General features: G+C 43.4%; 2 protein-coding genes and 1 long non-coding RNA gene across 7 annotated transcripts; 2 read left to right on the forward strand and 1 right to left on the reverse strand.

Annotated features, from left to right (window-relative positions):
• Window positions 1-24,062: 24,062 nt before the first annotated feature.
• GPR65 (G protein-coupled receptor 65) lies at window positions 24,063-48,423 on the reverse strand. 2 transcript variants are annotated; one of them, XM_086319345.1, is made up of 4 exons: window positions 48,290-48,423; window positions 33,208-33,391; window positions 32,851-32,958; window positions 24,063-26,182 (listed from the first exon to the last, which is right to left on the reverse strand). In XM_086319345.1, the coding sequence occupies exon 4, from the start codon at window positions 25,722-25,724 to the stop codon at window positions 24,699-24,701; it is 1,026 nt and encodes a 341-aa protein (XP_086175471.1). In that variant the 5' UTR covers window positions 25,725-26,182; window positions 32,851-32,958; window positions 33,208-33,391; window positions 48,290-48,423; the 3' UTR covers window positions 24,063-24,698. The 2 variants fall into 2 exon arrangements, with proteins under 2 accessions (XP_086175471.1, XP_086175472.1); XM_086319346.1 differs by lacking the exons at window positions 32,851-32,958; window positions 48,290-48,423 and having other exon boundaries at window positions 33,208-33,332.
• Window positions 31,348-33,526, forward strand: LOC147363884 (uncharacterized). Its single transcript, XR_015133889.1, has 3 exons — window positions 31,348-31,677; window positions 31,826-31,913; window positions 32,526-33,526. It is a non-coding gene; the product is annotated as an uncharacterized LOC147363884 (long non-coding RNA).
• A 2,677-nt stretch (window positions 48,424-51,100) lies between the features above and the next one.
• On the forward strand, window positions 51,101-108,705 carry GALC (galactosylceramidase). 4 transcript variants are annotated; one of them, XM_086319344.1, is made up of 18 exons: window positions 51,380-51,489; window positions 51,898-51,961; window positions 62,400-62,468; window positions 62,726-62,789; window positions 64,327-64,440; window positions 68,910-69,049; window positions 71,403-71,441; window positions 76,063-76,193; window positions 83,881-84,036; window positions 84,946-85,070; window positions 86,644-86,771; window positions 92,788-92,877; window positions 93,596-93,682; window positions 95,690-95,840; window positions 97,059-97,239; window positions 103,253-103,416; window positions 104,805-104,881; window positions 106,861-108,705. In XM_086319344.1, the coding sequence occupies exons 5-18, from the start codon at window positions 64,347-64,349 to the stop codon at window positions 107,005-107,007; spliced, it is 1,710 nt and encodes a 569-aa protein (XP_086175470.1). In that variant the 5' UTR covers window positions 51,380-51,489; window positions 51,898-51,961; window positions 62,400-62,468; window positions 62,726-62,789; window positions 64,327-64,346; the 3' UTR covers window positions 107,008-108,705. The 4 variants fall into 4 exon arrangements, with proteins under 4 accessions (XP_086175466.1, XP_086175469.1, XP_086175470.1 ...); XM_086319340.1 differs by lacking the exons at window positions 51,380-51,489; window positions 51,898-51,961 and adding an exon at window positions 51,101-51,303; XM_086319343.1 differs by lacking the exon at window positions 51,898-51,961 and having other exon boundaries at window positions 51,371-51,489.
• Window positions 108,706-144,179: the final 35,474 nt, after the last annotated feature.

Raw genomic sequence — 144,179 nt, forward strand, 5'->3', positions numbered from 1 at the left:
TCAAACTAAGCATCTTGCTATCTCTGCCCCCAGGCCCACCAATAATCGTGGCAGTGAAAATTCTAGAGCCTCTCTCTTAAGGAGTCTTTCCTAAGGACAGCCCTTTTTGCACATTGAGTTCTCAAGAGTTTTCTCCATTCAGGCTTCTCTGGTGGCACAGTGATAAAGAATCCACCTGCCAATGCCAGAAACTCGAGTTCAATCCCTGGGTGGGGAAGATCCCCTTGAAAAGGAAATGGCAACCCACTCCAGGATTCTTGCCTGGAAAATCTCATAGTCGGAGAAACTTGGCGGGATTGCAGAGCTGGACACGGAGTGACTAAACAGCAGCAGCACCGAGATTCAATCTGGAAGAGACCGCAGGAGTGGCTCAGCCCGTTTCACAGAGGGGACAGCCAGGCGCGTGGTTCAGGGGATACAGCGAGAGTGTGTATCACTGGGACGGCGACTCAGGTTTCCTGCCTCCCTGTCCAAAGCCACATTGTCACACGCTTTCCACTTCAGGAAAGGGAACTTGGCCCAGAAACACAATCTACTTCTAACCTCCCCCGACGAAATGTGAACTGCTGCTTGGTTTGTGATCAACTTATGGAGTTGACATTATGAACTCCATAGTATGAACGTACAATAGGAGAAACTCACCAGGATGCACTCTTTCCTTTGGGCTCCCTCCTGTTCTCAAATCTATTACTCCAACTCTCAAAAGAGCATTTCAGTTTCAAGGAGTCCGTGAAATAACCATGTGGTGCCATTATCTCAAATGCAGCCACTAGGGGATAAACATCCATGGAATGCACGATACCTTGGGCAGGCTAATGGCTGGTTTTGAAAAGGTTTATTTCTAGAAAACAGCAAAACAACTTACTTTTGTTTTCGATTGAAAAAGAAGGCAAATTTAAAATGTTAAAGTGCGTGTCCTTTTACATTTGTGTTTCTGGCCATTTCCTGCAAGAACATCTATTTGTCATCAGGCATTTATACATAGGCCTGTAGGAATGTTTGCCAAAAAGACTCTAGGGCGACTGGGGTCTTTGAGATATTTCATGAGAACGTGCAGGAGAGTTACAGTCTCGCTGCCTCTCTTGGACCCTCAGCAGGTTCCTTTAGAAAATTAAAGACTTTGGAAGTTTTTTCACGTAGCCCTTTTGCCACATTTCTTTGACCATGAAACCTTTGCAAATGTTTTTTCTTTTAGCATCCCTAGAACCTCGGTTCCCCAGGACACTCTGGGAGGTGCTGGTTCACGATAACTCTTGGGAGCTTCCCACCCAGAGGGCCTTTTTTGGGCCCCACTGTCTGTCTCTGGAGCCTCACAGATGTAGTGCCAGCTGTGAGCCCAGCACCAGGGCGATCTGACATTGGCAGGTTCTTCCCTGTCGCAGTGGGACAGACAGCATCTTTCCACTTCTTTTCACAACTCTTGAATGTCTGAATGACTCTCAGTGAATATTAACTGTTACTACCTTGAGGCTTGGACCTTGGAAGAAGCATTCGTGATCATCCAGCTCCTGTTGCCATGCTGAACACGTCCCCTGGGCTGAGAGACGAGCCCTCGCTGTGTCAGCAGGCTGCCCTGACCCCAAGCCCTGGGCGTGCAGATCTCAAGGCTCACGGCAGGCTGTTTAGAACTTTCTTCTCTACCCCTCTCCCTCACATTCGCTTCCCCAGTCCTGCAAAGGCCATCCAGTTCATCTCCTTGTCCCATGCCTGTGATTTTTGGAAACTGCTTTGTTTGGAACATGCCCTTGAGAGGACTCACCTGAAGCATCAAATATTTACAAGCATTTCTTCCATACTGATGCAAGGTTCCTCCAAGAAGAATTCTGTTCACACTTTCCCAGAGCACTGTCATTGAGACCACATAGGCGTAAAAGGGGAAGAAGCCAGTGGTAGAGCTGGCTCAAGGAACCGAAGTCCTCCTCCCCTTTCCCCGCTCTGCGGGTCTGCGAGTGCTGTGATCAGCCCTGGCTGCACGTCCTGACCATGTGAGGAGCTTCTTTTTTTTTTCAGATTAATTTTTGTTGAAGGGTAGTTGCTTCAGAATAGAAGGAAAACTGTATCTGAAGAGCTTTTAAGACACAGGCCTCTGGGCCCCACTTTTAGCAATTCTGACTTAAATGGGGGAGTCCATGCTTGCATCAGTTTTTAAAGCACCGAGGTAGCTCAATGGTACACATCAGGGTCGAGTTTCACGGATTTAGAACAAGGAATCAACGAAGGTGAAAAACGCCATCGGTAGCCCAATCATCAGAAAGAAGAGCAGCTGAAATATTTCACAGGAACGAATCCACGTGGCCACCCACAGCCCCTCTCCAGCTGTCCGCCTGATCACCCACAGCTCTTCACATACGACTTTCCTTCCAGATGCTCTGAAAAGTGTGACAGCACAGTGGTTCATCCCAGCTCCTGCCACTCGCACTCCCGGCTTGTGAGAACGGGAAAATACAGCTACAGCATTTAAGGCACTTTGTTTATAGTCATCACTGGTGTGATGTCACAGCTAAAACTTTACAACCTGGGTTGGATTTTCATCCAGCTCTGATGCGCCCAGTGCAGGGCAGTAGTAACTACAACTAACAATATAATTTGCAAATTCCATTTTTATGGCTCTTTTATGGTTTGATTTCTAGGGTCACTTCTGATGCCAGTCATTTAGCCGGAGGTCCCTTGAAAGCACAGCTTAAAGGCTTGAAGATAACCCCAGAGATCAGGACGGGAGGAAGGCAGACGCAAGCACAGCTGGTAGGAGGCTCTGTTGTGACCAGGCTGCCACTAGGGTGACTGACTGCTCGTTCTGTGCGTCCATCCCCCTAGAAGACGCACAAACTGCATTGTAGACCTGTTCGTTCGTCAAGGGAGAGAGAGGAAATTATTCGGTAATAAACTACGAGCAGTAAACTTGGTTGGGCTTCCCTGGTGGCTCAGTGGTAAAGCATCCACCTGCAACGCAGAAGATGTAGGTTCCAGCCGTGGGTCAGGAAGATCCCCTGGAGAAGGAAATGGCAACCCACTCCAGTATTCTCACCTGGGGAATCCCATGGACAGAGGGCTACAGTCCTGGGGGTCCAAAGAGTTGGACACGACTCAGTGACTAAACCACCACCTTCAAACTTGACTATCCATTTTGTATGGATGGCTTGGCTTGAGTCTGGAAGGTCCAGGACTGGAAAACTAAGGACAAAAGTCTGAGGGAGAGGTATGTAGACTGGCCCAAAGGAATGGCACGAAGTCCGCAGCCCATCAGGGAGCACCCACTGCAGGGGCTCTCCCTACCACCAGCGGGGAAGGGTGGCTGTGCTGGACAAAGGGCCAAGAACAGAGGGGGCGTGCGGAGAGACGTGATGGGTCCTCACTCGTCTAGCTAACGCTGCTCCGGAACGCCCAACCTGCTGGCTGCGGAGACCAAGGAGATCACCCAGACTTGGTAGCAGGCTGTTTACAGTAGACATCGTCCACTCTGGGGCACAGAAATTTTTCCTTATGGGATTGATACTTAATACAAATTTTCTGTATATAGACTCTAAACATATTTAATAGTTGTATTGCAACATCTAAACTTCCCTGGTGGCTCAGATGGTAAAGAATCTGCCTGCAATGCAGGCAACCCAGGTTCGATCCCTGGGTTGGGAAGATGCCCTGGAAGGGGGCATGGCAACCCACTCCAGTATTCTTGTCTGGAGAATCCCATGGACAGAAGAGCGTGGTGGGCTACAGTCCATGGGGTCACAAAGTGTCAGACACAAATGAGTGACTAACACACACACACACTCACATGCACACACACATGTTGCAACATTTATGGCTCAACAAAGGCAAGGAAAATAAGGGCTCAGTTTTCAGATATGAAGGTCAACGTCACCCCACCAGGACACCAACCCAGACCAGGATCCCCTGGGACGTGGAGTCAGGAGTAACCTTCCTGAAGCACAAATTTGATCCTGTCATTCACCTGCTTAAAATTCTTAATAGCTACGTATTGACCTCAACAGAAAAGTCCAAATGATTTCTCTGCGCTAAGAGAGTCTCTGGGGTCTAACTTCTGCTTCTTTCCACGTCTTTTTTGCCACTGCCTCCCCGCAGTCAGTGCCAACAGAGCTGAACTGCTTTCACTTCCTCAAGATAGAGCAGGCTGTGTGCTGCCTCTCAGCCCGAAACCCCCTCTCCCGACTTGGTTAATGCCAACTCAGCCTTTTGACCTCAGAGGAGCACCTAGTGTTCTTGGGTGCTTTCCTAGATGCTCCAAGACTGAGTCAGTGGCGGGTGTGCCCACTCACCCTTCTTCCTCACTCTTGCTGACACACTCACTATTGCATTGCTTGTCCCTGGATCCCTATTAGATTATGAATTTCCCACTATTCCGGGAACCCAGCAAAACTTAGGCACCTGATGAGAATTCATGAAAAGAAATAATAAGTGAACCAGGCACTTTTCTTTTCTATTAAATTGTTTACTATCCTTTGTATCATTTAAGAAGATGAGTGTGCATTTTTTTCTCATGCACTTCTCCGATGTACTTAAGAAGTAAAATAAAATGGAAGATGAATGGCGTGAAACTGATGGGAAACCTTACCTGAGTAAAGTTCATTTCATTGGGCTTAACCTCTTATAGTCATCTTTAAGGAAAAACAGATTAAATCCATATATAGGTTCTCATTCGTTGAATATTCTCCTACATTTTTACATTTCACAAATCCCAGGTTATATTTTTACCACAACAGTGTACTGCAAAACTGAACACTCTGCCTCTTGACCTCTTGACACTCTCGCTGGTGGCCTTGAATTTTGTGACATCATAATTAGAATTCAGACTTCATAGTGACTGACAGAGAACAGCAACTCAGTACAGCTGTTCCCTTCTCAGCTGCTGACATGGGGTCCTCAGGGGATACTGGCAGTCCTTCTCCCAGAAAAGTGTCCGCAATATATCTGCAATGGGTACATAAGAATCTCCTGAAATGAGAGGAATAAAATTCCCTCTGCATCTTGACCCAAGTAAGACCTGTTGTCCAGTGAGGATCAGTCAGGGTTTATTGGGAGAGAGAAAGAACATGGAAAGAGCATGGAAACAGAGCCTATACATTAAGGAGATTAGGGTCCCAAGCTTTGGACTCAGACATTTGGATTCAAATTCTACTGCTTTAAACCTCTCTAGGCTTCAGTCCTTTCATGGACAATGGGGATAAGAACGTCCACTTCAGATGATTGTTGGGGAGATTGAGTAAAATATCGGATGTGGAGTTCTCAACAGTCTCAGTGCACTCCTAGGAGTTATCACGGCTGAGTTCTCACAAAACTGGAACATAAGAGACTCTGATGGAAAGAGTCTTAGGAACCAGAATATTCACAGAGGGCTGGGGCTTGAGGAAAAGGGGGATTTAAGAGGGACTGAGGGGAGTGTCTCCCTTGTCTCTAAGGTGTGTGCTAAATCACTTTAGTCTTTGTGACCCTATGGACCGTAACCCACCAGGCTCCTCTGTCCATGGGATTCTCCAGGCTAGAATACTAGAGTGGGTTGCCATGCCCTCCTCCAGGGGATCTTCCCAACTCAGGGATAGAACTCCTGTCTCTTGTGTTTCCTGTATTAGGCAGGGTTCTTCATCTTGAGCGCCACCTGGGAAGCCCTGCTCTAAAGCAGTTTATATCAAACCAGAGCTTCCGATCTGGGGTTTGAAGATCAGGCAGTCATCCTAGAATGCAGCAGTGCAGAAATGAATTGTGATAAGCCTAGTTATTTGATGGACAATATTCTCAGCAAACTGCATGGGAGAGATAGCAGGAAGACCCATGGCTAATGCACAGCTTTTAAAGGGTTTGCATAACTCACTGGGACACATGGATGTTTTCCGCTTTTGCCTACTCATAAAGAGATAATAAGCACAGTGACTCACTGTCAGGCAGAAAACTTGATTAACCTTTTTTATTCTTCCCCCAGCAATAAGCAGAATCGCAGTAGATCATTTCTTCAATGCAATCCTGGAGTAAACTGGAGGTTAATTTCTCATTAATTCATTTCAACTTTCCCATGGTTAAAATATACTGCCACAGAGAGAGTGACACAGATCGGCTTTAGAACTTTTCCTGATGTAAGGATTTAAAAAATGCACACCCGTAAATAAAACATCGTATTTCCTACGCTCATATACAAAGGCTGAAATGATCAATATGGAATTAGTCCTTTGTCATTCCCCAAACACTTTTATATCTAATATTTCATTTGTACCGAATGACAAATACCATCAGATGGGCGAGGAAAATATTATCTTCACATTAAAGATGGGGATACTCTGTCTCTGAGAGATTATCTGATTTGTTCAAGGTCACAAAGCTAGTGAACAAAGGAAGGAACAAGTCCTAAGATCCTAAACCAAGATAAAGCTGCAGTGGGCCTCATCGCTGCTGTTGCCGCGTGTACATGCAATCCCATGTGTTCCCAGGGATTTTTATTGTAGCTGTTTCACAGGCAATGCTGCAGTATGGGGGTTTAGACAAGGGCTTACAGGCAGACATCTCATGGCCCATGAATAGAGTGTGAATATAACTGGAAAATGGAATACTGCTTTCTTGATATTTGTCTATGCAGCTTCGTCCTCTGAGAGGCTGACCTTATGAACCATAATGAGACTTCTGCTTTTGGCTCCCTGGTAGGTAGGTCATCCAATAGAGACTTTCTGCGGAAAAGTAGAGGGAAGGGCGAGAAGTTCTGGGGACTTGTTTCCCCAGCTCCCGTGTTGAGGCTGCACCCTCACTGAAGGTCACAGCCTCAGCCCAGCTGCCCTCTCCAGTCAGGTTTGAGGACCACGCCCCCTTGCCCCTCAGGCCCAGAGGTGTCAGGGAGCCCAGATGTTGCTACCCCTGGGTGCTGCACCATCCCCGTGGCTCCACTACCCTCTGACCTTGCTTTTGTAAATATCTCTTTGAGATGGTTGGACGGCACCATTGACTCAATGCACCCAAGTTTGAGCAAACTCCGGGAGATGGTGAAGGACAGGAAGCCTGGCGTGCTGCAGCCCATGGGGTCTCAAAGAGTTGGACACGACTGCGTGACTGAACAACAGCAACATTTAAACTCTCTCAGATCATCTGAACCTGAGTGAGCCCTCCATTGCCTGCCAGTATCCTTCCTGACATTACCTTCTGGAGCTAACATTGTTGAAGGTTTCTAGTCCCTGAAAAGAAGTCCAATCTTCCCCTTTTATAAGCTTAAAGAAACTAACCTTTCTTTCAATTGCGAATAATACAAGGCTTGTGTCTGGTGTCAGTGTACCTGGACCCCAGAGCCCGGAAGGATGCCATCACAGAAACACTCTTTTCCCTCCTCCTTTCGGTATTAGTATTCTGATTTTCCCTTGCGAAGCCACTCTTTCTTCTCCTTTCAGTCTCTGAGCTTAGGGTGTGACTATCTTACACTCCAGGAGCAGGCCTTGTCTACGAGAAAAACTCTTAACCACAAAGACTGGGAAGCAAGGGCAGGGGAACCAGAATCATGAGTCAGGAAAGAGAGTTCTCTCTTCTCCCTGGACTTCCTAAGCTGTGGACCCTCAACCTGGAGGTGCCAGTGGCCATCTCTGACTTGATGTAAAAGCTAAAAATAGCAGAAGGGGAAACAGAAAGATGGTGAAAAATGTCTTCCTGGCGCACACTGAGTTGAGCATTTGAATTCAGCCGCATCTGAAATTGCCCCTGGACTTTACTTTCCTGGACCAATAAGCTTCACCCCCCACCCCCACCCCCACTGCCGGCTTTGACAATTTGCTTTGTCACCTGCATTCAGAAGGATTTGCAGCAGAGGCAAAACCTCCTGATGTGGGAGACACGAAACGTCTTACAGTTTCGGTCATTTGGAAGTTATATAAATTGTTTCCCATTGTGACTCTTCATCTATGATAGAGGGTTTTGTAGTAGATGTTCTTCAAATGCCTTCCAAGAGTGGAATATGGAGAAGGAGTAAAGGAGGCCAACCTTCCAACTCAGAAATAAGAGGCAAGTCTTGCCTCCAAGTGAGATCCCTGCACATTCCGGACAGTGAACAGGTAGCCTTACTCCCCACACAATAGAGGCTGCTGCAGAGAAAGACCACACCCAGTCCTCGGCAGTCCCATTGATATTCCTAGGAGTTCCCATCTGTCTTCCCTTCTTCAACTCCACCAAGAACACGATGTAATTTTCATGATATCTCTCTTCAAATCTAATTAGCACATCGGATGATCACATAAATATTCAGTGCCAGGGTAAGCTGATGTGCTAGGTATCGTGGTCATTAGCATTCTATCTTTATGTGCGTCCTCCTTGGAAGGGACAATTCATTTTCATCAAATGGATGCCGGGTTGAGTTTTGAAGCAAAGAGGATGGAAAATTTTGGAATACGTCATCTTCCTTATTATCTATCCATCCATTCTTGCAGCACCCAATGGCCAGGATACTGTTTCTGGGCTCTTCCCAGTAGCTCTATTTTCTGCTATTATTTTCCAGTGGAAGACACTTTAGCTTGAATAAACTAGGCTTATACAAAATGAAGAAACAAACAAACAAAAAACCTCAAAATGAATGTAACAGCAACATCCTGCCCCATCTGCCAAATTTTTGTTGAGTTTCAAGGACACAGTTTTAATCAAAATGTGGATGTGGGGAAGAAACTATTACATTGTCTCCTCTCATCCCCACTGAAGGTGAGGAGAAGACTGAAATTTGCGCATTGAGGGTATTTTAGTCTCTGCTGGCTTAATGTCCACTGCACGTGTGAAATAGACAGCTAGTGCGAACCTGCTCTATCGCAGGGGGCTCGGTGTGGTGTTCCGTGGTGACTTTGATGGATGGGATGAGGGTGGGCTGGGAGGGAGGTCCACGGCGGAGGGGATAGATGTACACGTGGAGCTGATTCACTTCGTTGTTCAACACTGTGAAACCTATGCCCCGATAAAAAAGGTAAACATTCTTTTAGAAATTTGATTAGTATCTTTTGGATAAACAGCCAAATTCAAGATTCCTGTTTCTTCTCGGGACTCATCTTAGATAGCCACAAGATGGTACCTTGTGTTAGCAAAAGCAGTGGGGTTTGGCTGCTCGCTCCCCCAAAAGCCAATAAACAGGCCAGGCTGGTGGACAGGAAAGCTTGCTTCATTTCAGAGGTTGGCAACTGGGGTTGGAGAGAGAGTGGACGTCTGTCCAAAGATGGACTCCCCCAACTGGCACCAGTGGGGCAAGAGCTTTTATAGACAGAGGCAGGGGGCTACGTGCAGAACAGCACAGTCAGCTCTGACAGTCATCCTCAGATTGATCAGCAGTGGTCTGACCAGCATCATCTTGCTTGTTTTAGGTACAGTTAATCTTCAGTTGCAAGGTTGGTTTATTTCTGTTTCTTTGAGGCCAATTCTCGGAATTGCGGCAGCTTAGGTCAAGGCTACAGTCTGGTCATCATGGAGTTAACTCCACCCGGTGGGGCTTCAGTGTCTATAAGACAGCTCACAGGGTACGGCTCAGAATATTATCTACAGCCCTTGCTGCTGCTGCTGCTAAGTCGCTTCAGTTGTGTCTGACTCTGTGAGACCCCATAGACGGCAGCCCACCAGGCTCCTCTGTCCCTGGGATTCTCCAGGTAAGAACACTGGAGTGGGTCGCCATTTCCTTCTCAATGCATGCATGCATGCTAAGTTGCTGCAGTCGTGTCCAACTCTGTGCGACCCTATGGATAGCAGCCCACCAGGCTCCCCTGTCTATGGGATTCCCCAGGCAAGAGTACTCCAGTGGGTTGGAGGAACCCACGTAGCCCTTGAGGAGGAACCCAAAGTCCTTGACTGTGCTTAATGAGTACATTATTATTATTTGGTTTCCTTTGATTGCTTTCCTTCATTTTTTCATGTTCTCATTTATCTGATTAAACTTACTCTTTGACTAACTTTTCCACGGGCGGGAGGCTGGCACAGGAAGTGGTGGAGGTCGTGACGGGGAGGGACTGGACCACAGGGTCTTGTTCTGTTTCCCCGCACGGGAAGGGAAGCTCCTGTGTTCTCTGTGATGAGGAGGAGGGTGCTGTTCCCCTGCTGGTCCTGTGTCATCCCCTGGTCCGCTCTAGCCTTTGAGGCGGTGTCCTGCCCATCTCCTGGGACCCTCCTGGTAGAACCGCTGACCCTGCAGTCAGCGTGACTTGTCCCGTGCTGGCTGTGGGGGTCCAGGGTTTCTCCCTCACCTAGGTGCTCGCCAGAGCTGCAGGTGTGCTGACTCTCAGCCACCGTTTTCATCCTGGGGATACTCTGGATCTCCATCACCATCCAGCCTCTGCCCTGGGATCACTCCTGCCCTCCACGCGCCCCCAGAGCGATCCACGCTTTTCCCACTGCCCTCCTCACTCCTGCATCTTTCCACTTCTGGGAGTGATACTAGAGGGGGGACCCCTCCCAGGGCCGGAGAGTGGGCTCCTGTCTAACACTCAGAAATGAATTGTCCCGTAGATACACGTGCTGACAAAGTAAGAGACTTGATTGAGAAGGGGTGCCTGGGAGGTAAGCAGAGTCAGCGAACCAGGAAAACTGCTCTGCTGTGCACCTCGTGGTCTCTGGTTTTATGGTGACGGGACTGGTTTCTGGATCGTCTCTGGCCAATTACTCTGACTCAGGGCCCTTCCTGGTGGTGCGCACCCTGCTCAGCCAGGATGGATTCCTGCCGGAAGATTCTGAGATGTAGGTAGGACATGTGGACTGGTGTCTCCTTTCGAACTTTCCCGAATTGTCCCGGTTGGTGGTGGCTTGTTCCCTGTCATAAGACAACTCACGCAAATGGTTACTATGGTACCTGGCCAGGGCAGGCTGTTTCGGTCAGTGTTCCCCAACAGGAGCACATAGCAGTGTTTGGACATCCTCCGCGCCCACCGAGCTGACCTCCGGGCACCTCTCTCAGCACCCTCATGGCTTACCACGGTGTCTGTGTCTCTCTTCCATTGCCATTTTCTCTTTTTTTTTAAAGAGTTCCCTGAAGGTGGTCTCCTTGCTGAGTCCCCAACAGGACAAGCCCCTCTGCTTCGGCCTTTCCCCCTTGACCTCTCTCCATCTGACCTCAGGGGCATGCATGCTCTCACTCCAGTCTTCTCTACTTCACGGCTTCCTCCTAGAATCAGAAGGATTTAGGAAAGAATCTTTTTACCCAGTGGGGCATCAGCAAGCAACATCTTCTTTCACAGATTGTATTTCTTTGATACCTCCTTCCTTTCTCCTGGGCAGTAAACTGGGCTTTAATCATGACAGAACATCACTCATATGAGAATGGAAAGTGGACTCATTTAATGTCTTCTAAAAACGATTCCGGTTACCTCTAGACTATGCAAAACTTCATGTTCGTTTCCAGAAAGGGAACTGACTATGGGCTTGGAAGAGACACACAGACGAAGAAAGTGTGGTTTCTGCTCTCAAACAGCTCTGGCCTGGTGGAGGGAGACAGGGGTGGAACCGTTCACAGAAGAACCAAATGTGGCTTGCACCACAGAGCTGTGAGATCAGAGAGGTTGTACAGCATCTTAAAATTGCGCAGCGTTCAGTCTAACTGCTTTCTTTCAATTCTGCAAGTTAAAACCATAGCCAGAAACCTACCTGAACACAGTTTTTGAAAGATAAAGATGTCTGTCTTTTAGCAAACTTCAGGTAGGGACATGCATTGGGAATAGGAGGGACCACAGACATACTCATTGCCTGTGGTTGGGTACAGTTGTACCTTCACTGTTTTTATCTGAGTGTGTTAGTCGCTCAGTTGTGTCTGACTCTTTGTGACCCCCTGGGCTATAGCCTGCCAGGCTCTTCTGTCCATGGAGTTCTCCAAGCACGAATACTGGAATGGGTTGCCATTCCCTTCTCCAGGGGATCTTCTCAACCCAGGGATCGAACTCAGGACTCCTGCATTGCAGGCAGAATCTTTACCATCCAAGCCACCAGGGAAGCCCTAGTTGGTCATAACTGAGGAAGAAAGGCCAGGGAGAGGGTGCCATGAGATCAGAGCAGATATCTCAACAAGTGGCCCTCCCTCCTCAAGGATACTGGGAAGCTCATCAGAAATACAAATTCTCAGACCTCACCCCGGTCCTGATGGGTCAGAATCTCTGGGAATGAGGCTTTATAGATAAAACCTACCCAGTTTTTCCTTACTATGTGTGTGTCCTGTGGGTGTCGTTCACTGCTCACCCAAAACACTCCGCTTCTGGCACTTCTGGTCACCAAACTGACAACAAGCAATCCTCTGCAACACCAGCTGGGCATCCTCCAGTTTAACTCAGTTCTGACACTATCTGCTTGGAGACACAGCGTCGGAGGCCACAGGTTGAGGACTCAGTCCCCGAACACGTTCCCTTCAGATGCCTGTCACCAGCATGAGCAGCCCAGGGTACCCACGACTTCTGACCAACTTGACTACAAATCAGAGGCTCCTATGGGCTTCCCTGGTGGCTCAGATGGTAAAGAACATACCTGCAATGTGGGAGACCTGGGTTCAGTCCTGGGTCTTTTCCAATGAGTCAGCTCTTTGCATCAGGTGGCCAAAGTATTGGAGCTTCAGCTTCAGCATCAGTCCTTCCAATGAATATTCAGGACTGATTTCCTTTAGGATGGACTGGCTGGATCTCCTTGCAGTCCAAGGGACTCTCAAGAGTCTTCTCCAACACCACAGTTCAAAAGCATCAATTCTTTGGCACTCAGCTTTCCTTATAGTCCAACTCTCACATCTGTACCTAACTACTGGAAAAACCAGAGCTTTGACTATATGGACCTGTGTCAGCAAAGTGATGTCTCTGCTTTTTGATATGCTGTCTAGGTTTGTAATGGTCCTCCTTCCAAGAAGCAATTGTCTTTTAGTTTCCTGGCTGCAGTCACTGTCCACAGTGATTTTGGAGCCCAAGAAAATAAAATCTGTCACTGTTTCCACTTTATCCCCATCTATTTGCCATGAGATGGGACCAGATGCCATGATCTTAGTTTTTTGAATGTTGAGTTTTAATCTAGCGTTTTCACTCTCCTCTTTTACCCTCATCAAGAGGCTCTTTAGTTCCTCTTGTTTTTTGTCATTAGAATGGTATCATCCACATATCTGAGGTTGTTGATATTTCTCTTGTTGGGTAGCAAGGTACAAAAAAATTATATTGCTTGTGAATAAAAGATATTTTCACCTCTTCCTACTTAAACTGTCTCATTGGGTTAACTCAGCTACTTTGGGGTGAATGCTGAATCTTTCAAATACACTCCATCTCTCCTAGCTCCTCCCATAAAGGCTGTGGAGTGAAAGAGGTTTACATTATTTTGCGGTGGCAGGAGAAAGGCAAGGTTAAGCCTCTCACATGGCATTCTATGCAAATTAGAAAAAAAAATGTGTCTTCCTTAAGACACTTTCCTTTCAGTGGTGGAACATTTTCACACTGATCTTGTTGGAACACATTGCTGCCATATGCTCTGAAACTGCCATAATGAACGTGCAAATCTATGATGTCCATGGAACGTGAGCTGCCCTATAGACGCCGGCTTTCTTATGCAGTGCGCAACCTGCACAGCTGTATGCTAACCTCTAGCTTTGTACCCACTGCTGTGCATCAGGGTGAACACATAACTTCCCCCAGAGGCTTGCAGCTGCCTGCAGGGAAAGCACATTCTTTGTCTTAACTATTCTCACAGGACACACGCACACTCTGAAGTTTCTGAGATTCAGCAGAAACTCTCCAGGCCAAGAGGTTCAGCATTTGCCTCTGAGGTCCTCATTCTACTTTTTGTTGCCTCCTCCCTATGGCCCACTGGGGTCAGGTGGCCAGGCTTTTCCACTTTCTTGTGTAACAGGAACTTTGGTTTATATCAAAACTGCATCATCACTTCCCTTGGCTTAGAGAAAACTCCAAATTTAAGTCATCCGTGCCTGATTCTTGATAGGAAATGGGAGCGCAGGGGATTTCAAAATTCTTTTCTTTCTCCATAATGTCTGACTTTTGAGACGTTGCTCTCTAGAGACAATTAATACTGGCTTCCTTTTTCTAACTAAAATTCCGCCCCCCACCTTCCTTTTCCTGAAGCACGAAAACTCATGCTTCAGTGGATAGGTCCCTTGGGTAGCAGTATTTTCTAGATTTGAAAATCTATCAGGCAAGCTCTCACAAAAAATTGTATTAGTGTATCTTTTTCCTGTGGTACCTTATTGAGGGCTGTAAAAAGAAGGCCAGAGACTCAGATGTCCTGAGGTTTTCCTGAAAGCTCCCTGATGTGAGAGCCTTCTTGGGCCTTTTCTGAGTCCTGGGTCATAGCAGAAAATGGTTTAGGTGGTTGTTTGTTCTGCAGCCATTCAATAACAAGGGCCGGAGAAGGCAATGGCACCCTGCTCCAGTCCTCTTGCCTGGAAAATCCCATGGATGGAGGAGCCTGGTAGGCTGCAGTCCACGGGGTCGCACAGAGTTAGACACGACTGAAGCGACTTAGCAGCAGCAGTAACAAGGGCTGCTAATTTCATAAGCTGGAGCTGCCCCATCGCCCTCTCCTCAGACCTCTGCAGCCGTTTACTGACAGTCTTCGCCTGTAACTTACATCACCCTTACTTCCACATGCCACATTCTGTTAGGACGTGTTGGGGTTCAAGAAAGGGCCTGACTCAGACTGACTTGGAGAATAAGGAAGCTGATATGGCTCGTGTTGCTGCCCTGTGCAGAGACTCAGTGCAAGAGCAGACCCAGCTTCAGTGCTCGGAGTCCCTGAGTTCTTGTGGCTTCCACGTGTTGGCTATTTCATGATCACAGAATGGCCGCGGAAGTTCCAGGAGACTCCTCTGCATATGACGCAAGTGAGTGAGTAAAGTCGCACGGTCGTGTCTGACTCTTTTCGACCCCATGGACGGCAGCCTACCTCCGGAGTGAAAGTGGGAGCCTTTGTGCAGCGTTCTAAGTTCACCCGGACACACTGAACCAATCACTGTTCTTGGGGATTGAGATATTTTTTTAATTAATTTTTTTAAGTTGGAGGATAATTGCTTTATACTGTTGTGTGGGTTTCTGCTGTACAACGACTCCAATCAGTCATAACTATACATACCCCCTCCTCATGGCCCTCCCTCCCACCCTCCCTACCCCTTCCACTCTAAGTCATCACGGAGCACAAGGCTGGGCTCCCTGTGTTACACAGCAGCTTCCCACTAGCTATCGATTTTACACATCAGCTCAGTTCAGTCACTCAGTCGTGTCCAACTCTTTGCGACCCCACGGGCTGCAGCATGCCAGGCCTCCCTGTCCACCCCCAGCTCCTGGAGCCCGCTCAGACTCACGTCCCTCGGGTCGGTGATGCCCTCCCCCGTCTCAGCCTCTCTCGCCCCCTTCTCTGTAGTGTATGCACGTCGATGCTACTTTCTTAGTTCATTCCACCCTCTCCTTCCCCTGCTGTGTCCACAAGTCTGTTCTTTGCGTTGCATCTCTGTTGCTGCCCTGCAAACAGGTTCATCATTACTATTTTTCTAGATTCCATATATATGCATTAATATATTATACTTGTTTTTCTCTGTCTGACTTACTTCACTGTGTATAACAGGCTCTGCTGCTGCTGCTAAGTCGCTTCAGTCGTGTCTGACTCTGTGCGACCCCATAGACGGCAGCCCACCAGGCTCCCCCGTCCCTGGGATTCTCCAGGCAAGAACACCGGAGTGGGCCGCCATTTCCTTCTCCAATGCATGAAAGTGAAAAATCAAAGTGAAGTTGCTCAGTCATGTCCGAATCTTAGCGACCCCATGGACTGCAGCCCACCAGGCTCCTCCGTCCATGGGGTTTTCCAGGCAAAAGTGCTGGAGTGGGGTGCCATTGCCTTCTCCATAACAGGCTCTAGAAAACCATAATTCAAAAAGACACGTGTACCCCAATGCTCATTTCAGCACTATTTACAACAGCCAGGGAAGCAACCTAGAGGCCCATCGATGGATTGAGTGACTTCGATCAGCTTCACTTATGTACCTGCTCCGCTCCTGAAGCCAAGAACCACATGGGTTTTGAAGAGAATGTCTACCTGATGGATAGGTTTGTGGGTCATTGGCTGGCTTCTGGTCCATCTTGTCAATGAGCTCTGGGCCTCACGATAGTCAGGCAGGCAGCAAAGAGCAACAGAGGTTCAAAGAACTGTTGAAAGCTTAGATAATGCCATTGTCACTGGAGATCATTAGAGACTGGAAACCCAAGTTTCCTCCTTCATTTTCTTAGCATCATTAAATCTCTCTGATTCTGGCGTAAACCTGAAAAAGGACAGCCCAGTAATGACTGAAATGGAATTTCCTGTAGCTTGGTGGTATGTGGGCTGGGCGTTCTAACTAAATGTTTTGTAACACTGAACGTGAGAGAAGAGACACACAAGCCATTTCATAGTTTGCAACAAAATTTAGTCCATTTATGAACATCTGACTATAAATTTAAAGAAAAATATCATGAGCAAAGAATGATAGATGCTAATCCAAATAATTCCTATTTTTAACCAATTTAAAATATCATTGCTAATATTTGTTTCTATTTCACTTTAACAAATGTAAGAAATATTAATTAAAACTTTCTTGAAAGAAAACTCTTTCTCCTTAACCTTATTTTCCCATATAATCTTAAGAATTTTCAACTGAAAATACAAATAGTGCTAAGGGTTTCAGAAACCTAACTCTGGAGTTAGGATTGAGAGTGAAATTGTACCATTTTAGCTGATTCCACTGACTGACTTATTATTTATTCACTTAACAAACAAGTTTGATTATCAAGAGAACACCCTTAGCAACAGCCCTTTTAGGGGTCGGGGCAAGGTTTGTAGAGCAAGAGAAAGAATCCCTACCTATTCCAGACCCTGCTGGGAAGTTTTTCACCCAAGGGGAGCCAGGTGAGCGCTGGGAGACGCTAGGCCTTTCCACCTGGCAGTGCTTCGGAGCGCAGGGTGTCCCAGCTCCCTTCTTGGGTAAATGACAGACAAGCATGGAAGGCATTGCCCCAGAGGTTCACAGTAGCGTTCCTTAGCATCAGCGTCATTTCCGTGGGTGGGTGGGTGGTATGACAGAGGGCTTTTTGCTATATACGTATTTAAAAACGCTAAGAAAGCGTCACAGAGCTGGCACTGTGCGTGCGTCCAGGATTGCCGGATGTCTCTCTATGACATTCCTTCAGAGGCACTTTTTAGTCCATTATTGCAGGCTTTTGATTCGATGCATTTAATCATCCAAAGAATTCAGAGTTTCCAAGTTAATCTATCTGTTAGGAAGTGTCAATAGTCTTGGAGCCAAGACCAGAAATTTTGCAGTAATTTTGAAAAGGATCCTTTTAGAAGGATGTTTACAAGTTCAATTACATTTCCACGAAGGATCAATGAAATTCTGGGAACCAAAGTTAATATTTTTCACAGCATCGGCAAGTCCAGTCACTGCAGAGCGAGATTTCTTGATTGTATTTGATTTTGCAATTAATTGAGCACACATTTCCTAGATAATGACATTTATAATTTATTCTATAGCTCGCCCTGAGTGATGGCACAGAGGCTTCTCCAGCCTATTCCTTTATTGACTTGCTTTTTGAACACCTAATTGTAACATTATTTGAGGAATCATAATCTGTTTTTAAATGTGTAAAAATCCACTGGTGCTTCATAAAGAGCTTATGAAAATTGTAGGCAGAGGAAAAGTAAATTATAGGGCATAATATGTTTAATGATATGCAAATGCTGTTAAACTGGAACATGATTGTATTACTATTCTTTGGGGAAGAACAGATTTAAACAATTCAAAATAGCAGATGTAAGTTTTTAGTGCTGAGATCTAACAATAATAAATTAGAAATGGAAAGTCATACATATACTGAATTACATCTTGACTTTCATTTCATCACCGTAGACAAAACTGCAAACGGCTCCCGGCTCATATGTTATGTTTCTCTTCCTGTGGAAGGTGGCCAGTGGGTAAGATAACTAAACTAGAACAAGTCATCAGCGTTATTGCCACAATCGTGCAGAAATTATGCAACTCAGTCTGTGTTCTCTCAGGTGTAAACTGACCAATTTAACCAGCTTGGAAGAAACAAAAAACAAACTAGAATGACACAGGGAACTTGGTCTGGTCTTTGTTGTTACATCGTGTCCCACTTTTTGTGACCCCAGGGACATTAGTCCCCCAGGCTCCACTGTCCATGGAGTTTTCCAGGCAAGAACACTGGAGTGGGTTGCCATTTCCTTCTCCAGGGAATCTTCCCAACCCAGGGATTGAACTCAGGTCTTTGCAGCAGGTCTGTTTCCCAGCTAAGCCACCAGGGACACCCAAACCAAGCGAAACTATCTAATGGTTACCAAGCTCTCTAGAAAGCAAAGAAATAAAGAATACAAACTGAATTTCAGCACTTGCCCCCATTCACTTCCAATTCACAGGGAATCTTGCTTGTTTCTGGGTTGTAAAAATGTCATTCTAAACTCCTCTCTGCTTTTGGGGAGTGGCAGCTGTGAGCTACGAGGTCCTGAATAGAACGTGATCACCACCTGCTGGCTACAGACAGGGATGCTATGTGAATTTTCTTGGCCAGCAACAAGTGATGTCAACAAGGATCTTGGAAGAAGAAGAGGACTCTAACTTCCGCATCACTGCCCTTCACCCTCGTTTGACCCTGTGTTGCTTTCGTTGGCTAATTCCTGCACAAAAGGGGCATTCACCCAACGCAACTGAAAACCAACCTGTCGTGCTCCACAGAAAGGGCGTGGAATGCCAAAGAATAAAAGACAAAAAATTTAACTTGAATCAGGTATTTACACTGTGAATGGAGAATTAAACTGGACAGCCCTGCTTTCTTTTAAACTGACCTTCTATTATTTCCCCCCAGAGGCTGTCTGCTCAGGACATGTAAATAAAAGCTCCCAGTCAGACCTGGATATTTTCAGAATAGCAGAGCAAGGGAAACAACGTGTATACGAGTTTCCTTAGCACGGCCTCCTTGGCAGCCACTTTGGGTTGAAGGAAGAAGATGGGAGGAGGGAAGAGGAGGGAAGAATCTTCGCAATGTCTCCCAGCTGCTGATTCAGTAAACAAGGAAATAAAACACCCACATGTGCATTATTTCAGAAGGCAAAGAGGTCACATGTGTCCTTGTTGGTATGGTTGTTGTTCAGTCGCCAAGTTGTGTCTGATTCTTTGTGATCCCACGGATTGCAGCACGCTAGACCTCTTACAAAACAGTACAAAAATAGAGTGAAAGGTCTCAGGGAATTTTTGCCCATTTGTTTTTGTGAGATGATGTGGGTTGCTTGTGTGTGTCTATGAATGTGTATTATTTGTGTGCTGTTCTGTCTATTGTAGGAACAGACTTCGGATTCACAGCAGGGTCACCTGAAGAACCTAGACAAACACACCTCTTATCACAAAGAGCTTCCTGGGTCAGGGTGTTATAATAGCTGCTGTGTTTCCATAGCAACCTGTGGATGGGTTTCACCAGAAAAGAGCAGAAGCCCCATGCGTGAATGACTGATGACAGTGATGCCTGGGAAAGCAGGGGCCCAGGAGAAGATAGACACATTATAAAACGAAATACCTACATGCTGTGTATTACAAATTCCACTTTAAAATAGGTACTTTCTAATTAAAAGTGGATAAAGTCAAGAGAAGTAATTGGCAAATAATTGCTTATTTGATCATAACATGAAGTATTAGAAATACGGTATCTCAGGGAGAATGTTTAGCTTAAATTGGAAAAAGGGAATAAATCAGGTTGCAAAGGGAGATTTTCTCAGGTTGCTCCTGGGGAAGTGATGGTATGTAATTTGAACAAAATGAGGTGGTTATTTTTTATGTCTTTTAACTTGTTCTTCACCTGTGGTGGCTTAGATGGTAAAGCATCTACCTGTAATGCAGGAGATCCAGGTTCAACCCCTGGGGCAAGAAGATCCCCTGGAGAAGGGAATGGCTACCCACTCCAGTATTCTTGCCTGGAGAATCCCATGGACAGAGGAGCCTGGCGGGCTACAGTCCGTGGGGCCACAAAGAGTCAGACACGACTAAGCGACTAGCACTTAGACATCACCTGTGAAGCTTGCCCCAGACTAGGTACAGAAAAAATGGAGACTTTAAAAACCTGTTCTCGGTCTCTTTACTAGTCTATCCTAGACGTCGAATTGAGTTCACTCAAATAAAAAAATAATATTTTTAAAAAGGAAACAAAAATAAAAAATTTAAGCAAAGTAAAACTGGACTCTGCCTCTCTGTCTATGGTGATGACCATAGCTGCATCTCCTCACAGCTATAAATTCCTAGAAGCAGGCTCTACTGAGAATGTGGAACCAACAGCAAAGCTCCTTCGGTTATCATAATGGACTTGCTGAAACATCTAGAGGAAGTAACCACAGCCATGGTGTGTGGGATCCAGCCCTTACCAGCTCACGTTGCTGTATTCGTACCCCTAGAGTCCCTCCAGGGACTATCACTTGGGTCAGGTCAGTTCAGTTCAGTTGCTCAGTTGTGTCTGATTCTCTGCAACCCGTGGACTACAGCACTCCAGGCTTCTCCGTCCATCACCAACTGCCGAAGCTTGCTCAGACTCATCAAGTTTGTGATGCCATCCAACCATCTCATCCTCTGTCGTCCCCTTCTCCTTCTGCCTTCAATCTTTCCCAGCATCAGAATCTTTTCCAATGAGTCAGTTCTTCGCATCAGGTGGCCAAAGTTTTGGAGTTTCAGCTTCAGCATCAGTCCTTCCAATGAATATTCAGGACTGATTCCCTTTAGGATGGACTGGTTGAATCTCCTTGCAGTCCAAGGGACTCTCAAGAGTGTTCTCCAACACCACAGTTCAAAAGCATCAATTCTTCAGTGCTCAGCTTTCTTTAAGGTCAAATCCTCACATCCATACATGACTACTGGAAAAACCATAGCCTTGACTGCAGCTAAGTAACTTCAGTCGTGCCCAACTCTGTGCGACCCCATAGACGGCAGCCCACCAGGCTCCCCCGTCCCTGGGATTCTCCAGGCAAGAACATTGGAGTGGGTTGCCATTTCCTTCTCCAATGCACAAAAGTGAGAAGTGAAAGTGAAGTCACTCAGTCATGTCCAACTCCTAGCAACCCCGTGGACTGCAGCCTACCAGACTCCTCCATCCATGGGATTTTCCAGGCAAGAGTACTGGAGTGGGGTGCCATTGCCTAGCCTTGACTAGATGGACCTTTGTTGACAAAGTAATGTCTCTGCTTTCTAATATGCTGTCTAGGTTGGTCATAGCTTTTCTTCAAAGGAGCAAGCATCTTTTAATTTCATGGCTGCAGACACCATCTGCAGTGATTTTGGAGCCCAAGAAAGTAAAGTCTGTCACTGTTTCCATTGTTGGGTATTCCGTCACTTGGGTAGATGCCCACTAATCCTCATGAAGATGAGAATGAAAGTGAAAGTGAAAGTCGCTCAGTCGTGTCCGACTCTTTGTGACCCCATGGACTATGCAGTCCGTGGAATTCTCCAGGCCAGAATACTGGAGTGGATAGCCTTTCCTTTCTCCAGGGGACCTTCCCAACCCAGAGATTGAACCCAGGGCTCCTGCAGGGCAGACAGATTCTTTACCAGCTGAACCACAAGATATCTAGAGGACTTTGCCCTAAATCATATGAGCATCTTCCTAAAATGTGTTCTCCATGGTTGGCCCCGCTCAAAGGTTTTGACAGCCTGATTTACTTTGGAACTTATCTCATAACATGTTAAATTAGTGGTTTTGTTGTTAATCATTAAGTAGAACATTCTAAGGGGGCCACAAATTTTTATTTGCCGTTTCTTTTGATATAACCAACTGAGGTCAATTTCTAATCAGTTCTCTTTAACAGATCAGCTTAATTACTATCTGTATGATTTATTTCCAAAGGTATTGATTCATGAAATAACTCTTGTTTTCTCCTTATTCTGGTCTAAATCCAATGACTATCCTGAACTACTCTCCATGTGTATATGCCTTTTGCATCCCTAAAGAAAGATATAGTAGATATAGAGGGAGGGGATATATGTATATCTGATTCACATTGTTCTTCAGCAGAAACTAACACAACATTGTAAAGCAATTATCCTCTAATTAAAAAAATGCTATGATAAACCATAATGAAAAATATTTGAAAAATAGCATATATATATGTACAAGTATTACAGAATCACTTTGCTGTATAGTAGGAATTAATAACATTGCAAATCAACTATACTTCAATAAAAATAAACAATAAAAATGAAATGGTATGTTTTTAAAAAAACACAAAGGAGGAAAAGCAATTGAAGTGAATTTGGGGTTCTAGGGCTTCAAGACAGGACTCTGGATAGCAAGGAAATCAAACCAGTCAATCCTAAAGGAAATCAAGCCTGAATATTCATTGGAAGTACTGATGCTGAATCTGAAGCTCCAATACTTTGGCCATTTGATGTGAAGAGTCAACTCACTGGAAAAGACCCTGATGCTGAGAAAGATTGAACGCAGGAGGAGAAGGGGACAACAGAGGATGAGATGGTTGGATGGCATCACCGACTCGATGGACATGAGTTTGAGCAAGCTCCAGGAGTTGGTGATGGACAGGGAAGCCTGGTGTGCTGAAGTCCATGGGGTCACAGAGTCTGACATGACTTAGCAACTGAATTACAGCTGCTTCCAATGAACTGTGTGATCTTGGACAAGACAATCTAGGTCTGAATTTCCAAATGTGGGCAAGATTTCCTGGATCTTTTACTTTAACACATATTCAATGTATGGGCTGCCAATAATTTATCAAGAATGAATGAAGCAGCCCAAACTCTTTTAGTTACTCTTCATTTCATTCATGTATCTTTGACCTTTAAGGATTCATAAATGTATCTCAGCGTGCCCAGAAACAATCTACTAATTTTCCAGAAACTTTCTGATCAAAAAAGTGCAAAGATCAGAGAAAGCACCTGAGGCTTCAAAGCAAGGTGGTTTTCTCTTGTGCACCCAAACAATCATGGACAACTTTAACAGAAGATGGAGTCAGTTTGGGCACTATCTGGTTTTTTTCAGTGTATATCTAGAAGTTAATTGTTAGTCTTTTTTGTTATTGGATTTTTTTTTCTACTGTGAAGACACAAATGATACCAAGACATTTGCTAGCTGATCAATTTTGGGTACTAGAAGAAACAGATAAGACAGAGAAAGAAGAGGGAAGAATAGGATAAGAAAATGTTTAAAATTCTTAAAAAACACTTCAGTTAAGAAGAAAAATGATACCTACTTAAAACTTGGCAAAGTAATTTATATAATGAGAAAGTATAAATATAAAAGAATATATCAAGATTTCCTGAATACTCTAAAGCCCCAAAGAAGTCTCTGAATGTAAGATTTAAAATAATAAATGTCTTTTTTTGTCTATAGCATATCTTTTTGTCTAGACAGGAAACTTCTGGTAATTTCAGCCATACTGTATGTTTGCTTGCTAAGTTGCTTCAGTCGTGTCCGACTCTGTGCGACCCCATGGACTGTAGCCCACCGGGCTCAGTCGAACCTGCAGGGATCGAACCTGCATCTCTTACATCTCTTGCTTTGGCAGGCGGGTTCTTTACCTCTAGCGCCACCTGGGAAACCTATACAACCGTCCTGTACTCAACAGCAGATTCTGAAAGAACCAAACTTTTTTAAAATAATGATTTTAAAGAAGGTAAAAAGTTCTCTGAGTAGCTGAAGGAAATTTTATAAGGCTCATGTCCTTTATATCGTGGATGAGGCCTTCAGACTCTCACTCAGAGACAATTTACTTTTATAAAGAGCTCTTACAAGCTAGTGACTTAGTGATTGTATAAGGTTCAAAAAGCTTATTAGATCATTTCTCTTGTAACCTCACTACTTAACAGAAAACCTGGTACACAGAATGGGCTCAATAAATATTCGTTAACTAAGGAGACAGATGGAAGCAGTATTTAGTAGGTGTTGTTGGAGACAGGTCCATATGATCGGGAGGAGTGATGGTCTGAAATCCAGAGGAGTGGGAAAATCACCATGACCATACCCCATGGTCACCGCTTTAAAAACGCACAGTCCAATACAGCCTATTACTCCCTGAGAGCTTAGAGCACAGATACAAAAACAATTGCCATGAACAATAATGACCCCGAGTCATTAGGAAAATATTCAGTTTTATTTAATTCTCATTTAATAAAAGTCAGGGAGCTATACAACCTTTTAAAAAAATATTTCCATTAGGATTAAAATTGTCCCTCAATGGGAACACATGTTTAGGTTTCCTCTGCAAAATATAATCTCGATGGCATAATATCATTAATATTAATGAAACTGGAGCCTGTTATATACAGTGAAGTAAGCCAGAAAGAAAAACACCAATACAGTATACTAACGCATATATATGAAATTTAGAAAGAAGTAACGATAACCCTGTATGTGAGACAGCAAAAGAGACACAGATGTATAGAACAGTCTTTTGGACTCTGTGGGAGAGGGAGAGGGTGGGATGATTTGGGGGAATGGCATTGAAACAGGTATAATATCATATATGAAACGAATCGCCAGTCCAAGTTCGATGCAGAATACAGGATGCGTGGGGCTGGTGCACTGGGATGACCCAGAGGGATGGCATGGGGAAGGAGGTGGGAGGAGGGTTCGGGATGGGGAACACGTGTATACTTGTGGTGGATTCATGTTGATGTATGGCAAAACCAATACAATATTGTAATTAGCCTCCAATTAAAATAAATAAATTTATATTAAAAAATAAAATAAAAAACATATACCTTGGTTCTATTCCAGGATTTCTAATTCTATAGTATCTTTGGTAGATACAGAAAGTACACTTTTTCCTTGTCTCTTTGATTTATTAAGCTTCCCAGTAAAGAACTTTAATATATTCCACATATCTGATCTTCCTATCTCAGTTATAAAGCAGTACAGGATTGGGTCAGCAACACAATTTAAACTTGTTAATGCAACTGTGATTCTGTAGATCTTATAACTTTGCTTCCCAGACTTGAAATGGTCAAACACTTGTTCTTTTAAGTTCATGTCATGCTCTAAAATGCTGCGAATCAGCAACATCACATGAAAGGGAGTAAAACACAAGATAAAAGTCAACGTGATACTAATAAGTAGTTTTATGATTCTCTTTCTTTCCCTGTGTTCCGTGGCTTGATTTTGCCGCACAGCTTGGTAAACTTTCTTGTTGCAAGTCATTATAACGACCAGAGGTATCACATAACCTATACACGTCCTAGCAAAGTTAAACCTGATTTGCCAGTTCTCCAAAGGATATTTATCATAGCATAAAGTAAAGTTAGACTTCTTGGCGTCACAATATTCGACAGCTGTTTCGTCTTCCCACAGAATGACAGCATTGAGGATGGTTTCCAAAACCCAGATGGTGAGGCTGACCATGAATGCACATTTTCTTGACCTTAGGAAAAAGAACCTCAGAGGGTAGACCACTGCCAAATACCGATCAATCGAGATGCAGGTGAGGAAAGCTGTGCTGCTGTAAAAGTTCAGGTACATGAAAAAAGCACTCCCTTTGCACAAGGCAGGAGAGAACGTCCAATTGTCTCTATTCCAAGTATAATTGATCCACAGAGGAAGAGTTGAGGCGTAGAGCAGGTCCGAGAGGGATAAACTGAAGAGGTAAATGCCTAATTCGTTTTCTTGCTTTGCCTGCAGAAAAGACACACAGAGAGAACCGATGTTGGCTGGAATGCTGACTATTACCACAAAGACATAAACAACGGGAAACAAGTAGTGCTCCAAGTCATGCTGCTCGTCAATACATGTGCTGTTCATTGCTTCTTTTTAAGGGGCCGATTACATTTGTTCCCAGACAGGAAATAGCAAACTGAGTCTTGCCTCCTGGTGATTTGCTTTCAACACCTAATTCTCTTTTGCTAAGACTGTGTCAGTCTTCCTTTGCTTTCAAATGTCCTGGTTGGTTCATTGGTGGTCTTAAAGATGAATGGAGGTCAATTTTCACACAGGTATCGGTGGGTGGAGGTCAGGGTTCAGGCTCCTGGCAGTTACAAAAGGAATCAGTTGATTTTAAGGTGCAGGAGTCCAAGCACTTACTATCACGGAAGGCTGACGAAGAGCTCTGGAGGATGAACTAGCTTATCCACCAGTTTTCATAGAGTGCTGTTCTTCAGTTTAGTTTTCTTCGCAAAACTCAGAGGAGATTGGTGCAAACGTGAATATACAAGGTTTCATTTTCACAGAGGATGGCATCTCTTTTTAAAATGTTTTTGTTTCTGTAATGAAAAACAAACTAGAATAGTTTGGATGTTTAAAAGAGACATCATCATTTTTGAAAGAATCTTATTTTATTTCATTTATTGAGGATATCAAAATGCATTAAATTTCATACACTGAAGGTGTTTAAAAAGGGGAAATGGTCTAGCAGACTTCAGTAAATGAAATCAAGCTGAGATATTTGACTTATTTCAAATAAAAATTATTCAAAGGATGCTGGGTTAGAAGGAATTATGTTTCCCACTGGACATAATCTAAGAATGCAAAATTAAAGTCAAAAGTCATTTTAGAAGCTAATTTTTAAAAAAGATGGCAAATTCAGTTATTTATTTGTAATCAGTAAATGCTTTTGAGTGTATGGTAAACTGTGTGATTACAGCATTTCAAGTTTTTAATTTCATATGCAATCTCTGTATAAGGCACTTATTTTCAAAATAAGCTTATGAGCCAAGAAAAAATTGTCATAAGAGGTTTGATAAAGTGAAGCATTTGAAAATATAGCAGCTTGTTGAGCCTTCATAAATAATTAAGCCACACTACCTCATTTGTTTTTCCTTTCCTTTCTTTGTAGGCTAATTTACTTTATCATTCTCATACTCTTGTGAAAGACAGGGCAGAATGTTCTCGATTCTGGGTAATATCTTGTGATCTTCAGTTTCTACCATTTATATCTGATTGCTTACAAGTCTAGTTTTCTAAAAAGGTCTGATGTTGTAGATTCAACATCTGCAGAAAGAAAAGCGCAAGAAAGAGAGAAGCCATCCTCCTCTCCACACTAGAACAGGGAAGTAGTGAGGTCTGCTGGTGCTTCGGCTGATTTATCTGAGGGGATATTCACAGAAAGCTCTGTGGGGTCACCACACTGGGAAAGGAAGTCATGCCCTCTTCCTGAGTAAGCCAGAGAGTGAACCAGGTCCAGAGCCCAGAGTGTAGATCACAGCACAAAACAGAGAACTACAATTCCTGAAATCACCTAGTGTTTCCACACCTAAAAATATGACTCAAATCCTTTCAGATCAATAGGGAATCCTGCCAGAGAGGGAAAAGGGGAGCAAGAGCTAAGATCAGAGAGGTAAGTGGGCTGGGTACCCTAAGGCGTATGTGGGTCTGGAGGAACTAATTTTGACGGCAGAGAACCAGGGACAGAGTGTGGGCCTGCGCAGGTAGCAAGTGGCGCTCGGTCATCCGACACCTGCTGAGGTCCAGGAGCCTCTGCCCTCAAAATAAAGACGCTAAAAACACACTTCACACGTATGTGTAGACCGCAGGGTAAGTTGGCAAGTTCCCTGTCTTAGCATTATTTCTTTGAGGAATTCTCAGAAAAAGCCCCATATCTATCCATGGCCTCTGGTTGGTCCTCACTTGGGAACGGGGAGACTACACTATTAGTTTTGTTCTGAAAACTTAAGGTCAACAGTGACTCAATACTGGATCTATGTGCTCAGCCTCATTAGTCATTAGGGAACTACAGACTAAAACCACAGTGAGACACAACTACGCATTCACCAGAATAAATGAAATGAAAAAGAGCAAATATTAATACCAAGTCTTGATGACGTAGAGCATCTGGAACTCTCATATACGGTTGGGTGGAAAACTCTTTGGCTCTTATGCAAATCTTATGGTTCAGCAACTCTACTTCTAGGTATGTGCTCAACAGTAGGACATAACATGTGGTTCCCAAGACACATGTGGTAGAATTAGAATGTTCACAGTAGCTTTATTCATAATATCCCCCAACTGGAATGCCTAATAGCAATAGAAAAGATACTTTTGAACCATCATGCTGGAGAAGACTTTTGAGAGTCCCTTGGACAGCAAAAGGATCAAACCAGTCCATCCTAAAGGAAATCAATTATGAATATTCATTGGAAGGACTGATGCTGAAGCTGAAGCTCCAATACTTTAGCTACCTGAAATGAAGAGCTGACTCATTGGAAAAGACCCTGATGCTGGGAAAGATTGAGGGCAGGAGGAGAAGGGGGCGACAGAGGATGAAATGGTTGGATATCATCGACTCAATGGACATGAGTTTGTGCAAGCTCTGGGGGATGGTGAAGGACAGGGAAGCCTGGAATGCTGCAGTCCATGGGGTCGCTAAGAGTCAGACACGACTGAGCAACTGAAAAACAACAAAAAATCTATACATCAGTAAAAGGAACAAATTACTGTTACAAGCAATGATGCAGCTGAAGTTCAGAAACAATGCAGACGGATGGAAAAAGGCAGGCACAAAGGGTCCATATTGTCCGATTAAGAACCGGGTAGTGTTAAGCTGTGCTTTCAGAAATGAGGATAGCTCCCCATCTATTGAGGGCTTTCTGCATGCTGGACTCCATGTTAATGGCATGTATATTTGTTATAATACATGTTTTACAACTCTGCTGTTTATTACAATTATGTATTACAAAGAAGAATTGAGCAACGTATCAGGCAATTAGCCCCCAATCACCTGTCTGCTCTTCGTAGAACTTGGCTGCAATCCTAGGTTGTGATTCTGAAGTCTCTTGACTCTTAACTACTTTGTCTTCTGCCTTTATATAAAAATACTTTAGAAATCTGAAGTGTTTTTAGGGTTTGGGTCTTTCAGCTATAATGACTCTTCTAATTAAAGAAAATGACATCATAATAATTTCTGCAAACTAGATATAAAATAACCCTAAACTTTCCAGAAGGCTTTACTTTTATATTCTCTATTAAACTGTGTGGATTTCAAATAAACACGTGAGAACGATCATCTCACGTCACGTCTCACACTCAGCGACAGCACGTCTTTATGTTCCCTTATATTTGTCAAGACGTTTTCTTCCGAAGGTTAAAAGTGTTCCTTTTCAGTAATTTACGAGGCAACACATTTTAATTAGGCTTTTATTTTCCTGTATTTGCTTTTAGGAATAGATAGCTAAAACCGAGCAAATATCCTGCTACCACTGTGAAAAAAAAAATTCTTTGAGTTAGGAGGCTGAATTTTGAAGGGTCTATTGTTTAGATCAGGGACCATCTGTGAATTGCTTTAAAGTTGAAATGAATTATGTGTCACCACTCATAATGTGGTGATAAAGAAAATGTAAGCTAGACCCACTGGAAGTGGGAAGGAACCTTGTGCAGTCCCTTTCTTCTCAACAAAGCCCATCTGCCTTGCTGCAAGCAGCCATGTGGAATGTCGTGTCGAACGTTTAGCTGTTGGGAAAAACTGACGAAGAGGAGTCAGGTGGCAGTGGCCTTTGGGGAGGGGCTGGGTGATGACAGGAAGAGGGTGCCGGGAGGACTTCTGAGAACCGAGAGGCCTTCTCTTTCTTGATGTGAGTGTTGCTATGAGCAACCTCGGGCTACAGCCACGGGGTCGCAAAGAGCCAGGCGCGACTGAGCGACTGAGCCCAGCACCGCAGCACATGAACAAGCTTGTAACAAGCTTGAACAAGTTCGTAAAAATGCATCAGGCGGTAAGCTTGGATACGTGCATTTTTTTCACATATGGGTTATGTTGTGGTTAAGGTTAAAAAGTGGAATCAAAAGGCTGTGTGCGATGAGATGTAAAGAATCTTGACGCCAACACCTGGATTTCCTGCGGGTGGAGCATACATGCCTTCCTAAGAAATGCTATGATTCTACTCCTTTCCTCACATATAAAAGGCAATTTATAGACGCAAAACAAAGCTGTAACTTAAGTAATTTGAAAATGAATTCACCTAAAACAAAGGCTTACCAGATGGAAAAGTGAGTGTACTAAGGTCCTGGAAGAAGCGAATAGAAATCATACCTTGAGGAGAGCGCCCTTGACCCAGGCTTTCAAGAATTCTCACAGATAGGGTTCTAACAAATATGAGCTGATTAAAATGCCCTCCGTCCACACACACACACAAAGAGACTCAATTTTAAAAATTGATAAAAAGAGCATACATCCTGCTACCACACGGAGAGAAAACAGACACAGACAGAAGTTAGCTACTATGTGTGAGATTCAGCAAACAAACGGGAAAGAAGAGACCTGGATCCGCAAAAGCCTTAGAGATGAAATTAATAGATATACAACACAAAAAAAGCATGCCCAATATGTTAAAGAAATAAAAGAAGGAATCTGAACATATGAATAAAGGATCCAGAGACAATGCAAGATAACTAAGCATATAAAAGATTGAAAGAGTCTTTTCAGAAATAAAAAATTTAAAACTTAATACTTAAAACTCAACACGGGGACTAACCAACTGACCAACTCCAGTTGAAGAGAAAATTAGTATGTTGCAAGGTAGAGCTAAAGAATTCACACAAAATTATCAGAGTGTTAAAGAGATGTGAAAATACCATACCACAGAGATAAGGAGGATAAAGTGAAAAGGTCAGCATACGTATAACTGAAGCTCCTGAAGGACAGAAGAAAGTAGGGGAAAGGCGATGTTAGAAAAGATGCTGAGTAAAAGACGTCTGAAAGTGATGCAGGACAAGGCATCCTCAGATTATGAAGCTCAGCAAATCCCAAATAAGATTAGAAACAAACAGAGATGGAAATCTCTTCTTAGGTGCCTTGCAATCAAGCTTCAGATCACCAAAGACTAAGAAAAAAAAAAAAGAGCCAGGGAGAAAAAACGAATTACCTATTAAGGATGAAATTTCAACCAAGACCTTTTCAACAGCAATGATAACAGAAACCAGAAGGCAATGGATTGATATTTCCAAATTGCTATGAAAAAATGTCATCCTTTAATAGCCTACTCAACAGAACTAAATTCTAAAATGAGAGCACAAGTAAGGATGTTTGAAGAGAAACTACCACTGAGACCACTGGCCCCCACAATCCTCATTAAAGAGACTTCTGAAGAACATAAGAGGAGAAGGAAAATGTCCAAGATGGCCAGAATATAATAAGCTACCAAGGATGGAATTTTCATGGTTACACGTTACATCCATGACCAGGCTTACGGATCTGGGGAAGAAATTTAAACCATGAAAATATTCTTCCTTAGAAGCGGGACTGGGGGCTGGGTGATGGGCAGGAAGGGACCCCTTCCTCCTTTGTCCATGGTACTCAGCAAATAAGCATCTCTCTCTTTTTTTTTTTTTTTTTAAAGGAGCTCTTCCCTGGTGGTCCAGTGGTTTAAGAATCTGCCTACAGATGCCGGGGGACCCAGATTCGGTCCCTAGTCCGGGGAAGATGACGCACTTCCGAGAGGCAACTAAGCCTGCGCACCGCAACTACTGAAGCCCACGCACCGAGTGCCGGTGGTCCCCAGCAAGAGAAGCGCCCTCCATGCGAAGCCCACGCTCCACACCTGGAGAGCAGCCCCCGGTTCGCCCCATTTACGAAAAGCCGGTGCGCGGCAAAGACCCAGCGCAGCCAAAGATAAACGCATCTTGAAAAAAAGATAAGAAGGATCAATTGGAAAAAAATGATTTTGAGACGACTTACAAAATTTTCAACGGAATACGTTTCTTTCTTTGCAGAAACATTTGCTGCCTTAGCTAAACAGCCGCGAGACTACATGGATTGATGAAGCAGGTCCTGAAGCCTTCTGGAGCCTTCTGGGTGGGAGCACAGAGACGGTGGTGACGGAGGCTTGTGGTTACGTTGTGTGGGCTCTGGAAACTCAAAGGCTCTCAGCAGTTCTTGGGGGACTTGTGACCACGTGTGTGTTTATCTGTTTCAGTTTTCACAGGTGTCACTCAGCAACCATTTTACAGAGTTCTTGTGAGGACTGAACGAGATGACACGTGAAGCCCAGTACTAAGAACATGGTAAGCCTGTACTACACGTGAACTGATACTGTTCTAATGACAACACTGTTTTGTTCAGTCGCTAAGCTGTGTCCGACTCCTTTGAGACCCCATGGACTACTGGTGCCCGCCAGGCTCCTCTGTCCGTGGGATTTCCCAGGCAAGGACGCTGGAGTGAGCTGTCCTTTTCTCTTCCAAAGGTTCTTCCTGACCTAGGGATTGAACTTGCGTCTCCTGCATTGGCAGCTGAGTTCTTTACCACTGAGCCACTAGGGAAGCCCAACAAGGCTGGTAGTCTGTGATCTCTCCTACATCTCCTGAATGGAGATCGTCTTTGGCCAGCTATCCAGAGCATAGCAGAGAAGCCAGAGGCACTCAGAGTGAAATTTACATAATAACATTTCACATGTCATACCAAACTCGGAAGATGGTGCTGTTAAATTAATTTGTGTGAATCTCAGATTAAAATGGAACCCATAGTTCTTATCATTCATGCTGCTTTTCAGATATTGTTTACACTACTTTAATCATATTTTGAGAAAATGGCTTTTAGATCCAGTGCTGAGAAATTTGGGTTAAGGTTTTGATTCTGACTTTAATTTCTACCTAATGCCTAAAGAATATAATCCACAGCTTCTAAAACAATACAGACCATTGACGACAATGATCCGAAGATAAAACGTGGGCTGCCATCTCTGGGGTCGCACAGAGTTGGACACGACTGAAGCGACTTAGCAGCAGCAGCAGCAGCAGCCGCCACAGGAAACCTTTGCCTTCACTTACCAGTTGAATAGCTACTTATTAAGACTCCTATGTGTCAGACAAGTGATAGTCACCTATTAAGTTATTAATTAATACTGGAAATATTATTTTCAATTTTACTAATAATGTGGGAAACATTCATATTGGAAATATTATTTTCAAATTTCATATTATTTCTGATGGTATAAAAACTTACCAGTAGACCACTATGTTGGTGAAAAGGTGGTGCTACATAGCTCTATAGCCAGGGGTTTGCTTGTTTCTTCCTAACCACTTAATTTTCAGTTTGTCAGTATACCGTTTCCTGTAGAGGAAATAGAGCATAAACATTCCCCTTTCATGTTTTAACAGTTTTACCTAACTCTTTTACACGAAGATTTTGACATCCTTTATTACCACTCTAAGTAGAGAGACCATATGTCATCCCCATGTCTCCCTGTCTTGTAGTATCACATTTATACGGTCTAAACTGGCCAAATGTTGCAAATATCACTGACAACCATTCAAAAGTATGTTAGCTACTTAAATTTTTATTTTTTAATCTTACACTTACCCATGTTCCTTGGGACGGTGACTCTGTTGATCGAGGAGTCAGATACATCTGCTTGCACCCAGAAGAGAAACCAGCATTGTTGAGGGGACAGGAAATTGAACTCATATGTCGTCATAAACCAATGAGGAAGCAGCATCTTAATGAGATTGAAGTCCATTATCCAAGTTTGAGCAATAGACGTCTCCTAAGGATTTTTAAAGATGCTTTATTTATTATTTACTGTTGTATAATTTTTAGAAATCACTTTTCTGTGTCTCAGTTACAATTGTATACTGATATTATATGTGTTTTATTTAATAGAATATGTACTAGAATCGCATTCATTTGTTCATTCCCTCTTTCATTTATCTGTCAACACATATATCTATCCTACTCTGAGGGCACTGTGCTGGGAAATATATAGGACCTGGTTCTAATCTGTAAGGGGCTTATCAGTTAGTGAAGGAGATAATAACCACAAAAATGGATAAATACTCCAAGAGAGATACAGAAATATAGGATGAGTCACTGGACGTGTGAACTGTGGATGTACGAAACAAGAGAAGAGGTTGTAGATGGAATCAGGTGATCAACGTCCTGGGAGAAAAAGAGTAGAGAGAATGGAGACTGGGTCTATAAAGAGCTTTGCCTGTATGCTTAGTCGATTTTCCAGGCAGGAATACTGGAGTGGGTTGCCATTTCCTCCTCCAGAGTATCTTCCTGACCCAGGGATCGAACCTGTGTCTCCTCTGTCTCCTGCACAGCAGGCCTTTTTTTTTTTTTTTTTTACTGCTGAGCCACTGGGGAAACCCCACATAAACAGCATATTCATTTCTTAATGGCATGATGGTAGGGCCACAGTAGCCAACTTGGTAAAGATTTTTTTTTTAAAGATATTAATGGGATTAGGTACATAGTATGTTATAGAACCACTTTTTCCTTTGATTTTCCTCTTGGAATAGAAGAGTCCATCAGAGATTGCTAAACCATGTTAAAAACCAGGTGAACTGGTTTGAAGGTGAAAGTTGCTCAGTGGTGTCCAACTATTTGGGACCCCATGGACTGTAGCCTGCCAGGCTCCTCTCTCCATGGGATTCTTCAGGCCAGAATACTGGAGTGGGTAGCGGTTCCCTTCCAGGGCATCTTCCCAACCCAGGGATTGAGCCCAGGTCTCCCACATTGCAGGCAGATTCTTTACCAGCTGAGCCACAAGGGAAGCCCAAGAATACTGGAGTGGGTAGCCTATCCCTTCTCCAGGAGATCTTCCTGACTCAGGAATCGAACCGGGGTCTCCTGCATTCCAGGTGAATTCTTTACCAGCTGAGCTATCAGGGAAGTCCCCTAAGTGGCTTAGACAGATCAATAATTTTATGAAACTTGAAAATTTATTTAAGAAAGATGTGGGTTATTACAATGAAAACTCATGTAGTATATTAAGGTTGACAGTTGCTACCAAATTTGTAAGTGATTTGATGTGAAGTAAAATTAGCTCCTAGAACTTTTGAGATGTTAAAAAAGTCAGAAACATTATGTTTGAACCCCACTGAATGAACTTTTATTACAAATGAAGGGGAAATTTTTACTTTATAAGGACAGAATTAATTTGAAGTGGAAAAATTTAACTTCATTTTAAAAACTACAATCATGATGATTTGAGTCTGTTCCTGTAAAAGGAGGTTAGATGTTCCTGTTGGTAGAGTTTTTAAAATTTCTGCCCAGAATTGGAAAAGATGACCTTGTGATATAACCAAAAATGTTTTCCCTTGAAGTTATTCAGGATGTAATAGGTGTGCAGTGGGTTTCCTATACTTCTTTTGTAGGTCTTTCATTGAAAATAATTAAAGTACTCATTTAGATTTATCAGGTACATTTGCAAAGTAATTTAGCATATACTAACTTAAAAGCAATATAGCATACAGTAACTTAAAAATTCAGAATATCTTCTACTTTTACTGAAATAATGAAAAATGTAAGTACAACGCAGAAAATTAATAGTAAGACCCTTCAGTTCAGTTCAGTCACTCAGTTGTGTCCGACTCTTTGCAACCCCATGGACTGCAGCACGCCAGGCCTCCTTGTCCATTACCAACTCCTGGAGTTTACTCAAACTCATGTCCACTGAGTTGGTGATGCCCTCCAACCATCTCATCCTCTGTTGTCCCCTTCTCCTCCTGCCCTCAATCTTTCCCAGCATCAGGGTCTTTCCCAGTGAGTCAGCTCTTCGAATCAGATGGCCAAATTATTGGAGCTTCAGCTTCAGCATCAGTCCTTCCAATGAATATTCAGGACTGATTCTGTGTAGGATGGACTGGTTGGATCTCCTTGCCGTCCGAGGGACTCTTAAGAGTCTTCTCCAACACCACAGCTCAAAAGCATCAATTCTTCGGTGCTCAGCCTTAAGCCTTTACAAAAACGAAAGCAATGATTTCATTTTCTTATGCCTCTAATCCAAAACTTTTGTTTGGCTTCACACATCCACTTGTCTGTGGCTTCTATACATGGGTATCTCATGATACTCACAATTTCTTATTTTACCAAAATAACCAACACGTCTGCTTTTAGGGAAATGCTATTTTCACATCCACATCGGGGTTTTATGTATTTTGCTCTTCAAAAGAAAAAAAAAAAAAAAGGATGTTGTTTAAAAACACAAGAAACACAAACTTTCACTTCTGATTAATTAGGAGAAAAACTGTGGCTGCCCTATGCTGAAATTTGTCAATTCCACATTACAAGAGTCTTGAGAACTTTTAAATAACTCTGCTTCTTACTAAGTCCAGTTTTCTGAAGCCACAGGATGGAGTCCCAGCACTGGCCTGTGGCAGAACTCTTGGACTGCCCGTGGGGAAAACGGGAAGAGAGTGTGGTTCTCCCTGCCTCCAACTTCTCCACAGGGCAGACAGTGCAAGAGCTGAATCTGCTGACGAAGTGTCCTTTGTCGCCACGTTTTCCATTTGGCGCAATTTCACTAGTCAAAGCCGCAACTCAACGTGGCAGGGAACATTCTGAAATACTGACTTATTTCCCCAGCCCTACTTCCTTTTACCCTATCCCTACCCATCCCCCTGCCCTCCCCCCCCACCCCCAACACTCAATTAGCCACTTTGAGTGTTTATTGCCTCAAGATAAGGAGTTCTTGGCAGAAAAATATGCAATGGGGGAAGAGAAGACAATCCTGTTTGGAATTTCAAGGGCTTTAGGCGACCTAGGAGAATGGCTCAGTTGGTAAAGAATCTGCCTGCAATGCAGGAGACCCAGTTTCAATCCCTGGATTGGGAAAATCCCCTAGAAAAAGGAATGGAAACCCATTTCCGTATCCTTGCTTGGAGAATTCCATGGACAGAGGAACCTGGCGGGCTACAGTTGCAGAGAGTCAGACACACTGAGCGGTCAAGCACGGGAGGATGGGCAGGACCGAGAGGCAGACAATCTGCTTGGAAGCCAATCTGTTCAGATAAAGCAAAGCCTCCTGCCCCTGAGAACAGATCTGAGGCTTCTCTGGCCCGATGGGGCTGGGGCTTAGGGCTGTGAGAAAGGAAGTCGTGAGAGGTCAGATGTGGTAGCTGGACACAGGGGCCCTGCGTCCTGACTGAGTCAACCCCCTCCCCTGCCAGCCCTGAGGTGGGGTGGGGTGGGGCCACGGTGATTCTGATGAGCTGGGGAGGAGGGTGGACCTGTCTCTCATGTGCAGGGGTAAGTCCAGATGGGAGGCTGTCTCAAGATGACATGTGTGGGCAGCCTGAGCCAGCTTCACTAAGTTCCCTGGTGCCTGGCACAGCACAGGCCAGGCATGTGAGGACCACTCAAGTGATGGAAAGCATCGGCCTCCCCTTGGTGCTTCCAGTGGCCCAGTGGGTCAGAGAAGAAGCCTGGCTGCCACTGACAGGGGAAAACCCTGCTGAGTCCTGTGTGGGCTCTGCTGACGACCAGGAAGGAGTGAGGACATCCCAGGAGAGGCCAGCATGGGCAGAGGGCAGCCGTGAGGCTCAAGGGTGAGCTAAATCCCTCCAGCCTTAGCAGCATACAAACTCCCAGGTTCCTACCTGGTGTTACGGGCTGACTTTCAACCCCCTACCTCTCTGCCAAAATCCATATGTTGAGGTCCTGCTCCCTAGTACGTCATAATGTGACTGTATTTGGAGATAGGCTCTTTAAAGAGGTGACTAAGCTGAGATAAAACTGTTAGTCCAATCTGATTGGTGGTGTCCTTATAAGAAGAGAGATTTGGACTCACAAAGAGACTCCAGGGATGCACATGCGTAAAGGAAAGAGCAGGTGAGGACAGGGAGAGAAGGTGGCCATCTGCACACCGAGGGGAGAGACCTCAGGAGAAGCCAGCCCTACTGACACCTTGATCTTGGACTTCCAGCCTCTAGAACCATGAGGAAATAAACGCCGCTTTGTTATAGCAGCCGTAGCAGAGTATAATAAATAGAAGTGCAATCCAGAGGAAGAAGAGGTTAGATCCTGAATTGACTGTGAGCAAGTGTCTGCCAGTTTCGTAGAATGGGGTATTAAAATGGAATTTTAGTTGAGTTACAGAAAGATAAAGAATATTTTATTTCTTGCACCTCTGATTATGGCCTGAGATTGGAATGTGCATTTTAAGATCACACGTTTGACCTAAAATGTTTAATTTAGCAAACATTTATTAAGCCTTTGACTAGCAAAGTATTTTTCTCATTACTTGTCAGGGGGGTTAAATGTAACTATAAGATGACTTTCATTTGAGGGGTTTTGAAAGTTTTAGGCTTCCCAGGTGGTGCTAGTAGTAAAAATTCCGCCTGCTGAAGCCAGGAGACTTAAGAGATGTGGGTTCCATCCCTGGGTCGGGAAGATCCCCTGGAAGAGGGCATGGCAGCCCATTCCAGTATTCTCACCTGGAGAATCCCATGGACAGAGGAGCCTGGCGGGCTACAGTCCATAGGGTGGCAAAGAGTCGGACACGACTGAAGCCTCTTAGTATACACGAGTGAAAGTTTTAGCATCAGGCTTCCTTTCTAAAGATGCAAATATATTACTCGGGTTGGAGGGGAACATTAAGTTGTCAGATAAAACCGTACTCGGTGTCTACACTACGACAAAGCTCCCCAGGGTCCATTTGCACCAATACTTCTCCAAGTGCACTTCTTGGATTGGCAGTGTTAATGTCATTTCTGAATCTTTGAGAATTACAGTTCTGTCTCACCCCAGGCCCAGGGTCAGAAGCTCTGGGGCTGGAGCTCAAAGATGTGTGTTATAAAAAGCCCCCCAAGTGGTTTTGATGCCCCAAAGTTTTGAGAACAATTGGTGTACAGGATGGTTGCCTGGATAAGAGACTGGGGGGAGGAGTAGAGACACAGAGGGAACAGAACCTCTATAAAGGGAAGAGTGTGGAGACACGTTCTGTTCAAATTCTTCCTTGGTTTGGGTACTTTAACCCTATCAGAGAGGAAGAAAGTTTCCCTGTCCTTCTAGGTTCTTCTGGCTGTTCCAGAGGGAAACCGACATGAGCTCCGAAGAGCTCCAGCACCATAGTCCTTTATGTCTCTGCAGAAAGACTTCAGCAAGGAGCAAGCGGGTAGAAAAGAAGTGATTTATTAGACTGGGACACATTTGAGGCTTATAAACAGGTGCCCGAGAACTCAGTGGGCTACAGTTTTATAACTGAAAGGAAAGTGCGGAGCGGGAGAAGACCTCCTTTGTCTTTCTTGAGTAGACGTCAGGCTTCCATTATCAGCTCCTCCTCCAGGTTGGGCAAGGGAGTTTTCTTGTCCCTACATGGTAAAGCTAAATTCACAAATTATTGTCATTTATGTGTGCAGAGAGCATGTCCTAGAGATCATTCACTTGCTGAGCTCACTGGGCAGGGTGTGGGGCTCACGCCACCGCTGTTTTATTGTTTGGGGCAGGGCTGGTACTTCTGCATGGTTTTGTTGCTAAGCAAGCCTGCTTGGTTTTGTGGTTAAACCAACCTGCTTTCAGGAATCACCATTAACTTACAGGGGTCTCCCATATACTTTTCTACATACAATCCCCTAGTGGGAAAAACTATTCAATTACCTACTTTGTCCCTTTACTCTGTCCCTATCAAGGTAGGTTAATGGGACAAAATAAGATAAAAATTTAATAGTATGTATGCATGGGAGAGGCCCAGGAAGACTGAGGAACTTGCCAAAAATAGCTGAAATCCTTAAATATTAAACCTTAAATATTATCTTCAGCCAAAGACAAAAGAGGATGTTGGGGGCAGTGGTTTGAGACTTCAAGGGGGAGGAAGGTAATTCATATAGAGATGGGAAGGCAAACGTTTGGTAAATAAACGTGTGCTGGTTTACATGGAGACAGTGGAATGTCTCTGATGCCCAGACTCTGCCAAGTTTCCCCCATCACTCTTAGTCCCTATTTGCAGATCTCTCTGGTGATAACTCTATTCTGGGAATAGGCCCTTTATGCAAATTCTTTTAGGCAGTTAAGGGGAAGTGTAACAAGGAAAACTTCCAAACTCTTCTGTTTCTTAAAAATAATCTGTCTAAATCCTTATACCAAAGAGACACATTTCAGGGTGGCAGAATTTGTTCCCTTACAGCTTATCATCTCTTCATCAGTTCTTAAATTCCACTCACATCATTGTGTTATTAGTCCATTTGGTTCTGCCCTTTAAAAAGTTGAAGCTAATGCAGCCTCTCATTTCAGACTTGTAAATGATTTTGACTTAAAGCTTAAGTCAGAACATAACTATAGTAACAGTTAAAATGGAGACATTATCAAACTAAGGACTGGATCTTTAATATCCTAAATATCTCATTATGGTTGTTGTTGCTGTTGTTTTGTCTCTAAGTCGTGTCCAACTCTTTGTGACGTAGCCCGCCAGGCTCCTCTGTCCATGGGATTTCCCAGGCAAGAATACTGGAGTGGGTTGGCATTTCCTTCTCCAGGGGATCTTCTTGATCCAGGGATGGAACCCATATCTCCTGCATTGGCAGGCGGATTCTTTACACTGAGCCACTGTTACCAAGTTCAAGCTCGCTCTGCTTGGTGCTTGAGAGGCTGATAAATCTGAGAGACGAGATGTTGAGGTGAGGAATACAACTTTATTTGGAGAGCTGGGTAACTGAAAAGATGGCAGACTAATGTCTCAAAAAAAAGTCATCTTATGTGGTGCTGGTTGCCAGGTTTTTTTTATCTGTGATTTTTTATGAATCAGAGATAGGGGGAAGATGAGGAAACAAAATAAAAAGACCATTTAACTCTTGCAGATATCTCCTAGAATGGGAGATGTGCTAGTTTCACTTCCTTACAGCCATCTCACAGGTGGTGTGAAATGGAATATTTCCTTCCCTATCCATAGACAAAGAATGCCACGGTCCTTCACAGGGAGGCGGGGCCAGGTTATCTCCCTGAGGCAGGCAATTCTGTTTGCCTATAGTAACAGAAGTGGCAAGATAAAGGTTAAAGTCACAGAAGCAGATCCAGTTGTTGTTGTTCTGTCGCGTCCGACTCATCGCAACCCCAGGGACAGCAGCACACCGTGTTTCCCTGTCCTTCACTATCTCCCAGAGTTTTCGCAAACCCGTGTCCATTGAGTCGGTGATGCCACCCAACCATCTCATCCTCTGTCTTCCCCTTTGCCTCCTGCCCTTAATCTTTCCCAGCATCAGGGTCTTTTCCAGTGAGTCAGTTCTTCATATCAGGTGGCCAAAGTATTGGAGTTTCAGCTTCAACCTCAGTCCTTGCGATGAACACCCAGGACTGATCTCCTTTAGGATTGACTGGTTGGATCTCCTTACTGTCCAAGGGACTCTCAAGAGTCTTCTCCAGCACCAACCTTCGAGCATCCATTAAGCATCAGTTCTTCAGCGCTCAGCTTTCTTCACGGTCCAACTCTCACAGTTGCACGTGACTACTGGAAATATCATAGCAGATCCAGTATGAAGTCAAAATTAACCCTACACCACCAGGGAAGCCAAATACCTCTTTAGAAGATCTAACGTGTATTTCCTGATGTCTATAAGTTATAGAAACAAATTTTAATGCATTTGTTATGCTCACTTATTGAAGTAATCAAATTTAGGAAGATGAACTCCAAATAGTTTCCTCAAGTACTGTGGAATGTGCAAAATGATTAGCTTAATTTTTTAAGTCAGGATAATAAATGTAATTCCTTGTGGAATTATCTGTTCTGTCCAGTTTGCTTATGCTAGGGATTACCGGATAATCTTTTAAGATTTAGGATCCAAAAACTGTTTCATGAATTCAGGTTTAACCAAGACATGCACTAATATTTATGGAGGTACAATTCAAAGGATAGTGCAGAGAAGGAGGAGAGATGATTGGCAAGAAACTGAGTCAACTGGGGCAAAGGGGCTAGGGACAGACCGCAGGGAGGGTGGGAAGCCAGGCTAGTTGTTATGGGCTCTGCCGCATCAGGACTGGCGAAGGCAGGTTCTGTCACCCAAAGCTGTGAGTCATACCAGGATCCAAAGAACGAACAGAGCAGAGATTATAGTGAAATCCAAGAGTGATGGGAATGCCTGCCATTTTATAGAAAATAATGCTAGAACCTTTATTCCCCTTGATGCTTTTTTTAAGAGTATGTTAAAATATCTTTGCAAATGTGCTGCAATTGGGTAAATCCCTTCTGTTGTTTTATAATACCTCTTTCTATAAAGAAGCCTTCAAAATATTAGTTACTGCAACATTTAAGACTATATCATATGAGTGGTCTGCTGAAATGCATCATGGGCAAATGCGATCTTAAGTATGTTCACAACATACAGATGGCCAGCAAACACATGAAAAGATGCTCAACACCACTCATTATTAGAGAAATGCAGGTCAAAACTACAATGAGAGATCACCTCATACCGGTCACAATGGCCACCATTAAACAATCGACAAACAGTGAATGCTGGAGAGGGTGTGGAGAGAAGGGAACCTACACCCTTATTTGGAATGGAAACTGATACAGCCACTATGGAGAATAGTGCGGAGTTTCCTTAAAAAACTGAAAATAGAACTACCATATTACCCAGCAGTCCCACTCCTGGGCAAATATCCAGAGAAAACCATAATTCAAAAAGATACATGCACTCCAATATTCATTGCAGTGCTATTTATAATAGCCAGGACATAGAAGCAACCTAAATGTCCCCCAATAGAAGAATGGATAAAGAGGATTTGGTACATATATCTGTACATACATACATACAATTCCACATACATGGAATATTATTCAACCATAACAAAGGATGAAACTGAGCAATTTGCCGTGATGTAAATAAATCTAGAGACTGTCATACAGAGTGAAGTCGGAGAAAAGCAAATATTGTTTAATATCGCTTATGTAAGAAATCTAGAAAAGATACAGATGGACTTGTCTGCAAAGCAGAATCAGACACACAGACATAGGGAACAGACATATGGATATGGGGAGGGGAATGGGGTGGGGTGAATTCTGGGAGACTGGTACTGACATACATGCACTGCTATGTCTAAATAGATAACTGTCAGTTCCTACTATAGAGCACGGGGAACTCTACTCGGTGTTCTGTGGTGACCTAAATGGGAAGAAAATCCAAAAAGGAGTGGATATATGTATACGTAGGGATTGCCTAGTGGCTCAGATGGTAAAGAGTCTGTCTGCAATGCAGGAGACCTGGGTTCGATCCCTGGGTCAGAAAGATCCCCTGGAGAAGGAAATGGCAACCCACTCCAGGATTCTTGCCTGGAGAATCCCATGGATAGAGGAGCCTGGTGGACTCAGTCCATGGGGTCTCAAAGAATTTGATATGGCTGAATGCACGCACGTATATACACACACTCACACACAGCTTTGCTGTACAGCAGAAACTACCACAACATTGTAAAGCAACTATACTCCAATAAAATTAGTTAAAAAAAAATAGAGTACATTCACAAATTCTTTGACACTCCTGCTCTCAAGAGGTGGAGCCCGGTTTCCCTCCCCTGGAGTGTGGGCTAGACTTACTGACTCACTCCTAGCAAATAAAGCAGAAGTGATGCTGTGTTGTTCTGGAGACGAGGTCAGAATAATCCTGTGAATTCCCCCTCAGGCCCTCTCACTTTCTCTTTTTGCTCACTTGGTCTGAGGGAAGTCAGTCTGTGTCGTGAGAACACGCCCACGTGGCAGGGATCTGAGTGAGCCAACAGCATTGAATAACCACCTTGGAAGTGAATCTCCAAGCCTTCAGATGATGACAGCTCCTGCTAACATCTCTACTGCAGCGTCACGAGGGATCCTGAGCTGGACCACCCAGCCAAGGTGACCCCGAGTTCCCCACCCACAGAAACTGAGATGGACTAAATATTTATTACCTTCCCTCATAGCTCAGTCGGTAAAGAATCTGCCTGGAATGCAGGAGATTCCTGGGTTGGGAAGATGCCCTGCAGAAGGACATGGCAACCCACTTCAGTGTTCTTGCCTAGGAAATCCCATGGACAGAGGGAGCCTGGCATGTTACAGTCCATGAGGTTGCAAAAGAGTCAGAAGCGACTAAGCAACAACAATCTGTATAAAATACAAGTCTAGATTTTTGAAAACTTCTTATAAAAAAATTTGCAAAATGTTTTACTGATATATTTTTATCTTGACTGCATTTTTATCAACAATACTTTGGGTTTTTCTTTTTATTTAGTTGCTGTGTCCAACTCTTTTGCGACCCCCATGAATATGGAGGTAAATAAATATTAATCAAAATTAATCTCATATGCTTTTTTTGGTCAACTTTTTTTTTGGCTACTAGAAAATTTCAAGTTATATATACATGTTTTGCCTTCTATTTATTGGACAGAATTGCACTAGATGTTTAAAAAAAAATCTTCTGAGCCATGGGTACTGTTATTTTTTTCATGTCTAAGACTTGAAATTAGGTGGACTCTAGAATTCATACCCTGGCAGGAGTGCAGAAAAAGATACTGACAATCCAAAGACGAACAGATGGATCATGGGTGAGACAGAGGGGGACAGCAAAACTTCCTGGAGTTCTTCATTTGAACTAATCCATGCATTAATGGGGATTCCCAGGGGGCACTAGTGGCAAAGAACCAGCCCGCCAACGCAAGAGACCTAAGAGACACAGGTGCGATCCCTGGGGCAGGAAGACCCTCTGCAGGAGGGCATGGCAACCCACTCCAGTATTCTTGCCTGGAGACTCCCATAGACGGGGGAGCCTAGTGGGCTACAGTCCACGGGGTCGCAAAGAGTCCCATGTAACTCAAGTGACTTAGCACACACACGTGCATTAACAATTACCAACAAAAGAACTACACAGGGTGAAGGCAGTGTTTAAAGTGGGGGAAATGCACATAGAGAGGCTGAGAATTCTTTGTGGTGATCATTTCCAGTCTCATTATAACCTGGTGTATCAGTCAGGGTTCTTTGCTGCGGGCATAAGCATCTGAATGCAGAGTTCCAAAGAATAGCAAGAAGAGATAAGAAAGCCTTCCTCAGCCATCAATGCAAAGAAATAGAGGAAAACAACAGAATGGGAAAGACTAGAGATCTCTTCAAGAAAATTAGAGATACTAAGGGAACATTTCATGCAAAGATGGGCTCGATAAAGGACAGAAATGGTATGGACCTAACAGAAGCAGAAGATACTAAGAAAAGGTGGCAAGAATACACAGAAGAACTGTACAAAAAAGATCTTCACGACCAAGATAATCACAATGGTGTGATCACTCACCTGGAGCCAGACATCCTGGAATGTGAAGTCAAGTGGGCCTTAGAAAGCATCACTACGAACAAAGCTAGTGGAGGTGATGAAATTCCAGTGAAGCTATTTCAAATCCTGAAAGATGATGCTGTGAAAGTGCTGCACTCAATTTTGCTGCCAGCAAATCTGGAAAACTCAGCAGTGGCCACAGGACTGGGAAAGGTCAGTTTTCATTCCAATCCCAAAGAAATGCCAAAGAATGCTCAAACTACTGCACAATTGCACTCATCTCACACGCTAGAAAAGTAATGCTCAAAATTCTCCAAGCCAGGCTTCAGCAATATGTGAACCCTGAACTTCCGGATGTTCAAGCTGGATTTAGAAAAGGCAGAGGAACCAGAGATCAAATTGCCAACATCTGCTGGATCATGGAAAAAGCAAGAGAGTTCCAGAAAAACATCTATTTCTGCTTCATTGACTATGCCAAAGCCTTTGACTGTGTGGATCACAATGAACTGTGGAAAATTCTGAAAGAGATGGGAATACCAGACCACCTGATCTGCCTCTTGAGAAACCTTTGTGCGGGTCAGGAAGCAACAGTTAGAACTGGACATGGAACAACAGACTGGTTCCAAATAGGAAAAGGAGTACGTCAAGGCTTTATATTGTCACTCTGCTTATTTAACTTATATGCAGAGTTCATCATGAGAAATGCTGGGCTGGAAGAAGCACGGGCTGGAATCAAGATTGCCGGGAGAAATATCAATAACCTCAGATATGCAGATGACACCACCCTTATAGAAAGTGAAAAGCAACTGAAAAGCCTCTTGATGAAAGTGAAAGAGGAGAGTGAAAAAGTTGGCTTAAAACTCAACATTCAGAAAACGAAGATCATGGCATCTGGTCCCATCACTTCATGGGAAATAGATGGGGAAACAGTGGAAACAGCGTCAAACTTTATTTTTTTGGGCTCCAAAATCCCTGAAGATGGTGACTGCAGCCATGAAATTAAAAGACGCTTACTCCTTGGAAAGAAAGTTATGACCAACCTAGATAGCATATTGAAAAGCAGAGACATTACTTTGCCAACAAAGGTCCATCTAGTCAAGGCAGCGGTTTTTCCAGTGGTCGTGTATGGATGTGAGAGTTGGACTGTGAAGAAGGCTGAGCGCTGAAGAATTGATGCTTTTGAACTGTGGTGTTGGAGAAGACTCTTGAGAGTCCCTTGGACTGCAAGGAGATCCAACCAGTCCATTCTAAAGGAGATCAGCCCTGGGTGTTCTTTGGAAGGAATGATGCTAAAGCTGAAGCTCCAGTACTTTGGCCGCCTCATGGGAAGGGTTGACTCATCGGAAAAGACTCTGATGCTGGGAGGGATTGGGGGTAGGAGGAAAAGGGGACAACAGAGGATGAGATGACTGGATGGCATCACCGACTCGAAGGACATGAGTCTGATTGAACTCTGGGAGTTGGTGATGGACAGGGAGGCCTGGTGTGCTGCAATTCATGGGGTCGCAAGGAGTCAGACATGACTGAGGGACTGAACTGAGCAAAAAAATGAAAGACTTAGAAATCGAGATATGGCACAGAATTGCTGCTGAGGCTGCAGAATCAGCCTTGTAAAATGGGCTCCTGGCAAAGGACCAGAAGGGCAGCTCACTCCATCCTGCCTGAGCCCTTAGGATGGCGCTCCTCCCCCTACTGCCCCGGGGACTTCGGTCCCTCTGGGGCACCTCTAGCACCGCCTCCTTTGGACTCTGCTCCGGGCTGCTTTCTGCGAGGCCTGTACATTGAATCGCACTTCCAAGAACAAAGTCCCAGGTTTGGGGAACTGACTGAAGGGTCCTGGTCACTGGGGCTCCAGAGCTTACGTGCTGAGGGTGAGAAGAGGGACGGTGCGGTGCCTTAACTCCTGAAGGAGGTGGGATCTGCCTCCCACCAAGACTCATACAATGGGGGATCAGCCACACACAGGAAGACACAGATGTGAATGACCGTAGACAACAAAGTTCAAACCAGTACAAAGACAGGAAGAATCCTTTCCCTCAGGACTGTCTTGGTTCTGTGGAGAGCAGGAAACTCAAGAGTTACGTTCTAGTTAAATTTATATCCCATTGATGTTATTGTTCATATAATACACCCTTCAATATCTTGTAATATATGATCATTCTTCTAAGTGTTATATAAATATTAATTCAGCTAAGTTTCATATTAACAGTTCTACCATCACCACTATTTATGGATGGTTAAACTGAAGCCTGAAGAATGTAAAGAAACCGGGCCGAAATCACACAACTAACAGGTGGAAGGAGAGATCTGAAGCTATGTTGTCTGGCTCCTGGGCTGATTGTACTGGCTTGACTACCTTACCACAGTGCTTCTTATTCTAGCAGTTTTTATCTGTAGTTATACTTAAGAAAATGTTTAGTAAACAATACATAATTTATTCCATTATGTGGATTCTGTCCATTGACTATTTTTACTGTCTTTGTATAAAGCCCTGAGTTAACTGAGAGAAGTCATAGAACAAGGACTGATGTAATTAACAGCTGAAATCAAAAAACTTATGTAAAAGTCGTAAAGATCAGATAAATGGCAGATGTTATAGGATAGTTCATGAAAAGAGAATACTTCATACTTTGACCCTGGTGGACTCTTTAAGAAATGCTTCCAAATTATCTAGAAGTAATTTTTTTCTTATCCTCTTATATGATTATTTAGTGACTTTCCTAAAAACCAAACTTTTATTTTGTTGTGTCAAGATATTAAGTCTTATACAGACCCCAAGTTATACAGGAATTTGCCTGTATTTTCTAATAGAACTTTTAGGTTTCCATTTTTTAAAAACACATTTAGAGCTTTATCCATTTGGCGGTTATACTTAGATGTGGTATGAGGCACAGATCAAAAGTTTGATCTTTCTCTCAATATCACGTTTTTAAAAGCCCATCTTTCTCAGTGATTTGAGGCACCATCACACCAGTGATTTCTGTTTAAGTTCAATTTACGTTTAATTTCTGTTAAGTTCAACATATATACTGAGTACCCACCATGGGTTGCACACTGCTGCACTTACGTACAAAGAAGAAGACTTGGCATGTAGCCTTGAATTTCTGGCAGCCTAATTCAGAGTCCTAAAAGTAAAACCATTTCTGAAAGTGAGACAGCAGACTTTATCAGCAACGTTTCATCTTTTAGACAAGATTGCGCTCACTTCCTCAAGAGATCATCTGATTTGATCACATTTTCACTTTAGAAAACTGAGAAATTTGCTGGGGCTGAAGTGCAGTTTGACACTCAGAAACACTGTTTATTTAAGAGAAAAACTCCTTATTTTTAAAACTCACCTGACTTTTGAGAACTGAGAGACCCTCTTTTCTTACTGCCTGGTATATTTCAGGGATCCCAATCGAGAAGCAAGGGAAGCCAAACACACCATCACTTACTTGTCTGGTAACTGCTGTTTCCCTCTATTTCACATCTTCAACAAGTAGCAGTGCTGTGCCCAGCAGTCCAAGTATCTCTTTCTTAGCTTGCACTTCCTACTTTTTTATTAGAAACTTTCTTGACTAATGGTTTCCTGAGCATAAATGAGAAATTTGAAACAAGAGATGTTTTCCCTGATAAGGAATTACTTTGGTTATGAACTAACAGGAACTAGTTGTACATGTTTTCTGTTAAACATTCTTGTCCTCTTTCCCAGCTATTGCACACTGCACAAGTATTTATAGGGTGCCTCCCAAATACAAGGTACCTGGTGCACTACAGGATGACATATGCTGGGTTCCGATTTCCAAGTTCCCAATCTTGCTTGTATGGTATTTTCCCTCTATTTTCACCTTGGTACTTCCCTTCTGGTTACATAATTGTGCATGTTTTAGGGCTTTCCCTGTGGCTCAGCTGGCAAAGAACCTGCCTGTCAATGCTGCAGATGCATGTAGACTCGGGTTCAATCCCTGGGTCAGGAAGATGCCTGGAGAGGGAAACTGCAACCTGCTCCAGTATTCTTGCCTGGAAACTCCCATGGACAGAGCTACAGTCCATGGGGTCGCAGTGCATATCACAGATACAAAATCTCAGGGTTAGTTAGGAAGCTTAACATTTACTTATCAACTACGTCTGGCATCCACTGGTGTGCCAACCCATGTTTAAAATTTTATTAGAACAGATGGATCAGCGTTCTGGGAAGAGAAATCCATGGCACTTGAATAGCTACACACTTGAATACAGCATAATCACACAGAATGGTGACCGTAAGGAAAGTAGGTCAGATAAGTGCTGTAAGAAAATAGAGCACATGAAAGAGAACAAGTGACAACACACAGGGAACTCTGTAACTTATCATCCAAGCCAGAACATTTTTGAGGGTCAAAGGGACACTATTAGTAATTGGATTAGGACATTAGACACCAGCTGGGAGTGTTTGGTAATAGTAGATCGACAGTAACTTAGGGAAATGTTGAGAGTAAGCATACTGTCCACTATGAACCTACAGATATCCTTAAGGGCCTGACGAGTGTGATTACGGTACTGCTGAGATAAACTTTTCCTCTTATTGTAATTGTAATCTTGACACTTACATTTAGGTTTGAAGGGGCAAAAAATTTAGATTCCAAATAGAACCCTGTAGACAAAGGCTCCCTCAGCCTAAATAGCCTTTGGGTTGTCTCTCTGCCATGTTGCGATACCCAGGTTTGCACAGGCACTGATAACCAACTCCATGGCTTTGTCTAGGGAGATATTGGGCTCAGAGATATTTTCTCTGCAGTCTCTCAGTAGTCTTTCCAATTTGCTTCAATGCCAAGGAAATCAGAAATTTCAGCTCAGTGCCAGACGTGAAAGGGATCCCAGCACAATTCACAACTTTCCTACCAATTTACGGGTATCTGCTGGGAACCATTTCAACTGGCAGCAGAAAGTACCCTACGCAGCTACACAGTAGGTATCAGGATGAATTACCTCGTCAGCTAACACTTAATAAGTGGGTGAAACTTTCAGCTCGGATTTACTGCGTTGTCTGTTTCCTTGTTTGTATGCCATTTAATTAAATGTCCCCCCCTGCGGCTGGTCTTCTTGTTTCCTCTTACATAACGCGGAAACTCAGGCTCAGGAAGCTAAGTGATCCACTGGAGGTGACAGCTAAATGGGGTCTAAGACAGAGGCTGCGAGCCAGGTCCTCTTTCTAGTTCAGCCACCAACTGGCACATGGTACAAATGCCCTGAGAGGCTTCAGTTCAGTTCAGGCACTCAGGTGTGTCACACTCTTTGTGACCCCATGGACTGTAGCACGCCAGGCCTCCCTGTCCATCACCAGCTCCGGGAATCCACTCAAACCCATGTCCATTGAGTAGGTGATACCATCGAACCATCTCATCTTCTGTTGCCCCCTTCTCCTCCTGCCTTCAATTTTTCCCAGCATCAGGGTCTTTTCCAATAAGTCAGTTTTTCCCATCAGTTGGCTGAAGTATTGGAGCTTCAGCTTCAGCATCAGTCCTTCCAATGAATATTCAGGACTAATTTCCTTTAGGATTCACTGGTTGGATCTCCTTGCAGTCCAAGGGACTCGCAAGAGTCTTCTCCAACACCACAGTTCAAAAGTATCAATTCTTTGGGGTTCAGCTTTATTTATAGTCCAACTCTCACATCCATACACAACCATTGGAAAAACCAGAGCCTTGACTAGAGGGACCTTTGTTGACAAAGTAACGTCTCTGCTTTTCAAAATGCTGTCTAAGTTGGTCATAATTTTCTTCCAAGGAGCAAATGTCTTTTAATTTCATGGCTGCAGTCACCATCTGCATTGATTTTGGAGCCCTCCCCCCCACCCCACCCAAAAATAAAAGTCTGTCACGGTTTCCATTGTTTCCCCTGTTTGCCCATCTGTTTGCCATGAAGTGATGGGACTGGATGCCATGATCTCAGTTTTCTGAATGTTGATGCTTGGGGAGGTCCATGGTAAGCCATTCACTGCACGACTCCCTTGGCTTTGGATAGCCATCTTTTTCTTCGATAAAATGCTCCAGTAGGTGATGCCAGAGGCGGGGCACCGAAGTGACAAACGCAGAAACCCGCAGTCAAACCCTGACGTAGAGCCCGCTGGAAAAGGCTCGCTCCCCACCCCCACAACACGAAGGCGGCTGCGTCAGCGACCCGCAGCCCACACTCAACATGGCGGCGGCGGCACCCGCGGCCTCCTGCCCTTCTCCATCATGGCGGCGACCGGACCCGCCTCCCTGGGCGCCCGAGTCATATGACCTGTCACACAATGGCTGAGCGCCTAATTCAGGCCTCCTGGCAACGCCGGGCGAAAGCCATGACGGCCGCCGCGGTTTTGGCGGGCCAAGCCGCGGTGCCCCTGCTGCTGTGCGCGCTGCTGGCACCCAGCGGCGCGTACGTGCTCGACGACTCCGAGGGGCTGGGCCGGGAGTTCGACGGCATCGGAGCCGTCAGCGGCGGCGGGGTGAGGAACGGGAGCGGGGCGGGGGGCGTCCGGTCCCGCCCCGTCCCACAAGCCCCCGCGGCGCGGTCCCAGCCTTTCGACGCGCGCTTCGCCGCCTGAGGCGGGCGCCCGTCCGTGGCTGCTTCGACGCCGCGGCCGCGCGGCTGGATCCCGCGTTCGTTGGTTGAAGATGACCCCATAGAGACGGTTAGGTTAAACAGATGAGGGTCCGGAGGTCCACCGACTAAGTGACAGGTCTAGATAGTGACAGGGCGGGGGGCTCAAATCCTTCCTCAACTTGAGCACGGGGGACTGAGGGGAAGGGTCTCTTTAGAGGGCACTCCGGGAGGGTCGCTCCAGAGATGGCGGGGGGCCGGAGGAGCGTCCGTCCGCCGAAGAGGATGGCCCGGAGGGATGTTTTGACTGCGCTTGTTATTTTGGGGGGTCGGGGGGTCGGAAAGTCCTGGACAAGGACTGCAGCTTGCGGTTGGGCTCTTTCCAAGGGGGCAGGCATCCGGTAGGTTTTGTTTAAAGGGACGACAGGTGCCTCAGGTCCTCTTTAGGAAGGTGAGAAGCCAGAAACGGGCTTTTTAAAGTCTTTTTTTCTAATATCAGGCCACGCCAGTATCAGCTGATACTCTCGGACTGTTTTGCCCCCGGATGGCAAAGGCCTAAGGGGGTGAGTTGCCCGCTGGAAGAGGCCTCGTTGGTGGCTGTTTATGTGTGCGAAGAGAGGGAACGTTCAGGTGCACAAGAAATCACCTGGTCTGTCTGTGTAAACGCAGACTCTGGCCTTCTCGCCAGCTCCCATTCTGACTTTAGAGTTCTGGCGTGGGGCCTGAGAACCTGCATTTTAACAAATTTTAACAAAGGCACCAATTGATTCTCGTCGTAGGTATTGAGAGAACTTTTTTATTGATTCAAGGACCTCTGGAGCAAGCTTGTTTTCTTTTTTTTTTTTTTAATGAATTTTTAACTTTAGAAATAGTTTTAGATTTACAGAAAAATTGCCAAGACCATACAGAGTTGTCATATACCCTGTAACCAAGCTTTCTTCTATTATTAGCATCCCGCGTTAGTATGGGACATTTGTCCCAGCCAATGTTGGTTACCTTAATGAAAGTCCTTACTTCCTTTCATATTTCCTTAGTTACCCAATGCTCTTTTTCAGTTTCAAGATCCCACACAGGATACTAATTACACTTAATTGGCTTGTCTCCTTACCCTTTTCTAGGCTGTGTCAGTTGGGATAAGTTCCTCTTATCTAGGCATTCTAAAATACCTAAGGGAGCCTACCAGTCTCCTCCATCCATGGGATTTTCCAGGCAAGAGTACTGGAGTGGGTTGCCATTTCCTTCTCCAGGGGATCTTCCTGACCCAGGGATTGAACCCAGGTCTCACTGCATTGCAGGCAGACGCTTTACCGGCTGAGCCACCAGGGGAGTTCCTAAGGGAGACATGAGGGCCATACCAGCTTAATGCAAAGTCTGCGTGGGCACAGCTGATAATTTCTTTAGTTCCCTAGTTGTGCTAACAGGTGGCTCCCAAGCCTGGGAGCTTGCTACAGTGGCATGATTGTTCTTGGCTCCTAACAATTTGCTTAGTCCTGTCAGCTTGTTCTTTGTAACCTTTGTCTTGCCTTTGTTTTATCCCCTTAGGTTTATAGCCTTTGAGTTCATGGTGTTTGTGGTGGCAGGTCTTTGGATGAGAGGGATTTTCTTTTTTGTTCCCCAGGACAGAACTAGAGCTGATTTTGTTTGAAAATGGCAAGGCTGAACTCCTGAATGGGTTGTTTGTTGAATTGAGTCAGATGGAATGTGTGTCCTTGGATGCAATTCAGAACTAGCTTGAGTTGCTGTTTTGGGCGGGTCTCACCCTATTGATAACCAGTGTTGTTGTTGCACTGGCCTCTGTGGTTCTTATGGTTGCAAGATTCCCTCGGCGATAACCATCGGAAAACTTTGAACAAAACAAAAGTTTATTACTCATAGGTCCTGGAGAGCACATGGCATACCTGGGTCACACCTGGTGATGGGAGGTAGAGAAAGAGAGGGTGTGGGCCTGGGGTTCTGCTTTCATTAGGGTCAAGGGTGGAGGCCTTGGGCTTTGTGGCTTTTCTTTGGTGACCTGAAACCTTAAGTGTGGGAATTTAAAGTTCAGGGAAAGAAAAAGTGGCCCTAATGATGGTCCGCTGGTGAAACTGACCAAGATCTTGCAAAGAACTCCCCCCTCCCCCCAACCTCAGCTTGGCTCTGGCTTCTTTGGCTGCAGTATGTTTGTTTGAGACAGCCATCTCGGAAGTGGATACCTCCGAAGTGGATGCTTTGCAATCAAAGCTTGAGTCCTGCACTTGCACTACAAAAAAGGAAAAACCTGACCATTGGGTATTGCACTACAAGCCACCCTTAATGCCCAGGTATCAGAGTAAGTGGTGAGGACCTTAAACTTCCTGAACAGCTGATTTACTGAAAGTAAGGGATAGGGCCTGTTGTAATTTAGAAAGGATTATAGTAGCACTCCTGTAATTATACTACAGTCAATAGTTTGCGGTCCAATTGGTAGCCATTGTCCTAAGCTTAAAAGGTCACACCTTGAAACCAGGTCAGTGATCTTGGGGCCCGAGGAATCTTCAAAGATTAGGTAATACTGTGATTAACATTTTGGGCCATCTGAGTGGGTTTGAGTCTGTCCTGGGTTGGTGGATTGCTCCATATCTCACCCAACCACAGTCAGTTCCGTTAAAGAGTTGTGTCTCATTTCAGGCGACAGTGATGCAAGTATGCTTACAAGGTTGGATCTATATGGTGCAAATACTTGATTCAGTTTATGTAATAGACATTTCTATGAAAACAAAGAGAAAACAATGGCTAACGGAGCAGATTGTAAACCTGTTCTGAATCCTGAGGGCAGCCAGTCGCGATTTCTAGATGTAGAGCATCTTGAGATGGAGTGGGGACAGACGGTGGCAATCATAGATCTTCCTGAGTTGAGTTTGACTATCTCGGGATCTTTCTGAGTGGTCCACAAAGCAACAGGCATGAAGGTTGTTCAGATATGAACTGTTGTGATTTCTCTGGAGTTTGTATAAAGTTATCACACTTTAGGTTGCATAACTTCAGGAAAAGGGAGATTTTAGTTCTTAATAATTTAAAGTCAGAAAGGTGGGAAAAAGTCAGAAACATTAGTTTGACAAGCTGTATTCAGATGTTGGAGGAAATGAGAATTCAGTATCTGGTCCAGTTTACAGGTAGAAAACAAACCTCAAAGACAATTAACAGCACTAGAATCTGATAATGGGCTTCCCTGGTGGCTCAGATGGTAGAGTCTGCCTGCAGTAGAGGAGACTGCGGTTTGATCCCTGGGTTGGGAAGATCCCCTGGAGAAGGAAATGGCAATCCACTCCAGTATTCTTGCCTGGAAAATCCCATGGACAGAGGAGCCTGGCAGGCTATAGTCTGATTATCTACAGAGTGTACTCTAGTTCTTCACTGAAATACAATTTTCTCTCTATCATCATCCCTTACTTCCACCTTTTATTAGAGATAACCAAAATAAGGCTAACTTCCTTGCAAAATAAGTATGGTCTTATTAAACTTACCCTGATTATATAAGTGCAGCCAAAATAATAATTGACTATATAGGTTCTTTTAAGTGTGCTCTGTTGGACATTTGCACAAGGAATCACAGATTGGGCTATTAAAAATCTCTTTCAAGGCTAGGAGGCCAAGCCGTGAACTTATCATCAGACTTTTTCTGCAGTCCTGATAGATTTGGGTGAATTCCTTTCTTCTCGAGGTCCACCAATATTCTGAGATTCCTGTACCTGCCAAGAAGTGACCTTTCTTACTTACCTGGAAAGGCTTCTGGGAACCCTGTAAGCCAGTTACCAGGCTGATTTTTCCAGGGAGCTTTATTGGCTCCATGTGCTGTGCTTAGTCTCTCAGTCATGTCCAAGTCTTTGTGACCCCTTGGACTGTAACCTACCCAGCTCCGCTGTCCATGGGGATTCTCCAGGTAAGAATACTGGAGTGGATTGCTGTGCCTGGAACCCACTGCAATGGGTTGCAATGCACCCACCTGCAATATGGCAGACCTGGGTTCGATACCTGGGTTGGGAAGATCGTCTGGAGAAGGGAGCGGCTACCCACTCCAGTATTCTTGCCTGAAGACTGCAGCCAAAATGATGGTGTAGAGTTCACTGACATTGGCTCTGTCAGTTCAGTTCAGTCACTCAGTCGTGTCTGTCTGTGACCCCATGGACTGCAGCATGCCAGGCTTCCCTGTGCATCACCAACTCCCAGAGCTTGCTCAAACTCATGCCCATTCAGTCAGTATCCCATGCAACCATCTCATCCTCTGTCATCCCCTTCTCCTCCTGCCCCCAATCCCTCCTAGCATCAGGGTCTTTTCCAGTGAGTCAGTTCTTAGCATCAGGTGGCCAAAGTATTGGAGTTTTAGCTTAAACATCAGTCCTTCCAATGAATATTCAGGACTGATTCCCTTTAAGATGGACTGGTTGGATCTCCTTGCAGTCCAAGGGACTCTCAAGAGTCTTCTCCAACACCACAGTTCAAAAGCATCAATTCTTTGGCACTCAGCTTTCTTTATAGAAAGCTTTGGGCATATTTCTTTATATGCCCAAAGAAGAGCAGTGCCAAAGAACGTTCAAACTACCGCACAATTGCACTCATTTCACACACTAGCAGAGTAATGCTCAAAATTCTCCAAGCCAGGCTTCAACAGTATGTGAACCATGAACTTCCATATGTTCAAGCTGGTTTTAGAAAAGGCAGAGGAACCAGAGATCAAATTGCCAGCATCCGTTGGATCGTCAAAAAAGCAAGAGTTCCAGAAAAAATGTTTACTTCTGCTTTGTTGATTATGCCAAAGCCTTTGACTGTGTAGATCACAACAAATGGCGGAAAATTCTTCAAGAGATGGGAATACCATATCACCTTACCTGTCTCCTGAGAAATATGTATGCTGTTCAAGAAGCAATAATTAGAACTGGACGTGGAATAACAGACTGGTTCCAAATTGGGAAAGGAGTATGTCAAGGCTGTATATTGTCACCCTACTTATTTAACTTATATGCAGAGTTCAGTTCAGTCGCTCAGTCGTGTCCGACTCTTTGCGACCCATTGAATCGCAGCACGCCAGGCCTCCCTGTCCATCACCAACTCCCGGAATTCGCTCAGACTCACGTCCATCGAGTCAGTGATGCCATCCAGCCATCTCATCCTCTGTTGTCCCCTTCTCCTCCTGCCCCCAATCCATCCCAGCATCAGTCTTTTCCAGTGAGTCAACTCTTCACATGAAGTGGCCAAAGTACTGAAGTTTCAGCTTTAGCATCATTCCTTCCAAAGAAATCCCAGGGCTGATCTTCAGAATGGACTGGTTGGATCTCCTTGCAGTCCAAGGGACTCTCAAGAGTCTTCTCCAACACCACAGTTCAAAAGCAGCAATTCTTTGGCACTCAGCTTTCTTCATAGTCCAACTCTTACATCCATACATGACCACTGGAAAAACCATAGCCTTGACTAGACGGACCTTTGTTGGCAAAGTAACGTCTCTGCTTTTCAATGTGCTATCTAGGTTAGTCATAACTTTCCTTCCAAGGAGTAAGTGTCTTTTAATTTCATGGCTGCAGTCACCGTCTGAAGTGATTTTACCTTAGAGTTCTGTAAATTCTTACCCGGTTCATCAACATGATCTGAAAGAACCCTGTACTTTAAGCAAAGAGTTCTCTCCAAAAGTCTTGAAGATGAAGCACTTTTGGAAGAACATTTTTGCCAAAACAGTAAAACAATAACTATCTGAAAATGACAAAAAGGCTTAAACACGGGCATATTAAAAATCTGATAAAGTTCATTGTAATTCAGTTGATAAGGAAATTTGGTTATTTCTGTAACCTATAGCATTTTAAGATAATAACTAAAATTACAAGTGATAGTATTATACCAGGATATAGCAGATGTCTAGGAATTTCATGTAATTTCTGGGACACGTATGTTAATGTATCAATACAAATATCATCTAAAGAAAGTGTAGTGTTACATCTTACTTGACAATGCTTACTATACAGTTTAACATGCCAAATAAGCCTAATTAGTTTCATGTCTTTTTATAAGGAGAAAGAACACATCTTTGAGATGTCCAGGGCCCATCTGGAGAAATCTCAAGAAGTTAATATGAGGTCAAAAAGACTTCATTTAGAGTTTATTTGGGGAAGTTTGTCAAAAATACAAAAGGTGTTAAAAACACTTGATTAAATAGGGTCATTGGTCACTGTGAAACAATAAGTATCCATTTAACCAAAATGACAAGAATTTCACAGGCAAATATATAAAGTTACATAGTTTAAACCCACTTTATCCACCCCCACCCACAACCTTAGCTCTTCTAATAGAGAAGACTCAGGGTTTCTTTTTTAAGTAAAGATAAAGATAATGTGAAGCGTAGAATATTATTTTGATAATATCTTAATCTTTATTTCCTAGGTAGGTTCCTTAAAAGGTAAGGAACCTTTCTCAAGCTTATCAAGAACAGACCAATAGTCTAATAAAAATTTGTCTTTTTAGCAGATTAAGAATAATTCTTAGTTTTTAATAAGTATACTATTTATTAAAGCTTATTTTTAAAAATCCTTATAATTTAATTTTTGGCCAGCTTGACTACACAAGGTAAAATTCCCTCTCCTAGCTTCTATATCCATTCATTTTGTCTACTCTAGGACAAAATTACTTTGATTTCCCTTAACAGAAATATATCTCCCTACCCCATACCTTTTCTTAGGCAAAATACATCGTACTTTTCTTGAATTGTTCCTCATATTATTTCTAGTATTTTAATTACATATATTAATTAGATTGCTTAACTCTTAGAAACCTTAATTTCTAGTGACAGGACGTTTTTACTAATAGATCTAAATATCTTTTGTTTCTCTGTAATAAGAAACCAAAAGTAGATAAACTTGTCTTCAGTATTAATGTTTCAGTGTTTTATATTATTTGGAAATTATGTGTGTAATGAATTTCCATCATTTAGCAAAACTCTAAGGTTTCAAGTTACCAATGAGATTTGGGTGACTAGTTTTAAGTAGACATTAGCATAAAACATAATTATTTTTGAAAAGTGGATTCCTGGGCAATCAGAACTTAAGTTAGGCCCTTGCACTCCAGAAAGGAAAAGACAGTGGATGACTAAGTTTTTAGTCTGATCGCAGATCTGACCTTCTGCTCTGGGCAAAAAATCTTTTCCTTAAGCGAGCTGATTTTTACACTTTTATTTCCAACTGTTGCAGTCTTACTCATAGGTGCTGGTACATATTTCAAGATAAACAGACTAATGTACTAATGTATTTATCCTTTACTACTATGATTCTCCTTTTTATTTTGGTGGTTTAAACCTAGGATAGCCAGTATTTCATAAAATGAGGATTCATCATGTCCTAACACCTTTTCTTTGATGTTAAATCCATTGTTTAACTTGCTCAAAGTGGAAATCTTTTGTTATTTTATGTTTATTAACTGTTTAAAATGAGGTTTGTTTCATAACTCAGAACAGGAAACTTCTCTGATAGTGTCTCTGTGTGTAATGTATTACTCATCTCAGAAGTTCAGTAAACACTGATTGGATGAAAATGATTGCAGTACTATATTTGCACATCACTCCTTTCTGGAGTCCCTGGATGTAGCACAGTTTGTAGCAGTAAGTGTTTGGAATATTCTCATTTAGTTTGCATCTTTGGTAGGGAGAGCAGTATGGTGCACATGGACTTAAGACCAGATTGCCAGGGATCTGCTCTGGGCTCCTTGTCACTCACTGTACAGCCTTGGGCAGGTTATTTAACCTCTCTGTATCTCAGATTTTTTTTCTGGGCACACAGTGATACCTGCCTGGTTGGAACATTGTGAGGATAGATGTCAAAGATCAAAGGATGGCATCTGCAACGTGATTAATTTTGGTTAATATCATTCTGTTTCATACATTAGAGGGGAGGAAGTTATCCAAGGATTTTAAGTGAAAAATACATTCAGTGCCTGCCATTTATTGAGAACATAACTGTTTTCCAATTTTTGTGCCAAGGCTTCATCCTTGGCTGTTATAACAGGCCTTATTTAGGGAGCATGATTAGTATCAATAATTTGGTGATTTGTTATTGCTTCATGGTACATTTCAGCACTTGGCTATACTGCTGACTATTGCCGTTGATAAAACTGATGCTTCTGCACTGGGTGTGACTATCAGCTGGCGATATCCTAATGACGTGGTATGATTGCTCAAAGTTGGCCCTTTCTTTGTTAAGGATAGAAGAGCATAGAGAGCAAAAACAGCCTCCAAACAGCAAAGCACACTGTTCTAGCAGCAGTCTATGTTGTTAGCATGATACAGAGCAGGCAGCATTGTTTCCCTTGGGTCAGGAGTAGGTTAGCATGCGTATACAGCGCTCATTCACTTTAATATTTGAGCCTCTACTAGTCTGTAAGCTTTTTGAGGAAGTGACTGTATTTTTACAAGCAATTTGTGTATACAATGCCTGTTATCTCTTGAGAGCATACTGTGTGCCAGCTACTGTGCTAAGTCCTTCCTATATCTGAATTTAGTGTTGGGACAGCTGAATGAGTAAGCCGACCCTTCGCAAATGATAATTTGCCCTTGGTCACACTGCTTGTAAATGATGTAATCAGGATTCCAGCTCCATGGACTCAGACTATATTATATTGCCTGTACTGGTGAAGCTAATGATAACATAAGAGATATTAAATAAATGCTTGTTGAATAAGAATAAATGGGGATATGAACTTGAATGGGACCGAGTCGTTGTCCCTAAGGATCTTAGAGGTGAAACAGTGATGAGTGTGTGGGGATAGAGGGATTAATGGTGGAGCTGTGGACCTGTTGCTGAGGGAGGCCACAGTCCACAGGAGAGGCACCTATGTCACAACGCTGAGGAAGAGCAGAGGGAAGTCTTCCTTGAAGAGGTGGAGTGTGACCGGAAAGCTTGGACTGGATTTGGCCAGATGAGGGTGTAGAGTGCATTTGATAGATGAATGAATAAAGAAACTGTGCTACATAAATATAATGGAACATTGCTCAGCCTTAAAAAGGAATACATTTGAGCCAGTTCTAATGAGGTGGATGAACCTAGAGCCTATTATACAGAGTGAAGTAAATAAAAAAGAGACAAATATCATATATTAATATATATTTATGGGCTCTAGAAAGATGGTACTGATGAATCTATTTGCAAGGCAGTAATGGAGACAGAAGAAAGATATATTAGTTTGTTATACCTACATAGAGGATGTGAGTTAGAATCCAAATAAGGAATTTGGGTATAAAACTGAACAATCTGAACTTTATTCTGAAAGCTCTTGGGGGAGGGAAATTCTTTCATCTCTTTATTCTTCCATCTTTCTTTATCCATGCATTTTGATGCCAGTCTTTTTGAAATTTTTATTTTTAATTGGAGGATAATTGCTTTACAATGTTGTGTTGGTTTCTGCCATACAACAGGAATCAGCCACAGGTATACATATGTCCCCTCCCTTTTGAGCCTCCCTCTCACTTCCCACCCACCCCACCCTCTGCCTTGTCACAGAGCACTGGTCTGCGCTCTCTGAGTCTCAGCAGATCCCCGCTGGCTGTTTCGCACATGATAATGCACGTGTTTCCATGCTGTTCTTTCAGTGTGTCCCGCCCTCTCCTTCCCTCAGTGTGTCCACAAGTCTCTATGTCTACATCTCCATTGCCGCCCTGCAAATAGGTTCATCAGTACCATCTTGCTAGATTCCATATGTATGCGTTAATATATTTTTCTCTTTTTGACTTACTTCACTCTGTATTATAATATGCTCCAGGTTCATCTATCACATTAGAATGGACTCAAATGCATTCCTTTTATGGCTGAGTAATATTCCACTGTGTATATGTACCACAGCTTCTTTATCCATTCATCTGTTGATGGACATCTAGGTTGCTTCCATGTCCTAGCTGTTGTAAACAGTGCTTGATGCCAGTCTTGTATGAGGTTTCCTGAATAGCCTGGCCTGGGGACCACTGTGTCATCATTCTTAACAGCAAGAGATAGCACCTATAAATCTCTTATAAGACTGAGGAGAGTAGAGGTTCCTTTAAGAATTGCTGCTTGTAGTATTGTCAACAAAGGTCCGTCTAGTCAAGGCTATGGTTTTTCCAGTGGTCATGTATGGATGTGAGAGTTGGACTATAAAGAAAGCTGAGCACCGAAGAATTGATGCTTTTGAACTGTGGCGTTGGAGAAGACTCTTGAGAGTCTCTTGGACTGCAAGGAGATCCAACCAGTTCATCCTAAAGGAGATCAGCCCTGGGTGTTCATTGGAAGGACTGATGCTGAAGCTGAAATTCCAGATCTTTGGCCACCTGATGCGAAGAGCTGACTCATTTGAAAAGACCCTGATGCTGGGAAAGATTGAAGGCAGGAGAAGGGGACGACAGAGGATGAGATGGTTGGATGGCATCACTGACTCAATGGACTTGGGTTTGGGTGGACTCCAGGAGTTGGTGATGGACAGGGAGGCCTGGCGTGTTTTGGTTCATGGGGTCGCAAAAAGTCGGACACGACTGAGCCTACTGAACTGAACTGAACTAACAATATTTTCCTACAATATGTTGAGGGGAAAAATTGCCTGAGATTCATCTTTCCCATTCTTGGCCCCCAGATATTGTAGGTGACAGACAGTCTTGAGGTAGAGAAATTGTTTTATTTCTTCTAATAACTACTTTCTGAGTCTAAGTCCTCAAGATAAATCTGTAATAATGAGATTCATCAATAGACTTAGCAACCTTAACCTCCCAGCCAACCGTCACCAACCCTCATCTCAGTAGAAGAGAAACATGGTTGTTGCTGGGAACCTGTGTTTTAGCTGTTGGACAAACATCAGCCCTATTTACCCAGCGATGAGCAAAACAAAGGTAGGCGAACAAAGAACCTGGGAAACGACTTCCCACAGCTTGGTGCTGCCTAAGAGCTGGCTAACTGTGGACGTGCTAGATGGCCTGCATAAACACTGTGAAAAAGTGCTCATGATTAGATTTGTTTTATTCATGCTTTTGAAAACTTTTTTTTTTTTTAGGCAACCTCCCGACTTCTAGTAAATTACCCAGAGCCCTACCGTTCTGAAATACTGGATTATCTCTTTAAGGTAGTGAACAAATAATGATTTAATTGTGTCTGTGATATTTTAGAAACTGTGGTGAATTTCAGCAATAGTCTTTAGCATCTTCACAATTCTAGTTTTTAAAAATCTGGTAAATTACTTTTGGAATAAGTTACTATCTGTTTGAAGTTTTGCTTTGGTTTTCTCATCTGTAAAATCAAAGGCAGTGATTAGTAATCGTCTTGAAGTGTTTTCCTTCATACAGTGACTCATACTGTTAATATTGTTACTTCTTTCCCCAGCCAAACTTTGGTGCCTCACTGCATATCCTAAAAGTTGAAATAGGTGGTGATGGGCAGACAACAGGTAGGAGGGTTTGGGGACTGGGATATTTGCCTCCAATATTTGAACCTGTACCTAAACTCGTAGACTGTGGTTTCAGAATATAAATAATGCCAACATTTCTGATGTTGATTATTGTTTAGATTGTTCTTTATTGTTCCTTTTTCATTATAGTTATTTAAAAAATATTATATCAAAACATGTATTTTTTCATACAAAGCAGCCTGTGGACTTTAGATTGCTTATTTAGTTGAAGAATCAGTAGTAAATAAATCCACAGTTTTTTATAAACTAATAGTCACTAGACAGAGAATAGGGAGAAAGTGAAATTTTACTAAGAAGTTTTAAGAAAGTAAGTTTTTAATGTATTAAGCATGTAAAAAAAAAGGTGTTATTAGCTTTAAATAAAATATGTGGCAAAATATAAATAATTGGTATTTTAAAGATACAGTGTTTTTGTCCTTTAAAAATAAAATAATTTAACCAGTAAATTTGCAGTCTTTATTGTCATCATTTTGATTAGCTTTGTGTAATACATGTAGTCAATTAAAAATTTTTTAGGTCTCTGGTTTTCAGGAAGAAGAAAATTCTCTCAATGCTTATATATAGCTTATTTTTTTATGGGTTAAGACTCCATTACAGTATGAGTATTAGAGTATTGTCTATATGCCTGTGTTCCTGTTAGTGACTTGTAAGTAATTTTTGTTAAATAGATATATCTGCATGGTGGTATTGGTATTTATGCTGAAAGAAAAAATGCAAATTAAAAACAAAACAAAAAAAACCCCATAACAAAACCATCCCCTAGCTGTTATAGGAAGGCATGCATTTTATTGTGAAACCCTTTTTTGCAGGATAGATAATGACTGGCCATCTTCATTTGCTGAAGCTAGATTAGAGATAGAGATACAGAAGCAGGTAGCTCTTGTGAATTCTTATGTTTACATTTAAGAAGAAAAGGGCTGGGGCGCCTCTCCCAGGTCAGATGTATGTGAAACGTGGGAACACATGAGGATGGATGTTATTCACCTACCTAGACACCCTGTAGAGATTACTATAGACTTTTCTTACACTGGCAAAGTGTGCTCATTCCTATTTTCTCAGTGTTCTGTTGTCTTGATTTAAGGAGGCATGTTATAGGCTTAAGGCACGGGGTTTGGAAATTGGGACTTAGCAGCTCAGGATTCACGTCTGGTATTGAGAAGCTAGAAGTTGAGGTGGGCTGAACTTAGAGCTGGGCGTGGGGATTTGAAAACCCGAGAGACCAACTCCCAGCAGGATATTAGTCCTAGAAATTTTCAGCTATGCGAGCTGATAACACTCACAGCTTATGATAGAAAGTTGTGGTTTATTATTTAAGACCTTTGTGATGCTGAGGGCAATGGAAAAGTGCAATAATATGCTCTGATCATCTACCTTTAAGTTATATAAGATTATTCTTATGTGCCCCAGGTCAGGATTGGATCTGGAAGCTACTTGTCTGTAATCTGTTTGTGTGTGTAGAGTGTGGCCTATGAATCACCATTAATAGTCTCCTTTCTGTTTGCTCTCTCCCTTTCAGATGGCACGGAGCCCTCCCACATGCACTACGCACTGGATGAGAATTATTTCCGAGGGTATGAATGGTGGTTGATGAAGGAGGCTAAGAAGCGGAACCCTAATATTACACTCATAGGTAAGAAGTGAAGTTTGCCATACTTTTGTAGTCTGCTTCCTTTTAAAGTTCTCAATTGTGTGTGTGGAATACCTGTTACTGCTGAAGTGCTAATCATGTGGTTAACACTGCCAGTACACTACCAGCAGCCAAGCATGTGCCAGCCATGCGTCTTCCTTTGCTCATGTATATTGTGTCTGATACTTACCCTGCCTCTGGAGGGAGGCGTTATGTTCTCATTTTGTAGAAGCAGTGGAGGCTTAGAGAGTTATACCACTGACTTAAGGTTGGAAAATTAGTAACCGTCAAAATCATATTTAGAACCTAAGTCTATTCTGTGTTTTTCTGTTTTTGGGTGGTATTATACTAATTTCCTCAACAGAATGTCTCATTAAAATTTGTAAAAGGACAGTGTTTATAAGATTGTATATTGTATATGCAACTGTGTCGACTTAAAAAAATGTACAATGTGAGAGTTATGAGTTAAGTTTTCTCTGGGGCAAAATGAGATTGCAGCCCGGGAGACAGCACTTGAGAAAGAGGAAAGAGTGCCTCCAGAGAGGCAGGGGAGGCCAGCGTGCATGTGGTTTTAGTGAGGGGAGCACATGCCAGCAGGTTCACATTTTTGTGGAAGGTTTCTGCTGGCCATGAGGGGCAGGCATCCCCATGAGGGAGTTTAGCGCTTTTCTAGAGATGAGGAGATACAAGAATTGGGCTCACAAAATGGGCTCCTGAAAGTATGTATCACTGAGTGCTTCATTTCTGCTCTCCGTTCAGGGGGTATTGAAAATTGGCAGTACAGTGCGCATGATTAATCCTTGTAGAGGTAGATGGAGGTGCCAGTTTATAGTCAGCAGCAGTATATCCCAACTAACTTGCAAAATTGTGTGTTACATACATTAGTGGATCCCACTTCTAGAAGAGGTGCATACAGAAGTGATTTTTGTTGTTGTTTGTTTTGGACCTCAAGGATGTGGTGGGCACTGTTCGAGGCGGGGATGCCTAGAACAATCCTTTCCTTGTGGAACTGAAATTCTAGTAGCAGGATAATTTCTCACCTGAGACTATATTCCTTGTACTGTTCTCCTGTAGCAGTGTACAGTCCTATAAAAGATTTCAAACACACACAGAAGCATACTTTTATCATTTGAAATGACCTTGGTTGTTTCAAATAGGCTTACACATTCAGGCTAAATTGTGTGATTTATTGAGGTCCATTTTATAGGAGTTCAGTTGCTCAGTCGTGTCCAACTCTTTGTGACCCCATGGACTGCAGCACGCCAGGCCTCCCTGCCCATCACCAACTCCTGGAGTTTACTCAAACTTATGTCCATTGAGTCGGTGATGCCATCCAACCATCTCATCCTTTGTCGTCCCCTTCTCCTCGTACCTTCAATCTTTTCCAGCATCAGGGTCTTTTCCAGTGAGTCAGTTCTTCATATCAGGTGGCCAAAGTATTGGAGTTTCAGCTTCAATATCAGTCCTTCCGATGAATATTCAGGACTGATTTCCTTTAGGATGGACTGGTTGGATCTCCTTGCAGTCCAAGGGACTCTCAAGAGTCTTCTCTAATACCACAGTTCAAAAGCATCAATTCTTCTGTGTTCAGCTTTCTTTATAGTTCAACTCTCACATCCATACACGACTACTGGAAAAACCTCAGCTGTGACTAGACGACCTTTGTTAGCAAAGTAATGTCTCTGCTTTTTAATATGCTGTCTAGGGTGGTCATAGCTTTTCTTCCAAGAAGCAAGTGTCTTTTAATTTCATGGCTGCAGTCACCATCTTCAGGGATTTTGGAGCCCCCAAAAATAAAGTCAGCCACCGTTTCCACCGTTTCCCTATCTTTTTGCCATGAAGTGATGGGACCGGATGCCATCATCTTCATTTTCTGAATGTTGAGCTTTAAGCCAACTTTTTCACTCTCCTCTTTCAATTTCATCAAGAGGCTCTTTAGTTCCTCTTCACTTTCTGCCATAAGGGTGGTGTCATCTGAGTATCTGAGGTTATTGATATTTCTCCCGGCAATCTTGATTCCAGCTTGTGCTTCATCCAGCCCAGCATTTCTCATGACGTACTCTGCATATAAGTTAAATAGGCAGGGTGACAATATACAGCCTTGACATACTGCTTCCCCAATTTGGAACCAGTCTGTTGTTCTACGTCTGGTTCTTACTGTTGCTTCTTGACCTGCATACAGATTTTTCAGGAGTCAGATAAAGTGGTCTGGTGTTCTATCTCTTTAAGAATTTTCCACAGTTTGTTGTGATCCACACAGTCAAAGGCTTTGGTATAGTCAATAAAGCAGAAGTAGATGTTTCTTTGGAGCTCTTTTGCTTTTTTGATGATCCGGTGAATATTGGCAATTTGATCTCTGGTTCCTCTGCCTTTTCTAAATCCAGCTTGAACATCTGGAAGTTCACGGTTCATGTACTGTTGAAGCCTGGCTTGGAGAACTTTGAGCATTACTTTGCTAACGTGTGAGATTAGTGTGATTGTGCTGTAGTTTGAACATTCTTTGACATTGCCTTTCTTTGGGATTGGAATGAAAACTGACTTTTCCCGGTCCTGTGACCACTGCTGAGTTTTCCAAATTCGCTGGCATATTGAATGCAGCACTTTCACAGCATCATCTTTTAGGATTTGAAATAGCTCAACTGGAACTCCGTCACTTCCACTAGCTTTATTCATAGTGATGCTTCGTAAGGCCCGCTTGACTTCGCATTCCGGGATGTCTGGCTCTAGGTGAGTGACCATACCATCGTGGTTATCTGGGTCATGAAGATCTTTTTTGTACAGTTCTTCTGTGTATTCTTGCCATGTCTTCTTAATATCTTCTGCTTCTGTTAGGTCCATACCATTTCTGTCCTTTATTGTATCCATCTTTGCATGAAATATTCCCTTGGTATCTCTAATTTTCTTGAAGAGATCTCTAGTCTTTTCCATTCTGTTGTTTTCCTCTATTTCTTTGCACTGATCACTGAGGAAGGCTTTCTTATCTCTTCTTGCTATTCTTTGGAACTCTGTATTCATATATTATATCTTTCCTTTTCTCCTTTGCCTTTAGCTTCTTTTCTTTTCTCAGCTAATTTGTAAGGCCTCCTCAGACAGTCTTTTTGCATTTCTTTTTCTTGCTGTGGTCTTAGCTTATAGGGGTTAACGTCACATTATTTTTAAAATCATTTTCAACCATCAAAGGACAAGCGTAAGTTTTTCTAAGTAAAAAAAAATGAGGAGTCAGTGTGTTTTTTCTAAATGGACTTTAGTAAGTGTTTTCAGAAATTGAGCAGTAAAAAGCATCATTGACTTCCGCACATACTTAACCCCTGGGCTGCTTTCAAGGTCAGTTCCCATTTAAATGCAGAAAATCTGGCAAGCTGAACCCTGTCCTAACAAAGACTTAATTATGGTGGGCCTTCAGAATGTATTTGGCATTTCATTATTTTAATGTCACATTTCTTGTGTAGATACAACTTAGGCATTCTTCTGGAGCTTAGAAAAATAAGCATTTTGTCATTTTGATTTTATTTTTTTCCAGTGGTAAACTAGATTCGTAACATATTAACAGTTAAGGAACTTAATGTTGATCTTATTTTAATATATTAGTAAGCGAATTAGGATTTAGAATCATAATTAGTGCTTCTTTTCTCTCTCTCTCTTTTAAACTTAATAATAACTGGGGTATTAGAAGAGTGTGGATTATTTGTTCAATATCATATAACAAAGGGCTATTTCCCTACTGAGTCACTGGCACTTATATTGCCATATAGAAAAAGTAGTTTTGCAAAATTCGATTACTTTATTAATTAGTATTTAGATAGCTTCAAGTTGTAAGAAGATGTAGTAGTGAGTGAGGAATTTGTATTGTACTTGCCTCACAGAAGTAGTTAAGCATAGTGTTAGTTGCTCAGTCATGTCCAACTCTTTGTGACCCCATGGACTGTAGCCCGCCAGGCTCCTCTGTCCATAGAATTCTCCAGGCAAGAATACTGGAGTGGATAGCTGTTTTCTCCAGAGGATCTTTCTGACCCAGGAATCAAACCAGGGTCTCCTGCATTGCAGGCAGATATCTTTACTGTCTGAGCCACCAGGTTAAGCATAAGCCTTTCAAAACTCTTTGATTTGCCTTCAGAGAACAAAAATTGTACATTGAATATCTTTTTAGCAGGGGTGGGGATATTAAGTTATATGTTACATTTGTTTCTGTTGGTAAATATCATTGAGAAAAGGGTTTCTGTTTGTTTTTATTTCTTTTTATTGAAAGAGCCTTTAGAATCACGGAACGTGACTCTCAGGATCAGTAAGGAGTTACCATGCTCATAAACTGGAAGGGAGTTTGAGCATTTGTGCATGGCATGGGTCTTGCTGTCGTCAGACCTTTGCTGGCTTGTGCTTAGGCTGTGTTGGTGGCCCTTCTGCTTGCTTTGCTTTGGTTTTAGTGGTGCCTGCGCTGTTACACCTGATCCAACTCTGCCTGTTCGTCTCCGCAGGGCTGCCGTGGTCGTTCCCTGGATGGCTGGGGAAGGGCTTCAATTGGCCTTACGTCAATCTTCAGCTGACCGCGTACTACATCGTGACCTGGATTGTGGGGTCCAAGCATTATCATGACCTGGACATTGATTATATCGGAGTCAGTAATATATTTTTCAGAACATGATTAAGCTTTGAACATTTATTTATAATTTTTTAAAGTAATTTCTGGCACTTTGTTGATATCTTTGTGTTCTGAGACTAATTTGTTCTGTTGGTGTCTGTTGACAAATTATCTCTGTCTGTTGACAAATTATCTCTGTGTCACCACTGATTCTTCCTCTCTGTCCATCCACCTCTTCCCACTTTTGAAACCTGTATGTAGTGTATGCCTCCCTGCACTGTTTCTGTTTTGGTTTTGGTACCACCCCAGCTCACATTCTCCTTCTTCTAAGCTTTCCCTAGTTTTTCTGTTAATAATTCTTACAACAATATTGTGTTTTTACTTTTATAGCTTAGTGATTAATCTAATTTTGCTCCCTCAATCTTCTGTGGTCCTAAAGTAGAGAGTAGCAGACTTCTAAAAGTGCTAGAGAGTAGATATTTTAAGTTTTGTGGATCAGAAGGCAATATTAAGCATATTATGTAGGTAATTATATAACCCTTTAAAACGTAACCGCTTAAAATTGTAAAATCCATTTTTAGCTTTCAGGCTGTAAAAAATACGAATGGTGGGTCTGATTAGGCAGGCTGTTAGAAATATGCCTACTCTTGTCCTGAGCTGTTGCTTAACCCCTTTTAATGATTTAAAAATGTGAGGCCTAACATCTTGTGGTTCTAGCTGGTCTGTTGGCTGGCTGGAGGCATGCCTCACCCTGCACTGTGCCCCCACAGAGCCTCATACACACACAGTAGGTCTCTATACACTTTGGCTAATAAATATGCTGTCAAAACTGATTTTAAAAGCTTTCGTGCAGTTAGCCAGCAATTACAGAGCTGCTCCTGTGTTGCAGGCATTGTGACCAATATATCTTGGGGGAGGGGCACGGTTAATCAGCCCTTGAGGAGCTGAGTGAGAGGGGCAGACACTGCAGCAGGTGCACTACAGGGTCCTAGGACCCGATACAGGGCATGAGGGCAAGCCAGGGGCTGTAGGAGGCCAGAAGCAAGAACATACTGTTTTTGTTATGCTTCTCTAGATTATAACTGAAAGTTAGTTTGTTGTGTTTGAGAACTTTTCTTAAATACCAAGTATTTTTAACCCATAGTGAAACTAAATGTAGGCGTGAGTCTTGCAACATTCTATTATGGTAAAGTCACAGAAAATGTTTCTGTCAGAAAATGTGTTATTCACATCTCTTTTAGACTATAACCACACACCATGGTAAGGAAGTTTCTTTCATAAGATCACTTTCCAGTTGGTAAAGAATCTGCCTGCAGTGCAGGAGACCTGGGTCAGGAAGATCCTTTGGAGAAGGGCATGGCAACCCACTCCAGTATTCTTGCCTGGAGAATTCCATGGACAGAGGAGCCTGGTGGGCTACAGTCCATGGGGCTGCAAGAGTCGGACACAACTTAGCGACTGAACCACCACCACCAGAATCACTTGAGTGAAAAGAGTATTTGGAAGCTATGCCCATCTCTCAGGTGCAAAATGAAAGTCTTAGCGAAGTTCTATTTCAACCCCAAAACCTCATGCTGTTGATTCTAAGCCTGAGAGATTTGTGCGTGTTCCTTTTATCTGTCTTCATTAAGAGTTTGCTTTCATGATGGCACACATCACTGTGACTCTCTGTGTGTGCTAAAGACATGACCCCTGTGCAGTGTCCTTATTAATACTTGGCTTCCAGGGGTGCTTGTAGGGACTGGTAAGAATTACTGCCACAGTCCTATGTGTGCTAAGTGTCCAGTGCCTGCTGTAGTTCCTGGCATACACTGTCTTGTCAATCTTTATTGAATGATTTAATATTCCATTTTTAGAAATCTCTGGAGTAAGTGACTTTTTGAAAAATACCCTCCAAATATGTTAAGGTTTTTAAAAATACTATTTTAATTAAAAATTATGTTGTCTTATAAATATCTATCAGAGAAGGCAGTGGCACCCCACTCCAGTACTCTTGCCTGGAAAATCTCATGGATGGAGGAGCCTGGTAGGCTGCAGTCCATGGGGTCGCTAAGAGTCGGCATGACTGAGCGACTTCACTTTCACTTTTCACTTTCATGCATTGGAGAAGGAAATGGCAACCCACTCCAGTGTTCTTGCCTGGAGAATCCCATGGACGGAGGAGCCTGGTGGGCTGCCGTCTATGGGGTCGCACAGAGTCGGACACGACTGAAGTGACTTAGCAGCAGCATAAGTATCTATAAAGTTGATAGCAGGAGATTCTATTAAGTAAGAAAAATGGCTTTCCAGATAATATGAAAGGTGGTGAGAGAAGAGGCATCTTAGTGGTAGCGTTTACTTTCTGGCACTAAATCTTACAATTCTGACATTTTGACTTTCTGTTTTGCAGATATGGAATGAGAGGGCATTTGACATTAATTATATCAAGGTCTGTACAACTTTAAAATCTTTTTATCTTTAAGTTATTAGTGAAAAATCCCTTTATAGTTCCATGGAAATCAGTAGTAGGAACACTGCATTTTGTACAGCACAGTGATGTGTTTTGCCAGTTGTAACATAAAATTATATAATTCCTTCTAATCCCCAAATTGCCTTTGTCTATAGAGTTGTGGTGAATTTTCCTATTTAAAAATTCATTATTTGTATAATTATGATAATTGTTATAGAACAACTATATCATTTAGATTTTTAGAATGTCAAGAAATGTTAAATTTTTCTTTCATTGTCATGTATCAAATTTGTAGTATATTATCTCATTCTTGTTTTCTTTGGAAACAAGAAATTCTTATTTGTTTCTTTCTTTCTTTCTCCCGTTACATTGGAGTGTGTTGTATGTTTCTATTTGTGATTAGCAAATAGATAGCAACTAATATTTGCAAAGTGTGTTTCTTTTAGAGGTACTTTGCCTAAATATTTATCTCTCTCTAATTCTTACTGCCCCTTTATGGGGTAGCTACTGTTATTACTATTTTTTAGGAAAGGAAAATCTGAGAGTAATAGCCCTTCCCATCACTGGAAAACAGATGGCAGTTTAACTTTTCAAGTGGAGATATTCTCTGGTTTACTTTATAGTTCTGTTTGTCTTGTTTTATTATGTCTTTTCTCTAAGAAATAGAATTTCATGGTTACATTTTTTTTTCTTTAAATTGAGTGTCTTATTCTTTTAAGCACGTCATATCCACTAAATTTATTTCATTTATTTATTCAGTCAGTCAGCCAGGAAGCATTTACTCAACACCTAGTTTGTCAGACAACGTATATGTGCTTGGAATACAAGGATAAAACGTGCTTTTTCTACCCAAAAAGAGTTCACATTTGGGGACTGTAGAGTCCCATATGACCAACTGAAATATCAGTCATGATTTATTTAGCAGAATAGTGCTTGTCAGGGGGCGCAGAGAGGAGTTGATGCCTGTATCTGAGATTAGGGAATTCTATTTAAAGACTAGTTGGAATCTTCAAGCTGGGATGGATAGGAACTCCACAAGTTGCTAAGGCAGACGATGCCATTGGGAAGACGTGAAGACGGGGAAGTAAAGGGGTTTGGGGGCAGAGCAAGTGGAGAAAGATGGATTAGACCAGCAGGGGCACTGAGCCATCAATAGGCTGGTGTGTTTTGGATTAACGGCATGATTTAGTCACTAGTTGTGCGGAGGAGAAGGCAGAGATTGAGAGGATTGAATGCAGCCAGAGCCGGGTAACTCAAAGTTAACTGCAGGGGGCAGGCATTACCAGCGAAGGGGTGAGAGTGCGGCAGGGTGGGTGGGTGGCTGTGGAGGGCGAGGAGTCGTTAGTGGCAAGCTGGGACTAGGATGAGTACAGGTCTGATGAGAGCAGCAGGAAGACAGAGCAGAAGCCAAGTTAGTGCCCATATCCCGTGTAGCCCTTTAGTCAGGTAGACCGTGTTGCTGTGATGAACTCTCATCTTCCCAAACTTGACATTTCAAGTCCCGCCCCCCTCCACCGCCCCGCCAACCCCCACCTTGGGATTACACATGTTCTCTTTGAGAGAAGTGAAAGTGAAAGTGACATTGCTCAGTCATGTCCGACTCTTTGCGACCCCATGGACTGTCGCCCACCAGGCTCCTCCATTCATGGGATTTTCCAGGCAAGAATACTGGAGTGGGCTGCCATTTCCTTCTCTAGGGGATCTTCCCAACCCAGGGATCAAACCTGGGTCTCCTGCATTGCAGACAGGTGCTTTACCATCTGAGCCACCAGGGAAGCCCATATGATTGTTTTTAGCTTTCAAATGTATTTCATTTGAAAGAAGCTTTAAAAGCATTAGAATTTAGTTTCATATTTGTTTTAAGCTAATGGTCTGCAACTAAGGTGGTTGTTTTATTTATTTGTTTTTACTATTAAGAGCCTGTTGCGTATTCCTTTGCATTCTAATTCAGCTTGCCTGATTTGAAAGACTAATTCCTATTCTAAGACTCATCATCAGTGTTCTAAATGTTTTAGACTTTGTTTCCTTTTCTCTCAAACTGTAGTTTGCCTGCAGTAACACATCTTAGGAACTAACTTGTAGTTTGCATTTGCCATTTTTGTAGTAATATTTTCCTAAAATCTGTGTCCTGTTTGTTAAAAGGCCCATGAGAGAGAGTTCAATAATGGCACATGAATGCAGGTATTCAGATTCAATAAGCTTAATGAATATATATTCCATATAGTATAGTAAGATGGCCCCTGGAAATAATAAGGATTTGTCTTTAAGAGTAGAAATAAATATAGTACAAACAAGCAATGTATGTGAAGATGGCAAGGCTATTTTTTTCTTTTATTTTTGCTGTTTACATTGTATTTGGGATTCCCTGGTGGCTCAGATGGTAAAGCATCTGCCTGCAATGCGAGAGACCCAGATTTGATCCTTGTGTCAGGAAGACCCCTTGAGAAGGACATGGCAACCCACTCCAGTATTCTGGCCTGGAAAATCCCATGGACAGAGGAGCCTGGTGGGCTATAGTCCCTGGGGTTGCAAAGAGTCGGACACGACTGATTGACGTCACCACACTGTATTTATGATTGACTTTGTTTTTCAATTGTGTCTGGAAAATCCCTTATAGGATCTGAGCGTAGTGAATGGAAATGGATGTCTCTGGACCCTCGTTCAGTTCAATCAGAACAGCATCCTTTCCATTTATCTTATAAGTAATATTTCTGTCTAGACTTTTGTGGGGGGAGAGGGAGGGTGGAAAGGGAAAGATTCCACAGCAAAAACATTTGGAATACATTAGATAAAGCTTTGCTCAAAGAATGCTACTTTTCATCCTCATTTTGGCAATTTATGTATAAAACACAGTTTCTAGACTCGTATATTTTACAGTATTATTTGAATATACCATATTAAAAAGTAAGCGATTTTAGAGATGATGCTCTAGGAATAGAATTAGAAAAAATAGATCATCATGATAAATACAAATGTGACTGAGTTGCTCTACCTCCTCTCTGTAAGAGTAAGAAAGAACTTCAGAGTGATGAGACTCAAGCTGGTCTCCTAACAGAGAGCTCGGGATTCTGAGTTCTACTGAATCTTGAGTTTGTTGTTTAGACGCCAAGTTGTGTCCAACTCTTGAGAGTTAGTTGATCTCTAAGGATCTGTTCAGATTGCTTTCAGAGTGGAATTGGTGAGAGCACATTATTTGGAAATTTCTTTAGTTCAGAAAACTCAGAATGTGAAAAGAGAGCTTGTGAAATTCTTTGTTCCCCCTTAATCAATATTTACTGAGTGCCTGCAACTATGAGCCTGATAGTTCAGAGTGCATGGGGGTGTCGCAGTGAGTTCACACACAGCCGTCCATCGAGAACTACTGTTTTGAGATCGGCATCTTCTGCTCCTGGGTGAAATGATGTCCCCTCTTCTCGGGTCCTGCTGCATGTATTGGCAGTCCATACTGCTCAGTATGGACCACTCTGTGATTGTCTAGGACACCCTGTTAGTGTTAGCGTGCTGCCAAGTGTGTTTGCCACTGGACGGCGAGGACCCTGTCTTGTGCCTCTTTCAGGGCCCTCTTGGGGCCCAAGCACAAAACAAAGCGCTCTGTGCTCTGTGAATTTATTCCTGTTACAATTTAGCTTGTTGTTTTTAATCTGGTGGGCGGGTAGTCCTACAGACTGATTTTATTGCCTGTGCTGTGTATATGAAAGCATTGAGGGTAACAAAAGAATATTTCTTGTTTCTACTTATAGCATGATGCAGAATTCTAATAATTGTAGTACTTTAAGTAATGGCAGAATATTTAAAGACATTGCAAAATGCTCAAAATAAAATGAAAAGTTAAAGCATTTCGTGTGTGTGTGCTCAGTTGTGTCTGACTCTTTACCACCCCCTGGAGCCCACCAGGCAATGTGTATTTAATCTGATCCCAATTTACTGTGTCTGCATAAGAAAACTGGAGAAGGCAATGGCACCCCACTTCAGTACTCTTGCCTGGAAAATCCCATGGATGGAGGAGCCTGGTGGGCTGCAGTCCATGGGGTTTCGAAGAGTCGGACACGACTGAGCGACTTCACTTTTACTTTTCACTTTCATGCATTGGAGAAGGAAATGGCAACCCACTCCAGTGTTCTTGCCTGGAGAATCCCAAGGACGGTGGAGCCTGGTGGGCTGCCGTCTATGGGGTCGCACAGAGTCGGACACGACTGAAGCGACTTAGCAGCAGCAGCAGCATAAGAAAATTCCTGTAAGAATTCATATCAGAGTAGTGTTTTTTTATGGATATTACTGCTCTGATTTAAAAAAAAAATTTCCACCATTGCACCCAAATTTTCTATGGCTAAACGTAATTTTAAAGTCAGAGGGAAAATCCTTCTAAAATATTTTTGCCTCTTGGGTTTTTTTTTTTTTCTTTTTACATTCCCATGAAGTAGATTATTTTAGTGATAGTGTTTTTTTACCTCTCCACATGGGGCACATTTCTATTGAGAAATAATGTTGACACTCTCATCCTACTTGTTGAATCTGAAGACACTTTAGCTCACTTGGTTGTAAGTCAGCAGCTGAAAACTCATTTTTAACCTTTCCTGTGTTCTGTTTCTCTCTCTGAAAGGTGTTAAGAAGAATGCTGAACCATCAAGGTCTCCAGCACGTGAAAATCATAGCGAGTGATAATCTCTGGGAGCCCATTTCTGCTTCTATGCTGCTTGACCCTGAGCTCTTGAAGGTGATTGATGTAATAGGGTAAGGAATGTTTTACTTTGAGAATGAACAGTTTTTGGTTGGTTGCTCAGTTGACGGTGCCTTTGTTTTTGCCTGCTTTTCCCCTTTTGATTATATTTTCAGAAGGTTGCTTTCTTGTATTTACTTAACTAAAGCATGTATAAATGATACTTCATTCCTTTTTTTCTTTGAAAGGTATGTATTTTGGGAATCTTTCTATGACAATGTAGTAATGTATTGATGACTTTTGAAATATTGTGTCAGTGTTCAGAAATACAAAACATGATTTTATTTAGATTAAGGGGCAGAGTAGTGTTTACATTTTAGAAATTATGAAGGCAGTGTTGTCTCTCCCTCCCCCTAAGTGTTCCTGTCTTGCTCAATTTGGATTCTCATTCAAGGAGCTTATTCTCATGGTGAGACTCTACCATTCCAGAAAGGATTTGTTGTTGTTTAGTCTCTTAGTCGGGTTCGACTCTTTGTGACCCCATGGACTGCAGCACACCAGCCTTTCCTGTCCTTCACTATCTCCCAGAGTTTGACTCAATGGACATGAGTTGGAGCAATGATGCCATCCAACCATCTCATCCTCTGTTGTCCCCTTCTCCTCCTGCCTTCAATCTTTCCCAGCATTAGGGTCTTTCCAAATGAGTCAGCTCTTCCTATCAGGTGGCCAAAGTACTGGAGCCTCAGCTTCATCATCAGTCTTTCCAGTGACTACTCAGGACTGATTTCTTTTAGAATGGACTGGTTGGATCTCCTTGCAGTCCAAGGGACTCTCAAGTGCCTTCTCCAACACCACAGTTCAAAAAGGTCTTTGGTGCTCAGCCTTCCTTATGGTCCAACTCTCACATCCATACATGACTATTGGAAAATCCATAGCTTAGATTATTTCCTGCCTATTTCTGAAATAGTTAAGAGTTTCAGTTTGTATTGTTTAGTATGGGGACCACTAGCCACAGGTGTTACGGAACGCTTGAAATGTGGTTAGTCTAAACTGAGGAGTGTTATAAGTATAAAGCACACACTGGATTTTAAAGATGTGTTAATAATAGAAAACTAAGTTATTAATTATTTTTCATATTGATTACATGTGTTGAATGATAGTATTTTGGGTATATTGGGTTAAACAAAATATATGATTAAAATTTTGTTTTTTTTAAAACATAGCTACTAGAAGATTTAAAGTTACTTTGTATAGCTCACATTGTATTCCTATTGGACCAATCTGGTTTAAACTGTGACAGTATTGTGTTTAACCTCTTAGTGAATTTGTTGTTGGGGCCTTGGCCCCAGTTTCCAGCCTGTGAAGCCAGTTGTTGTCAGTGCTTCCATCAGGGTAGGGTCTGCCCCTGTGGAATGAGAACCTGTTGGTCACCTGTCACCTCCACTGTTTCCACATTCTGTCTGCTGATCCTGCCCAGTCCTGATGCTGCAAGACTCCTGGGGACTCTCTGTCACCTGGTTTTGATGGGGATATTGTCTGTGGGTTGTAATTTCCATCATGAGATTGGTCTGTTTGGTTTCAGGAGGAGTAGTGTGCAGAGTTTCAGAAACTGGGCTGCTACCATGATCCACCTTGTCTATAAGTTTTATTTCTCCTGTAATACACATATGTTTTTCTGATAGGATATACTTTGGTTTACTTTCAGTGATCTTAATCTTGTCATTTAAAGTTTGAAAAATCATGCCATGAAATGATAGAGACGTTTTGCCTAATTATATGCATTTAAAAATTATTCTTAAAGAACTTTTACGTTATTTTGTTGAACTGTAGATCTGGGCATCACAAGAGACCTGAATTTCAATATCAGTTCAACCCTCTTTTCTCAGATTATTTGATAAATCACTCAGGTTTAAAATGTAACAGTTTCTTTATTTTCTGAATGAGCGATATAATACCTATTTCTATAGCTTTGAAAGAGATGCTTTTTGGGATTTTAAAGATAATGCATACTCTTTATAGAAAATTTGGAAACTGTAGAAAACTATAGAGTTGGAACTTACTCAAAATCTTAATATCTAGAGATCATTAATAGCATTATAGCATGATATTTTCCAGAGTATTATTTTTTATATTGAGTATTTTTTATTTTTACCAGAGACATACCAGATATACATTTGACTGAGTGATAACTAGATGAGTCTTAAAATTAGCATTTCTTTGAGAGGTCAAAACTGAATATTATGATCATGGAATGAAGTTCTGGGATATAGAATAAGGGCTTCCCAGGTGGTATTAGTGGTAAAGAACCTGTCTACCAGTGCAGGAGATGTAAGAGATACGTGTTTGATCCTTGGGTCAGGAAGATCCCCAGGAGGAGGACATGGCAACCCACTCCAGTATTCTTGCCTGGAAAATCCCATGGACAGAGGAACTGGAAAGGCTATAGTCCACAGGGTCGCAGAGAGTCAGACATGACTTTGAAGTGACTTAGATCAGATCATCAAAATGTTCAGTTCAGTCGCTCAGTTGTATCGGACTCTTTGCGACCCCATGAATCACAGCACGCCAGGCCTCCTTGTCCATCACCATCTCCCAGAGTTCACTCAAACTCACGTCCATCGAGTTGGTGATGCCATCCAGCCATCTCATCCTCTGTCGTCCCCTCTTCCTCCCGCCCCCAATCCCTCCCAGCATCAGAGTCTTTTCCAATGAGTCAACTCTTCGCATGAGGTGGCCAGAGTACTGGAGTTTCAGCTTTAGCATCATTCCTTCCAAAGAACACCCAGGGCTGATCTCCTTTAGAATGGACTGGTTGGATCTCCTTGCAGTCCAAGGGACTCTCAAGAGTCTTCTCCAACACCACAGTTCAAAAGCATCAATTCTTTGGTGCTCAGCTTTCTTCACAGTCCAGCTCTCACATCCATACATGACCACAGGAAAAACCATAGCCTTGACTAGATGGACCTTTGTTGGCAAAGTAATGTCTCTGCTTTTCAATATGCTATCTAGGTTGGTCATAACTTTCCTTCCAAGGACTAAGCGTCTTTTAATTTCATGGCTGCAGTCACCATCTGCAGTGATTTTGGAGCGCTAAAAATAAAGTCTGACACCGTTTCCACTGTTTCCCCATCTATTTCCCATGAAGTGATGGGACCAGATACCATGATCTTTGTTTTCTGAATGTTGAGCTTGAAGCCAACTTTTTCACTCTCTTCTTTCACTTTCATCAAGAGGCCTTTTAGTTCCTCTTCACTTTCTGCCGTAAGGGTGGTGTTATCTGCATATCTGAGGTTATTGATATTTCTCCTGGCAATCTTGATTCCAGCTTGTGTTTCTTCCAGCCCAGCGTTTCTCATGATGTACTCTGCATATAAGTTAAATAAACAGAGTGACAATATACAGCCTTGATGTACTCCTTTTCCTATTTGGAACCAGTCTGTTGTTCCATGTCCAGTTCTAACTGTTGCTTCCTGACCTGCATACAAACTTTTCAAGAGGCAGGTCAGGTGGTCTGGTATTCCCATCTCTTTCAGAATTTTCCACAGTTTATACAGCCTTGATGTACTCCTTTTCCTATTTGGAACCAGTCTGTTGTTCCATGTCCCGTTCTAACTGTTGCTTCCTGACCTGCATACAAACTTCTCAAGAGGCAGGGCAGGTGGTCTGGTATTCCCATCTCTTTCAGAATTTTCCACAGTTTCTTGTGATCCACACAGTCAAAGGCTTTGGCATAGTCAGTAAAGCAGAAATAGATGTTTTTCTGGAACTCTCTTGCTTTTTCGATGATCCAGTGGATGTTGGCAATTTGATCTCTGGTTCCTCTGCCTTTTCTAAAACCAGCTTGAACAACTGGAAGTTCACAGTTCACGTATTGCTGAAGCCTGGCTTGGAGAATTTTGAGCCTTACTTTGCCAGCGTGTGAGATGAGTACAATTATGTCGCAGTTTGAGCATTCTTTGGCATTGCCTTTCTTTGGGATTGGAATGAAAACTGACCTTTCCCAGTCCTGTGGCCACTGCTGAGTTTTCCAAATTTGCTGACATATCGAGTGCAGCACTTTCACAGCATCATCTTTCAGGATTTGAAATAGCTCAACTGGAATTCCATCACCTCCCATAGCTTTGTTCGTAGTGATGCTTTCTAAGGCCCACTTGACTTCACATTCCAGGATATCTGGCTCTAGGTCAGTTATCACACCATCGTGATTATCTAGGTCATGAAGATCTTTTTTCTACAGTTCTTCTGTGTATTCTTGCCACCTCTTCTTAATACCTTCTGCTTCTCTTAGGTCCATACCATTTCTGTCCTTTATCGAGCCCATCTTTGCATGAAATGTTCCCTTGGTATCTCTAATTTTCTTGAAGAGATCTCTAGTCTTTCCCATTCTGTTTTCCTCTATTTCTTTGCACTGATCACTGAGGAAGGCTTTCTTATCTCTTCTTGCTATTCTTTGGAACTCTGCATTCATATGTTTTATCTTTCCTTTTCTCCTTTGCTCTTCAGTTCTCTTCTTTTCAGAGCTATTCGTAAGGCCTCCTCAGACAGCCATTTTTCTTTTTTACATTTCTTTTCCATGGGGATGGTCTTGATCCCTGTCTCCTGTACAATGTCACGAACCTCAGTCCATAGTTCATCAGGCACTCTTGTCTATCAGATCTAGTCCGTTAAATCTATTTCTCACTTCCACTGTATAATCATAAGGGATTTGACGTATGATTTATGGATCAAAATGTTAAAGTTTATTAAAATTATGTAATTGCAGAGAACAGTAGTCAGATTTTCCAAGTTGGGATTTATAGTTCCAGAACATGAATTCTCAACCCTGTTAGGTGCTAGCTTTCTTTTTGGGTTTCTGTTGTGCATTTTTACAGTACTGACGAGGTGTCTGTTTTCACCTGAGGTCAGTGATTCAGGTGGAATCTCATTTTCCTCTGATTACTTATTTTATATTCTTTATTATATATTCATTTTTCCTTAGGAAACCATGGAATACCAGATTGATGTGCCTTACTTCATCTTTACTAGGATAATTAATTCCCAAGTAGGATTTTTTTTTCTTAAAAGATTCATGACGGAAATGGAATTAAATAACTAAAAACTAAAGTTTGTTGTTTTTCAGTCGCTCACTCACGCCCAGCTCTTTGTGACCCCATGGACTGCAGCACACCAGACTTCCCTGTCTTTCACCATCTCCCGGAGCTTGCTCAAACTCCTATCCATTGAATTGATGATGCCATCTAACCATCTTATCCTCTGTCATCCCCTTCTCATGCCTTCAATCTTTCCCAGCATTGGAGTCTTTTCCATTGAGTTAGCTTTCACATCAGGTGGCCAAAGTATTGGAGCTTCAGCATCTGTCCTTCCAATGAATATTCAGGACTGATCTCCTTTAGGATGGACTGGTTGGATCTCCTTGCAGTCCAAGGGACTCTCAAGAGTCTTCTTCAACACCACAGTTCAAAAGCATTGATTCTTTGGTGCTCAGCATCTTTATGGTCCAGCTCTCACATCCATACATGACTATAGCTTTGACTATACAGACCTTTGTTGGGAAAGTAATGTCTTTGCTTTTTAATACACGCTCTAGGTTTGTCATAGCTTTTCTTCCAAGGAGCAAGCATCATTGAATTTCATGGCGGCAGTCACCATCTGCAGTGATTTTGGATCCCAAGAAAATAAAGTCTGTTACTGTTTCCCCATCTATTTGCCATGAAGTGATGGGACTGGATGCCATGATCTTTGTTTTCTGAATGTTGAGTTTTAAGCCAACTTTTTCACTCTCCTCTTTTACTTTCATGAAGAGGCTCTTTAGTTCTTCTTCACTTTCTGCCATAAGGGTAGTATCATCTGCATATCTGAGATTATTGATATTTCTCCTGGCAATCTTGATGCCAGCTTGTGCTTAATCCAGCCAGGCATTTTGCATGATGTACTCTGCATAAGTTAAATAAGCAGGGTGATAATATACAGCCTTGGTTTACTCCTTTCCCAATTTTGAACCAGCCCGTTGTTCCATGTCCTGTTCTAACTGTTGCTTCTTGACCAACATACAGGTTTCTCAGGAGGCAGGGAAGGTGGTCTGGAAGTTCCATCTCCTTCAGAATTTTCCAGACTAAAATAGGTCTTCACAATCATTCTTTTAATGTTAAGAATACTACTGTTCCAAACCACAAAGATAAGAATTGTAATATGATTCAGTCTCTGTTATTTTGCTTGTATTTTTGTTAAATTTTTTGTCAGTAGTTGTTGGCTTAAGAAGTACACACTCTTCTCCCTGGAGTTCATGTGCTAACTCTTATACTGTTAGCCTCTTTTCTATTTTACATTTGAAATTTCTTAATTGTTTTTATATTCAATAATCAGTCACTTCCACAACCATCATTATGACAATATTTTAGCCTTGGAACACTAAATGTACATTTATATTTCAGTTGACTCCTCCCAAATGCCAGAAGAAGGGAGAAGTTCATTGCTCTGGGAAGGGTTTCTCCACCTCTGCACTTTGATGTTCTTCACTGGATAGTTCTTTGCTGTGGGGACATGCTAGGGGCATTGTAGGCTGTTTAGCAGCGTCTCTGGCCTCTGCACACTAGAGAACGGTAGCAACTCCTGCTGTGGCTTCTCCACCAGGCAGAGTCACCCAAGTTGAGAACCACCACTGCTCTGGGTTTAATAACTTCTTATTTTTATTCAAAGAAGAGTCCTCTGGGTTTTTGTTGGTTTTGTTTTAGTGTTTTTGTTTTTGCTGGGGAATAAATGCCAAGCTGTCTTTCTCTGTATGAGGGGTAGAGCAGGGGAGGAAATACTATTGATACTTTATGTAATAAGCTCATTAGTCTTTTTTTTAATTAAATAAATACTGTATCTCTTTATAACAAATCAACTGGGTCTTCCTTGTGATAACCTCTCTAGTGGTGGCCTGTGCACTTCTGTCGTTATTGCCTCACAGCATGTGGGCTCCCTGACCAGGAATTGAACCTGCGTCCCCTGCATTGCAAGGTGGATTCTTAAGCACTGGGCTGCCAGGGAAGTCTTACTTTTGGTTTTCTATTTCACTCCTTCCTTTCTACTGTCCAAGCTCACTACATCCCCTGGGAAGTCTGAATCCTGTCTCCACCTCATTCATCTCTTGGAATGTTCTAGGCCTCTTCTGCTGCCTCCATCTGTCGACATCCTTCCCTTCTTGTTATGGTTTCCAGGAAGAGGTCTTTCCCACTGATGATCTCCCCGCTTCTGTTCGTTGTAAGTGCATCTCATCCTCAGGGCATCCTGAGACCCAGGGGTGGGAAGCAGATGCTTACATACAGCCTGACATCTACCTGGAAGTTGCCCATTGTTTTAAGATAGAAAACCTTGGCAAAGACACATATGTTTGTTCACTCAATGAAAGTTGTAGTTGCTCAGTTGCGTCTGACTCTGTGACCCCATGGAATAGTCCATGGAATTCTCCAGGCCCGAATACTGGAGTGGGTAGCCGTTTCCTTTTTCAGGAAATCTTCCCTTCCCAGGTATTGAGCCCAGGTCTCCCAGATTGCAGGCAGATTCTTTACCAGCTGAGCCATCAGGGAAGCCCACGAATACTGGAGTGGGTAGCCTATCCCTTCTCCAGCAAATCTTCCTGACCCAGGAATTGAACCGGGGTCTCCTGCCTTGCAGGCGGATTCTTTCCCAGTGGAACTACCAGGGAGGGTATTTACTCAGTAAATATATGGAAGTGCCTGTTCTGACTTTTTACATTTCCTCCCTCTCTTTCTTTTCTAGAGCTCATTACCCTGGGACACTTACAGTAAAGGATGCTAGGTTGACTAAGAAGAAGCTTTGGTCTTCTGAAGATTTTAGCACTGTAAATGGTGATATGGGTGCAGGCTGCTGGGGTCGCATATTGAATCAGAATTACGTCAATGGCTACATGACTTCGTAAGTTATTAAAACTTTCAAAGGTTTTCATTTTGAAAAATTTCAAAGCATAATAAGTAAAAAAAAGTACAATGGACTTCCATAGTCTTACAACCTAAATTCAGTGATTTAAGCATTTGCCTTATTTCGTTCATCCGTCCTATACCTAACATGTGTCAGCTCTAGAAAGAGAAGGCAGGAAGCTGCGAACAGAAATAGAGCTTATTTTGGGGTCTGATATATTGTCTTAGATATGGTTAAGTTATTTCCCTGACTTAGATGCTTTTGTTCCCTTAAAATCAGTTACTACTGAGACCTCTTCTGCAGGGGCAAGCATTGTGGGCAGGCTTAGACCACAAAGTGGCTTAGGCCTTAAATGGCTCCTCTTGTATCAAGAGAGTTATGTGTGGTTCTCTTCCCCTGCCCTGTCTGCCTACACCATCACTTGAGCCCTGGCAGTCGGACTCTTAAGAACTCTTAAGAACTCTTAAGAGTTCTCATTGTAAAACTTTACAGCCGCTGAGTCAGGTCATGAAATTATGTCATGAAACTGGGGCATTAAGAAGGCTGATTGTCAAAAAGAAAGCAGGTATAGATAAAGTCTTTATCTGTATTTGACTCACGTTTGTGGTACTGGTAGGTCGTGACTCTTTTTCTGGTTATACCATTGTGCAGTAAAAATTGTGCACTTCATATACATTTGTATTTTTTATTATATGATTCACTATTAAAAATATTGCATCCCTCATTTGATTTTTCAAAATGTGGGTGAACTTAGGCAACTTAAATTTTCTTGTTTTGGGTGGTAATTTTACCACTTGCATATATTTGTGTAAACTTTGCTAAGGTCTTTTATACTATAGGCTTCTAGACATTTACACTTTTATTACAAGCTGCTTGGTGTTTCTCTTTTATCAAACAATCTTTTAGCACCATTGCTTGGAACTTGGTGGCCAGTTACTATCAGCAGTTGCCATATGGGCGTTGTGGACTGATGACTGCTCAGGAGCCATGGAGTGGGCACTACGTGGTGGAAGCTCCTATCTGGGTATCAGGTATGGTTCAGATCCCATCCCTCACTCCCTGCCTTTCTTTCTAAGAGACAAAGCAGAAAGCATTTAGAGGGAGTTATAGAAACACTGTGTGTGTGTGTGTGTGTGTGTGTGCGCACACATGTGCACACATTGGTTTTAAGTGTATCTCTGTTTTAGCAAGATTTGTCCTAGTGTTTTATAAGACTCTTTCGGGTAACTAAGCTACTCTCTGTATTCCATTCTTGATTATTCTAAGACCAAGCTCTTTTTTTCCAGTTGATGTATTTTTCACAGGGATTTATAGTCATGACATTAACCATGTAATCATGACATTATTCTAAACTCAGGTTGTTCTTTAATAAATACGAAAATGGTAAGTTTTGGATTTTTATTAACTCCTTAAATTGGATTTGGTTAACTCCTTAAATGTTGACATAGTTGGTCCCACATTATTTCAATGAACTAACGTACTTTTATAATTTTGTCACTGTTTCTTGGGGGGTTAATTTTGTCACTTCCCAAAATGAGACAAGGAGTATCACTCAGTACATTTCTAGGACAAGCTTTGGAGGTGCCCAATAAATAAGTATTGTGAAAATAAACTTGTTTAAAACCATAAAGCTTAGTTTTTGAAATATTTTGTTAACTTTTTGAAAACCATATTCTTTGTAGTTATATTAAGGTGATTTAAATAGAGATCAACAAAAACTGGGAGGAGATAACTTTATTTACTGTTGGAATAAAGTAGTTTTTCAGTAGTCTTGAACTGACAGAGTGTGGTTTATTTATTTTTTACCAGTCATTCTAAGAATATTCCCTTAATTATACCATTTAACTAGGCTAATTACTCAAAAGTTGAAACATGAGGCTGGCAAATATTTTTTCCAAAATAGAAATTAGCTGTTAGACTCAGTCATACTTGGGAAAGTTTTCCTTGTAACCGTCTCGGTTCTTTGGTCAATCTAATAATTGACAAAAGACAGATCACCAGGAAAAAAACCCATTTAATTTTGTACATAAAAATATGGGACTCAAGTTTGCAGTCAGGCAATTGAGGCTTTATAATGCCATCCTAAGCAAAGGAATGAGATAGGGACCTGGAGCTTTACAGGGGAAGAAGACCATTCATAGAAAGAGATAGGGACCTGGAGCTTTACAGGGGAAGAAGGCCATTTATAGAAAGAGAGAGGGACCTGGAGCTTTACAGGGGAAGAAGACCATTCATAGAAAGAGATAGGGACCTGGAGCTTTACAGGGGAAGAACACCATTCATTGGAAGAGAAGAACAGATATTTGCTGTGCCATGAAGATAAGTCTTTCAGATAAAAAGTTATTGTTGGTAATAGCTCTCTTTCTGGGCCAGGTCTCCTATCTAGATTCTTTCAGGCAGTTGAAGGAGAGAGAAATTTTTTCTTTAGTCTTCTGGGTCTTGATTGCCAGCAGTTCAAAATAATACGCATGCTAAAGTGGCACATTTTGGGGTGGCATACTCTGTTCTCTTTCAGCCTCAAGTAAGTAGATAGCTTTTTATTTCTGGAAGAATCCTATTATCACCACTTTAATGTTATTTGGGTCTTTCTCTGCTTTTCTATAGCTCATACCACTCAGTTTACTCAACCAGGTTGGTATTACCTGAAGACAGTTGGCCATTTAGAGAGAGGAGGAAGCTACGTAGCTCTGACGGATGGCTTAGGTAACCTCACTGTCATCGTTGAAACTATGGTAATTCTTTGTCGTTTTTATTGGATTAATTCACTTTGTTAGTATTGGGGGAAAAAAAGCATAAAATGTAACTGAACACCTTAAAGAAAAAAAAGGAGCTTTTCTTTTCCATGTAGGATCCCAGGACTGGGATGATCAGTCTGTGGCTTGACCTGGTCACTCTCTGGGCTGAGGGTCCACCTGTGCAAACCTTCTCTTCCTTTCAGATTCATCCCAGGTGTGAAGGACCCAACTTTATGCCTTTTTTCCCCCATTCTACACAGTTACGTGAAAATCTTTCTTGCAGCTTTGGTTTTAAAGAAATTCTGCCAGTTCTTCAAGTAGCTGAAGGGAAAGAGCATGAGAAATACTGATATTCTGCTTCTCTCCCAAAGATATTGTTGCCTTCACCTGGGAACTGGGAGGGAGGGAGCCCCATGTTCTTGACTGTACCTACTTGGCCTGGAGTTTCTGTCAGTCCAGCCTGAGAGGGACAGGGAGGGATGGCTTGTGGTTTAAATGCCATATACTCTTGATGCTCATACCGAGTTTTAGTAGATTTTCTTGAATACTTCTGTATTTGTAGTGTGCCCTTAGGATCATTTCCAGACTTTAGCATTATTATTATTTAAATAATTTTCACCAGTTTTGCTGGGAGTATATTTATGGAGCTCCTCACACTGACATTCTAGAAGCAGATCTCTCCTTTACTCATTAGATATGGTTTCCTTCAGTTCTTTGAACATTTTTAAATACCTGATATTTTAATGTGTTTTGTCTAAGAAGTATAATATCTAATAGGTAATGGCTAGGCTTTCTCAGACATCGTTTCTGTCAACTGCTTTTATATCTGTATATGGGCCATTCTTTCCTGTTTCTTTGCAAATATCATATATCATTTGTTGTATCATATATCATATATATATCATTTGTTGAAAGCTAGACACGTTACATAAAATAACCTGGACACTCTGGACATCAGATTCTTTCTCCTCTCTAGCATTTGTTGTTGCTTTTTGTCATGGTTGTTGCTGTTAATTTGCTTTGTGACTTTCCTGAACAGATTCTGTAGTTTGCAAGCTTTATCATGTATGGCCACTGAAATCTCTGCTCAGTTTTCTTAGTGGTCAGATCATGATGGTACAGCTTTCCTCATGTTTGGAGCTAGCAAGTGTCCCAGCCTTTGCTGACAGGCTCTGTATACGTAATGGGGGCATGCTTCAATGCCCAGGTGGGCGGTTTACAGCTCTGCCTTAGCTCTTACTTCCTGTTTGAGCCAAGCTCCCAGGGAGGCTTGAATTTCCCAGTAAAGCCATCTGGGGCTATAGTTTTCTTTGTGGAAAAGTTTTTTAACTATAAGTTTTTCAACTTCCTTTACAGATAAAGGGATATTCAGTTTGTCCATATCTTCTTCAGTGAGCTTTGGGTTTTTGTGTCTTCAAGGAAATTTGTCCATTTCATTTAAGTTGTTAAATTTCTCAGCACAAAGTTACTGCTATTATTCCCTGCTGTTTTCTTTATATATATATGTATATATATATATACACACACACACACACACACACACACACACATATATATATACACTGTATTGATGTCTTAATGTTCATAATTGCAGTTTGTATTTTCTTTCTTTTCTTTTCTTTTCTTTCTTCTTATTCTGGTTTCATGATTAGTCTGGCTAGAAGTTTATTCAATTCTGTTAATCTTCTCAAAGAATCAGCTTTTGGTTTCTCAATTATACAGTCTTGTTTTTCTGGTTTTGTTTGATTTATCGTTTCATCTCTATTATTTTCTTTCCTCTGCTTACTTTGTTTTTTTAAATTAAATTAAAAGTTTTATTGAAATATAATTGATTGACAATATTGTCTTAGTTTCAGGTACCCAGCATAATGATTCAATACTTTATAGGTTATGCTGCCTTTAAAATTATTACAATATGATGTCTGTATTTCTCTGTGCTTTACAGTGTACCCTTGTTGATTATCTGTTTTATACCTAGTAGTTTCTATCTCTGAATCCCATACCCTGCGCTTATTTTGGTTTTAATTTGCTCTTCTTTTGCTAGTATCTTAAGCTAAAGTTTCTGTTTTAGTGGCATCCCACAAATCCTGCTGTGCTATGTTTTTATTTTTGTAAGTTCAAAATGCTTTCTAATTTCCCCTTTTATTTTTTTCTTTGAGACATAGATTATTTAGAAATTTGTTATTTAATTTGTAAATATTTGCAGATTTTTTTCAGACATTTTTGTTATTCATTTCTGACTTAATTCTGTTGTGGTCAGAGAATAGACTTTGTGGGACTTGAATCTTTTCGAATTTATGGAGACTTCTGTTATAGCTAAGAATGTGGTGTACTTTGGTAAATGTTCCTTGTACAGTTGAAAAGAATACATATTCTGCAGTTATGAATGAAGTGATCTATAGATGTTAATCCAGGCAAATTGTTTGATAGTTTTGTTCAAATCACCTGTATCTTTGTTGATATTCTGTCTAGTTGTGTGTCAGTTATTGAGGGGAGGTATTAAAATCTCTAATTACAATTTAAAAATTTCCCACAAAACCTGGCCCAGAACCTTATATTGTTAAGTCCTCTGTGATTGTTAAATCCCATAAAGTAGGAACGATGTCACAGACTTCTTTTGATCCACACCACGGTAATGATGGCTTCCCTGGTGGCTCAGACAGTAAAGTGTCTGCCTGCAATGCGGGAGACCTGGGTTCAATCCCTGGGTTGGAAGGATCCCCTGGAGAAGGAAATGGCAACCTACTCCAGTACTCTTGCCTGGAAAATCCCATGGACAGAGGAGCTTGGTAGGTTATGGTCCATGGGGTTGCAAAGAGTCGAACATGACTGAGTGACTTCACTTTCCTTTTTTCCTTTACTTTATGGTAATGATTATTTTGAAAAAGTGATGTTGACAATGAGATTTGTTGTATATATTTAGCTGACTAAAGTTGTGCATTTGAAGGTTATACTTGGGTGAGATGCCTTCTTGGTGAAAACATCCCAAGCATTTCCTTTTTTTGGATGTATATCACTTAGAAAACAGAGCATAAGTTTAATCTTATTGTATGCCATCAGATGACTCTGGAATTCAAAGTCTGACTCAGTCAAAATGCCATTAAGTTTTATTTTGAGTAGGTATATATAATGTTGTTGTTGGTCAGTTGCTCAGTCGTGTCCAACTCTTTGTGACCCTGTGGACTGCAGCACGCCAGGCTTCCCTGTCTTTCACCATCTGCTGGAGCTTGCTCAAACTCATGTCCATCGAGTCGGTGATGCCATCAACCATCTCGTCCTCTGTTGTCCCCTTCTCCTCCTGCCTTCAGTCTTTCTCAGCATCAGGGTCTTTTCTAATGAGTTGGCTATTTGCATCAGGTAGCTAAAGTTTGGAGCTTCAGCTTTAGCATCAGTCCTTCCAGTGAATATTCAGGACTGATTTCCTTTATGATGGACTGGTTGGATCTTCTGTGGTCCAAGGGACTCTCAAGAGTCTTCTCCAACATCACAGTTCAAAAGCATCAGTTCTTCGGTGCTCAGCTTTCTTTATGGTCCAACTCTCACACCCATACATGACTACTGAAAAAACCATAGCTTTGACTAGATGGACCTTTGTCGGCAAAGTAATGTCTGCTTTTAATATGCTGTCTAGATTGGTCATAGCTTTTCTTGCAAGGAGCAAGTATCTTTTAATTTCATGGCTGCAGTCACCATTGGCAGTGATTTTTGGAGCCCCCCAAAATAAAGTCTGTCACTGTTTCTATTGTTTCCCCATCTATTTGCCATGAAGTGATGGGACCAGATGTCATGATCTTAGTTTCTGAACATTGAGGTTTTTTTTTTTAATTTTATTTTTAAACTTTACATAATTGTATTAGTTTTGCCAATGGATTCATTTTGAACATTGAGTTTTAAACAAACTTTTTCACTCTCCTCTTTCACTTTCATCAAGAGGCTCTTTAGTTCTTCTTTGCTTTCTGCCATAAGGGTGGTGTCATCTGCATATCTGAGGTTATTGATATTTCTCCTGGCAATCTTGATTCCAGCTTGTGCTTCATCCAGCCCAGCATTTCTCAAGATGTACTCTGCATATAAGTTAAATAAGCACAGTGACAATATACAGCCTTGACATACACCTTTCCCAATTTTGAACCAGTCTGTTGTCCCATGTCTGATTCTGTTGCTTCTTGACCTGCCTACAGATTTTTCAGGAGGCAGGTAATGTGGTCTGATATTCCCATCTCTTGATGAATTTCCCGCAGTTTGTTGTGGTTCACATAGTCAAAGGCTTTAGTGTAGTCAATGAAGGAGAAGTAGATGTTTTTCTGGAATTCTCTTGCTTTTTCAATGATAAAATGGATGTTGGCAATTTGATCTCAGATTCCTTTTCTTTTCTAAATCCAGCTTGAATATCTGGAAGTTCACGGTTCATGTACTGTTGAAGCCTGGCTTGGAGAATTTTGAGCATTACTTTGCTAGTGTGTGAAATGAGTGCAATTGTGTGGTAGTTTGAATACTCTTTGGCAATACTTTTCTTTGGTACTGGAATGAAAACTGACCTTTTCCAGCCCTGTGGCCACTGCTGAGTTTTCCAAATTTGCTGGCATATTGAGTGCAGCACTTTCACAGCATCAGTTTTAGTGTTTGAAATAGCTCAGCTGGAATTCTATCACCTCCACTAGCTTTGTTCATAGTGATGCTTCCTAAGGCCCACTTGATTTCTCACTCTAAGATGTCTGGCTCTAGGTGAATGATCACACCATCATGATTATCTGGGTTGTGAAGATCTTTTTTGTACAGTTGTTCTGTGTATTCTTGCCACCTTTTCTTAGTATCTTCTGCTTCTATTAGGTCCATGCCATTTCTGTCCTTTATCGAGCCCAACTTTGCATGAAATGTTCCCTTGGTATCTCTAATTTTCTTGAAGAGATCTCTAGTCTTTCCCATTCTGTTGTTTTCCTCTATTTCTTTGCATTGATGGCTGAGGAAGGCTTTCTTATCTCTTCTTGCTATTCTTTGGAACTCTGCATTCAGATAGCGATACCCTTCGTCTTCCCCTTTGCCTATAGCTTCTCTTCTTTTCTCAGCTATTTGTAGGCCTCCTCAGACAACCATTTTGCCTTTTTGTTTTCTTTTTCTTGGGGGTGGTTTTGATCACCACCTCCTGTGTAGTGTTCTGAACCTCCGTCCATAGTTCTTCAGGCACTCTGTCTATCAGATCTAATCTTTTGATCTATTGTCACTTCCACTGTATAATCTTAAGGAATTTGATTTAGGTCATACCTGAATGGTCCAATGGTTTACCCTAGTTTCTTCAATTTAAGTCTGAATTTTGCAATAAGCAGTTCATGATCTGAGCCATAGTCAGCTCCTGGTCTTGTTTTTGCTGACTGCATAGAACTTCTCCATCTTCAGCTACAAAGAATATAATCAGTACGATTTTGGTGTTGACCATCTGGTGATGTCTATGTGTAGAGTCTTCTCTTGTGTTGTTGGAAGAGGGTGTTTGCCATGACTAATGCATTCTCTTTGCAAAACTCTGTTAGCCTTTGCCCTGCTTCATTCTGTACTCCAAGGCCAAATTTGCCTGTTACTCTAGTATCTCTTAATTTCCTACTTTTGCATTCCAGTCCCCTATGATGAAAAGGACATCTTTTTTTGGTGTTAGTTCTGGAAGGTCTGGTAGGTCTTCATAGAACCATTCAATTTCAGCTTCTTCAGCATTAGTGGTTGGGGTTTAGACTTGGATTACTGTGGTATTGAGTGGTTTGCCTTGGAAATGAACAGACATTTCACATTGTGGATGTGACTGGTGATGGAAGAAAAGTCTGATGTTGTAAAGAGCAATACTGCATAGGCACACACAATAGGCATTCAACAAAGGTTTTGTTAGAAATAGTCTTTAAGAATTTGGAATACACTCTCTGTCACCTAGTGAGTGTGACTTCTGTTAGTCTAGGTGCAGTAAATGACTTTTTCTTTAAAATGTCCTATGTCTCATCTGAATAACTTACATGATTTTTTTTCTCCTTAGAGTTATAAACATTCCAAGTGTATACGACCACTTCTTCCCTATTTCAATGTGTCACATCAGTTTGCTACGTTTGATCTTAAGGGTTCTTTTGTAAGTAAATAAGTAGAACTTTTATTTTGGTTTTGATTTGAGAATTTATATATTTTATCATGAGCTAGAAGTTTTTAAGTGAAATATTATAAGCTATTAAGAGTTTTCATACACATTGTTCAATGACTTGGTGTCTTCTCTTTGCTGATTGGTTTTAGTCAGGAAGTACAGAAGCCACGAGGAGGTAATGCTCTTTGTGGTTTTGAAGAATCCTAACAAAAGTCACTTACAAGAAGGTTGTTCTTTTTGGTAGAGCATCATTTGTGTAGTTGAGGAAGCTTTCCAGCAATGCTCTTTACAACATTCGATATAAAAAGACACAAAATTCTTGTTATTTCTACCTATTGTTAGATTTGAATACAGAAATATATACAGTGCACTTTCTACTAATTGCATAAGCATTGTTTTTTAATGCCAGAAAATTCTTAAAAAGCTTTTTATATAGGTATAATAATAATGAGTATTTTTGAAGCAAAGATACAAATCTTTTTTTAACATTTGCCAAAAATCTGCAGTGTTTGTAGGAAATAAAGTATTTGCTTGAATAATGTCTTCCTACTTTTGAAATGATTGTTACTTAAGGTTTGAGGTGGGTCTTTTGGTAGGTAGAAATAGAATGCACCTTGTCCTTGGTTCATTCTTGCTGGTACAGGTTTTAGAAGTCCTCCAAGAGAAGATGGTGAATCACTCAACAGCTTTCTTTGTGTTTCCTCCTCAGAGTCAAATACAAGAGCTACAGGTGTGGTATACCAAACTTGGAAAACCATCGGAGAGATTTCTCTTCAAACAACTGGATTCTCTATGGGTAGTTTTAAATAAATTCCTATAGTTTGAGCATTGCAGTAGGGAACAGAAATTTGATTAATGAATTAGTTTTTAGTTTCATAATTGATTTATGGCTGAAGCATAATAGAGATAAAGTTCCCCCCCGTTTTTAAAATAGAAGTCCTCTTCAAGGAAGCATGTTTTGGTAGATGGGTTTGCTCTTGGTATTTAGTTTGTCTTGGTGAATGGTACCATCACTTGGTTGCCCAGGTCAGAAATTCGAGTCTCATTTGAGACTGTCATTCCCACCCATTCTTTGAATACCCTCAGTGAGCAAGTACAGACCGTGTCACCCACATAGTTCTCCTGCCCATGCCTCATTCTCCACTCCCACTGCTCCTGCTTATTCAGGTCCTCATTAGATCTCTCGTGGATTTCGGAAACTCTCTCTTGCTCGTTTAAGTCTCTCTGCCAAACATCGCATTGCCCCCAGAGCTGGTTTTTGTCTATCCTTTGCTCAGATGCCTTAATGATTTTGTCAGTTCACATTCCTTAGTGTAACATGTGACCTCATTACTACCTCACGAGGTAAAAGAATGCTTTCTTTTCTAGAGGCCTGTCCTACTAAATTGATCTTTCTTCTCACACTAAACTTCTTGCAATTTTCAGGGCATGGGTATGCCAAGTTAATTACTTCTGTAACTTTGCACATGATTTTTCTTCCTCCTGGGATGCCTTGTTTGTATTTTTATCATCCTTCAAGACTCACCCCAAGTGTGGCTTTCTCTGAAGCCTTCCCAGCAGTCTTAGGGTCATAGCCACCTGGGGATGTGTGTTTGCTTAGGAAGCACGTCCCTGCTGCACCGGATGCCTCCATGATTGAGTCCCCACCTTATACATCCTTAAAGGTCCCTGCCTTTTTGTCCCAGGTGCCTAGTGTGGAGCTTAGTAAATGGTGGTTTCTTATCAGTAAATGTTTCAAAGACTGAATTGGTCTGTGCAAGCACATCACTTAGCCTAATTGACACAGATCTACTTTTTCTGGTAATTATTACTGTTCTGTGACTCAACTAGTCACTATCAGTAAACGTAAGTGTAGCGTCTACTTTTTGTATGACACATTGCTAGAAATAACATCATAAAATTGATTTTCCCATAAGAAAAATGTATCATTTGGGGTTATTCCTAAGCCAGAATATGGTATTAGATATTTCATAGACCTGACCGACAATTTAAAGCAAAGGTGTGAGATAAACACCTTTAATTCAAAGTAGAAAAGAAGAACTGCTCAGACTTCATGAAGTGGACGTACAGTTAGTGCCGTCATCAATTATGCTAAAGCTTCACTGTCTGTAGAGGCCCGTATTTGCTGTAGGACACCTATGATGTAGGGAATGTTTCTTCTGGGTCACTCACTGAGCTTAGAACTTTATAAATATTGTCTCACTTAATACAACAGCCCTATGTAGTATGTATTTTATACTCATTTTAGAGATGAAGCGATTATGGCTTTAAGAGATTAAATTGGCAAAACATAAACCTAGTTTGCTAATTGAAATATGTATTGAACATGTAATGAGTAGGTAGGACTTTTTTTTAAATTAATAGTAAGGTTTTCTGTGTTTAATAGCTGAGTCAACAGTAAGATTTTACAGATATTTCTACCTTAGTGAAGTCCTAAAAAATAAATAAGCAGATCTCTTGGATACGTATATTGAATTTATACACAGGCTTTGAAGATCTTACAGTCTAATGGAAAAGCATAGACTGATAGAAATAGATTTGGGGGTCATCTGTTCCTTCTTCCTTGTATGAAGTGAAATTCTCCTAATATCCTTTCTAGAATGTAATTTTATAAAGTTTTCTAAACAACTTAAGAAAAAAGATTTCCAGGGCCTTGGTATTAAGTGTGTATATTCACAAATAATTAGGGACTTCCAACAGAAATCACTTTGGCATTTCTTAAGCTATTTCTTAAAAAGGCTATTTGACTCACATGAGATGAGCCGAGGCGCCTGGCTTGACCACAGTGTTGTTTCTCTCTCAGCTGCTCGATAGCGGTGGCAGCTTCACCCTGGAGCTGCAGGAGGACGAGCTGTTCACCCTCACCACGCTCACCTCCGGCCGCAAAGGCAGCTTCCCGCCACCTCCCAAGTCCCAGCGCTTCCCCTCTGTCTATGAGGATAACTTCAACATTGGTAAGTTTGACACTTCCCATTTTCAGCAGTAATGGATAGATTTCTACCTATCAAACTGGTGCAAGATGGAGTCTGTGAGAAGTGCATTGATTTAGTTCTAAATCTCTATGTGGTAAAAGGGCCCTAATTTCTGTTACTTCCAAGTAACATCGCAACTTGAGGGTCTTGTAATTTGCAGTGCCAGAAAAAATTTAGAGGTTATTGTTGGAGTGAAAGTTATACAGACCTTACTCAACTTACAGTAGGGTTAGGTCCTGATAAACTCACCGTAAGTTGAAAATACCGTAAGTCAAAAATGTACTTCATGTACTTTAATCTACTTCGCCTACCAAACCTGTTAACTCAGCCTAGCCTACCTTCAGTGTGCTCCGAACACCTACGTGACCCAGCAGTTGGGCAGAATCCTCTAACAAAGCCCAACAAGGTGTGGCGTGTCTCCTGTCGCTTCCGATGCTGTAAAGAAAGTGAGCCCAGGACGGCCGTCAGGGTCCATAGTGGTACTCAGCGACTCTGCTGTTTACCCTCGTGATTGTGTGGCTGACGGCGCTGTGGCTTTTTGCTGCTCACGGCCACTGCCCGCATCACGAGAGGGTGTGCTCATCAAAATCCAAAGTTTGAGGTACAGTTTCTACTGAGTGTGTATCACTTTCATACCATTGAAACTGGGAAGTCAGGGCAGTTGAACAACTTGCCTTGGCAACTGACTGAGCTAGACTTTGAACCCAGGTCTGCGTGTTCCTGAACCAGGATCTTTCCTCTTAAGCATTTGCATGGATTGAATATGTAAAGTCTGTATGTCCGACTGATCATGTTGATATTTAATAAAGATGACAAAAAGTCCGTAGCTCTTTAATTACCTAAACCCTACCCTTTGACTATTTATAAGTATCATTTCTCTGGTAGCTCAGTGTTCAAGAATCTGCCTGCCAATGCAGGAGATACGGGTTCAATCCCTGGGTTGGGAACATCCCCTAGAGAAGGAAATGACAACCCACTCCAGTATTCTTGCCTGGGAAATCCCATGGGCAGTTTGGCATGCTGCAGTTCATGGGGTCGCAAAGAGTTGGACATGACTTAGTGACTGAACAACAATAAAAAATATCATTTGCCTATTTAAAACTTTTCAAAAGTATATCAGAATGTACCAGAAAACATTAGAGAGGAGAGATGCTGTAATGATTTGATAACTCAACACACAATTTATTGTGTTCTGAACAGATTACCCGTTCTTTAGTGAAGCTCCGAATTTTGCTGACCAGACTGGGGTGTTTGAATACTACGTGAATATGGAAGACCCCGGAGACCATCGCTTCACACTGCGGCAGGTTCTCAATCAGAGGCCCATCACGTGGGCTGCCGACGCGTTCAACACCATCAGCGTTATCGGGGATTACTCATGGTATGTAAAACTGACCTCGTCTTTACCATAGATGTGGTGAAATAACCTTGTAATGTCGTCAGGTACTTTCTGAAGCCAGGACTCCACAACAGCCCTCCTTGTCCAGGAGCCTAAGAGGTCTGTGATAACTGTTGACTGTCACAGTGGGCGCAGACCAGCCGGCCGTTTTGCTGTTGTTCGGCGTCCTTCCCTCAGATTTCCCCAATTTAATAGTAATCGTTGCAGGGTAAGATTGGTTTTAATGTGAAATCTGAGGGCTTTGGCCCCAGTTATAATGTAAAATTTACGCATAAGCAGACTTTGCAATGGCACCCCACTCCAGCACTCTTGCCTGGAAAATCCCATGGATGGAGGAGCCTGGTGGGCTGCAGTCCATGGGGCCGCTAAGAGTCGGACACGACTGAGCGACTTCACTTTCACTTTTCACTTTCATGCACTGGAGAAGGAAATGGCAACCCACTCCAGTGTTCTTGCCCGGAGAATCCCAGGGACGGGGAAGCCTGGTGGGCTGCCGTCTATGGGGTCGCACAGAGTCGGACACGACTGAAGCGACTTAGCAGCAGCAGCAGACTTTGTGATATGCATGTTGTTTTTAAGCTTTTGTTTTTGCTGGAGAGTTGCTCCGTTGATCTGGTGTTGCCACCTGCTGGACCCATACTTGAATTACACTGTTTTAGCCTTTGTGCAAAATCTGTTTACAAGGTGACAGTAGATGGCAATAGTAAAAAGCAAATCAGCTTTCAGTTGGCTAGTGAATTTAACTAGTATACCTCCACCGTGAGACATAAAATACAAGCATTTCAGGCTTAGTGATAGTAACTATTAATGCGAAGTCACAAAATAGCCATATCTGTAGCCTGGAAATTGGACAGGGAAGGGAAGATAATTTGGAAGAAAGCCTTGAATTCTTTATATGAGGAATGCTGTAGAAAGTCTCTATCCCTTCTGCAGAGCCTTAATCTGTGTTATAAAATGCAGTTCTAGTCACAAGCTCTGATATAAATCTTGAGAAACTTTCAGTTATCCAAAGTTTCTGGAACCATTATAGCACCATGAATAATTATTAGGATAAAGAATTCTTACCTAATTTAGGATGACTTTGGTGGATTATCTTTTTATACAACAGAAATACTGTTTATACCAGCATCTCTGTTCATTTCAGTTCAGTCACTCAATCATGTCCGACTCTCTGCAGCCCAATGGACTGCAGCACTCCAGGCCTCCCTGTCCATCACCAACTCCCGGAGCTTGCTCAAACTCATGTCCATTGAGTCAGTGATGCCATCTAACGATCTCATCCTCTGCCATCCCCTTCTCCTCCCGCCTTCAATCTTTCCCAGCATCAGGGTCTTTTCCAATGAGTCAGTTCTTCACATCAGGTGGCCAAAGTATTGGAATTTCAGCTTCAACATCAGTCCTTCCAATGAACACTCAGGACTGATTTCCTTTAGTATTGACTGGTTTGATCTCCTTGCAGTCCAAGGGACTCTCAAGAGTCTTCTCCAACACCACAGTTCAAAAGCATCAATTATTCTCTGCTCAGCTTTCTTTATAGTCCAGCTCTCATATCCACACATGACTACTGGAAAAACCATAGCTTTGACTGGACGGTCCTTTGTTGGCAAAGTAATGTCTCTGCTTTTTAATATGCCATCTAGGTTGGTCATAGCTTTTTCTCCAAGCAGTGCGTGTCTTTTAACTTCACGGCTGCAGTCACCATCTTTAAGGATTTTGGAGCCCAAGAAAATAAAGTCTCTCTGTGTTTCCATTGTTTCCCCATCTATTTGCCATGAAGTGATGGGACCGGATGCCATGATCTTAGTTTTCTGAATGTTGAGCTTTAAGCTAACTTTTTCACTCTCTTCTTTCACTTTCTCAAGAGGATCTTTAGTTCCTCTTCACTTTCTGCCATAAGGGTGGTGTCATCTGCATATCTGAGGTTATTGATATTTCTCCTGACAATCTTGATTCTAGCTTGTGCTTTATCCAAGCTGGCATTTCATATGATGTACTCTGCATATAAGTTAAATAAGCAGGGTGATAATATACAGCCTTGACGTACTCCTTTCCCAATTTGGAACCAGTCTGTTGTTCTATGTCCAGTTCTAACTGTTGCTTCTTGACCTGCATACAGATTTCTCAGAGAGGCTGGTAAGGTGGTCTGGTATTTCATCTCTTTCAGAATTTTCCACAGTTTGTTGTGATCCACACAGTCAAAGGCTTTGGCATAGTCAATAAAGGAGAAGTAGATGGTTTTCTGGAGCTGTCTTGCTTTCTTGATGATTCAATGGATGTTGGCAATTTAATCTCTGTACTAGACACTTTATCTGGGTGTTCTGGTCATGTCAGTGGGCTTTGTGATTTCCTCTTTTTTTTTTTTTTTTTTTTTAACTAATGGTCTTATTGTAAGACAGGTGACTGAGTTTATTTGTCTAAGGGATGGGCCCTGCTATATTTTGACCACTAGTCTGGAAGCCAGCCTCCATAGATACTTTGTGGGCCAACCCTTATCCCCCATGCATGTGAATATTCTACATGAAGTTCTCTCTGAACCCCAAATGTTTTGTTTCTGGCTGAGAATCTAGAAAGGTTGAGAGAATTTCATTTTAAAAGAGAGATGATTAACCAAAACTCTTTGTAACTTTGAAGGTTTTGCAGTATTTACATAGCAGTACTCAATCTTACTATTGCAGTGGGGAAGGAGGTAGGGAAGGGGGGATGAAGTGAAGTGGGGAGAGAAGGAAAGAGTGACATATTCTGAAAGAAAAAGAATCAGAAAACTGCAGTCATGCTTCTGTCCTTCTTAGCTCTGCCCTCCTCCTGTCGTTTCGCTGCTCAGGAACACACCGAGATCCCCACCTGCTGCCGAACCCAATACACATTTCCGGGCCTGATTCCAAAGCCTTGTAAAATTTGCTCTCATCCTGTTTACTTTGTTTTGTTTCTCATCATCCTATTCTGGGTGCAGGGGAGCCGGAGCTGCTGAGAGATGCATACGCATCCCACGTTCATTTCTGTCCCCGGCCATGATGCTGGTGTATTGCAGGGAGAGGAGGGAGAGGAGGGAGTGGAAGCTGGGTAACACTGAACACTGGTCTGTGCTTCTGATGGCTGCTTTATGCTGAAGGCAGCACCCTGCCTACCGTACAGACTGGGAAACTGAGGCGTCGGGGTAAGATTGTTCAAGATCCCATACTCTTAAATTCAGAACCAGGGCAAGAGGCCAGGTCTGTCCCGTGCTGTAGCCCCTGCTCCTTGGACTTCCTCTCACAGCCTTGTTTTAATCACTGTCTTCTCCCTGAGGGCAGGAACCAGAAAGTTAGAGTGTATTTATAGTGCTATTCCAGTCAATCAGCTCTATGCATGCTGGGTGCCATCAGTTCTTAGGACTGTGTTTAGAACAGAATTTCCCTCACATTTGCTGCTGCTGCTACTGCTAAGTCGCTTCAGTCGTGTCCGACTCTGTGCGACCCCATAGACAGCAGCCCACCAGGCTCCCCCGTCCCTGGGATTCTCCAGGCAAGAATACTGGAGTGGGTTGCCATTTCCTTCTCCAATGCATGAAAGTGAAAGTGAAGTCGCTCAGTTGTGTCCCACTCTTAGCGACCCCATGGACTGTCCATGGATTCTCCAGGCCACAATACTGGAGTGGGTGGCCATTCCCTTCTCCCAGGGACTGAACCCAGGTCTCTCGCCTTGCACGTGGATTCTTTACTAGCTGAGCCACCAGGGAAGCCCTGCTGCTCCTGCTAAGTTGCTTCAGTCATGTCCGGCTCTGTGCGACCCCATAGACAGCAGCCCACCAGGCTCCACCATCTCTGGGATTCTCCAGGCAAGAACACTGGAGTGGGTTGCCATTTCCTTCTCCAATGCAGAAAAGTGAAAGTGAAGTCGTTCAGTCGTATCTGACTCTTAGCGACCCCATGGACTGCAGCCCACCAGGCTCCTCCGTCCAGGGATTTTCCAGTACTGGAGTAGGGTGCCATTTCCTTCTCCCTCACGTTTAGATTTAGTTAAGTGTCAGCGCAGTACTTTGACTATAGAGGGTGGACTTTCCCAAAGCTACTTCAGACTTTCATCTTATTAGTAAGCTTTGGCTGGAATCTGAGGACAATCACAAAATTATCTTTTTCTGAACAGACCTGAACTCTTGAATCCTTTTGATCAAATTTGCTCAATATGTTGGCTGGTTTTTATTTTCTCAGCACTTCTGAGGGGTTATGACTTTGGAAGATGAAGCCAAATTTTTATTCTATTTTATTCATTATCTGTAAAATTGTGTGTAAGTTCTGATGTAAGAATAATTTATTATGGAACGTGATGTAAAAACAGGAAAACATTTGATCTTCTCTCACTCTCGCACTAAATAGAATGAGTTTATGGTGCTGACAGGTTCTGATGAACCAGCACCATGATAATGAGAGGTAGGGGATTTAGAGGTAGGGGAACCAGTCCGGTCCCAGGTGGTCTCGTGCTGGTGGTGATCTGCACAGAGAAGAGCACGCTCTGCAGGGGGAGGACACACAGGAGAGACTGGGCTCTAGTTACTTAGCACTTGATCTTCCCGTAAAGTAGCCCAGCTTTGATTAAATGAGGATTTTCCTGATGGTTGTGTACCTGTTGTAGGTGCTTCTTTTTTATATTTTCCTTTACAAGTAACATTTCCCTGTGCAAAATTCAGTGATGAGAAATGTAAAAACCACATAATTCTAGATCCAGTTTCTCCCCATTTCAAAAAATATATTTCTTGGCATTCTTCATTTTAGATAAATTGCTTGCTTTATTGCTGGCTGTGTGCAAGCTAATTCTTTCCCATTTGCACTTAAAATTTGAGTAGGAGGGGAATTGTTTTCAGAGGTCATGTTGGATTGGGGTGATTGTGGGCTTCTCTGGTGATTCAGCAGTAAAGAATCTGCCTGCCAATGCAAGAGACCTGGGTTTGAGCCCTGGGTCAGGAAGATCCCTTGAGAAGGCAATGGCAACCCACGCCAGTAGTCTTGCCTGGAGAATTCCATGGACAGGGAAGCGTGGTGGGCTGCAGTTCTTGGGGTCACAAAGAGTTGGACACGACTTAGCAGCTAAATAACAACAAATCACTGCAAAAGAAATCTGGTGGCATTTGTGAAAGGAAGCCTGGAGGAGAGCTCATTGATGATGCTCTGTTAGCTCCTGTTTGGCTCAATCTTTCTCCTCCTTTGGTATACTCTGTCAGTCAGCACTGCCAAAACCCGGCTGTTACTGCCTCTTCGTAGGCAGAGATACCCTGTGGGGGAAAATGGTTCTCGGAGTGAGGTTTCTGGACCTGCAGCATCAGTGTCACCTGGCAGTCTGTTAGACACGCAGGTTCAAGGGCCCACCCTATACCTGCTGAGTCAGACCCTGAGAGTGGGGCTGGCAGGTGGAATCAAACACGCCCTCCAGGGTGATTTCCATGGGGCTCAAGTCTGAAAACGCCTGCTATAGAGTCAAGGGAGAGTTGACTCTGACTTGACAGAGAAAATAATTTTAGATCTTTCTTCTGTTGTTTTTAAGTCTTGTTAGGGTTAAATGTAAAAATTAGCTTCAAAGTAACTTTTCCCAGAGGCTCCTAATACGTAGCCTTCACTGCTTCTCTTTGCTGATGTAAATAATAAACGTTTTTGCTCAGACTTAGTGGAAACCTATCTTTTATGTATTCCTAGAAAAAAATGGAATCTTATTATATTCTTAGAGTAAGAAGTTATTTTATTATAGAAATACAGGAAATATATTCTTAGGAAACTTGAAAACAATAAATATTATTTTCCAATGTAAGTCATTTAAAAGAGGCAATGAAATGACTTGACTTTAGTCATGTAAAATTTAAAACCATTATTGGTGAAGATTCTTGAAGCCCATACGTGCTATTAATGTGGACTTAGCGAAACACATCCTTCCCTCAGTTAGAAGTTTGGAAGCATGTGGCTGTGAAGTGAGCCATTGGTGCTGCATTTGAAATGACATAATTAAAAGCACTAACACTTTGGTTCTGCAGGTCCAATCTGACTATAAAATGTGATGTGTACATAGAGACCCCTGAGAAGGGAGGCGTGTTCATTGCTGGAAGAGTCAATAAAGGTGGTATTTTGATTAGAAGTGCCAGGGGGATTTTCTTCTGGATTTTTGCAAATGGAACCTACAGAGTCACAGGCGATCTAGGTAAGTGCATTTTTCTGTAGCACGTGATTTACTATGTGATATGTTGACGTGAGTGTCTGCTTTTTACCTATGGGAGTAGTGAAATACCTCACCATGTTTGAGCATCTAATTGGGAAGAGATTCAACATGTGTAAGCAAACACCAAATGATTCCACATTATAGTGTTAATTAATTAGTACAGAGGCAGCTCAGTGAAAGAGGAAATTGTGCAAAGTCTCTCGGGTATTGTAGCCTTGAGCTAGGCTGTTAGAGTAGGGTGTGGGGGTTAGGAGAGAATACTCAGGAAATTAAAAAAAAAGCAGAAGTATAAGAATGTTGCTGGTGTGCTTATGGAAATATAAAGGGAAGAATTAACTGGCTTAAAATGGAGATACCCTATTTCCTAATTTAGTCAATAACTTGAAAACAGCTTGACTTTATTATTCATCTTAACAGTCTCTGTCTTATGTATAATAGTATTTTATCTAGAGTAGGTACTTAGAATCTGTTCAAGTTGAATTCCATCCACTTCACTTTGGTTTGGGTACACACCACTCTGTTGAAACTAGATCTTATTGGTGACTCTTTCTGATTCAAAGTCTCTTGACTTTCATCCTGCATTAATAAAAAGTCTTGTCTCCTATTGTTTTCCCCCTTTGCTTCTTCCTTAGGTTAAAGGGCTCCAGTGATAAAATAGAAGTTAAAGAGCAAGTGGGTAATAAGGACATTAGAATAGAAATTGCATAATCATAGCATGACTGGTCTGGAAGGTACCTCGCATTTTCCAATCCAAAAGAGAGTGCCAGAGAGGTTAATTGATTTGCTGAAGGTCTCAAAATGAGGTAGTGGAAGAAGTGGAACTAGAGATTTAAATCTCTGTCTTCAGTCCCCACTGCCCTGTGTCTTAAACTGCCCATTGAACATCTCATCCTGAGTTTCTGTCAGGCATTCAAATATAATACATTCAAAAATTGACATTATTTTCTCTCTAATTCTCTAATGCAATTAATATTACCTTGTAGTGAGTTACACTACCTGGAAATCTTATGGTAGTTTTTTGACTGTTCCTGCTTATCTTCTATATTTGGTCCGATCAGGTGTACATACAGACCTGAATATACATGCTAAGGCATCATGTACCCTGCTTGGTTTGTAAGTTTATTTTGCTCATTTTCTTGTGAGCTCATGTATTGTTATTGCTCAGGGTAGGATCTCTGCATGTTGAGTTCCTCAATGAAGGATGTTTTTTTGTTTTAAATCAGTTGTAGATTTAAATCTTGGAAATGTCAATCTTTATTATGACCGACTTTGCTACATATGGATGTACCTAAGAACCCCCAGTGAGTTCTGCGATTCAGTGATTTAGATTTTAAAAATGTGCCAACTAGGATAATCTTTTTGTGTTACAGCTGGATGGATCATATATAGTTTAGGACATGCTGATGTTACAGCAAAAAAATGGTATACACTCACTTTAACTCTGAATGTAAGTATTGCCAATCCCAGTTCCTGGAGGTAAAATGTTCTTTTCTTGTGTCTTTTTTTTTTTTTTTAACATTTTATGTTATCAAATGAGATGGGGAAAGTGTGATAAATAGTGGAAAACAGGCAGAGAACCTGCCGTGATGCCAGCAAACCACTAGTCCTTGGGATGCTAGTGTGGGTCTCGGTTATTTCACCTTTGTGAACCTCTGTCCTTATCTTTAAAATGGAAGTAAGCTCTGTGGGTTGTTTGAGAGTTAGATGATTTTTATTTTTTTTCACTCGACACATTTTTATCAAGAGTCTACTATATGCACTGTTCTAAGTACTAGGGATATAGTAGTGAACTAGACAGGCAAGATTGCTGCTCTCTCGGAGCCTCTGTTCTTCTGGGACAAGAGTTAGTAAGTTTTTCTTTTTTTTTTTTTCTGTAAAGGGCCAAAAAGGAACTATTTTAGGCCTTGAGCGCCCTATGGTGTACTTTGCAGTTCTTCAGCTCTGCTTTTGTAGGGAGAATGGAGCCTTTGACAGTAGGTGGATGAACCGGGGTGGCTGTGTTCCACTGAATTTATAAAAATAGGTGGCTGGGCTGTGCGCCAGAGCTGGCTGACTCCTGCTATAAATAAGCAAATAAAACTGTGAAAGTAAAAATGGGATAATGAGATAAAGTAGCTTCCCTGCCAGATTCTCCAGACAGCGGCCAGGGAAGGCCTCTTGGAGGTGGTGACCGAGCTGAGGTCTGAGTGGAGGGCGCGCTCTGATTGGCCGGGTGGGAGCGGTGGTCAGAGGATGGGGCAGCGGATGCTGGGGGTGGGGCAGGGAGATGAGCTTCTGTGCATAATGGGGTTTGTGTGTGCAAGCCCTGGGTTCAGTGTAATAGTCACCAGTCCCTCAATGGCGGAAGAGGTGCAGCAAGCACTTTCAGAGCTGGAGCTGGATCGCTGTGAGGTGTGCAGTAATGGGAGCGTATGTGGCTCTGCATGTGGAGTTGGGCAACTCAGATTCAGGTCTGAGCATCACTGGTAAATCTGTGATTCTGATTGCTCGTCGCCATGTCTGCAGCCATAAAACACAAGAACTAAATGAAGGCCCTTTCCATTATAAGTGTATGACTCAAGAGCAGATTTTATTTTGACTCCGCCTAGCACTTTGGATCTTTTGCTCTTCACCCTTTTGAAATTAGCTAGTTTTAAATGTGGCCGGAAGGAGTGTGCTGTGAATGTTTGCTCACAAGCAAGCTGTAATAATGGTAAGAGCTGTGTGCCAGGCACTTAGCTAAGTAGGAAGGGCAGCTGTCTGAGAAAGGTGTTATGTTTATCTTTCTCTGTCAGTGACCAGTACATTGTTCCTGTGGATATTTCTCTCTTCTTCCATCCACTCCCCCCGCCCCTCCCAGTCACCAGTTTAAATGCTGGTTACTGTTTTTCTAACATAAGGGTGAGCTTTTGAAATGACCTCAAAGTGATATTCTGTACATGAGGATAAAACAATAAAATGAAGGTTAATTACCCTTCTCCTGGCTGGGCTGATTCTCTTTCATGAAGACCTTAAATAAACATCTTGGCCCCTGCTGAACCGTCTGAAGAGCTGGTAGCTGTAAGCTACAAAGGACATAATTGCAACTACGTGTAAATAAGAAATATGTTTTATTTTAGTGAGCTTTTGTCTACAAATTTATCATGATGTTATGAAAAGTGTTACATTCCAGCAGATTTTACAGCATTTTGGGGGAGTACAGGAAATATTGAGGATTTTGTGTCTTGGGAACTGTTTATATAAATAGATGAGAATTTCCTTTGAGAAAATTTCCCCTGCATTTCAAACTGCTCAAAGTTGTGGGATCATATTGCCTTGATGAGTCTTTCGTGAGAAGAATATTTGCTATATATTTGCTACACTAAATAGGTGGCCCTTCTATGGAGCAGCAGGCTTCAGAGGACCATTTTCCCATGTGTCTAAGGGGTGTGTCTCTCTCCATTCCAGGGTCGTTTCTCCTCCGGCAAGCTGAATGGCAAGACCCTCTGGAAGAACATCTCTGTGAACTTCCCAGAAAACGGCTGGGCCGCGATTGGGACTCATTCCTTTGAATTTGCACAGTTTGACAACTTCCGTGTGGAAGCCTCACACTAATCCACAGAGGGCCATGGGACACTCTGCATTGTCCTTCTTTTTGGGTTTGATTCAGAGCCAATTCTCGTTTTGATGATCAACATAGGAGCCTTTCAGAGGCGAAAAATAATGAAGAGGAAATGAGGAGAAAAATATATTTTTGCTGATCCTCCTGAAGATTATTTTAGAACTAATTCCAAGGGGAAACAGATGACGCTTTAACATGACCTGATGTGTCCCATACATAGGACATGAAGTACGCGGGTCCCATCCTTGGGAGTGGTTAGGGTGTTGAGACCCTGACGCCTTGGGTTAATGCCGAGGTAGCTTTCGCCATCTTACTTGCCCGTGCAGATGGCCTGGGCTCGCTCGGACGGCGATGTGTCTGTTCACACTGACTGCGTGTCCTCATCGTGGGCTGCGCCGCCCTCATAGGAAGCTGAAGACCCTGGAGGTACTGCTGTGCGGGAACCACTCCAACATGTTACACCTGCACTCTGAAAGTACTTTTTTCTTTTCCTTTTTAAAGTGATATATTTTTGAATTATGATGAGTGAGATGATTTGAAAAATAGCTCATTAGTAACTACCTCTAAAGATATTTCTACAGTAATAAATGTGCGCAGATTAATTGGGTTACCTGCATTTTTTTTTTTTTTTTCTTTTGGGTCCAGCTTTTAGTCTTGTGACCCTTACAACTCTGTGAACGTTTTCCCAGGTGGCTGGAAGGAGGAAGAAAGCTCCCTGGCATGTAGCCAGTGCTGTGAGTGGGTCCAAAGGTAAAATTGTAGCACATTTTTTGTTTCATTTCACTGTGCCTTTCTGGTCTGACTTCTCTCCTGGCACTGGTGACAAACTAAAGTGACTAATGAATACTTCCACCTCCTTGTGCTGGGAGATAGGTGACCACCTACCTTTTGCTGGTGTGTAGAACTGGAGCATCCTCTAATATGTTGTTGTGGTTAGAAGTATTTATTTAACTGAAGTACAAATATGTTTAAGTGTAGGTGAGAATGTTTCTCATGCATTATAATTTATATCTAATCATTAGTGTACCCCCTTGAAGCAAATCAGTTATTCATGTGGATAAAACAAATTTTTTTTATAATGAAGGTTTAAAAGTTCATTGAACTAATTCTACAGTTTTTGAATTTATAATGATTTAATGTAGGCGAAACCAACATGAAGTTTTGTATTACCATTAGAGACAAGAAACTAAATTTTAGAATAAACCCGGTTACAGAGGAAAATTTTTAAATTAAAACCAGTCTAAGTGATTTCCAGTTTAGGTCACTACATATTTTTAAAAATTAACTTTATTGAGGTGTAATTTACATATAGTAAAATGTTTGCATTTTAAATGTACAGTTCAATGAATCTTGGTAAATGGATAAACCAAGATATCAAACTGTTTTGTCACTCCAGAAAGTTCTCTCTTATACCTATGCAGTCATTTACCCTCACCCCACCCTGATCCTAGGCAATCATTGATCTGATTTCTGTCACTGTTGATAAATTTTCTTTGTTCCAAAACATTATAAAAACGGTATCATACACTTTGTACTCTTTTATGAATGATTTCTTTTACTTATCATGAAGTTTTTGACATTTGTTTATGTGCTATGTATATCAGTGATTTGCCCCATTGAAGGGGTATACCACAATTTGTCCCCCCAGTTTTAGAATTACGAATAAAATTGTTATGAACATTCGAGTACAAGCTTTTGTATGGACATATGTTTTCATTTTTTCTGGGTAAATGCCAAGAAGTGAAATTGCTAGATCCTATTGGGAAGTGTGTGTTCAACTTTATAAGAAACTATCAAACATTTCCAAGTTAATTGTATGATTTTATACTCCCATTAGAAATGTTTGAGAATTTCAGTTGCTCTACATTCTTGTCAGTGCTTCCTATTATTATTATTTTTAATTTTAACCCTTTCTTGTGACTCTGTAGTAGGTTCATTAGCTGCTGCTGCTAAGTCGCTTCAGTCGTGTCCGACTCTGCGATCCCATAGACGGCAGCCCACCAGGCTCCCCCGTCCCTGGGATTCTCCAGGCAAGAACACTGGAGTGGGTTGCCATTTCCTTCTCCAATGCATGAAGTGAAAAGTGAAAGTGAAGTCGCTCAGTCGTGTCCGACTCTTAGCGACCCCATGGACTGCAGCCCACCAGGCTCCTCCATCCATGGGATTTTCCAGGCAAAGTGCTGGAGTGGGGTGCCATTGCCTTCTCCAATTCATTAGTTGCTACGCATCTTTTCAAGGGCTTATTTCCCTTTCATATATTCTCATGCAGTGTTTGTTCAAATCTTTTGCTCATTTAACAAATACGGCTCCTTGCCTTATTGTTGAGTTGTAAGAGGTCGCTATACATTTCAGGTGCAGTTGTTTTCTAAACTCAGATGTGTATTTTGTAGATTTTCTCCAAGTCTATATCTTCTGAAAAGTAAAAAATTTGAATTTGGAAGTCCAATTTGTCATTTTTTCCTCTTATGATAGGTGTGTTTTTGGTGTCTGAAGATATATTTGTTTGGCCCAAGTTAACAAGGATGTTTTCTTTGTCTTCTAGAATCTTAGTGTATTTCTGTATTCAGATCTGTGATCCCCTGTGCATTACTTTTTGTTCATGAAAAGAGATGAGGATTGAAGTTCATATTCTTCCTGTATGAATATTCAGTTTCTCCAGCATCATTTGTTAAAGACTTCCTTTGTCAAAAATCAATTTACCATACATGTGTACAACCAATAATAGACTCTCTATTCTGGTCTACTGATATGTCTGTCTGTCTTTAGGCAAATACCACATTCTCTTCATTAGCAAACACCCTTTCCAACAACACAGATGACTCTACACATGAACATCACCAAATGGTCAATACCGAAATCATATTGGTTATATTCTTTGCAGCTGAAGATGGAGAAGCTCTATACAGTTAGCAAAAACAAGATCTGGAGCTGACTGTGGCTCAGATCATCAGCAAAACTTGGGCTTAACTTGAGGAAAGTAGGGAAGACTACTGGGCCGTTCACATATGGTCTAAATCAAATCCCTTATGATTATACAGTGGAGGTGACGAATAGTAAAATTTGAGCTCAGCTTATATCCTCCAACTTTGTCCTTCAAAATGGTTTTGAATAATCTAGATCCTTTACATTTCTATAAGTTTTTGACTCATATTTCTGCAAAGTCCTTTCTAGAATTTTGATTGGAATCACACCAGCATTACAGATGGGAAGAATGAGTATCTTAATAATATCGACGCTTCAGTCTGGGATCATGTTCCATCTCCATGCTTTCTATAATATTTCTCCGCAATTTCTGTAGTTTTCACTGTACAGTTTTTATACATATTTTGTTATATTTATCCTTAAATATTTTGTTTTTTGATGCTATTGTAAATGGTGTTTTCTCCTTATTTTTCAGTTCTTTGTTGTGCACGCATGAAAATAGAGTTGATTTTCTTTTGTTGACCTGCTGTCCCACCACATTACTAAATTCGCTTATTTTAGTAGCTTTAAAAAAAAACAAAATTTTTAGACTTTTCTACATATATGATAATATCATCTGTAAGTACAGATAGTTTTACTTCTTCATTTCTAGTAGGTCTGCTTTGTTTCTGGTGCCTTATTTCACAGGCTAGGACTGCTAGTACAAGGCAGGGAAGACGTGGTAAGAGCAGATGTCCTTGCTGTATTCCTGACCATAGGGAAGAAGTGTCTTTTGTCATTAAGTGTGATGTTAGCTATAGTGTTAGATATAGTGTAGATATTTCTTTTCTGTAGATTCCCTTTATTTAGGGAAAGTTACCTTCAATTTCCAGTGTGCGGAGAATTTTATTGTGAATAGAGATTCAATTTATCAAAAAGTTATATGATTTTTATATACCTAATCAGACAGTTATATGATTTTTCTCCTTTATTTTGTGAAGATGGTATTTCATGTTTGATTTTTAAATAGTAAAACAGTTTTGCCTTCCTGAGATATGTCATGACCAAGTGGTGTTTATTACCCTGTGTGTATATAGTAGTGCATATGATTCCTTGGTATTTGGTTAAGGGTTTTTATGTTTATGTTTACATGGAATATGGGTCTAGTTTTTTTTTTTTTTTTTTTAATGTCTTTGTCTGGTTTTAGTACCAGGATGATGTTTTATAAACTCAATTGGCAAGTGTTCCCTCCTTTTCTTTATTTTTTGAAAGAGTTTGTGAGTTTCTTAAATCTTAGATGGAGTTCATCAGTTGTATCAGTCAGGGTCCCTGAGGAGGCAGAAGCTACACTAGGAAAAACTTCACAGAGAGAGTTATTAACTAGTAACAGGATTAACGGAGAAGGCAATGGCATCCCACTCCAGTACTCTTGCCTGGAAAATCCCATGGACGGAGGAGCCTGGAAGGCTGCAGTCCATGGAGTTGCTGAGGGTCGGACACGACTGAGCGACTTCACTTTCACTTTTCACTTCATGCATTGGAGAAGGAAATGGCAACCCACTCCAGTGTTCTTGCCTGGAAAATCCCAGGGACGGGGGAGCCTGGTGGGCTGCTGTCTATGGGGTCACACAGAGTCGGACACGACTGAAGTGACTTAGCAGCAGCAGCAGCAGCAACAGGATTAACTGCTAAGAAGTAAGGAGACCCCTGAAGAATACAGACATGGCCGCCATGGAGACAGCCGCTCTCTCGGCTGGGCAGAATCCTCAAGGAAGGAGCACACCCAGAGGAGGGTTTCCACGCAAGGCCGAGATTCTGATCTCACTGGAGGTGGCGTGGCCCTGGTTCTGTGGATGGCCAGAACTGCTGAGATGGTGCCGCTGCAGCTGGCAAGCAGCAACCTGGCTTTGGGGGTGGACTTGAGACTCACTGGGAAGCCGCCTCCTGGAAGGTTGCTGAACTTTAGAAAGTTCCCCTTTGTGGTGCCGGTGGAGCTTTTCTGGGAAAACTGCTGGCGTGTTGGTGAAAGTACCTGGTGGGTCAGGGCCTCTGGTTGTCCCACGCCCTCCCTGGCAGAGAGGCATCACAGGGTGTCCCCGAGGCTGCAGTGAGCTCGCCACGGGAGCAGGAAGAAGAAAGCGCACTGTCTTGGGGATGGAAGCTCCTTGCTTCTGAATGTCCCCATGGTACCCTCCTCACTGGCAAAAGATAGCGTTTACAGGCCCCAGTTCCAGGGTTGCAGAGCAGGTCAGAGAAGAGGACTTGCTGAGAAACGGCAGAAACAGAGCTCTCCAGCTTCTAAATTTCTTATGTCAGTTTTGGCAGTTTGTGTTTTTCAAGGAATTTCTACATTTCGTGTAAATTGTCTAGTGGCATAAACTGGTTTATAGTATTTCTTAATTGTCTGTAAGACATTCCTGATACGGCCAGTCTGTGCCTGTTCTCTTTACTAGCATAGCTGGAGCTTTGTCAATTATCTTTCAAATAGCCAGCTTTTGGGTTCTTAGACCTTTTTTTCCTTTGCTTCTTTATTTTCTGTTTTATTTATTGCTGTTTGTACCTTTGTTATTTATTTTCTTTAACTTACTTTGCGTTTAATTTTCGCTTTTTCTAGCTTCTTATGATGTCGGCTTAGATTTTTGATTTTGAATCTTCTTTTTCGTAAATATAGGCATTTAATACTAAACTTTTCTCTAAACACTAATTTAGCTGCATCTCCCATATTTGGATACGTCATGTTTTTATTCTCATTCAGATCAAAATGATGTCTAATTTCCTTTGTATTTTCTTGTTTTCCTCTGGCTGTGCTGTGTGGCGTGGGGCCGCTGGATCGCCAGGGAAGTTCCAGAAGCGTGGTGTTTAATTTCCAATTATGTGAGGATGTTTTAGATTTCTTTTTTTGTTACTGATGTTTAACTTCATTTTGTTGTGGGTCAGTGAATAGCTGTTTGATTTCAGTTATTTTAAATGTATCTAAACTGGTTTTATGACCCGATTTATCTTAGTCCATATACCCTTGAAAAGAATACAGATTGTGTAGTGAATGGCTATGATGTTTTAAAATATGAATTGTCGTGTTGGTTGATAGTCCGGTTTCAGAAGTCTAAGCCCTCACTGATTTTCTGTCCACCTTTCCATCAGTTATTGAGAGAGGAGTGTTAAGTCTCCAAATACAGTTGTGTGTTTTTTCCTTCCCCTTTCAGCTCGCACAGCTCGATGGTTTTGGAGCTTTCGGAGCCTTGCCAGGGCAGGCCCAGAGCAGCCTCTGTGCGGGTCGGGGCACTCCTCCTGCTCAGGCGCCGCGTTCTCCAGGAGCTGGATGAGTTCCCCACTCTGCAGCTCCACTGTTGTTCGGCTCTTGAACGCCTCCCGCCTCTGTGAGAATTCTACTAGTTGTTCAGCTCACAGGTCCTTGGTCACTGTCCTTTCCCTGCTGATTCTTTGCCTGGCCCATGGAATTTCACACTATGAATACATAGATTGGTGTGGAGCCGGAGATGCACATGGGCCCCTCTGCAGAGTTCTGGGCCTCTCTTCCTGCGTCACTGCTTTCTCTCTGACGCTCTGGCCTGCAGACTGCAGGTGTCGCAGCCTCCTTGAACTCTGATCCGCATCTCTACTGCTCTCCATGACCCCGCCTGGGGAAATGCTTCCCTGTATTTCCCCTCCGTGTACTGGAATCTGCTAAGTGCCTCCACACAGAAATTGGGGAGCGCAGGGCTTGCCTCAGTGATTTCCCCTCTTTCAGGGCTCACAGTCCTGGGATGTGTTGTCTGCTCTGAAACTGTTGCTTAACAGGTCCATTTCCAGTTAGTGTTCTTTCATGGCTGAAAAACGGAACTCTCCACTCATTCAGCTCGATATTTAGCCTTCATGAGTCTTTTCCAAAATCTTTTAACACTAATGATATGAATCCCATATTTGTTGACTTTCATGTTGTTTCAGGTGGCAGCTTGATCTTCTCCAATAGCTTTTAACTTTTTAGGTAGAGAATGTCTGATGCTTCTTCATTCCATGTATAGGTGCATGCATGCTAATAGGTGCCCAGCAAGGACTTGATTTCTGGTTAGGTTTGTTCTGATACACTGTGCTTGCTTATGGCTCCTGGTAACCATGAGTTGTATTTATTAAAGTAGACACCAAGCCTCTAGATAAAAACCCTCTGTAAATGACTGAAGTTACTTCACACACTGTCTGAGCTGTTTGAGCTGCTAGAACAAAATAGCACACACTGGGGAGGCTTTTTCACAACAGACATTTATTTCTTGAAGTCCTGGAGCCGGGGAAGTCCAAGATCCAGGTACTGCATCTCAGTGTCTGGTGAGGACTCCTTTTCTGGCTCATAGCAGCTCCTTCTCACTGAGTCCTTAGACAGCAGAAGGGGCCAGGGACCTCTGGAGCCCTTTTATGAAAATAATAATCCCCTATCCTCATGGGGTCTCTTCAAGGAGATCCAACCTGTCTATCCTAAAGGAAATCAGTCTTGAATGTTCATTGGAAGGACTGATGCTGAAGCTGAAACTAATACTTTGATCACCCATTGCAAAGAACTGACTCTTTGGAAAAGACCCTGATGCTGGGAAAGACTGAAGGCAGGAGGAGAAGGGGACGACAGAGGATGAGATGGTTGGATGGTATCACCAACTCAATGGACATGGGTTTGGGTGGACTCCGGGAGTTGGTGATGGACAGGGAGGCCTGGCATGCTGCAGTCCATGGGGTCACAAAGAGTCAGACATGACTGAGCGACTGAACTGAACCCTCATGACCCGATTGCCTCCCGAAGGCCCCACGTTCCAACACCACTGTATTGGGTGTTAGGATTTCATCATATGAATCCTGGAATGTGGAGGACAGAAGCATGCAGGTCATGGGGCACACCTAAATGTCACGCCTGGAGGAGCACCGCAACAGTGCTGAACTTGGTCCTAAGGTCTGGGCTCAGTGCCAGAGCTCTTCCTTACTGATTGGTTGAATCGCTTAAGCCTTCTGGGCTGAAGCTGCTGTTTCTATAAAACAAAGACTCGAGGCTGGCCCCTGAGACTCCTTCCAGCTCTTGCTCTGTAATTCTGTGCCTTGTAAAATCTGCATGTCTTTATTGAATTCAAATTGTGCTTACCTGAAGAGGTAATTTTTTTTCCAAATCAATACTGTTTGCTATCCATTGTTTTCCACAGAGCAGATGATCAAACAATGCTTTGTACATTTTCACTCTGGCAAAAATGGCCTCATCAAGTGAAATAATTTTGCAAATGCTAGTCTATTTCATTCTAAAGTAATATAGATAAGCCTTGTGGCAGATTCCATTCTTTGAGTTATGTGACCTGCTTAAGAAAGACCACTTTATCACTCTCATGGAGCTATTAGTAATATTTCAAGCTATCATGGTGTCTAAACATTGTGATAAGTGAGACTAGAATCAAGCGATAATCAAGATGCAGAAACCACATGATTCAGAAACCACAACATTGCTCATAGATGGATTCGTCATAACATTTGATTTTTTCCTTTTGTCTTGTTGATATTTTTCTTTCACTTGCAGGAAGTATTTGTTTCTTTCAAGTATGTTGGAGGTATTATGCTTTGATCCAATCATTCTGAAAATAGCCCTGTGGTTCCTTCAAGCGCGTGGATAACCTGAAGCGGCTTTAGACGAGTTCTTCTCCTTCCTTCTCCTCACGTCCCCTCATCCCCATGGCCCTTCTTTCTCAGCCCCTCCTTTCTCACCTTCTTTCTCTCCGCCTCCCTCTTTCCTTCCCGCTCTGATAGAATTGAACTTAATGTCCCACATGATTGACAATTATTAACTCAACTAGAAAAAATGCAAACATGCAAACACTTTAGAGGAATGGTGGGGATCCCTGGGCAAGAAACGTGGTGATTTTGTTCCCACTTGATAGTTATAATTTTCACACTCACTGAGGGAGGGAAACATTATGAAACTCAGGGATTGGAAGATTGTACTGAAAAGACAGCTTATTACTTTCTGCATCTGTTTTGCAGATTGCACTGACTAGTGTTTTTGAATTGCGTGGTAGGTACTGAACACAAGGTAGGCAGTGTTTCTAAGCCCGTGTTAAAGGTGGATATGCAGGGTGGCACCACGTGCTTTGGGAACCAGTGTGGGCTCCAGTACTCTTGCCTGGAAAATCCCATGGGTGGAGGAGCCTGGTAGGCGGCAGTCCATGGGGTCGCTAAGAGTCGGACACGACTGAGTGACTTCACTTTCACTTCTCACTTTCACGCATTGGAGAAGGAAATGGCAACCCACTCTAGTGTTCTTGCCTGGGGAATCCCAGGGACGGGGGAGCCTGGTGGGCTGCCATCTCTGGGGTCGCACAGAGTCGGACACGACTGAGCGACTCAGCAGCAGCAGTGGACTTTGGCAGCTCTGATATTGCTGCAGTGGATTTACTGCTCTGTTTGCTAACACTGACGGGCTGTCGGCCGATCAATTACCAGGTACAGGCAGAGGATACAATTCCCTTTAAGGTGAGTAAGTAATACTATGCTTACCTGTGTGTGGCTTTTCCATGTGGGGGACACAGTGGCATTCACCCAGGCGGGGCTGCACAGGTTCTGACCCTGAGTCTCATAAGAATTCTTAGCTTCTTGTGATACTGTCTAACGGGGGTAAGAACATGGCCAGACTGACTGCACATGGGATTCAGGGCATCTCTGCCCGCTTGTCTCTGCCCAGTGGCTCTGGACACTAGACATGTACATGGCTTCTCCTTATGTGTAGCTGGTAACACTCCAGGACATTTGAGGATTTCCTTCAAGACTGGGTGAGTTGAAGATCAGTTTCCCCCAGCAAGTCCAGTCCACAGAGCCTCCCAAGACCTCTTCCTACATACCCTCTGTGACAGATTTACACCAACTCTGATTGTTGTTCAGTTGCCAAGTTGTGTCCAACTCTCTGCAACTCCACGGACTGCAGCACGCCAGGCTTCCATGTCCTTCACTATCTCCTGGAGTTTACCCAAACTCATGTGCATCGAGTCGGTGTTGCCATCCAACCATCTCATCCTCTGTCGTCCCCTTCTCCTCCTGCCTTCAATCTTTCCCAGCATCAGGGTCTTTTCCAGTGAGTTGGCTCTTCGCATCAGGTGGCTAAAGTGTTGGAGCTTCATCTTCAGCATCAGCCCTTCCAGTGAATATTCAGAGTTGATTTCCTTTAGGATTGGCTGGTTAGATCTCCTTACACTCTGATTACTTTTGCAAATAGTTAAGGCTTGCAAATAAAACTAAAACTACCTAAAGATGCTAGAATGTTTAATTTTGTGTGTCAACTTGGCTAAGCCATGATACCCAGATATTTCTTTACAGATGTTTTTGTGAAGATATTTTTTAGATGAGATCTATATTTAAATGAGTAAATTTAAAGTAGATTACCCTCCACTGGGATTCCCAGGTGGCACAGAGGTAAAGAATCTGCCTGCCAAGGCAGAAGACGCAAGACGCATGGGTTTGATCCCTGCATTGGGAAGATCCCCTGGAGGAGGAAACAGCAACCCACTCCAGTATTCTCATCTGGGAAATCCCATGGACAGAGGAGCCTGGTGGGCTACAGTCCACGGGGGTTGCAAAGAGTCAGAGACGACTGAATGACTGAGCGCGGGCACACACACACACACACACACACACACACACTCCATAATATGGGTGGGCCTCACGCAGGCAGTTGAAGGCCTTAATTTAAAAGCAGACTGACGTCCCTGGAAGAAGAGGGGACGTGCCAGGACTCTGGACGTGAACTGCAGCTCTCCCCTGGGTCTGCATCCTGCTGGCCGACCCGGCAGACTTGGGGCTTGCCAAGCCTTTCCCGTCGTGTAAGCCAATTCCTGAAGATAGATTTCTCTCTGTCTCTCTCTCTCTAAATGTGTACTTCCTGGTGGTCCTGTTTCCCTGGAGAACTCTAATAAGATGCCTTTATCAGAGAAGTGCATTTTGGCATTCTCAAATGGATGTAGATAAAATCTTCCATTTGGATTACTGCATTACATTTCCTAATAAAAATGTAACAACGCAAGGGGTTTGGGCCATTTTTTATAGAGGACAGAAGAGCGCACAGGAAACATTCAACAATCGTACACATTTCTGAACAAATGCTGAATGAAAAGCCTGCGGTTGGTCTGTGATGGCATTCCCCGCCCCTAGCAGTGCCAAGGGTGTCAGAACCAGTCTAATCCTCTAAAGAGAGTACACACGGCTTGCTAGCTGATGGTGATGCTTAAGTAAAAAGCTTGTCTGAAAACATTGACTTTGGGGAAAAAAAATTACTCTTTTGCCTGTTTCAGTAGCATTTTTCTTCCCACATATTCTTTTTGTTGATTGCTCTTCATGAGGGGGAAAAGGGCCAGACCCTTCCCATTTAAGAAGATGTACTGGAAAGAGCAATTGACGTGTCATTACCGGAATTCAGTAACATTCTAGCCAGAGTCACCAGAGAGGCTGGAAATGAAGATCTTTTAACCGGGCACATAGACACTCCACGTAAAGTGGGGCTCAGTTGCCCGGAAGAAGTGCAAAGTGCGGAGCAGGCAACTACCAGCCTCTGCCACTCCGTGCTTCTCTTATTAATTTTATTTAAAATCTCAGTCTGTGGAAAAGCATTTTGCCTAGTTATTTTCGGCACTGCTATATTAAATCTGGCAGGCCTGAATCATCATTGTTTTTAGGGAAAAACAAAAGGCACATGCACACACTTAAAATTACTGGAAAATGTTGGAGCTGGCAGGCATCTTAGACACAATCTGCCCCAATATCTTCATTTTTTCAGAGGAAGAAACCGAAGCACAGAGAGGGGCAGTGACTTAAATAAAGGTCATAAGGCATGGTGAAGACTTCTTGGGAACAGGAAGTTGGTTGTCTCAGCCTGTGTTTATACCCCCCTAATCCCTGGCATTTCAAGTTTAATCAAAGTCAGAAAGCTATCCAGCCCTTCAGCGCTGCATTTGCTTCTTTCCGTGAAACTTAACTGTACAAATACCTGCCACTTGGGAGTCAGCAAGCCCAAGCCAAAGGCTGCGAATTCTTGCTGCACCACTTGCAGTACTTATTTTTAGCAGCGAAAGGATCATTCTCATTCTTAGCATCGTGAAATAATAACAGCCGGCATCTGCTGAGAATTAGTTTGTAAGCTCCGTGGAAGCAGGGATCAAGTTTGATTTTCCACATCACCACATCCGTCGAGCTTAGCCCAGCCCGTGCCGCACACTGCATAACACGACAGGTAAACAGCTGTTGGGTGAGCGGCCATAGTGTTACGAGGTGGCAGGCACTGCGTTAAGCACTTTGCATGCTTATCTCATTCCATCTTCATGACCATCCCATGAGGTAGGTAATATTTAAAACTAAAAATTGAAAAAGTGCCCAAGGATGCAAACACAGTCTCTCTGACTGCAGGGTTACCATTGATTATCGTTTGAAATGTATAAAACTACTCTTAGGTTAAGTGTGGGGAGTTTTAAAAGTCTGCCTAGCTGACGTGTTATCCAGCACTAAAGTTAAGTTACTTTAGCCTTAAAAAAACGGAAGAATGAAATAGGAAAAGATTGACCTACCGGGTTAGCTAAAGATGGGTATTTTGGGAGGAATAGAATGAGGTTGACTTTGCCAACAAAGGTCCCTCTAGTCAAGGCTATGGTTTTTCCAGTACTCATGTATGGATGTGAGAGTTGGATCATAAAGAAAGCTGAGCACCAAAGAATTGATGCTTTTAAACTGTGGTGTTGGAGAAGACTCCTGAGAATCCCTTGGACTGCAAGAAAATCCAACCAGTCTATCCTAAAGGAGATCAGTCCTGGGTGTTCATTGGAAGGACCGATGCTGAAGCTGAAACTCCAATACTTTGGCCACCTGATGCAAAGAGCTGACTCATTGGAAAATACCCTGATGCTGGGAGAGATTGAAGGTGGGAGGAGAAGGGGACGACAGAGGATGACATGGTTGGATGGCGTCACCGACTCTATGGACATGAGTTTGAGTAAACTCCGGGAGTTGGTGATGGACAGGGAGGCCTGGCGTGCTGCTGTTGGTAGGGTCGCAGAGAGTTGGACACAACTGAGCTAATGAACTAACTGAGCAGAGAATAATTATGCAATAAATTTTCTACCTGTTTTGAGAGTCAAGGGGCTTTCCTCTGAACCATCAGATCAGATCAGTCGCTCAGTCGTGTCCGACTCTTTGCCACCCCATGAATCGCAGCACGCCAAGCCTCCCTGTCCATCACCAACTCCCGGAATTCACTGAGACTCACGTCCATCGAGTCAGTGATGCCGTCCAGCCATCTCATCCTCTGTCGTCCCCTTCTCCTCCTACCCCCAATCCCTCCCAGAATCAGAGTCTTTTCCAATGAGTCAACTCTTCGCATGAGGTGGCCAAAGTACTGGAGTTTCAGCTTTAGCATCATTCCTTCCAAAGAAATCCCAGGGCTGATCTCCTTCAGAATGGACTGGTTGGATCTCCTTGCAGTCCAAGGGACTCTCAAGAGTCTTCTCCAACACCACAGTTCAAAAGCATCAATTCTTCGGTGCTCAGCCTTCTTCACAGTCCAACTCTCACATCCATACATGACCACAGGAAAAACCATAGCCTCTGAACCATACATTCAGTTTGAACATGCCATCCTGTTGGGTTTCACTTCTAGGTCACAGATGAGAGACACTGAAGCCTTATCCCAGGCTCTGTGCTCGTGATGCTAAATCCTCCCTGGAAATGGTGCGTTTGTGCAGGTGCAGAGCGGAGCGGTGAGCTGCAAGAACCGGCTCTGTGCTTTCAACGCCTCGGGCACTGCTTTTCCACCTTGTTGGGACAGAAGTTTTATGTTTTTTGTGTATGGATTTTTTTTTTTCACCTGAGGCATGACTACTACTGCTGGAAGCCTGTGTTAGGAGGTGAGGATGAGTTCCCGTTTCTCAGAGCCCTGTAGAAAGACCTAAGCCATTGTGTCTGGAACAGAATCCCCAAAGCTGATCCGCCGGACCTCCTCGGTCCAAGGCCCAAGTCTCTGAGCGGATGCGGCTTAGAGACAAGTGAGGCCACATTCCTTCAAAGGTTTTGTTTTTCCCTTCCCTGCATGTTTCCGGAGTGTGGTTGTCTTGACTGTGGATGCACATGTCATACAACTGCCTGAGGAGACCTAACACACCGGTGCCAGGCTCTGTCCCGAAGGCTCTGGTTTGGAGAGCGGTCCAGCCGTTGGCATTGACGGTGGAAGCATCCCGGGTGATTCTGACGTGTGGGCAGGGCTACGGGTCGCTCTCTGGCCTGACAAAGCTCCTGCCTCTGTGACCATTGCTTTCCTTTGCCTGTGTCCCCTTCCCACGCCCTGACTCGTGTGGCCTGGGGGCTTCTGCTGTGTTTGGAGGGCATTTACAAGGAAGATCAGAGACTGCGTTTGACTGGGCTGTGGAATGGGTGGGGGGAAGATGAGGAAGGCTTCTATGAAACAAACAGGGTGAGGTGTGTGTAACAGTGGATTATTTCTCTTTTTAATTAAAAGTTAATGAATAAAACTAAGGAAAGAAAGAATTAAAACTAAACAAATGTGGACTGGAAAAATTTTTATGACTTTTCTGTAACCAATAAATCTGAGTGCAGATTGCCTTCTAACAAGTGGAAACATTAGAGTAAATGAATGCTTTTGTAAGAAATGGGCTCAATAAAACGGACTCAACAGGAATTGAAAAGAAAAAGAAATTGACCAATTATCATGGAAGAAATTGAGCCATTTGCCATAAAACATCACACACAAATAATGTCCACTTGGATGATTTGAAATTATTGAGGGTCAGATGGTTTATAAGGTTGTTTAAAAGTGTTCCAGAGTAGATAAAAAGGAGTGAAACTTCTGAATTATCTTTATGAAGCAGGCACACCGTTGATAAACAATGATGAGTGAAGGTATCACTTGAAAACAATTAGGTAAGCAATTTAATTTTTCTTAAGAACATTGATATAAAATATGCAGTATAAGCAAATAAAGCAGAACAATGCATAAAAGGTTAGCACCGTGGTGTAGAGAGGCTATTTTAACAAATCAAAAATGGATCAGTTTGGGAAATCTGCTGAAGGAATTTTCTGTTTTGATGGATAAAGGAGGGGGAAAAGTATCATGATTTCAAGAGATGTGGCAAAGGCACTTGACAAAAGTCAATATATGGCCTGGATAAACAGTAAAACAGAGACAGACCGTCTCAGGGAAATTTCCATAGGTTTTCATTACGCTTGATGGTGAAACACTAGAACCAGTTTTTAAAGTTGGAAATAGACAGGATGCCCACACAACAGCCACTATGATTGAACGGACGTAACACGTTTAGACCACCAAGTGGACAGTGGTTTCTGCGTGGCAGGCAGATTATTTCATCCTCCCAACACCCTGAAAGACAAATGCTGAACTCTTCACATTTTACTGATGAGCAAATAAAAGCACAGAGGAGAAACTGACCCAAAATCACCCTACCAGGGAGTGACAGAGCCAGGATTGGAATCTGTGCCTGGATGTCCTCTAGGAAGAAAATTCTTGATAATAGGAGACTCGGATAAATGGAGACTGGAAGACATTTTTGTAAGGATGGCATTCCCTCTAAACTTATTAATGAATTAAGAAATTCTCAGATTGTAATTCCAGTAAAACTTCCTTAACTTGAAAAACCAATTCTGAAGTTCCTCTAGAGAAATGGGAGTTCCCTGGTGGCTCAGACAGTAAATCGTCCACCTGCAATGTGGGAGACCCGGGTTCAGTCCCTGGGTTGGGAAGATCCCCTGTAGAAGGAAATGCCAACCCATTCCAGTCTTCTTGCATGGGGAATCTCGCGGACAGAGGAGCCTGGCAGGCTACAGACCAAAGAGTGGAGTCGCAAAGGGTCAGACACGACTGAGCAACTTCACTTCTCACTTTCCACTAGAGAAATGGATATTCAAGAATAGCCAGAAAAGATCTGTAAAGAAGTTTTCAGTTGGTCAAAATGTTCCCTCAAGTTTCTTTATGAGATCTTGTATGCGTGCTCAGTCGCTCAGTCTTGTCCAGCTCTGTGAGACCCCATGGACTGTAGCCCATCAGGCTGCTCTATCCGTGAAGTTTTCCTGATAAGAATACTTGAGTGGGTTGCCATTTCCTGCTCTAAGGGATCTTCCTGATCCAGGGATCAAACCTGTGTCTCCTGCCTTGGCAGGCAGATTATTTACTCCTGAGCCACCTGGGAATCCCTGTAATATTTAATGGAAGAACAAATATATTTTTTGTTTTGTTTTGTTTTTCCAACCCAATATAATGTTGGAAAGGAGGGACAAATTGAGAATTAAGACTGACATGTACACATGGCTGTATTTAAAATAGATAACTGAGAAAGATCTACTGTATAATGGCAGAGAACTATGTTCAGTATTCAGTAATAACTTAAGTGGGGAAAGAATTTGAAAAATAATAGATACATGTATTAATATATGTATAACTGAATCACTTTGCTGTCCAGCTGAAACCAAGACTGCACTGTTAATCAACTGTGCTCCAACATAAGATGTTGAAAAGATGTTGAGAAGAAGTATAGTGAGGAGGAACTTTAAGCTGTAGCCGTGCAGTTGGCATGGTAACTGCCCAGGAATCAACCAATGGGGGGTTTAGAACAGGGGTCAGCAGTCTAGGGATAGCAGGCCAAACACAGCCATGCACATCCATTTACACGGTACCTGTGGCTGCTCTCATGGTACAAAAGCAGAGCTGAGGAGCTGCACCAGAGACAGTTTGACCGGTTCAGCAATATTCACTCTCTGTTCTGTTACAGAAAAGTTTGCCAACCCTGGCAATAAAGTCTGCATCAAGCGTCTATAGATGGCATTTAGAAATCAATGGGAGGATTGCCCTGGTGGTCCAGTTGTGAAGAGTCCACATGTCAATGCAGGAGATGCAGGTTCAATCCCTGGTCCGGGAAGATCCGACATGTCACGGAGCGACCAGGTCCATGCCCCACAACCACTGAGCCTATGCTCCAGAGCCCATGCTCTGCAACAAGAGGAGCCACTGCAGTGAGAAGCCTGCTCACCACAGCTAGAGAAATCCTGCATGCTCAAGGAAGACCCCGTGCAGCAATTAATAAATAAAATAAAGTAAATCACTGGGAATGGGAATTCCCTGACTGTCCAGGACTGACCAAAATAATAATAATAATAACTGGGATTATTTAATCACAACAGTTGTCATACTTCCTGTGCCCCTCTTCCTCCAGGATACACATACAAATGCCCTATATTAGGTAAAAATTGTACTGAAAGAAAATAGACCATTTATCAACCTGCTGTGGAAAAACTTTTTCCAGGGATGCCATCAGTGAGGATTAAGAAAGAGTGTTAAAATATGACTACAAACAAACAAACAAAAATGTTTAAATGGCAAGGAAACAGCAGAAACAATCAGATCAGATCAGTCGCTCAGTCGTGTCCGATTCTTTGTGACCCCATGAATCGCAGCATGCCAGGCCTCCCTGTCCATCACCAACTCCCGGAGTTCACTAAGACTCACGTCCATTGAGTCAGTGATGCCATCCAGCCATCTCATCCTCTGTTGTCCCCTTCTCCTCCTGCCCCCAATCCCTCCCAGCATCAGAGTCTGTTCCAATGAGTCAACTCTTCACATGAGGTGGCCAAAATACTGGAGTTTCAGCTTTAGCATCATTCCTTCCAAAGAAATCCCAGGGCTGATCTCCTTCAGAATGGACTGGTTGGATCTCCTTGCAGTCCAAGGAACTCTCAAGAGTCTTCTCCAACACCACAGTTCAAAAGCATCAATTCTTCGGCGCTCAGCCTTCTTCACAGACCAACACTCACATCCATACATGACTACTGGAAAAACCATAGCCTTGACTAGATGAACCTTTGTTGGCAAAGTAACATCTCTGCTTTTGAATATGCTGTCTAGGTTGGTCATAACTTTCCTTCCAAGGAGCAAACGTCTTTTAATTTCATGGCTGCGGTCACCATCTGCAGTGATTTTGGAGCCCAGAAAAATAAAGTCTGGCACTGTTTCCACTGTTTCCCCATCTATTTCCCATGAAGTGATGGGACTGGATGCCATGATCTTCGTTTTCTGAATGTTGAGCTTTAAGCCAACCTTTTCACTCTCCACTTTCACCTTCATCAACAGGCTTTTTAGTTCCTCTTCACTTTCTGCCATAAGGGTGGTGTCATCTGCATATCTGAGGTTATTGATATTTCTCCCAGCAATCTTGATTCCAGCTTGTGTTTCTTCCAGTCCAGCGTTTCTCATGATGTACTCTGCATATAAGTTAAATAAACAGGGTGACAATATACAGCCTTGAAGTACTCCTTTTCCTATTTGGAACCAGTTTGTTGTTCCATGTCCAGTTCTAACTGCTGCTTCCTGCTGAGTTTTCCAAATTTGCTGGCATATTGAGTGCAGCACTTTCACAGCATCATCTTTCAGGATTTGGAATAGCTCAACTGGAATTCTATCACCTCCACTAGCTTTGTTCGTAGTGATGCTTTCTAAGGCCCACTTGACTTCACATTCCAGGATGTCTGGCTCTAGGTCAGTGATCACACCATTGTGATTATCTGGGTCATGAAGATCTTTTTTGTACAGTTCTTCTGTGTATTCTTGCCATCTCTTCTTAATATCTTCTGCTTCTGTTAGGTCCATACCATTTCTGTCCTTTATCGAGCCCATCTTTGCATGAAATGTTCCTTTGGTATCTCTGATTTTCTTGAACAGATCTCTAGTCTTTCCCATTCTGTTGTTTTCCTCTATTTCTTTGCATTGGTCGCTGAAGAAGGCTTTCTTATCTCTTCTTGCTATTCTTTGGAACTCTGCATTCAGATGTTTATATCTTTCCTTTTCTCCTTTGCTTTTCACTTCTCTTCTTTTCACAGCTATTTGTAAGGCCTCCCCAGACAGCCATTTTGCTTTTTTGCATTTCTTTTCCATGGGGATGGTCTTGATCCCTGTCTCCTGTACAATGTCACGAACCTCATTCCATAGCTCATCAGGCACTCTATCTATCAGATCTAGGCCCTTAAATCTATTTCTCACTTCCACTGTATAATCATAGTCTAGTGGTTTTCCCTACTTTCTTCAATTTAAGTCTGAATTTGGCAATAAGGAGTTCATGGTCTGAGCCACAGTCAGCTCCTGGTCTTGTTTTTGCTGACTGTATAGAGCTTCTCCATCTTTGGCTGCAAAGAATATAATCAATCTGATTTCGGTGTTGACCATCTGGTGATGTCCATGTATAGAGTCTTCTCTTGTGTTGTTGGAAGAGGGTGTTTGTTATGACCAGTGCATTTTCTTGGCAAAACTCTATTAGTCTTTGCCCTGCTTCATTCCGTATTCCAAGGTCAAATTTGCCTGTTACTACAGGTGTTTCTTGACTTCCTACTTTTGCATTCCAGTCCCCTATAATGAAAAGGACATCTTTTTTGGGTGTTAGTTCTGAAAGGTCTTGTAGGTCTTCATAGAACCATTCAACTTCAGCTTCTTCAGCGTTACTGGTTGGGGCATAGACTTGGATTACTGTGATCTTGAATGGTTTGCCTTGGAAACGAACAGAGATCATTCTGTCGTCTTTGAGACTGCATCCAAGTACTGCATTTCAGACTCTTTTGTTGACCATGATGGCCACTCCATTTCTTCTGAGGGATTCCTGCCTGCAATAGTAGATATAATGGTCATCTGAGTTAAATTCACCCATTCCCGTCCATTTGAGTTCTCTGATTCCTAGAATGTCGACATTCACTCTTGCCATCTCCTGTTTGACCACTTCCAATTTGCCTTGATTCATGGAGCTGACATTCCAGGTTCCTATGCAATATTGCTCTTTACAGCATCGGACCCTGCTTCTATCACCAGTCACATCCACAGCTGGGTATTGTTTTTGCTTTGGCTCCATCCCTTCATTCTTTCTGGAGTTATTTCTCCACTGATCTCCAGTAGCATTTTGGGCACCTACTGACCTGGGGAGTTTCTCTTTCAGTATCCTATCATTTTGCCTTTTCATACTGTTCAATACTTCAAGCTAAATGGCAAACTTGGAAAAACATTTTTAAGACATCTTTAGATGGTTTAACATTTAGTGGTTCCATTGCAGATTACAGAGTCCACTCTGGCTTGTTAAGCAGGATGGGATTTAACGCAAGGGATTAAGAGGTTCCTGAACTGTTGGCAGGGCAGGAGGAGATCTCAGAGCTCGTCTGCCAGGGCAAGTACTGCTCTTGTTCATCCAGGAAACTGCAGAGGAAGCTGCTGTCTCCTCCCATGACCATCAGGTCCCAGGCTCACAGACGTGGGCCACAGATTGGGAAGTTTTAGCCAGCCCTGGTGACTCATGAGCCCCATGGAGCCCACTGACCCCACAGTAGCAAACGTGAATGTCGTGTGTGCCTGGTGTGCTTACCCAGCTTCTCAGGTTTCCTGCCAGCAGGCCCCCGTGGTCGGATGAGAGCACATTTGAGAGCTTCGCTGCAAGGGAGTCTGGCAAGCGTGGTTTTTGGCTCTTCTGGAAGTGGAGGAGGGTCGGGCAGGTGCTGAAGGAGCCAATCTACCTCCCACAACTGTGCACCCTGGCGTATACATTGTGGGCGCTGTGAGAAGCTAACCAGGAAAAGATGAGCTGATTAGTTTTAAAAACAGGCAAAGGAAAAGACATGTAACTCAAGTGAGGAGGACAAGGAGGTCAACAAAAATGAAAAGCCGTCAACTGTATTATAGTCAAGAACTGCAACTGAAGTCATCAGTGACAAAACTGCTTTGGCCCGGATGTGGGGGCCCGAGGCACCCTCATCACTGTGAAGCCAGAAAACCCTTGTCCAGGGCAAATCAAGCCATGGGTCCAGCAGTCCTGCCTTGAGGAGTCTCTGCCAAAGGAATAATCACTTCATGAAGGCAACGAGAGGCACATTCAAGCATCAAGTACTCAGTGCTCTCTGAGTACTGTTTTTTAGTTGCAAAATATTGCAGACAATCAAAATGCTCATCAAATGGGGACTGAGGAAACAAATGGCGGTACTTGCACCACAAAATAGCCTCTGAAATAGAGGGATCGTGCTGGGGGACGGTGCCATGAGGCCGTTAAGGGAACAGCCTTTGGGACTAGAGGGCCTGGATGTGGACCCCGATTCTACCACTTACTAGCTGTGGGGTCTTGGAATGTACTCAGTTTTGACATTTGGAAAATAGAGATCATAATAGCCAAGTAGACATAATAATAGATAAAACCTTCTTGGCTGGGGTTTTATGAGAATTAAATGAGTGAATATGATGTTTCCTTTTGAGCTCTTAGGGAATATTAGATGTTCTTATGTTTGCTGCTCAAGATCAGTGACCGCTGTGTGACATTTCAAGTGATAAATTAAGGTTTCAAAAGATCAAGTACATCATGATCTGTTTTATGTAAAAAGCAGTATACTTGTGAGAACACACTCATTAATAACAGAGGCAATGACAGAAGTTTCCAGAGTTTATGATACTAACAGAAGTCCTCTTTGAATGGGATTTCAGGTGATTTTACTTTATTTGCTCTGTCTTTTGCAAATATGTATACGTGTGTATGTTTAGGGCTTGCCTGGTGGCTCAGTGGTAAAGAATCCGTCTGCAATGCAGGAGATATGGGTTGAATCCCTGGGTCGGGAAGATCCCCTGGAGGAGGGTGTGGCAACCCACTCCAGTATTCTTGCCTGGGCAAGAACAGGACAGAGGAGGCTGGCAGGTTACAGTCCATGGGGTCACAGCGAGTCGGACATGACTGAAGCGACCAGGCACACACTCACAAGTATGTGTTTATAACGTACTGAAAGTTAGTTGCATGAGCTATAGCCCGCCATGCTCCTCTGTCCTTGGAATTCTCCAGACAAGTGTACTGGAGTGGGTTGCCATTTCCTTCTCCAGAGGAGCTTCCCGACCCCAGGATCGAACCTGGGTCTCCTGCATTGCAGGCAGGTTCTTTACCAACTGAGCTACTAGGGAAGACCTTTATAATGTACTATAAGTTATTAAAAAAAAAACCTCAAAGGCCAGGGTTTAAATTCGCCCCTTTTATTCTTTGGATTAGAGTAAGGCCCTGCCACCATGGGCAGACAGAGCCCCGAGGTCCCTGCAGGTCCCTGCTTCGTGGACCTTCACACCCAACTTGGTGCCCTCCTCTCTAACTCCATCACACCCACCTGCCTGGCCAATGATAATACATGTCATGAGGGACTCATCAAGTGTGAAAGCAGGGAAATCGTGAGGTTTCATTACCCAGGAAAGTAAGGCAAACGGAAACTTACCCATGAATATGTTGATCTTGTCTGCCTAGGTGCACTATAGAAAATTCACGTTTTCAGCCATGAACACGCTGGACCACAGCGGGGAGTTGGGTTTCCTAGCCTGAGTCAGGCACCCGCTCAGGTCGCCATGGCAACCATGATGGAAAGTTAAAAAAAATGGTTTTGCTGGAAGAAAGCACTTTTCTTTATTATTAGTGGCATAAAAAATAAGAAGCTTATAGTTTTACTATTTTTGACAGCAGCCTTCTTTCCTCCGTCACTGAAGTCTCAGAGCAAGAATCCAGTCCTCTGGACACAGGTTCAGACAAATAATGAATAATTCGGCATGTAAGCTCTTTATATAAGCAGTGCTCTTTGGCAAGTTTTTCCTGTTTTGACCTGTGGACTGTGGAGATTATTGTTCAATAAATGTGTTGGGAATGAGGCATCAAAATGAGTGATGCCCTCTTCAGAACAGAACCAGCACATCTTTGAGTTTTTTGGAAGGTGCTTCCAGTTGAGAGGAGATCACCCACTTCTGCAGCTCTGATCTGTGGTGACTTAGCTTCTGCCCAATCCTGCTTCTGATAACTGTCCCTACTCATCCAGGGGCTTCCCAGGTCGTGCTAGTGGTAAAGAATCCACCTGTCAATGCAGACGGTGCAAGAGATGTGGGCTTGATCCCTGGCTCAGGAGGATCCCCTGGAGCAGGAAGTGGCAACCCACTCCAGTATTCTTGCCTGGGGAATCCCATGGACAGAGGACCCTGGTGGGCTACAGGCTATTGTGGGCTACAGTCCAGGGCGCCACAAAGAGTTAGAAATTATTAAAAATATATATGTAACTTTTGTTGTTTTGAGCCCCAAATCTGCCTTTCTAAGATGATTTTAATTTTAGGTCAGAATCAACTCCCAGAAAGTGAAATTCTCGTCTCACTTCAAAGCTTTTCAAACAGAGGAAGGTCCCTGACAGGGACTGCTTTAGAAATCGATGTGTGATTACTGTCTATGGAGGGGATTTCCGGGGTCCTCCAGTCCTGGGCCTGTGAAGGTGAAGCAGACACCCACGGACAGCCTTGTTTGAAACGACAAGGTGTTGTCTGCTCTTCTCCTCCCCGACATTCCCCTCTTGATCTAGCTGTGGTCAAGCATCAGGACAGACGCTACGCCTCTGAGAAGGCTTCCTGGTTCTCCTGGGAGCTGCCTGCCTCTGCTGCGGCTCCTTCCCCCATGGCGAGGGGGTCTGTGGTCAGACTGATCTCCTCCCCGAGGATCACAGGAGGGGGTGCTGTCCGTCTCTGAGTCCAAGCGCCTGTCTGACTCCGGGACTCCATGACTGTCGAATGTTTGGTGTGGCTGGTTCAGGCTCCTGAGGACAGGGCGATAAGCTCCCATGACTGGTGCCACCTAACATGACATTCCTTTCCTGCCCTGCTGGTTTTTAGTGAGCACGTGGCTGCGCTGCTGACAGATGAGCTGTCACCCACTGAGATGTCCCAGAGCTTTCAGGGCGACATGCGGGGACCAGGAGGGGTGCTCCCCTGGGCCTTCCCCCTCTTTTCAGTGTGATGATTTGGATTTGGATGCTCTCACCCTGTTTGGTCTTGAGCTGTTCAAATAGTGTAACAAGCTGGTGTTGGGCGTGGAGCACAGTCACCTCCCTCCAGAATCACCTGCAAAGCCCCACAGCCAACACCCAGCGATGCGAAGGATCCTGTGTTTCGAGTTGAGAGAGCTGCCAGCAGGTGGACCTGGCCTCTCTCTGCAAGGCTTTCTGAGAGACGCCGGCTGGAGAAGTGGGCTTATCCTGTTGCCCTAACTGTCTCCTGATGGACAGTTGGTGGGGAGGGAGGCACCCTCCTGGGGGTATGTGTGTGCTGGTGCTGAAGAGAGGCTATTCTTTTGCTTTCCACCCCAAACAAGAGATGAGCACCTCCCAAATTCACAGAGGGAGCCTGAGCCGTCCCTCTTTCCACTTGTATGGGAGCTGGTGCTCATTTCATTTCCTCTGCCCAGGCTCCGAGGCCGCTGGGCTGGGCAGAGGAAGCTGCCTGCATAACTTTCCTGCGCCTGGCAGGACTTCAGAGCATCTTGGGTTCTAGTTGTTGTTCAGCTGTTCAGTTGTGTCCGTCCCACTCTTTGCGATCCCACGGACTGCAGCACACCAGGCCTCCCTGTCCATCACCAACTCTCGGAGCTTGCTCGAACTCATGTCCACTGAGTCGGTGATGCCATCCAACCCTCTCATCCTCTGTCATCCCCTTCTTCTCCTGCCCTCAATCTTTCCCAGCATCAGGGTCTTTTCCAATGAGTCAGCTCTTTGCATCAGGTGGCCAAAGTATTAGAGCTTCAGTTTCAGCATCAGTCTTTCCAATGAATATTCAGGGTTGATTTTCTTTCAGATGGACTTGTTGGCTCTTTTTGCTGTCTAAGGGACTCTCAAGAGCCCTTTCCAGCACCTCAGTTTGAAGGCATCAATTCTTCGGTGCTCAGCATTTTTTACTGTCCCTGGTTCCAGGGCACACCCCCAAAGGGGTGGCCGCTGCCTTTTCTCTCTCCCTGAGAGAGACTGTCTACTGGAGACAGGACCTTACAGCCTCAGCTGGGGGTACTGAGGGAGCTGGGACAAGGACCAACCCAGCAGGACTTCCTGGGGGCAGAGACCCTGAGGACCACCCTCCCTCCTGAGAGTCCATTTCGAAGCCCCAGCTCACAGAGGGGACTGATGTCTAATCAGATTTAGAGAGACAGAGGCCTCCACCTGAGAGGGGCTGGTCTCCACCCCAGGCAACTCTCGGTTTTCCTGTTCCAACACCATGGCGATAGGAAGTGAAACAGACAGACAGAGCTGGGGCATTGCGCGGCTGAAGGTCTAGCCTGCCCTGCAGGGAGGACTTTGAATCAAGTATGGGTCTGAAGAGTTCAAATGAAGACTGGGTCTTCAGGAGCTGGAACTACACTGTTCTAATAATCAAAAGTGACTAAAAAGTGTTGGAACAGGTTGAGATATTGCTGTAATCCCCCTCTCGCCAACAGGAGGGTATTTGCAGAATGGATTCTTTGGGGCAAGGATTCTTCTTTAGGGAAGTTACTGGAGAAATGGAGTCCATTCCATGCTCATATCACCACCGAGTGGGACCAGCAGCGAATCGGCTTCTTTGAGTATGTTTATAGAACAGCTACGCATCCATGGAACTGTACCACCGTGGACAGGGAGGCTGCTGAGAGGCTGGACCTCTCCCCATTTTTAGCGAGTTGCTTGGAAGTCACCGGGGTCTGGAGAATGAGGCTGTGAAGAGAAGCTCTCTCCTTCCCCTATCTGTGGTGTCAGGATTGTGTGGAGCATGCCTTGGGGGCTCCTTTTCTGATCACAGGAAGGAGCTTCATTTGGGATGTAAGATCGAGTCGCCCAGCCACTCAGCTATGAGTAGGACATGCTCCTTGGACTAGAAAATTGTAGTGGGTGGGATGGACTTAGGAGTGTGAAGAAGTTAGGAAATCCACTCTCTTTTGTTTCTTAATTTCCCCTCCCTTCCTCAGCTTCTCTTGCCTCCCACCCTCCCTCCCTTCCTTCCTCTCTTTCTTCTCTCCTTCCTTCCTTCTGCTCTCTCTTTCGTTGTGTGTCGCTGCCTGTGCTCCCGCTTTGAAAAATTTATAAGCGCATAAGCATTTGTTTGGGCTTTCCCGGAGGCTCAGATGATGAAGAATCCGCCTGCAATGCAGGAGACCCGGGTTCAGTCCTTGGGTCAGGAGGATCCCCTGGAGAAGGAATGGCCACCCACTCCAGTGTTCTTGCCTGGAGAATCCCATGGACAGAGAAGCCCGGTGGGCTATAGTCCACAGGGTCGCAAAGAGTCAGACACAACTCAGCGACTACCACCACGACCACTCAACCTTGGTTTGACTGCTGTTTATCATCGGCCTTCTCCACTGGACCACAAGCTTCCAAAGCCAGCTGTGTCTGTTGGGCTCACTCTCCTCTGTTGCCAGCCCACTGATGGGCACGGGGCGGGCGCGCAGTGTACGCTGAGTGAATAAACAGGTGAATACTCAGAGGGGGCCATCAAAATAATACTCTTTAAATTGCTAATTTTATCATGAGCTAAATGTCCCGCTCTTAAGAAGCTGTGACCCGCATGAGCTCCCGTTTTCCCCTTGAAGTATCCTCACTGTAATTTTGCACAGTCTTAGCCAGAATCCCCTCCCCAAGGGAGTTCTGGGAGCTGTCCGAGGGGCTTCCCTTAACGGGCCTCAGGAAAACCGTGCCCGCTTCTCTGTGCTGGTTCCTGGTGCCCACCGCCCCCCGTGAGGTGCTCGTTAGGGGGCCCTTGGAGGGGGCAGTCTGTGGGCGTGGCTCCCCGTCTTGGTGCTCCTCTCTAGCTCCCGCTTTGCGCTTCAGGAGCATAAACTATCCTCTCTTTTTCTCTTCTCTCTTGCCCTGGGCCAACTTCTTTCTCTAACTTCTAGGAGAACATGAGAGACCCAGAAACCACAGAGTGTAACTTAAAACCTCCGTGTGTCGTTATCTACGACCTACCGGGCCGGGGGGTCCCTCTGAGGGCCGCTTCCCTGTCCACCTCCTGGCCGGCCGCCTCCTAAGAGGGGGTAGCCTGCAGGCCCCAGGCGTCTCCCTCCGTCAGGGTCCAGGACAAGCTTATCTTGGCATCTGAAGAGAAGAGGAATTTTGTTTTTGCCTAACCTTAATATAAAGCCCATCTGTCCGCTGAAAGACACAGCCTACTGGCATTATTAAATGAGTCCCCTTGGGACATCGGCGTTCAGGTTACTCTGCTCCATGTAGGTCTTCCCCAGGGGCAATAGGTGGGAAGCTGCTAAGATACAGTTTCCTAAATGGAAACATGGTCTCCCCTGAAAGTAAATTCAAGGCTCCTCCCTAGGAGACAGAAACCGTTCACAGCATCGAAAGACTGGGATCTATTTTCAGTGAGGCCCACCCCCGTTTCTTCATCATTACAGTGACTGTCTTTTGGAGGATAACCCTTGTTTGGATGTCACGTTTTGATACCTTTCTTAGAAACCCAGTCACCACTGTGCACTCACATTTGCTTATTATTAATTTAACAAGTATTCATTGAACATTTACAAGGTCCCTGTTTCCGTGGAGTTTACATTCTTAGATCAGGGATCAGCAAATTTTTGTGTGTGTAAATGGTCAGACCATAAATATTTTAGGCTTTGCAGGCCATGGGTCTCTGGGTACAACTTTCAGCACTACTGTTTTAGCACTTAAGCTTCCATAGATAAAATATAAATGAGTGGACATGACCGTCTCGGATAGAACTTTATTTACGGAACAGATGGTGGCCTGGGTACGGTAGTTTGTTGATGCCTGATCTAGACAATGAAACAGATATATCACATGGCAGGTGTGATGAAGTGCTAAGAATAAAAAAGTACACAGTGAACAGCAGAGGATGGGTCATGCAGGACTTAATGTGGAGTGAGGTTAGAAATCCCTGGAAGATTTAAGCAGGGAAACGGTCTACTCTGACTCCCAGCTGCAGTGGAGCACCCTGCCGGAAGGGTGGAAACCTGGGGACCAGTTGGAAGGTCCCCAGGCAGATGGAGGGTGGCTGGTACCAGGAGGGGATTTAGACGGATTCTAGATGGATTTAGAGGTTGACCAACAGGCTTGGCTGAGGGTCTAAATAGTTTGAGAATGACTCTACAGTTGTAGCCTGAGCAGTGGAAAGAATGGCTCTTTCATCTACTGAGATAAATAAGAGAGGAGGAGTAGGTTTGGGCCAGAAGACCAGGAGTTCTGTTTGGGACACGTTGAGTGTGAGATGCCAGTCAGACATTCAGATAACGCGGAGCAGGCGGCTGGATGGATGAGTCTCGGATGAAGGGGGGGCGACCTGGGGTCACAGATTCGCGCCTCCTCAGCACGTGGATAGAAGGAAATGGCAACCCACTCCAGTACTCTTGCTTTGAAAATTCCATGGATGTAGGTGCCTGGTGGGCTACAGTCCATGGGGTCGCAAAGACTCCGACAGGGCTGAGTGACTTCACTTTCTTTCTTTCTATAGTTCCTTTTGGAGAAGGAGATGGCAACCCACTCCAGTGTTCCTGCCTGGAGAATCCCGTGGACAGAGGGGCCTGGTGGGCTACAGTCCATGGGGTTGCAGAGAGTCCGACACGACTGAGCAACTAACACACACACACACACACACACACACACACACACACAGCACGAGGACGGTCCTCCTCGCGGCGCAGATGCAATCGGCTAGGGAATGAGAGCAGTGTTAAGAGGTCCGAGGATGGAGCCTGGGAAGTTCTGGATCTGGAGTGGGGAAGAGGAGGGCGGGGAGCAGAGGAGCCGTCTGGGGAGGCTGAGGGAGGCCGTGGGAGAGGATCGAGGCGCGGGCTAAGGGCGGGGCGGGGTCCGAGGATACTGCTGGGTGCGGGCTGGGGTGTGGGCGGAGAAGGGAGATGCTGGGAGGTGCGGCCCTCTCAGCGGGAGAGCCCTTTGCATTGCCTCTTGGTCCCGCCTTTTCTGTCCCCTTGAGGCTCCTGCTGCTTTGCTTTCAGCGAACCCCCAGGCCATCGCGCTCCCCTGATCCCTCGCCTTTTCTTTGCAATTTGGAGGGGAAATAGTGCCTCCCAGATTGCTCATAATCTGTGGCTAAGCGGCTCCCTTTGTGCTGAATGGCGAAGCCAGCAGAGTCAGAGAATGACTTCTGGAACAAAGTGGAACCGTTTCGAACACAAACACAGGCCCATCATAGACCCCCTCCCCTCACCACCCTCCTTGTCCTGGCCATGAGAGCTGCTTCTCCCCTTTGCAGGGAAAATGCAGCCCCCCGCCCCTCCCCCTCCCCCCGGCAGAGCTGGGGGAAGCATCCTGGCTTTCCCAGGGAGGCACCGGGGACGGTCTTTTCCCAGGCGGTGATCGTGTGCGAGAGGGAGGGTGGGCAGAGGTGAGAGGGAAGGCCCGAGGACCTGCAGAAGGAAGAGGTCTCAGGCTGGAGGCAGCGGCGTTTGTTTTGCGGGGCGTCTTCAGCTCTGTGACCTGGCCCTGGCTCCAGGCTTGAGGCCGTGGACGCCGGAAGCCGGTCCCCTCCTCCTCGCTGCTTCCCCATCCCAGCAAAGACGACAGCTGGCTTCTGAGCTCACATCTGCTCAGGCCTCTGCTCTATGTTTTCCCTGCTCTGTTCTCTCTGAGTGTTTGGCAGGAGGGACCGAGGTTTGAAAGCCACACTCCAGCTGCCCGCTCCGTGCCCAGTCCTGCTGGACTACCCTGAAATCCCTCTAGCTGGCATGGCCCCGCTGGTCCCCCTAGGCAGAGTTTGGGGCAGGCTTCTGTTTTGATGTGAAACCATGCCCTTGGCTCACCCCCTCTCAAACAGTCATCTTGGAATTTTTTTTTTGTTTTGTTTAATACAATTTGTAGGCATTAACAGAGGGAATTACTTCTTTTTTTTTCAATTTTGATATAATTTTATTTTATTTTTTTAAATTTTAATTTATTTATTTTAATTGGAGGCTAATTGCTGTACAATATTGTATGGGTTTTGCCATACATCAACATGAATCCGCCACGGGTATACACGTGTTCCCAATCTTGAATCTCCCTCCCTCCTCCCTCCCCATACCATCCCTCTGGGTCATCCCAGTGCACCAGCCCCAAGTATCCTGTATCCTGCATCGAACCTGGACTGGTGATTCGTTTCTTACATGATATTTTATATGTTTCAATGCCGTTCTCCCAAATCATCCCACCCTCTCCCTCTCCCTCTCCCTCTCCCACAGAGTCCAAAAGATGTTCTATACATCTGTGTCTCTTTTGCTGTCTTGCATACAGGGTTATTGTTACCATCTTTCTAAATTCCATATATATGCGTTAGTATACTGTATTGGTGTTTTTCTTTCTGGCTTACTTCACTCTGTATAGTTGGCTCTAGTTTCATCCACCTCATTAGAACTGATTCAAATGTATTCTTTTTAATGGCTGAGTAATACTCCATTGTGTATATGTACCCAGCTTTCTTATCCATTCATCTGCTGATGGACATCTAGGTTGCTTCTTTTAAACAGAGATGTGTTTAGATTTTTAGTCAGAGATGGAGAATTCACATGAGTTTGGGGGCAACGTTTCCGACAATAGAACAGGAAAGGGAAAAAAGCACAAATGTGCTCACAGAAGACAATCAAGTGTCTTTCTTTATTGGGTTGTTTGCTTTTTATTAAGTTGTAGGAATTTCGCCAGAAATATAAGTCCTTTGTCATATATATATACACATATACAGACATATGTACATATATTTATATATAATATTTTTTCACTTTCTCAATGATGACTTTTTTTTTACATTGTTGACCTGTGTTTAAGCCAATGTATAAATAAGAGGACAGTTTTACCTCCTTAAGACCCGCAGCAGAGGAAACAGCAGCTAGCAAATAGCAGGGTCCTCCTCCTCTCCTTTCCCAAACCTCACTGGTGCTGCTCTGGGAAGCCTCTGTCCTCGGATCCAAGCACAACAGTCAGTTTCCAAGAGGAACTTCCTCTGAGCCTCCTGGAGCAGGACCCCAGGTGGCTGTGGCTCCCGGCGCTGGTTCTGGGTGAGCAGGTGCCACAGAGCAGGGCCTGCATGGGGTGCGTCGTTCAGCCTCCCCCGAGCACGACTCTCACTCCCTGTTGCTTGTTGTTCAGTGGCTCGGTCATGTCCGACTCTCTGTGACCCCAGGGACTGCAGCACGCCAGGCCTCCCTGTCCTCCGCCTCTTCCAGAGTTTGCTCAAACTCGTGTCCATGGAGTCAGCAATGCCATCTAACCATCTTATCCTCTGTCGTCCCCTTCTCCTCCTGCCCTCAATCTTTCCCAGCATCAGGGTCTTTTCCAGTGAGTCCCTTCTTTGCATCAGGTGGCCAAAATATTAGAGCTTCAGCTTCAGCATCAGGCCTTCCAATGAATATTCAGGATTGATTTCCTTTAGGATAGACTAGTTGGCTCTCCTTGCAGCCCAAGGGACTCTCAAGAGTCTTCTCCAAAACAGAAGTTCAAAAGCATCAATTCTTTAGTGATCAGCCTTCTTTATGGTCCAACAGTTCATTAGATTTATTTCTAGGTATTTTATTCTTTTTGATGCAGTTATTAATGTGATGGTTTTCCTAACTTATCTTTCTTACTGGATTACTGAACATGTCTTCTAGGCTTCACCTCTTGTTGTTGGGGGATGACCTGCTGTCTCTGAATAGAGCTGAGAGCCATGGAATTGATGGGGATTCTAGATAATTCGAAACTCCAGTCAAGGAATATACAGGTTAGCCTAGTGTGTTTAACACAGCAAAGGCCAGAAAAGTCCTTTAAGTTAGTGGGATATCCATAAAGATAGAATGGTTATAAACGTACATAATGATTCATTGTGTTACTAGGCTTTATCAAATCCATAATACAGCCTTTGTTTATTGTCCTGGCTACCAAGGCGAAGTAGGTCAGGGAGAAAGAAGACATGAAAAAGTAGGCAGGGGGGAGAGAAGCAGAGACTGTGTTACATTAATATCTGTTACCAGAAATCTTCCCAGGAAGGGAGCTACTTTATGAAAGGACTTTGACAAGTTATCTGGGAATAGAAGGGGAAGCACTGAGCGCTGTTAGGAGTTAAGACGATCCAAGGACTGCACGTAGATACCAAGACTTCGGGCAAAGGAGAAGCGGCGATGGGACTGGAGAGGGGGCCAGAGGCCAGAGAAGAGTGAAGCGCTTCTACGCTATTAGTCAGCGTTCTCCAGAGAAGCAAAGTCAACAGGATGCAGGTGTATACGTGTGTCCAGAAAGACATTTGTTATAAGGAACTGGCTCCTGTAATTGGGCTTCCCAGGTGGCGCAGTGGTAAAGAATCTGCCTGCCAATGCAGGAGATGTGGGTTCAATCCCTGGGTCAGAAAGATCCCCTGGAAGAGGAAATGGCAACCCACTCCGGTGCTCTCGCCTGGAGAATCCCATGGGCTGGCAGACTACAGTCCACAGGGTTGCAAAGAGTTGATACATCTGAGCGTGCTCGCTGCCAGCAGCCAGCCCATAATTATGGAGGCTGAGAAATCCTATGGCCTGTTGTCTGCAAGATGGAGATTTAGTCAAGGTCGGAAGGCCTAAGAACCAGGAGCAGCAAAGGCAGAAGTCCAGTGTCCCAGCTCAAAGAGGCTGAGTGAATTCAAACCACCTTCCTCCACGTTTTTGTTCTGTTCGGACCCTCAACAGAGTGGGTGATGCCCACCCACCACTGGGGAGGGCCGTCTGCCTCAGGCAGTCCATCAGTTCAAACGCTAAGCTCTGAGAAACCCCTCACAGACACACCCCCAGATAATGCTTATCGGGGTTTCTGGGCATCTTGTGACCTCGTCAGCTTGCCACAAACAGTGTGTCCCTGGTGTGCCTGCTGGTAAGGAGCTCAAAGGAGGAGGCAACAAGTGGCCAGTATCACGGGGCTGGATGTTAGGAGCGGAGCTCTCCCACCTCCCAGTTTGTTGGCATCTTCAGTGAAGTATATGGTGCACACAAATGCGTGCCTTTTTAAAAGCGTTTGCATTTACTGACTTGTTTTTGGCTGTGCTGGGTCTTGGTTTCTGGGAGGGCTCTTTCTTTAGTTGTGATGAGTGTAGCTGTGGTGTGTGGGCCGGTGGGATCTTCTGGACCAGGGATCAAACCTGCGTCCCCTGCCTTGGTGGGCGGATTCCTTACCACTGAGCCACCAGGGAAGCCCCGTGACTTTTCTTAAGTGATGAGCTTGTGTGACTGTACGTGTGCATGTATTCACATGTGGACTGTATGTGTGCATGTATTCACACGTGTGCATGGTTGTGCATATGCATGTATGATATATGTAAGCATGTGTGTGAGTAGGGTGTGTGTGTGTGAGAGAGACAGAGAGAGAAACCGAGAGAGACAGGGACAGATTGGTTTGTGCAGATGGAGGAAACTGACGTGCCCCCAGGGAGGGTTTGTGCAGAGCAGAACCAGGACTAGATGAGGAGATAACTCAGAAATGTAGCAAATGCAGCAGAAGCAGTACCCAACTTCATCAGCAGAAAGGCATGAATCCCCAGACATCTCGTGGACTGTTGAAATGAAGTGGGAGTTACAGCCAATCTTGTCTGGATGAGAAGGGGCATGGTGATGCCAGTGATGAGTTCTCCATGTGTTATGAAAGTTCCACTAGCTTTTGGTAGAATATAAAGTGCCCACCTGGAGACCTCGATTTGATTCCTGGGTCTGGAAGATCCACTGGAGAAGAGATAGGCTACCCATTCCAGTGTTCTTGGGCTTCCCTCATAGCTCAGCTGGTAAAGAATCCGCCTGCAATGCAGGGGACCTGGGTTTCGATCCATGAGTTGGGCAGATCCCCTGGAGAAGGGAAAGGCTGCCCACTCCAGTGTTCTGGCCTGGAGAATTCCATGGACTGCATAGTCCTCGGGGCCACAAACACTCAGACACGACTGAGCGGCTTTCACTTTGACAAAGTGCTCACTCACTCAGTTGTGTCCGACTCTGTGGCCTCATGGACTGCAGCTTGCCAGGTTCCTTCGTCCATGGAATTTTCCAAAAAAGAATAATGGAGTTTTCCAAGCAAGAATAATTTCCTCCTCCAGGATATCTTCCCGACCCAGGGATCTAATTTGTATCTCTTGCGTCCTTCACTGGCAGGTGGCTTCTTTACCATTAGGGCCACCTGGGAAGCCCAGAATGTAACAGCCAGGGGTTAAAAGACTGATAATCTAACCATAATTTCCCTCCGCTCTCAACAAAGCACATCATCTGGATTGTTTCTCTCTGCTTATCATCTTTATGACAACTTTCTGTCTCTTCCCTTATCAAAGGCATGTGTGCGTGTTCAGTCATGTCTGACTCTTTGCAACCCCATGGACTGGAGCCCGCCAGTCTCCTCTGTCCAAGGGATTCTTCAGGTAAGAATACTGGGGTGGGTTGCCGTTTCCTTCTCCAGGCTTGTCAAATGTACTTTAACCTAACTTTAGCAGACAGAATTGTTGGAAATGAGCGTATGGTCTTCGGTAGTGGCTTTCAATGTAGGGCCTTTCAATAGGATTTTTATTCAAGGGCTAAAAGATATAATTCAATAAAAGTAACTTGTTTTACTTGGAACATCTACGGCACCAGTTGTGTGAGATGAATTATAATTTCATGCAAGGTTCTAAGTGGCTAACTGACAAAACATGAGTAGAGTGTTTTCTTGAAGTCTTCCATGGCTCTGCAGATGGCTCTTTTCTCGTGGGTCACACTTCCCCTTCCCAATTCCACTGTTCTAGACAGAATCATTAGCTTGTGTCAGCTGCTGAACTTGAGTCATCAAGTACTAATCACATAAGAAATGGATTAGCAAGGAATCATATAAACTGCATTTTCAGAGTGGAAATAAAGGCAGTGCACATTCAAAATTCACAGCGAAGCTGTCACAGCTATTTAGGATGCAGTGAAAGTCCATTTTGATCTGAATCACATAGTTTACCTGTAGTCAGTTTGAGACAGTTTAGAGACAAGTGAAAAGTGAAATCTGCTTTTAAGCATTTTCCACTAATATAAATTACCCAAATGAAGTATTGGGGCATGTTCGCACTGCTAACCAGGGCAGAAAACTTGACCAAACTTTCATGTTAATATCTGTAGGTGCTTGGCGGTGTTAGGAATGGATCATGTGAAGTTAGTGAACCTACCCCGCCCTTCCCCTACACCGGGTTGGAAGGCAAACAAGTCTGACCTTGTGCACACCACTTCCCTTCTTGGGGCTGCAAGTCCCATATGTGTGAAACTGGGTTAATTAATCCTGTGAGTGTTGTTATCAGGTCAAATGAGAAGATGCTTGCACCACTGAGCTAGGCCTGGCAGGTACTGAGTGCTTTGGAAATATAAATATTTTTGTGTCCGACTCTTTGTGACCTCATGGAGTAGCCCGCCAGGCTCCACTGTCCGTGGAATTTTCCAGGCCAGAAGAGTGCGGTGGGTAGCCTTTTCTTTCTCCAGGGGATCTTCCCGACACAGGGATGGAACCCCGGTCTCCCGCAGTGCAGGCAGATTCTTTACCATCCGAGCCACCAGGGAAGCCCCAGAAACTTGTAGTATGTATATTTAATTCAACACTATTATTTTTAATGTTCTATTTACTTTAACCATTTAGGATGGAAATTTTAAATAAATTCTGCTCTTCCTGCCTGTTAGGTTAAATTTTATTTGATACAAGAACACATAACAATGAAAAGAACATTTTAAAAATTTAAAATAATTTACTCATCATACTTACATCCTAAGAACAAAGCAATTTCCCTCTTTCTGGATTCCCTTGCCCATGCACATTTTGAGGTCATCATAAGCAGTCTTCAAAGCGTTATTCTATGGTTTGCATTTTTGTTAAATGCACTGCGAATATTTTTTATAGGGCTTCATAAGGATAACGTTTTAATGGCCAAGTAGCATTCAGCTGAGGTTGCGGACCCTGATTTAACGGTTCCTGTTTTGGCGCCTTTTTACTGCCTCTGGTTTTCATATACACGGCAGAGGTAAGGATCTTCAGTCTAATGCTCTCCCAGCTGAGCTGTTTTTGCCCCTAAGATGCACATCTTCTGCAGAAGGGGTCTAAGGGCTTGTAGATCTGGAGAACTGAGGCTCTGGGTCCTTCAGCTTGGGGCCAGACGGAGGCTTTGGAGAAGGCGGGTGGGGCTCCTGAGCTCTCCTGGACACAAGGGCTGGGGTGGGAAGCCCCGCGGAGCGGACCCCAGCAGGGCCACGCGAGGCTGCGCGGACTATGGAGGCGGGCAGGGGGCCTGGGGGCTGCCTCGGGGTGGGCCTACTCATCCCGGCGGGGAAGGGGAGGGCCCCAGGAACGGGGTGGAAGTCCCCTCCAGTGGGGAGAAGAGGGCTCGGCCTCTTGGAGACAGCCCCTGTTTCCACTCCGTTCTCATGGTGAGCGCGTTTAACCCTGGAAAGTTCTACCTGGAAAGGATGATACAGAGACGGCGCCAGCGTCCCCGGTCAAGGAGCTGGGGGCTTCCCTGCTGCTCTGTTGGTTAAGAATCCACCTGCCCACGCAGGGGACACGGGTTCAGGCCCGGGTCCAGGAAGATTTCACATGCCGTGGGGCATCTAAGCCCGCCCACCCGACTACGGAATCCTGCGCCCTAAAGCCCGTGCTCCGCACCAAGAAACGTCACCCCAACGAGAAGCCCGCGGACCGCAACTGGAGAGCAGCCTCGACTTCCGCAACTAGACAAAGTCTGTGGGCAGCACCCAAGACCCAGCGCGGCAAAAATAAACAAACAAAACAAAACAAAAGAGACTAGCATCTTGGGGTGGTGGGAGGGGTGGGAGGTGTGGGAGCTGGGAGCTGGGGACCCTCAGGGGCACACATCTGGGTGCCTCCGGGAGTCCTGCTAACCGCTTTAGACCATATCAGGGCCAGTTCCATATTGCAGTTAAAACCAAAAGCTCGCCCTTCCTGCCCAGTGAATGGGGACACAGAGCGGGGACAAGGTGGCCGCCAGCAGTTCAGCAGCAGCTGATCGTGTCCTCGAGAGCGGGGCCCTGGAAGGTGGGGCGTCGAACGGAGCACCCCGAGGTGTGCAGTGCTTCCTCTGAAGCCTGCAGGAGGCATGGAGGACGGTCTTTGCAGCGGTTTGCGCTGAGCCAGCCACTGAGCCGCCGCTGCCAAGCAGGCATGGAGTCAACCACACTGCCTTGATGGTCACCACGTTGCGTTGCCGTTGTGCACAGGAGGTATCACGAAAATGTAGATTAATTAACATAATAAAAGAACGGCATTTTTTGGCTTATCGTTTCAGCAAATGCATATGCATGCATGCTCATTTGTGTCTGACTTTTTGCAACCGCGTGGACTGTAGCCCTCCAGGCTCTTCTGTCCACGGGATTCTCCAGTCAAGAAGACTGGACTGGGTTGCTGGTTTCCTCCTCCAGGGGATCTTCCCCACCCAGGTATCGAACCTGGGTCTCTTACATCTCCTGCATTGGCAAGCACA

The sequence above is a fragment of the Bos grunniens genome, chromosome 10 (genome assembly GCF_055505025.1).
Source record: "Bos grunniens cultivar Pamir isolate PY7600 chromosome 10, Bosgru_T2T1.0, whole genome shotgun sequence".
NCBI lineage: Eukaryota > Metazoa > Chordata > Mammalia > Artiodactyla > Bovidae > Bos > Bos grunniens.

What these genes read in the sequence shown, in the direction of transcription:
- GPR65 (XM_086319345.1), bottom strand. Translation starts at nt 25,724, where the DNA reads ATGAACAGCACATGTATTGACGAGCAGCATGACTTGGAGCACTACTTG.
- GALC (XM_086319340.1), top strand. Translation starts at nt 51,109, where the DNA reads ATGGCTGAGCGCCTAATTCAGGCCTCCTGGCAACGCCGGGCGAAAGCC. An exon ending in GAGCCGTCAGCGGCGGCGGG is followed by an intron (nt 51,304 to 62,399) that starts GTGAGGAACGGG and finishes TTTTTTTTTTAG; the next exon opens with GCAACCTCCCGACTTCTAGT. An exon ending in TTGATCTTAAGGGTTCTTTT is followed by an intron (nt 92,878 to 93,595) that starts GTAAGTAAATAA and finishes TTTCCTCCTCAG; the next exon opens with AGTCAAATACAAGAGCTACA.